At 40.6% G+C, this 101,503-nt stretch overlaps 1 protein-coding gene across 1 annotated transcript; it reads left to right on the forward strand.

The window, feature by feature from the left end:
• The first annotated feature begins 1,168 nt into the window (after nt 1-1,168).
• LOC149197300 (tubulin alpha-2 chain-like) lies at nt 1,169-84,555 on the forward strand. Its single transcript, XM_089405811.1, has 6 exons — nt 1,169-1,555; nt 80,805-80,999; nt 81,098-81,312; nt 82,179-82,378; nt 83,247-83,755; nt 83,905-84,555. Exons 2-6 carry the CDS (start codon nt 80,887-80,889, stop codon nt 84,221-84,223), a joined length of 1,356 nt encoding a protein of 451 aa, XP_089261937.1. The 5' UTR covers nt 1,169-1,555; nt 80,805-80,886; the 3' UTR covers nt 84,224-84,555.
• Nucleotides 84,556-101,503: the final 16,948 nt, after the last annotated feature.

The raw sequence follows: 101,503 nt of genomic DNA on the forward strand, positions 1-101,503 counted from the left end.
TTGACCCCGATATCGCTTCTAAAACTTTCAGAAGTGCCTACTGAAGTTCTAATTCTGAATTTCACCTCTTCATACAACCTATGCACAACTGTTGTCAAATGTTTAGGAACCCCAAGTTCCTCCATTTTGTGCCAAAGCTTATCCTTAGGAACCGAGTCAAACGCTTTTCTGAAATCAACAAAGTGACAAAAGACTTCTTCCTTTTTCTCCCGAACTTTTTCAATGAGGTGCCTTAAAGTTATACAATGATCAACTGTGGAATGTTTAGGTCTAAAACCTGCTTGCCCTCTAGCACACTTATCTCTTTCTTCTGCTTACTTGCTAATTTTGTTTTCTAGCATGCTTCCAAATAGCTTTGCAAACAAAGGGTTTATCATGATGGTCCTATAATTGGAGGGATTATTGACGTCACCACTCTTGAAAAGAGATATTGCCAAACTAGTTGTCCACTCTGTGGGGAGCTCCTGTTGTATGATGTTGTTGAAAATTTTTGTAATGTGAGGTGAAAGAATCTGAGCCCCACTTTAGATATTCTGCTTGGAGTTCAGCTAAGTCTTTTACTTTTCCAACACCCAACTTCTTGATACCCATCTCTACCTCTTGCACTTCACTTCTTTTGACGAATATCCATAATAAATCTGTTCTTAGGTTTGATTATATTATGTGATTAATTGAGGGCATCGAGAAAAACTGTGGCCAACAAGGCTTTATGTAAAGGCTCCAAAACATCACTAACCTAAGAAAAAAAGATAAGCTAGATAAACAATGTGGATTCCATCTACACATTTAATAGTAAGTTTTGTTGGTTAAAACGGGAAAAAATAAGAATGTGCTTATTAGATATATGACTGGTTATAATCTCGGCTTAATGAGTAGACTCTAATAATTTAAATTCTTACTAAATTATAAAATTTGACTTGTAAATTGCTAAATATACTTTTGGTGTTATAAACTAGTTAACCATTAAAATTGATGCTGGACCTCCTAAATTGATTAATCCATATACTCTTCACGTTATAAAATAACCACTAAAATTAATTATAGCGACATCCTCTAAATTATTCCAAAAAAAATGACCAATTCACAATGTTTAAAAAACACAATATAAATTGGAAAACCTAAGGATATGCACCGCGCAACAATGCTCATCACGACCGAGGCACATCTAGAAGGGAATTCGCTTTCATTGGAATCGCACTCTTATAGCAGCCGCCGACCTTCCGCCATGCGAGTGATTGTTGCCGTCATTTTGACCCCTAGTTTTTTCAAACAAAAACTTTGACCCCAGTTACTTGTCTTTGTACCACTTTTATTTGACCTGCAGTTGTGGCTCTGCACGCATCGAGATGCTTACGATGTCCACAGCGAAGCTTTTGCACATGGTTATGGCAGTGATTCTCGTGGTTTCCTATTGAATCCTGGATTCCATTAGAGGAATTTTTTTCCCAGAAATATTCCATCACAGTTGTCTGCGTACATAAGGCGCCTTCACTACTATCCTGTGCTTCCTTGTCTTGGCGCTCAACCGATCTCGATTGCTCTAACGACAGTCCCGGTAAGTTGGAACGTTCGGTTTTGCGACATTCGCTAGTTTCTCTACTTGCTTTCATCTATTCTGTGCGTTAGGTTGCGTTTTGAATGTTTTTGCTTCGATCTTTGAGCTTAAATTCTGTTTCTTCCGAGCAAATTTAGGCATCTCCCGTACATGTGAGTTATAAGAAGATTGAAAGCTGTGTATGCAATATTTGAGTAAAGCTACGAGTTAAAAGTACAGAGTATGCGTAGCCACTATGCTTATTTGGGTGGTCTCTGTGCAATTTGAACCTTAGTTGTTTTACTCTAAAATTAATGTATAGAACTCGTTGCTAATTCGTTTTTTCCTCGGGAACTTTGCCGAGTGATTTAAATTTAGAAGTTTTTTCCTAGGTTGAATATAGTGTTTCAGAGCTTCATCTGCATGTTTTTGTAGTGACTTGGAGACTTTTTTTGAGAGTCTATAACCTGTGAAGTATCGTAGTTGCTAAATGCTATGTTTATTCGATTATTCTGCTTCAAATAGTTTACTACAAATTTTATGCTTTCTTAGTGATCTTAGTGATTGTTATGATTTATATTGTAATGTTCCACCCACCAATCTGTACGCTAAGTTTTTCCATATGTACTCATGCTTCGTGAGCCTTGAGGATTTTGATCCAGAGAGATTAATTCAGTGGTTTGAGAGCATACCATTTGTTTTGTGATTTTTAATGCTCGTTTAGGTTATATAATCCGGCATTTCAAACCCTTCTTGTACATTAGATTTTGAGATTATTTTAAATCGCCAAGCTGCATTGATCATGGGATAAACTCGAGAATTTTGCTATATTGCCATGAATTCGGCCGATACATATCCTATATTTTTGCATATGTACTTATGCCTTGTGCTTTTTTAATGCTCGCATTAGGCTATAATTGAGCATTTCGAACTGTTCTTGGACATTAGGTTTTGAAATTATTTTAAATCAGTTGAACTGCTGAGCTGTACTGATTGTGGGATAAACTCAAGGATATGGTATGGATTTGGCCAATAAATAACCACAAAGACATTCGAATTCCCAAATAATATGTAAAACAGAGAAAAAGTGTCCTCTGGTACAAAAACTGGCCTTTATTAAAATTGTTGCAGGGACTTTTGGTTCACAATTTCAGTCCTTTTGCTTCTTGTTCCAGTACCAAATCCTCAGCAGCTTCAACTTAATTTTGTTACCTTGTGTGCACTAGCACTCAAATTGTGTACTTGAACCCATGCTTTGCCAATGTTATTTACATTTACCTTTGGTTGATTTTTCTGCCACTCATTGCGGTCATACTTAGTAATGTGCTTGAGGCTGAGATAAACTTATCATGTCGTTATAGTAGCTTTAGAGCCCAGTGTCCAAAATTTAGTTTTGATGTTAAGAAGTCTTCCTAGTGTCTTTTAGCTGATGAGATGAAAGATTAGGGCCGCTTTGTTGGAAGAATACCAATGGCGTTCAACATTTTTAAATAAACATATGTCAACTGTGGAATTATTGAAGTAGATCATCGATTAAGCTCTTCAGTTACTTCAACTAATTAAGTTAAAAGGCACAAACATCTATCAAACTCAGCTTGGTTCTTCTATACAGAATTGGTCGACTGAATTTGTCTTAAAAGAATATTGTACAAAACAACTATTATCTTAAATAAAGTTTGCTTTTGAGCAGTGGTAAGTGACCCTTAAGCAAATACTCTATTACATGAATGGACTCACTGCTAGAAATAGTCTTATGAAATTAGATAACATTAAGTATAACCGCCGCACAGACAAACGAATCAACACAATAACAACAATCCGACTACCACTGCCTTCTGGGGTCAAATTCAAAGATTCTGCTGAAATTCTTCCTACAACACCAAGGTTGGGGGAAGAGGAAGACATTTCCTCTTGCCTAGGATGGCCAATTGCTGTATGTAAGAGATCCCCCAAGAAGAAGAGGGTGAAGTATTTGGTGTTGTCCATCTGCAATGCAACATAGAAGGCTGATATAATCCCCAAGTGCTTATTTCAAATCACCTGCAAATGTTTAACAATTCACTCACAATGGAAACCATTTTGTACACTGCGCAACACATTTTCTAGCAAAGAAGTTCAAAGATTTGAGAATTTTTTCTTAACGAGAATATCTACAGTATAAGTTATAAGTGTTGTTTTTCCATGATACTGGTGTCTAGGATAGAATCTTAAATCACTGACGCTACCAAACCAAGTGTTGTCGCACAGAATGTATAGGCACTGCGACAACGCTCAAATCGGGGGCTGTCACCTTGATCTCCAATCTCTCCGTTTAAGCTGTCTCCCTACAGCAGGCTAAGGGGGGTAGACCCTATGGAAAAGTGGAATGAAGAAGAACTAGTTGGGAACCAGCCAGTTCAGGAGACACAGTGAAGAAATCAAGTACTTGATTAAGATTTAGCAAGACTTATAGGATTTGATTAGATTTTAAATGATTGATACCAGTGCCTTATGGAGTCAACGATCTTGCTAGGGAAATTAAGACCAAGTAATCGATTAGCAACTGCTGCTTAGATGAATGATTATTTTATATGAAATGCAGATCCTAAAACTAATGTGAGATGCAAGAATCTTGGTTAATTTTAGTTAAATGCCTATTTAAATGTGAACCCTTCAATCCTTTCTGTGTTGAGCCTGATTTCGTAGTAATTGGCAGAGAGAAGATAAGGAGAAGCACACTAAGGTGTGATTAACGATACCTCTCCTGAAATTCTAACATACCCGGTGCCTCCGGCACTGCAGAGAGTTGTGGCTCTGACAACTGCAAGGTCACCGTTTTAAGTACTATTAAAACAGGCTTCTCAAGCAAAGATTGATGGATACCTATCTCTCTATCGACCAAGCTTATGCTTGGAAGTAAATTTTATTTATGCAAAACTAACTTATATGCAAATGCACCAGATGATGAGAAGATGAGATGAAGTTAGATTCAAGGATGAAAAGATGCTTATGTTGCAGAAACTTCCAATACCCAAATGAAATGTTCGCTTTATTAAAAGAAGACTCAAAATTATACCCTTGAAGATATTACAATTAGAACACAAGCTTATTTCAAATCTTTCTGACACAGTTATAGCTCAAAGAGAAAAAAAACTTCTTTGCAATTAATACCAACAGATGCTAAAAAAATACTCAGTTTTATGAAACAAAGGATATGCATTTTATCACAATTCCATGACAGAGTACTTAATTTTCAGAAATTAATTTTTAGGACAGCAGTAAGAAAAACTTTATGACAACAACAATATGACAATGAAAACAGTAAGCTATCAATGATATCTTTATGCCAAAAATTTACCGAAATTTTTCCAAACTTGTCCACATGAATTATAAAAAATTTTCAGCTTGTTGTGATGTGATTTTCGGAATTATATCATATCTGATATACTTATTACAGCCAGCAATTAAAACATGAAATAAGCCTAATGATGAATGCCCAACTCAAGAAATTAATTCCTTAATGTATTAGACAACTTAGGAACTGATTTTAGGTTAACCCACATGAAATTTTTCCACTGTTATATTTCAGACTTCATAAACATAATTATCAGAGATAACAATGACAAAAAAATGTAGATCTAGGCCAAATTCTTGATACATATCAAACATAAATGACTTATTAATGTATTTAGCAATTTTTTAGTTAATTTCAAACCACTTAGATGTGTTTTTCACCACTATTAGAAAGGTATGTGACTGCTGTAGCAAACAGTGAGGAAAAATATGGTTTAGAGATCAAACCCTTAGGCCCTAGGCCTTGAAGATCACTTGCCAAAGTTGCCAAAAAAATTTCAATATCTGAAACACAAATTTTTACCAAATTTTCCGCAAAAACCACCAATGATTAGCTTCAGAAAATCAAAAATTCAAATCAGAAATGGAGCAAGGGAATCTAGGGCCAATGAGAGCTAACACTAGGCCCAATAGAACTAGCGTTGGGCTAGGAGAAGGCAGATCTGGGCTTAGGAGCCCCAAAACTTGAAACCCTTGTTTTGAAAAAATTATTTTGCTTCAAATCTTCAGATTTATTGCAAAATCTTTAATGGCTGGCTTTGTAAAAAGATTTGGGATAAGATATTGCCCTCCGGGGCTTAGATCTGTTTCAGAACCCCTAGATCTGCTTGAAAAAATCTCAGATTTGAAGATTTACTTCGCTGATTTCTCAGATCTATTCCTGCAAACAATCTTTGAGCCCAGATCTTGCCCTCCAGGGTCTAGATCTAGCTCAGATCTGAAGATTTATTTCTGCACAAGTGAAAAGAGAAAAACCCAATACCCAATATGTACAGAAATAGAGAAAATCCCAAAAAACCCAAGTGTCAAAATTCAAAATTATGTTACAAAATTTCAGATCTACACAAATAAATTACAGATCTATACAAATAATTTACAGATCTATCAGATCCGAGGAGTATGAGTCCAACTCTGCTCCCAGATCTGACAATCTAAGGCTCTTAATAGCCAGATCTATCAAAATTTCTACAAAATATTTAAAAGATTTTGAAATTTTAGAGAGGTACTAGCCCAAAAACATCCTGTAGAAAAAAGATTATCGTTAGATAAATCTTGAGGCTTATATGAAGTAGGCTTTTCAAAAAATATGTGTTGAGAGTTGGCTGATCCAACCGAGAACTATCCCCAAACGCTCAATGAGAACCTGAGAATCTTCTGCAAACACTAGATCAACCATCAAATCAAGTAGAGAAATAGAACAACAGTAAAATTCTGAAGAAATAGAGATACCTGCTACTTCAATCAAAATAAAAAATGTTACCCTAGATTCAACAAATTGAATAAGATACCTGTATTCAAATTATTCTAAGAGAGCTATTGATTGATAGTTTTCACATAATATTAAGCAGAAATTAAAACAATTTTACCATAAATTCATGAAGAGGAACACTACAACACGTTGAAACCCTAAAGACTTTTGCATTAATTCAAAAAAGTATACAAGAGAGCTTGAGAACTTAGTACACGATCCAGAGATCGGATGCTCTCAACTAACAAATGACCTCCTATTTAAAGATAAATCTTCCAACGGCTAGTTCGAGTGATCCTTGTCAAAGTGATCTCGACCGTTGATGAGGATCAAAATTTCTATAATCTCATTTGTCGAAATTCTAAATATTGAGAAAATTTCAAATTTTTCAATTAAATGCATTTTAATAAATTCAAAAATTAAAATTTTGCATTAATTTCCTCAAAATTTTGAATTTGACTTAACCCCAGGGACCCAAGGCATAAAATTTAGCAAAAATAATCAATTAACCTTAGTCCCTGGACCTGTTAAGATTTAATTTTTTAAAGGATCCACGAATTTTGCCTTTGGAAAATTTAAATTTACCTAAGACCTAGGATCTATGAGGGGATAAATTATTTTTCTAACCCTCAAGACACTTTACATCATGATTTTTTACATTTTTTACATCTTAAGGGGGGAAACCCATTTGAAAAAGACTCTCACAGACTACCCATTTCTGCGACACAAATATAATCCAGCAGACTAAGCAACTTGTAATAAAATAACCTAGCCAAATAGTTAGGATTATTCCCAAAGCACTTTTACACATACTCGATCTATAACAGGAGGACTCGCCTAAGAACCTAGTGACAAAATCCATTTCGGCTTTGGGGTAAGGCTGAAGGAAAACTCTGCCGACCATCCGAGAATGGATCGGTGAGACAAAAACCCTCCCGGAATGTAGATCGTTACCAGAAAAATAACCTAGGCAATTACATACATGACACAGATCTGCTGAGATTATTTACATCACATATATGCAGAATGGGTTTACATTATAACATGATAATCAGGCTGATGATGATAGCTGGATGACACGGACACATTGATCAGGCGCTATCCTTTTTGCGAAAAAGGGTTGTACTGCTATGGGTCGTTGACACGTAGTGGTCAACATCTGGCTCTACTTGGGGACACGTTGCTGCACTGGAGGAATGTGAGAATCCAGAATCTGCATCCATGCAACGCACAACAAAACATAAGTAGCGTCCATCCAAAAATCATCATATAACATTAAGCACAGAAAAGATATAAGCTCTTCATGAAAAACGCAAATCTAACTACAAAATGAAACACTGAAATAAAAGGGCATAAGGTTAGAAATACAATACAAAGATGCCCCATGGCATCAGATGTGTTCAATATATGTGAGCATTTGCCTGCTTTCAGGCAAATCTGTTGGCTGTTTCTCGGATATGCCATGTCCAATCCTGCATATGGTAGGACTTTTTCCTATCCGAAAATCAAGCTGCTCGCGGCCATCTGATGCATCAAATCGCTTTCTCATTCTCTTTCTCTTGCGTTTTTTCTTTGTGGCAGGTTGTATCATTGACGATTCTGTTTCAAAACTCTCAGATGAAGTATGTAAGATATGCATGACATGTCTCTCTTCATTCTACATCTGCTCTGTCAAGAATGATGGATCAGTCTCACAGGGGTCATGAGTTATAACTCGATCTTCTATGACTGCTGGATTAACCGTGTGAGCATCAACCTGATTATTAATTTCCATTTTATCCAGGTCACCTTCAATTAGCCACTTTTCAATGGAACAAAGGACCTCATAATAAGATGGAGCTTGCTGCAGCAGATAGGGAGGCTTATGATCTATTAACGTTTCCTTGTTTCTTTCATCCTTTGACTGATGCTGAAGTTTCTGTACCTGTATTGTTATGGCATCCATCTGGTTAGAGTGTTCAAGCTTCATAGCACTGACTTCCTTGGCATGGTCTTCCTCCATGCTCAATAACTTATTCTGAAGACATATCTGACTAGCTTCCATATCTTTTATTACTTTGTCATTCTTTGCTTTCATGCCCATGAAACAATTTTGCATATAGTTTATCTCTTTCTTATGATTTGCTTGCATGGTAGCCAACTGATTATTATAATCGAATGTCATGATGGTCATTTCTTCATCCATAGTTAATAACTTGTTTTGCATAGAATTAATTTCCTTGTCATGATTAGCTTTCATGGTTTCCATCTCCTTATCTCTCTTTTCCAGGTGGGTGTATAAAGTTCTCATATCCTTGACGTAATCAACTACAAATTTTTGTTGATTAATCTCCATATTTTTTACCAGCCGCATTAGTTCTTCTATATTTTGCTTCTCATTTTCCCTTTCATGGTCAACACTGATTTGATAACTTGTTCCTGCTTTTCCACTCTCATGGATTTGATTTGCAACTGTACAAGTGGATGGGAGAATTGTCTTGAAATCTTTCATCGACGACTCGATCCTTCACAAAATCACTTTCATTCTGTTGCATAATTTTAGGGGCACAAGGCAAGCTACCTTGATAACAATATCTATCTTTAAAAGCATTGACGATATCTTGTAAAGAAGCGAAAGAATCTTCAGGACAATTATTAAACCAATTCAAAGCATCACCCTCTAAAGAAAGGGCAAATAGATGCATTTTGACATATTCATGATCACACTGGGGAGCAATGTTGCACTAATCGTTATCGGGATAATATCGGCGCGAGGAAAAAATCGTAATAATCGGGAAAAAATTGTTTGGTACAAAAATATTCATTTTTTTTTCAATTTTTTTAATATCTAAACCATCTACAACATAAAATAAGTATTTGACACATAAATATGATAAAAGAAGTAATATATAAGATGTTTAATATCATTTATAGTGCTAAAATCACACATAACAGTGAATCATGTCCTGAATAGTAAGTCCTGACTCCTGAGTCCCAACTCAACCTCAAAATATCAACAAAAAATATAATAATGTATCTCATATCATGAGTCATAATGTCATATACAATGAAATGAACCAAATAACTAAAGTCTAATACTACTGATTTCCTTTGCCCCTCTAGATGTAGATGTCGGTGGAGTTGGCAGGCCGCAGTAGACTATGGAGTTTGCTGTGCTCTAGAAGCTGAAGAACTAGGAGCTACATGAGGTAGACCACGTCCTCTACTTGTGACAGGGGTAGCTTGGGTCACTTCCTCCTCCTCAAAAAAAAAATTATTTTTATTTTTATTTTATTATTTTATTATTTTTTTTTCTTCTCCCACGATTTTTTCCCACGCGATTTTTTCGAAAAAATCGGGCATTTTTTTTTTTATTATCCGAGTACTAAGCACGATTTTATCTTTTTGTTGAAAATATCGCGATTATACGATAATATCGCGATTTTAACAACACTGCTGGGGAGAACTACAATATATGAGCATTATATGAGTAAACCTGCATAAATGCTTTCTAATAGCGTTTGAATCACCACCCGAGAACAAAGACAATTTATGAATGGCCACTTCCGGAATATCATGGAGAACATCAGTAAAATGACACGGGGTAAATGAATAATCCATGATGAATAATGAAGGACCAAATGGATGATAGAGAGAGACCTCTGCTCAAGAAAATCAAGAGATCCACAAGAAGGGAGCTTCTAATAGAAGTTCTTGTAGAAATGAAAGAAATGAAGTCGCCACTTGAACATGAATCTAACTCTAGGATCCAAAAGGCAACAAACAACCGGATATAAGGGAGGGCTTCTTGTCTGAGAAATAATAAATGGAAGAAGTGGAGTCGCCACCCAAACAAGAAACGAACCGAAATGTCCAGGTGCTAAAGGTGCAGATGAAACAATTAACAAGATGACGAAAGATAGGGCGATGAAAAGATCAAATGACGCCAGGAAATGCTGTGCTGTTTGACAGGCTAATGAATGGCGGAAAAGATGAGATGTGCCAAGGAGTGTTGACTTTTCCAGCTAGAATGAATGATAGAAAGATGAAAGATGAATGTTGTGAGGACCAAGGACAAAAAAACTCTTTTCCCGGCAACGACGCCAAAAAATGTTGGCGTTGCCAGTAAAAATGATAAAGATGATATGAGGAGAATGAAGATAAAATGTCGTTGAAGCGCCGAGAATAGAATATCCTCGGCAACAGTGCCAAAAAATGTTGTTGCACAGAGTGTCCAGGCACCGCAACAACGCTCAGAGTAAGGGCTGTCACTCTTAATCCTTACTCACTCCGTTTAGACTCTCTCCTAGGCAAGTCAAGGGGGGTAGTCCCTAAGGTAAATGGATGAGGATAGCCTGTGAAACATAGGCTCTAGGAGATTTTAATGATGGACAACTTGACGAAAGTAAACGAATCTCGATTAATTCAAATGAATAGATTAAACGTTAATGTAACCAAGACACGACCATAAGATGGAAACAATTATAGACCAGTGCCTTCTGTTCGATTAACCGTAGATTAAGTAAAACAAGTTATCCAGAACAACTTTCCAATATGTGACGAATAATAACAATCATGAATAATCACTATAAGCGCCCAAAATTGTAACATGCAAGAAATTCTAGATTTAAAATGATTTTCGCTAACTGCCCAAATCTAGAATTAATTAATTTTCTCTTATCGCCAATATAACTTAAAACATTCATCGTACTAGACTATAGAAGAATCATGAGAATTTAAGATTTAGCATTTAACATCAGAAACACTAAGGAATTTAAAACTAGCATTTGAATTATTCATTGAAGAACGCTTCAATGTGAAAGATGAAAAATAAATCAAAGGGTTAATGAATCAAATTTTTAATGGGCCATAGGTCACATTAAAAATTCTAAAGTTTAAGCGAAAAAACCCCTTAATTTTGTTTATTTTCAGTCACAAAATCTTTTTAGAAATTTTTAATGTTTAAATTTTTTTAAATGTTTTTGGATTTTTTAAACTTTTTTAATGTTTTTTAGAACTTTTATAATTTTTCAAAAAAAAAATGAAATCAAAAGAAAACAAAATCGATTTTTTTATTTTTATTTTAATGAATCTAAAAAAAAACTTGTTTAAATGAAATCAAAAATAAAAAATAAGAAAAGCTAAACCTAAACCCCAATGAAATATAGCAAATAAAAATAAAAGAAAAAAAACAAACCTAGATCTAACACTATGCATATATACACATAATAAATACAAAAGGAAGGTCGAATGTTTATATTATTTGTTGTTTGTAGGTGAGACGGAAGGAGAAGAAGGCGTACATAGCAGGAGAGCAATGAATGCTGCGGACAGGCAACACGCAGGTGGGCAGGGACGCGTGGAGGAGATGGCTGCGTGGAGGATGGGAGCTCAACGAGGACAGAGTGAGAGGCTGCGTGAAGCGGATGAGGGAGCCGCAGGTGATCCAAGGTAGCACGCAGGTATAGCAGAGAGGCAGTAAGAGGATGTGGGTTTGGTAAGCTGGGCAGCGATAGGGGAGAAGACTGCGTGGAGAGGGTGCGGAATGGCCAGCGTGGGCAGAAATAGAAGTTGACGTGCAATGTTGAATGTTGCGTGAGAGAAGGAATGGACAGCGGAATGGAGGGAGAAGGGACTGCGATGAAGGCAACAATACGTAGAAGGGTTTGGCAGCCAAATGATAAACAAAAATGCGGATTTGATGGGCAACGAAGAAAGGGATTTGAGGAGGTTTTCTGTTCTCCTTTTGCAGGTTTGGAATGGCGGTCAGCAACGCGGATTCGAAGAGAAAGCAAGTAGCAGGGCTGGGGCCTTAAATTTTTTTCGAAATGCACAGTGAAACCCAAAAACCAGGCAACAAATCCCAGAAACCAATCAACAAACTGGTGGCCGAAAAACCCCTTAAAATTTACCAGAAATCCTTTAAGAATTTTTCAGAAATCTTGATTTAAAATTTTGAATCAGCTTGCTTTAGATTTGATCCTGAAACCCTCACGAAATTTCCAGATCTGATTTTAAATTTAAATCTTTGGACTTCAAAATCTGGACATAATCCCTGCCAAAATGATGCTGATGAAATCCAGAAAACCAGATCTTACCCTCCAGGGCCTAGATCTGGACTCTGCATAGCTTTCAGCTTCAGATCTGCAACTGCAGGACAACAATAAACACCCAAACGATATATACAATGACAAAAAAAAAGTAAAACCCAGAAAACCCAAGTCAGAAAACTGAAGATAATTACAGATCTATGTACATAAGTGATAGATCTATCAGATCTAAGGAGTGTGAGTCTTGACTCCTCTCCCAGATTTGATGATCTGAGGCTCTCAACAGCCAAATCTAATGATTTAGCACAAAAATTAATTTTTTTTGAATTTTAGAGGAGGTACTAAGCTCAAAACCCTTCATGCATCACCCATAAAAATATTTTATGATAAACCCGAGCTCAAATTCAAACTGGGCTCTTTAGAAAACACGGATCGGGAGTTGGCTGGTTCAGCCGAGAACTTCCCCGAACACCCGATGATCTAATAATCAAGGATTTTCCTGCAAAACTCAATTCAGTCGTCAACATAGAGCGAGAGAACAATAATAAAATTCAGATCTAATAGAGATACCTGCTATTATATTCAAAACTTAAATTATCATTCAAACCCCAGCGACTGAGCAAGATACCTGTACTTAAATCGCTCTTCACAAGCCATTATTAATGGCAAAAAAGAAATTATGCACGAAAATAATACATCTTACAACATTTTCATGAAGAGTAACACCAACAGAAATTTAACCCCAAAGTCTTTTTTTATTGCTCATAAAGAGATTACAAGAGAGAGCTTTTCGCTTAGTACACGATGAAAAGATCGGATGCTTTCAACTGACAATGACTTCCTATTTAAAGATAAATCTTCCAACGGCTAGTTCGAGTGATCCTTGTCAAAGTGATCTCGACTGTTGATGAGGATCAAAATTTCTTTTAATCTCATCTATCGAAATTTTAAATTGCAGGAATAGATCTGAGAAATCAACCAAGTAAATATTTAGATTTGAGATTTTTTCAAGCAGATCTGGGGGTTTTGAGACAGATCTAAGCCCTGGAGGGCAATATCTTATCCCAATCTTTTTACAAGGCCAGCCATTAAAGATTTTGCAATTGAAGATCTGAAGCAAAATAATTTTTTCAGAACAAGGGTTTCAAGTTTTGGGGCTCCTAAGCCCAGAGCTGCCTTCTCCTAGCCCAACGCTAGTTCTATTGGGCTTAGTGCTAGCTTTCATTGGCCCTAGATTCCCTTGCTCCATTTTTGATTTTAATATTTGATTTTCTGAAGCTAATCATTGGTGGTTTTTGCAGAAAATTTGGTAAAAATTTGTGTTTCAGATATTGAATTTTTTTTGGCAACTTGGGCAAGTGATCTTCAAGGCCTAGGGCCTAAGGGTTTGATCTTTAAACCATCTTTTTCCTCACTGTTTGCTACAACAGTCACATACCTTTCTAATAGTGGTGAAAAACACATCTAAGCGGTTTGAAATTAACTAAAAAATTGCGAAATACATTAATAAGTTATTTATGTTTGATATGCATAAAAAATTTGGCCTAGATCTACATTTTTGAGTCACTGTTATCTCTGAATAATTTTTTTTTTGAAGTCTGAAATATAACAATGGAAAAATTTTATGTGGGTTAGTCAAAAATCAGTTCCTAAGTTGTCAAAAAAATTTCAATATCTGAAACACAAATTTTTACCAAATTTTCTGCAAAAACCACCAATGATTAGCTTCAGAAAATCAAATATTCAAATAAAAAATGGAGCAAGGGAATCTAGGGCCAATGAGAGCTAGCACTAGGCCCAATAGAACTAGCGTTGGGCTAGGAGAAGACAGATCTGGGCTTAGGAGCCCCAAAACTTGAAACCCTTGTTCTGAAAAAATTATTTTGCTTCAAATCTTCAGATTTATTGCAAAATCTTTAATGGCCGGCCTTGTAAAAAGATTTGGGATAAGATATTGCCCTACAGGGCTTAGATATATAAACCCTTAGATTTGCTTGAAAAAGTCTCAGATCTGAAGATTTACTTCGCTGATTTCTCAGATCTATTCCTGCAAACAATCTTTGAGCCTAGATCTTGCCCTCCAGGGTCTAGATCTAGCTCAGATCTGAAGATTTATTCCTGCACAAGTGAAAAGAGAAAAACCCGATACCCAATATGTACAAAAATAGAGAAAATACCAAAAAACCCAAGTGTCAAAATTCAAAATTATGTTATAGAATTTCAGATCTACACAAATAAATTACAGATCTATACAAATAATTTACAGATCTATCAGATCCGAGGAGTATGAGTCCAACTTCGCTCCCAGATCTGACAATCTATGGCTCTTAATAGCCAGATCTATCAAAATTTCCACAAAATATTTAAAAGATTTTGAAATTTTAGAGAGGTACTAGCCCAAAAACACCCTGCAGAAAAAAGATTATCGTTAGATAAATCCTGAGTCTCATATGAAGTAGGCTCTTCAAAAAATATGTGTTGAGAGTTGGCTGGTTCAACTGAAAACTATCCCCAAACGCTCAATGAGAACCTGAGAGATCTTCTGCAAACACTAGATCAACCATCAAATCAAGTAGAGAAATAGAACAACAATAAAATTCTGAAGAAATAGAGATACTTGCTACTTCAATCAAAATTAAAAATGTTACCCTGATTCAACAAACTGAATAAGATACCTGTATTCAGATTATTCTAAGAGAGCTATTGATTGATAGTTTTCACATAATATTAAGCAGAAATTAAAACAATGTTACCATAAATTCATAAAGAGGAACACTACAACACGTTGAAACCCCAAAGACTTTTGCATTAATTCAAAAAAGTATACAAGAGAGCTTGAGAGCTTAGTACATGATTCAGAGATCGGATGCTCTCAACTGACAAATGACCTCCTATTTAAAGATAAATCTTCCAACGGCTAGTTTGAGTGATCCTTGTCAAAGTGATCTCGACTGTTGATGAGGATCAAAATTTCTATAATCTCATCCGTAGAAATTTTAAATATCGAGGAAATTTCGAATTTTTCAATTAAATGCATTTTAATAAATTCAAAAATTAAAATTTTGTATTAATTTCCTCAAAATTTTGACTTTGACTTAACCCCAGGGACCCAAGGCATAAAATTTAGCAAAATAATCAATTAACCTTAGTCCCTGGACCTGTTAAGATTTAATTTTTTAAAGGATCCATGAATTTTGCTTTTGGAAAATTTAAATTTACCTAGGACCTAGGACCTAGGACCTATGAGGGGATAAATTATTTTTCTAACCCTCAAGACACTTTACATCATGATTTTTTACATTTTTTACATCTCAAGGGGGAAAACCCATTTGAAAAAGACCCTCACAGACTACCCATTTCTGCAACACAAATATAATCCAGCAGACTAAGCAACTTGTAATAAAATAACCTAACCAAATAGTTAGGATTATTCCCAAATCACTTTTACACAGACTCGATCTATAACATTAGGACTTGCCTAAGATCCTGGTGACAAAATTCATTCCAGCTTTGGGGTAAGGCTGAAGGAAAACTCTGCCGACCATTCGAGAATGGATCGGTGAGACAAAAAACCTCCCGGAATGTAGATTGTTACCAGAAAAATAGGTTTACCTAGGCAATTACATACATGACACAAATCTGCTGAGATTATTTACATCACATATATGCAGAATGGGTTTACATTATAACATGATAATCAGGCTGATGATGATAGCTGGACGACACAGACACATCGATCAGGCGTTATCCCTTTTGCGAAAAAGGGGGTGTACTGCTATGGGTCGTTGACACGTAGTGGTCAACACCAAGTATCACAACAAGTCTACTTTGCACAGCGGAATATAGACAACAATAAATCTACTAGTGTACAAAATATACACAACTTTTTACACAAATTATGTATAATAACCCAACTTCGTTATATTAATCCATCTAATAATACAAAAGTCTAGGGTTCTTGTACCAGGGATAATGGCCCTCATACATCCACTGATACAAGAATACAACAACTAGGGCTTGGTGTTTGTGATGATGACCATCAATCTACCCAATACAAGATACTCTCACCGTCTAGCTGATGTAGAGCTCCTCACAGCTGCCTTGGCCGTACCTTGTACACATTTGCTCGGTCCTTCGACTCCCAATCTGCAGCACTTGCCTTTATCAATGCACCAAGTCCTTCTAGCCAGTGAATCTCGACTCCAATCTGCTCTCTCGCTGACCGTTAGTCCTTTAATACATCAACACATTGAGACTCTTGTCGAGTTGTTCACAACTCCGTTTGTGAACAACTCTCAACTGTCCACTACTGCTCCTTAGCTCTTGGGACTTCAACCCACTATATCCTGTTGGAATCACAATTGCCATTACACCAAAACCTGCAGGTATTAGTAAACGGGCGCATTTCCAGAGTTAACGGATTCACGAGAGGCGGTGAAGCCATGTCGCGAAACACACAGGGAGCGCTGGATTATCCAATGCCCAACAATCTCCCCCCAGCGCGAGCCGGGTGTGATTCGAACTCGAGACCTTTGGCTCTAATACCACTTGTTGGAATCACCATTGCCATTACACCAAAGCCGGCAGGTATTAGTAAACGGACGCATCGCCAGAGTTAATGGATCCATGATAGGCGGTTAAGCCATGTCGCAAAACAAATGGGGAGTGTTGGATTATCCAATGCCCAACAATGGTTTCAGAGACATCACAAAAACAAAAGTGTGATGTCACACCCCTATCCTGGTGGTAGCTTCCAAGCACACATAGGCGGGTGCGACACCACCGTATTTTTTCTTTTCACCAATACTAGAGTACACGATCTACGCCTTCTTCAACACTTAGTCAATTTTCCAAACGAGTGTTCACAATAATGCAACAGAGTAACTTGTTATGATGCTTGCTTTTAATGTACTTCCTCCCCTAAGCCTTTGCATGCCTTCATGGAAATACGATCATGATAAGATGAGTAATTCCATTAAAGAAGATCATGATATTGTGTCTTCACTACACATCCATTGTTGAAGATGTCTTCCACTTGATCACAAGGCAACAATCTTTCTTGTCTAAAGCAAAAAGAAGAGCTAGAGGAGCTTATGCAGGTAGGGGGAGTTGGTTGATCATCTACCTCATCCATTTCCATGAAGGCATGTAGAGGCTTAGGGGGAGCAAGTACATTAAAAACAAGCACCGTGACAGGGGGAGCAACATATCTATCATGGAGAACTATCATTGATGAAGGAAATACGATGGAGCAACATATCAAGAAGTAGCTTGATAGGGGGAGTACTTGGACACCCCATTTGCCATTGATGTCAAAGGGGGAGAAATTGTTGAAAGGGCAAGAATATTGCCATCAATGACAAAGGGGGAGACTATTGATCAAAGTTGTCATTGATGTCAATATCCTCACCCTTTCAACAATTTCTCCCCCTTTGACATCAATGGCAAATGGGGTGTCCAAGTACTCCCCCTATCAAGCTGCTTCTTGATATGTTGCTCCATTGTATTTCCTTCATCAATGATAGTTCTCCATGATAGATATGTTGCTCCCCCTGTCATGGTGCTGGTTTTTAATGTACTTTCTCCCCTAAGCCTATGCATGCCTAGGACAATTGTTGATCAAAGTTGTCATTGATGTCAATATGGCACTATCGGAGATGGCAAATATTCTTGTGATCAATGTTGCACGAAGCGGAAGCGTTTTTTGGAAGCGGGGACGCCGAAGTGTCATTTTCCAAAAATCTAGGAAGCGAAGCGTCCGCGGAAGCGTCTGCTATATATATATATTTTTATATTTTTTTGCATTTATACTCAAAACAAACATCCCAAATACCAAATTAATTGTAGAAGACATGAAAACATGCATATTTTTGCATAAATCAAGATAGATATAACATCCATTGTACATTAATGATCTAGAATCTAGATTCTTCTCCTCTTGTCTAGCCTTTGCCTCTACCTCGATTGTCTAGGGATATTAGTCAACATTGCCAAATTTTGATCAAACTACCTAATTCAAGACTTAAAATATGGTAGAAAAAGCTTAACATGTTTGATCGATGATTTTGACTTGATTGAAAGGTAATTTTTTGCTAAGGGCGTGCCGCGTGACAAAGGAGTTCAACAATTAACACCACCAACACTAGGGTACATATAGGGCTTGGTGCTCTTGATTAAATGCTAATTGCATACCTTCATACTTGATATAATCTAATGAAATGCCACAATCCCATTGATCCTGAATTCTTGAAAACTGTTAAGTTTACTGAATTTTGAATAGGATATGAAATTCTATTTTCTCCATATGAAGTTCAATGAGGCTGGAACCACTCTCAAACATCCTGAGTCATTTCATGGTAATGTTAAAAATTTAAGTAAAAGGATGAAAATGAAAAATAAAGGAGAATGTCACTTTTACTTTAAGAATTTAACATTAGCATGAGGGAGCATCTGCTATATTTATATTTTTTTTTTGCCTTCATTCGTCACCCTAACCCAAGGTGGACCCACCCCCAACAAGCAAACTCACCTAAAATTAAAAAAAAGATTGAAAAAAAAAAGATTTTCTATACGCTTTTCAGGAAGCTTTTCTGGAAGCGTACGCTTCCTCCTCCGAAGCGCCATGCTTCCGACGCCCGAAGCGCCGTACGAAGCGCGCTTCGGCGCTTCCGTACAACGCTTCCAAATTTCCAGGAAGCGGCTAAAAAAGCCGAAGCGCCGCTTCCGGCCAAGCTTCCTAGGCGCTTCCGTACGGGACGCGCTTCGGGGCTTGGAACCGTGGGGGGGGGGGGGGGGGGGGGCGCTTCGTGCAACACTGCTTGTGATACATGAATAACCTCATGCAAACCCTAAGGTGTGAAACCCTAATCCTATGCGCATACCCTAGATGCCTCATGTATATCATGAATCCTTAACTCTATATAATGTTGGCCTGTTGGCTTGAATGATTGTTGAAGGTCACACTTGGGGCCCTAAAAGAAGAAGCCCTTACCATGAAACCCTCCTAGGCTCATGTAATGACAAACTCTTTTTCCCTAGCATGATTTAATGCAATAAATGCATAAATTCATGAAGCCCTAAATGCCCTGCTAAAAATGCCCTAATCCTATTGAGGTTGAAGGCCTAAGTCTATAAAGAAGGAGCCCTAAACATTGTCCAAAACATAATCCTAAAGACTGCCATGGATAAAATAATGATGACAATTTCGCAAATATAATTTTCTTGATGGTAAAATGACCCTAATTGAAGGTGAAACTGACATTGGCTTGTAGAGGACATTTTACTCTTTCCAACGAGCTATTACTCACCATCTAACTCCTCTTAGATTGAGAGAAATTGAATTTATAAGATAGATTTTTTTTTTTGTTTGAGTAAGCCGACTTGTGTAGGCTGACATGTCTCACCAAGTGACGTGTCTATTCGTTAAAGGACAAAATGTGTATAAATAAACAGTTAGACACCTCATTTCTCATCATTGGCTCGGTGAAAGATTTCAGAGAGAAGGCATATATAAAAACATAGGCAGAAAGGAGGTCGAGGTTCATTGTGTGGGCATATTTTGTTTTGTGTTGGGTTAAAAACCTCGAAACAACCACCTGAAGTAGCGCACCTCAAAACTATGAACAATCAAACTTGGATTGCTGAACTCAGAATCATTCGAATAAGGATTGGAGACCTGCTTGTCTAGCACGGACAATTCTGTTGGAGGGTTCAAAGCTACAGGAGCTTGAAACTGCAATTATACCTGTGGTGGCTCGGACAACTGTCTAGCCTACAATAGCTCGAATTGCAGAGATTACACTTCGGATTTGTGTTTGTATCACACTATAACACTTCAGATCTGTGTTTAAGAAGCTCGATCATCATTGCTAGGGTTACTTCTGCTGTGGAAGCCAAAGTTGTAAGGACTGCTTTATGTGTGTTTGTGGCATCATATGACAGCCACATCCAAGCTGTCACCTCACTGAAATAAGGAGACAACAACAGTAAGGGCAGAGGTCCTGGAGCATTGTTGAGAACTTTGAAGTTAACTCAAGGACAATCATCTTGGAAAAAAGGTTCAAACTTGTTGCTTTGAAGAAGCTCAGATTACAGTAGTAGCATCACACTCTTTGGACTTGTTTTGGGCATCATATTTAGAGCATACATCCTTGCCCTTGGAGCTGACTTAGAAGGTTTCTTTGGAACATCCATTGGAGACTTTTTTGAAGCTGCCTTGGGAATATGTTTGAGGACTTGAAGCAAACTCTTGGAATGAATTTTTGAGGCATATCTAAAGCAATCTTGAAGCAGATCTGGAGAAGCCTCATTGAAGAATTTTTGTGTTGATTTGAAGACTATGTTGGAGCAGATTTGTTGAAAACTTATTGAGTTGATATAGAGCAGGCATCCTTGTCTACATTTGGAACACTATTGGAGACATGTTAATTTTAGGTATGTTCTATGCTAAGAGCAATTTATTTCAATTTTCATAGTTAGCTCAATATCTTTTCCAGATTAGCAATCACATCAGCATTAAAGTAAATTGCAGATAGAACATAAACATAGATTGCAGAAGACAAGCCAAGACAAGAGGACACAAGATGTGGCGCTAGCCAGGGACAAACCCCAATGTGGGGAAACCCTTGATCAATTCTTCTTATATGTTCTTCAATAGTTCAGTAGAGAGAGAGAGAGAGATAGTACATATACAACAGAAGTCAACACTTTGACTTATCTAAATAAGAGCATAGATCATCTCTAAGAAGATGATACATGAGGTAGCTGAACTCAGTTGAAGACATGCTGCTTCAACTGATTCTCCAAGGTGACTCCATTGCCTTGTTGCACCCATCATTGTGCTGCTCCTCATCATCATGTTGCACCTCACTGTGTTGCACCATGCTGCACCCATCATCACTATGCTGCATCTCATCATGCTTCACCAATCATGACTGTACCCATCACTATACTGCATCATGCACCATTGCTGCACCATGTTCCATATTGCTGTCCCATGTGGTAGCTGCACCATGCTTGTCACCATGTGCTTGCTGCACCTTGCTTATCATGTTGCTCCATTGTGTTTGCAACACCGTGCTTGCTGCTGTCCCATTGTAGCATTGCTGTACCATGTCATAGCTTGTTGTCCCAAGTACCATGCCCCAACAAGCACCATGTCCTTGCTGTCCCATCTACCATGCTCCACCATGATTGCATTTGTGGCACCTTACTGTTGCTGCTGTCCCATTGTGCCATCATGTGCTTGTTGCAACATTGCTGCTATCCCATTATAACCTACAACAATCCAACAAGCATCATAGCCTTGCTGTCCCATTTACCATGTTGTCATACTACTAGCACTGCTGTCCCACTGTTAGTGACATTGCTATTCCATGTTTGCCATACTGCTGTCATACTATTCCATGTATTCTGGGCAACCTTTATCATCAACAATCTTCACACTTTGGCATGTTGCTCCAACCCTGTTTGTTAGTGCACATTGCTGCTGACCCATCATGCTGCTATCCCATTGTTGTTGTTGTCCCATTGTTGTTGCTGTGACTGCACCCAACACACGGCAAGACTAGCCCTCTAGTGGCCAGCCTTGAAGAGGCTCCTCCCATGCCACGTTATCCTTTCAACGCAGCCATGGAATAACTCCAACAACGTGCTGTGGCTTGCGGCCTAGCTTGCTGTAGCTTTCAACCTCATCAACGTGCCCAAACAACCACTCAAATTCCACCGTTTAGCTTCCCTCTACTCAGCCTAGTAGCCTGCCCTCTTGGCCCTAGATCCTTGGCCCTCCATCCATCAATTCGATCACTTGAAGTGGCCTGTGGCTAGGGCATCATGGACCTGCGGTTAGGGCATCATAGTAACCCTCCTTGACTGTGGCTAGGGCATCATGGACCTGTGGTTAGGGAATCATAGTAACCCTCCTTGACTGTGACTAGGGCCTGTAGAGATCAGCGTATAGGGCAGCGTGTAGGCTTCCTTCTTGACTACGTCTAGGGCTTGTAGAGGCCAGCGTAACAAGCAGCGTGCAGGCTTCCTTCTTGACTGCATCTTAGGTCTCATACTAGGGCTCCTTACTTTCTGCGTGATCTGAAAATGGGGCTCTTAGGCTTCTTGTCTAACTTACAAGAACCGCTCCATTTCCAAAGCTTTAAATTTTCCCAGGTCTATTTGATTAACAATGCGGAAATAAGAAATGCTTGAAAATATGGGTGTATGCTTGTATTTGTTTTCAGCTGATTATTTGCTTTATAATCTGTTGTTTGTGCTGATATGGGAAGGTACTTAAACTGATATATAAATGCATATAACAGTGGTTAAAGCAACAGTAAGAACAAACACATAAGACAACAAGATAATATTGAGTTCACCCTGATATCTTGGGCTACGTCTCCTTGAGCTCTAATCAACTCGATTAGGCTCTCTGGGATTATGGCAATAGTTCTTTTACAAGTTCCACACTCAACTCCAATGTTTTACACAAGAACATTGGGCTCAGAACACCATCTTATCCCTTGGCTCTTGGAGCTCTTCGGCTTTCTAGCTCTGGCTCTTGGCTCTGGCTCTGGCTCTTGGCTCTGACTCTGGCTCTGGCTCTTTGGCTCGGGCTCTGGTTCTGGCTCTCAGCTCTCGCTTCTGGCACTCGCTCTGGCTCTTGGCTCTGGCTGTGGCTCGCGGCTCTCTGCTCTAGCTTCTCTAAGCTCTTTCTCCAAGCCTTTTACATGCCTCTGTGAGTCGCTCGACTCCCAAGCAACTCCAACAACAATATGTTGCTGTCAATTGAGCTCTCTGGCTTTTCCACTCGACCTCCGAGTGACTCCCTAGACTCTCTGCGCATTCTGCGTCTTCTTGCTGTACGCTTTTTTTTTCTCCTCCTCTACTCTTTGTCTGTTCGTGGCTCTTAGAACCATTCCGTTCCCCGACTGTTCGTTTCCTCTCCCGGCTCTTCGGATCGCCTGCCTCTGTGCTGGAATTCCCTGCTCTGCGTCATCATCACTGTAACGCTTCACAGAGAGGTGGCCACTTGTCTCCTCACGAGCTGAGCCAGCTCTTCCTCAAACAGTTTGTTACTTCGGTTACTCTGTGAAATGATTCATTCGCCAACTCAGCGGTCCAATCGGACTTCAACCTTTATGTGCTGAAGCTTATTTTCTCTGTCGAATCGGTTTCCCATCGGGCGCAATCTCCGCCGTTAGATCTGGGGCCTCCAGATCCTACAGTTATCGCTCTTATCGCGCGGTTGACTTGCTCGGACGTTAGCCCGCAATGAGAGCAGTTTTCTCTCTCATCCGCCGGACATGTGTCAATCACTGTATGGCATCGCTGGGTCCTCTGACAATTCCGCTTACTGCCCAAAACGCTTTTGATATTCCGCTGGTTTTGGAGCGCGAGACCCGCCTGTCGCTTTAGCGCTTTCCCCACGGTTTCTTAGCTTCCCTTGTGACCGAGCGCTCAAGGCTTTTCCATTTCGAGGGGTTTTGCCCAACGATGCGCGATTTGCGCTAATCGCGCATTAGAAACAGCCTCTGTTTTCTGGTCTGAGCCTCCTAACTGCCATTTTTGCGCCATGCACAGTCCCCATGGGCCACCGGTCAATGTGCTTTGACCGAAGGTCCTCGTTGCTCTGTGCTGGCTGCAAATTGTCATTGTTCAGAGGTTATTTCTGATAGGCTTCGACATCCATAAGACTTTAAACTTTGGTATGAGCTTTTACAGAGTTCGGGTAGCTTTAAGAGAGTTTAAGGATCCAATTTCGGATCACGCCTTCCCACTAAAAGAACTTTTGGTCCACCAAAAGACTGATATACTGATCTGAGCAGTAAATGAGAGTAACAACACCCTCTTCTTTCAGCCTCCCTACACTTGCCTTTGCATAGTGCCTCTGAGCCAAAATCTCTAACCACTTCCCTTCTTGGATGGGTTGGTCGTCTCGGGAAGAACGGTTTTCCTCCTTGACTTCATGCAGAACTTCTGCTGTGAAGTTTACAGAAGGTAGTTTGAGCTTCTTTGCCTTGATCCTTGATCCAAGGTGGCTCAAACAAATGTGAAGTACATCTGCTCCACAAAACTTTCATTTGTACCTGTTTGAAAAGCTGCCAACAACAATTGTTAACAATAGCAGGCATACAGACAACAACTGCATGGGCTAACTCCTGCTTCAACAAAGAAACATATTTCACATCTTGTGAACCCTTCCATGTCTTACATCTGCATACAAATGACAAGCCAATAAAACATGCCTTTACAACAAACGACCCTTCAAGTCGAGCATGTAGGAAAAAGACCTTTAGGACTCTTTTCCAAAAGATGAAACACTTCATCCTTATCTCCATTTTAGGAACCAAGTTAACTTCTCCCAAGCCAGCATCACATGCATCTCATGCTCAGGCATGCATTCCATCTTTCAACTTTCGCTTAAGTACACTGTACTTTCGAAGTTGAAATGAACATACTGTTGCAACAATAAAGTGAGTTTCCTACTCAACTTCTTTCTATTTACCATTTTGGTAAGATCCTGCAACTTGCATTTATTCCACAAAGAAATGCAAACAGATGCATCACTAGACATGCAACCTTAATTGGATAAGAATTCTAACCATTTCTTACCAATCCATTTCAAAGGTCCCTCCTTTGTTTGCACATCAGCATCAATATGTGAATCATCCTGAACCACATCAATCATGGAATCTTTATTTCCATCCCTGCCATTTTCTTTTTCCACCTTCTCCTTCAGCTTTGGTGGAAGCAGTGCTGGATTCAAAGTCCAACACCTTTCAGCAAGATGCCCTTGCTTATGGCAGTAAGTGCAACACATGTGCATCCTTTTGACAGCATGATTTGCCTTGTCCTGTGGACCTTTGGCTGCTTGCTTCTTTTCCTTCAAAAGTTTCCTGTATGTGGCCATCCTCTTCCAACATCTAGAAACATAATGGTTATCCAAACCACAAAAGGAACATGCAATTCTTTTTCCATGCTTTACAAAATCAAAAGGAATGTGTTTAGAACCAGATTTATACTTGCCTCTTTCACCTTTATTGCCTTCATGAGGAGGTGAGACAAATGAAGAAGTAGCTCCCTTTGGAACACTATCACTTTCTTCAAGGCTGTCAGAGTTTCCACAACCCTCTGGTTCAAGTATGTGCTTCTTAACATCTGCATCATGCGAATGATGTTTCGAGCTATTGCATTCCTCCTGAACACAATCCTCACACTTCTGAGGTAGAGGACTTGCAATGAAACTCCTTTTGGAACTGTTTAAATGGCCTTCATGGCAGCTTTGGAACTCTTTCCATAAGACTGTCCATAGCCAAGACCCAAATACTTAGGCCTTTCCTCAACCATTATTGGCTCAACAATACTTTGTGCATGTTTGCCCAATCCTTTTCCTTCATAGCCCATCTTGGACATTAGCTTGGAACCTATGCCTCTAGTATGTTTTTCAAAAGAACTAATATGAGCATTCTTAGAAGAATTTGAAGACAAACAGGAATGGTTTACCTCTTCTTCAAGCTGATACTTGGCCAAGGCTTCTTTGGCAACAAAGAGTTGTGACTCCAACTCATGCATCCTTTTCAGGTTCATATTTGCAATATGAAGTTGCCTCTCCATTTCTTGCAATTTGCCAGAAAGCATCTGCATCTCTTCCTCCACGGAATTCAACTGCTTTCTAAGTATGCTGCTCTTCCTTCCATCGTCATACATTTTTCTCACCATATCCATCATGGTGGACAATTCTTGCTTCATATCTTCATCAAAGGAACTTGTGAAGAAAGAAGAATTTGAGAATTCACTTGTAGAAGTTGTCATTTTCAAAATGCACAAAAGAAATTCAAACAAGATTATTAAAGAGCTTATCCAGCAACCTTTTGCAACAAACCTCTTGTGCTTCAAGGATTGCCTTGAGGTCCTTTGGGGATAAGAAGAATGCCTTCAGCCCTTCTTCCTTCTTGTCCTTCCTGGACTAAGCTATCAATAGCTTTCCCTTCACCTCTACAAACTCAAACAATAGTCAGTCTGCAACAAGCATACAATCAATGAGGCAATCAATCCTCGACTCTCCAAACACCTTTCCAACAAGCAATCTTTGCCTTGTCAATCAAGCATTCTGATACAACCTTCTTTGAAGGTGGGGTTAATCAATCTTAAGCTCTGATACCACCTAATTTGAAAATGGGGCTCTTAGGTTTCTTGTCTAACTTACAAGAACCTCTCCATTTCCAAAGCTTTAAATTTTCCCAAGTCTATTTGATTAACAATGCGGAAATAAGAAATGCTTGAAAAGATGGGTGTATGCTTGTATTTGTTTTCAGCTGATTATTTGCTTTAAAATCTGTTGTTTGTGCTGATATGGTAAGGTACTTAAACTAATATATAAATGCATATAACAGTAGTTAAAGCAACAGTAAGAACAAACACATAAGACAACAAGATAATATGGAGTTCACTTTGATATCTTGGGCTACGTCTCCTTGAGCTCTAATCAACTCGATTAGGCTCTCTGGGATTATGGAAATAGTTCTTTTACAAGCTCCACACTCAACTCCAATGTTTTACACAGGAACATTGGGCTTAGAACACCATCTTATCCCTTGGCTCTTGGAGCTCTTCGGCTTTCTAGCTCTGGCTCTTGGCTCTGGCTCTGGCTCTGGCTCTTTGACTCGGGCTTTGGTTCTGGCTCTCAGCTCTCGGTTCTAGCGCTTGCTCTAGCTCTCGGTTCTAGCGCTCGCTCTAGCTCTTGGCTCTGGCTGTGGCTCGTGGCTCTCTGCTCTAGCTTCTCTAAGCTCTTTCTCCCGGCCTTTTACATGCCTCTGTGAGTCACTCGACTTCCAAGCAACTCCAACAGCAATATGCTGCTGTCAATTGAGCTCTCTGGCTTTTCCACTCGACCTCCGAGTGACTCCCCAGACTCTCTGCACATTCAGTGTCTTCTCGCTGTACGCTTTTTTTTCTCCTCCTCTACTCTCTGTCTGTTCATGGCTCTTAGAACCATTCCGTTCCCCGACTGTTCGTTTCCTCTCCCGACTCTTCGGATCGCCTGCCTCTGTGCTGGAATTCCCTACTCTGCGTCATCATCACTGTAACGCTTCACAGAGAGGTGGCCACTTGTCTCCTCACGAGTTGAGCCAGCTCTTCCTCAAACGGTTCGTTACTTCGGTTACTCTGTGAAATGATTCATCCGCCAACTCAGCGGTCCAATCGGACTTCAACCTTTATGTGCTGAAGCTTATTTTCTCCGTCGAATCCGGTTTCCCATCAGGCGCAATCTCCGTCGTTAGATCTGGGGCCTCCAGATCCTACGGTTATCGCTCTTATCGCGTGGTTGACTTGCTCGGACGTTAGCCCGCGATGAGAGCGGTTTTCTCTCTCATCCGCCGAACACGCGTCAATCACTGTATGGCATCGCTGGGTCCTCTAACAATTCCGCTTACCGCCCAAAACGCTTCCGATATTCCACCGGTTTTGGAGCGCTGGACTCGTCTGTCGCTTTAGCGTTTTCCCCACGGTTTCTTGGCTTCCCTTGTGATTGAGCGCTTGGGGCTTTTCCATTTCAAGGGGTTTTGCTCAGCGATGCGCGATTTGCGCTAATTGCGCATCAGAAACAACCTCCGTTTTCTGGTCTGAGCCTCCTAACTGCCATTTTTGCGCCATGCACAGTCCCCATGGGCCACCAGTCAATGCGCTTTGACCGAAGGTCCTCGTTGCTCTGTGCTGGCTGCAAATTGTCGTTGTTCAGAGGTTATTTCTAATAGGCTTTGACATCCATAAGAATTTAAACTTCGGTATGAGCTTTTACAGAGTTCAGGTAGCTTTAAGAGAGTTTAAGGATCCAATTTCTGATCACTGCGTTTAGGGCTTCCTCTCTTAGATTTCTCTTCCATTAAAACCCAGAACAAGTGGAGAGAAATCAAGAGTGAAGTGTGTGTAGAAATGACTATCAAGTCACCTCCTTTTATACTAAAACGTTGAGCACATGTGGGGGTTATTTGGTTGCTGGTCGACCTTGACGAATTGTCTTATAACACAAATACATTCATAACTCCATGAATACTTATTGGAATTGGATAATCTTTAGATCAATCCTACTTCTCTCAATGAGAGGGATCCAAGAAAAATATCAGCTGCCATAAATAAGATGACCTACATGGAGTTTGGCCCTAGTTGCCAATTTTAACACTCCCTCTCAACTAGGGAGAACTTCATCTGCTGATCCATCTGCCAGACTGTACTATCTTTGCCATCAGTCCCATATGAAGAGAGTGTGTCATGCCACTCTTACTGATCCCAGATCAGTTCCAAAAGAGAGTGAGTTATGTCACTCTTACTGACCCGAAGTCAGTTTCATTGATCCCAGATCAATATCAAAAGAGAGTGTCTCAAACCACTCATATTGATCCCAGATCAATGGAGGTCATCCTAGCATAGGGAGTACGGTAGATACAACGATGCGTCCATCGATAGTACTACTATGGTCCCTAACCCCATTTCCCTACTCATTGGCCAGATGAGAGGTACTTCCCATGAGTCCTAGACTGCATGGGTAGGATGCCTCGACAGGAGAACCACTCATCTTGTCCATAAGTCACCACGAGGTATCACAGGGGAAGGCTGAACCATTCACCCTGTACACAACGCACCATTAGGGGAGGGTGAGTCGCCCTATGGTCGCTTGTTGCTCCAAGAAGTACCCCAAGCCCCCCGGAGCTCCCAGAGCTCAATGCATGCATCATGCAGGACCCTCATAAGAGGGTCTCTCAACGACTCCAAGTCGTTCGGGAAAGTCACAAATTTGACCTTTCCCCAGGGCTTCGACAGAATGTCTGCGACCTATACATCAGTCTCAATGCGATGGAGCCTTCTCGCTCATCGATGTACCATATCCTAGATAAGGTAGTATCTGATGTCTATATGCTGGAGCAATCATAGAATACGAGATTCCTCAACAATTGAATCCCCCCTAGTTGACACAGAAGATCATGGTGGTATCCATCATGTGTACAAACAACTCACTGAAGAGCTTCCACAACCAAGCATCTTCACACGAGATCATACTCGTAGCTATGTATTCGGTCTCAGTGGTGCTCAAAGCAACCGTCTTCTGCTTCCTGCTCATCCAGGATATCGAGCAGAACCCAAAGAGAGTCAGCACTCAAAAGTGCTCTTGCGATCCTCCACACTGCTTGCCTAATCATCATCAGAATAATCATGCAGCTTCACATTTCCGGCAGTGTATCTCAATTCATGAGAGATTGTGCCCTGAAGATATCTCAAGTGATTCTTGGCATCAATCCAGTGAGGCTCAACCAAATATGAGCCCAACATGCTAACTGCAAAACATATATCCGGACGAGAGTTCACCAAGAACATCAATGCTAGTATGAGTTTGTGAAACTCAGAGGCATTTCCCAAAACAGGTCTAGCATCCCTACCACATAACTTTTGAAAGTTAAGATCCATCGAGGTAGTCACGAACTTGTAGTTCATCATTCTAAATCCGAAATCCAACTCCCTCTTACTTTGGTAACTGAGAGGGTTTGCACTTGTCAGAAAGAGGTCGTCCTCAGAAGGTGCCGGTATGAGAGGTCTATCATCCACAACCTTCAAGCAATGGTTTGGATCGGCTTCACTCCTAGTGAATCTTAGCTTCATCAGACAACTATCAATCCTCTCATATTAAGCCAGTGAGTTTTGCTTCAAGCCATAGAGGGCTTTCTCCCACCTGTATACATGAGATTCCCGATCATGAATTTCAAACCCCTCGGGTTGTTCCAAACCCGTGGACCTACTACATGAGGGGAATGGTACACTTGCAAGATTTTCCTTTGGTACATCTTAGACATGTACCTTCATGCTCTTCTTGAAATCAGGCATCCCTGTCACCATCTGGCTCACATCGGGTAGGGCCCCATAATAAGTAGACCTCCGGTGCTATAGATGAGATGTGTCAACTGACATGGTCCCCAATGGACCATCCTGCAATTTGATACAAATTGCCAACCTTGAACCCATGAGTAAAAGCATCTTTGAAAATTTCATTTTCAAACACGTACCTTTCCATCGATGAATGCCACCATGAAACCTTTGACTTCCATTGCCGAAATGGACACCTGGTTCTTCTTGCAATCAGGTACATAAAGAGATTCTTGTAAATGAATCGAGTTACCCTTATTCAATTGAGGGGTAACATTCCCTACACCCTTTCCGGGATAGGTGGTATTGACTCCAAGTATAATCCCACGATTGTTTCCATCTCTACCAGATTAGAGAGAGCACCCTTCTATCCGATGAAGTGCCTTGAAGCACTACAATCAATAAGCCAGATTCCCAAAGAGTCTGAAGGAGAGGGCCAATATAAGATAACGCTTCTTTATCTCATTAGAAACAACATTTGATTCTTTATACCTGGGATTCCTTGCTTTCTTTGAAGAGTCGGCTATTTCCTTGATGACCTGCATTACCTGTCATTCCTCCGATCATTGAAGATGTCCCTGGAATGATTGTTATCATCATCAAGTGATGTGTCCCTGCATAATGGCCGAACTTATTACAACCAAGGCATCTGCCTTTCCTTCTACCCTTAGATCCAAACTTCCCATTGAAGTGATCTTTAGGTAGGCCATTAGAAGCTTTCGCTGTGCCACTCTGATAATATTCTCTGCTTCGACTTCACCCTTGGTGAATTTGAAGAGGGATTTGGAATCCACTGATCCTGTTGTCCTTTCCCAACTGTCTTTGGTGATTGCTCTTTCACTCTTGCTTGGGCTTTGTCTTCACCTCAACTCTGATACCATGTTAATTTTAGGTATGTTCTATGCTAAGAGCAATTTATTTCAATTTTCATAGTTAGCTCAATATCTTTTCCAGATTAGCAATCACATTAGCATTAAAGTAAATTGCAGATAGAACATAAACATAGATCGCAGAAGACAAGCCAAGACAAGAGGACACAAGATGTGGCGTTAGCCAGGGACAAACCCCAATGTGGGGAAACCCTTGATCAATTCTTCTTATATGTTCTTCAATAGTTCAATAGAGAGAGAGAGAGATAGTACATATACAACAGAAGTCAACACTTTGACTTATCTAAATAGGAGCATAGATCATCTCTAAGAAGATGATACATGAGATAGCTGAACTCAGTTGAAGACATGCTGCTTCAATTGATTCTCGAAGGTGACTCCATCGCCTTCCTGCACCCATCATTGTGCTGCTCATCATCATGCTCCACCTCACTATGTTGCACCATGCTGCACCCATCATCACTATGCTGCATCTCATCATGCTTCACCAATCATGATTGTACCCATCACTGTACTACATCATGTGCCATTGCTGCACTATGTTGCCATACTGTTGTCCCATGTGGTAGCTGCACCATGCTTGTCACCATGTGCTTGCTGCACCTTGCTTATCATGCTACTCCATTGTGTTTGCAGCAATGTGCTTACTGCTGTCCCATTGTAGCATTGCTGTACCATGTCATAGCTTGCTGTCCCAAGGACCATACCCCAACAAGCACCATGTCCTTGTTGTCTCATTGTAACCTACAACAATCCAACAAGCATCATAGCCTTGCTGTCCCATTTACCATGCTGTCATACTACTAGCACTGCTGTCCCACTGTTAGTGACATTGCTATTCCATGTTTGCCATACTGCTGTCATACTATTCCATGTATTTTGGGTAGCCTTTATCATCAACAATCTTCACACTTTGGCATGCTGCTCCAACCCTGTTTGTTAGTGCACATTGCTGCTGTCCCATTGTTGCTGTTGTGACTGCACCCAACACACAACAAGACTAGCCCTCTAGCGGCCAACCTTGAAGAGGCTCCTCCCATGCCACGTTATCCTTTCAACGCAGCCATGGAATAACTCCAACAGCTTGCTATGGCCTGCGGCCTAGCTTGCTGTAGCTTTCAGCCTCCTCAACGTGCCCAAACAACCACTCAAATTCCAGCGTTTAGCTTCCCTCTACTCGGCCTAGTAGCCTGCCCTCTCGGCCCTAGATCCTTGGCCCTCCATCCATCAATTCGGTCACTTGAAGTGGCCTGCGGCTAGGGCATCATGGACCTGCGGTTAGGGCATCATAGTAACCCTCCTTGATTGTGGCTAGGGCATCATGGACTTGCAGTTAGGGCATCATAGTAACCCTCCTTGACTGCAGCTAGGGCTTGTAGAGACCAGTGTGTAGGCTTCCTTCTTGACTGCGTCTAGGGCTTGTAGAGACCAGCGTATAGGGCAGCGTGTAGGCTTCCTTCTTGACTGCGTCTTAGGTCTCATACTAGGGCTCCTTACTTTCTGTGTTTAGGGCTTCGTCTCTTATATTTCTCTTCCACCAAAACCCAGAACAAGTGGAGAGAAATCAAGAGTGAAGTGTGTGTAGAAATGACTATCAAGTCACCTCCTTTTATACTAAAACGTTGAGCACATGTGGGGGTTATTTGGTTGCTGGCCAACCTTGACGAATTGTCTTATAACACAAATAAATTCATAACTCCATGAATACTTATCGAAATTGGATGATCTTTAGATCAATCCCACACCTCTCAATGAGAGGGATCTAAGAAAAATATCAGCTGCCATAAATAAGATGACCCACATGGAGTTTGGCCCTAGTTGCCAATTTTAACAAGACAGTCTTGAAAGCATTATTGGAGCTAATTTGGAAGCAACTTGGAGCACTAGTAAAGGGTGTTTTGGAAGAACTATCGAAGATATCCTTGGAGTCTATCTCTAGGACTTTTGAGCATTCTTAAATATTTGGAGCACACCTTGGAAAAACCTTCATTTCTTGGGACAACTAATTGAACACACCTTGAGGCATCACCAAGCATTGTTGAAGATCCCTTGAAATCTTGGAGACACCCTTGGAGACCATGATGCATTGAAGCCATCATGAGGTGACCTTGGAGAATTTGTTTGGGTGAAATGAAGAGTTGTGGTGACAGCTTCTGAGAAGACAAAGTTGTCATTGATGAGCTAAGTGCCTTGGAGATCGTTTGAGGGCAGTGTTGAAGGTGAAGATATTGTCAGGGCTCGTTGCAGAAGATATTGGGAGCCGTGAAGAATCATTGAATCCATATTGAAGAATTGAAGCTGTGGGTTGGAGCCCTAGAGGATAAGAGTCCTCAAGAAGATCAAGTTGGAGCCTATACTAGAGATAGGGTTGGAGCCCTAGAGGTTGGTGCCTCAAAGTGACAAGGTTGGAGCCTTGGGTAGATAGGGTTGGAGCCCTAGAGGTTGGAGCCTCGTGAAGTCCAAGTCGGTGCTTGGAAAAGTACAGGTTGGAACCTGGGTGATTGGAGATTGGTGTCTTCATCTAGGGTTGGAGCCCTACACTATATTGTACTTGATTTATTAAAAAGAAGAGGATTGAAGTCCTCATTATTCCTTATTAATAAAAGCATTTATTCTTATTGTTGATTTTGTTTTCTAATTATAAGTGATATAACTGGTAAAAATAACAATTGAAAAGAAATACCAATTCACCCCCCCGTCTCAGTATTTCCAACATAACCTTCCTGCACTACTCCAATGAAGACTAACATAGGGCACGAAGGGATGCCACCTATCACCATCAGATTTCGCTTCTCCAATGATGAACACAGGCTGCAACAAACTGCTCCTCTGGCTGATCAAGCCTATGAGCTCTGTTGTCGCGCGAATTGACACGACAACGCTCAGACCGGGGGCTGTCACTCTGATCCCCGATCCCTCCGTTTAAGCCTGTCTCCCGCGGCTAAGGGGGGTAGTACCATGAGATGATGAGACCAACTGTCGACCAGTTGGTTGGGAGACACGAGATACGATAAAAAAGCACTCGATGGACTTGATTAATTTAGCAGACCAGTGCCTTAAGAGATTGTTGTAAAAACGATTACTTGTTAAATGATATAGAAACATGAACTGTGAACAACAATCATTTGTCATCAGCTAAATCACAATGCTCTTAAAATGACCAAAACGATATCCAGCAACAGGAAATTTTGAAAAGATGAAAGCCTTAAACCACCACGAGAATCATGAATTATTAACCAGATATCATATTCGCATCTCGACTTGAAAATTTAGATCTCAGTCATGAAAGATGTGACAATTCCCGAAAATAACTGGATCTAAAAATTTCCACAATATTTTTATATTTTTTCGATTTTTTTTTTTTTTAAATGAAAACAAGAAATTTAAAACTAAATCTAAACTCTCTTTTTTATTTTTTTTATATGATAAAAATCTAAAAAAGGGGGAGAAAATCTAAAAAAAAAAAACTAACTAAAATTAAATAAATCTTTTTTTTTTTAATTTTTTTTTATATTTTCACAATACCAAAAATGAAAAATAAAAATCTAAAAATTTAAATTTAAAATCTATTTTAAAACTAAATTATATTAAAACTAAAACTAAGCCTAAACTTAAAACGTAAACATTTTTTTTATATTTTTCATATATAAAAAAAACAAAATTTAAAACTACATTAAAAACCAAATAAAATAAACCCTAAACTAAATTAAAGGAAATGAATTAAAATCTAATATAAACAAAACCATACCAAAACATCTAAACCTATCGAGACCTGAACTACGCTAAACCTACGCTGTTAATACATAAAACCCCAAAACGATTTATATAACGACAAAAAAAATCTCAATTTACCTGTAGACCCAAATTCGGTTACCTGTTCTGCGTTAAAATGAAGATCCCCGCTCAAACGAAAAGAATATTGACGCTTGCAAGGAAAATCACAGTCGACGGCAAGGAAATTTCGAGGGGTTTTCGATGGCGAGATAGCAGGTTGACTTACCAGATTGTTTCGACCACAGAGATACTCGTTTTTCAGTGGAAATCGAAAGTGCTGAAGTGGGAATGCATGTACACTGGCAGCGGCAACAGCGTGAACGAAACATAAAACCCAATGCTATGCATCGAATAACCAAAACGAAGGCAAAAATACGCATATCAAAAGAAACACAAATCAACCATGCGTATTTTCGAATGAATGCACAGCATCGAAAAATCCAAAACGAAAATCGATTATCACTTTCTGTCTGCGTGAAAATGGAGATTCGACCCCGCAATTGAAACGCAAATGGTAATTATGGTAGCATCGTTTTATGGCGGCAGAAACAAAAAGAAAACGGATTTGACGTATACACCGGACAGACAGAAGTTACCCTGATACTGAACGTAGGTGATTGAAGAGTATCTGGACAGTTGATAGCAGATGGTGGTGGCGTTAAATCGATTTGGCTGATATGATGAAACTGACCAGCGTAACCCCTGAAACCATGACTCCTCCGCATGAATGAGAGCCTGTTATCGCTTCAACATTTTACGTCTCTTACTGTGCATGCAGATCCGTGGGATTTAAATGGAGAAAAACGAGTGTGAGGGCAGCAACAGGAGGAGACAACGCGTGATTCGAAAACCCAGATTACACAGGCAGGATCCTTTGAAATGTATGGTGCTACACCCCAGACTGCAATTTAAAAGAAACGAAACCTTATACCTGCAATGGACAAAATCACCCAAAAAATGATATAAGCCTCAAACCAAAACTGAAAACCCTAATGAAAACTGCATAAAGCAAAAATATGAAGCCCTAGATCAGCTAATTTAATGTACAGATTTGGCCCCTTAACAGCCAGATTCAGCAGTAAGCACAGAAAATATCTTAAGGAAATAAAGATTCTCAGATTTTCACTGTGAAGAACTTCAGAAAATCTCTCATGCAAATTTAAAAAAAAATAAACCGAATGATAGACCCAGGATCAAATCCAACTGGGCTCAACACAAAATGCTTGCGGGAGTTGGCTGGTTCAGCCGAGAACTTCCCCGAACGCCCACAAAATTTCCTTCAATGATGTTTTCTGCACAGCTCAAAACAACTGTTAATAAAGAGGGCAAAATGTTGCTAGATCTCAGGAAGTAATGGAGATACCTGCCATTACTTTAAAAACCCTAACAGCACCCAAACCCCAGCAAGTGAACAAGATACCTGTGCTCACAATACTCTACAAAAAGCTATTATTAACGGCTGAAAATAACATATGCAGAAAATGAAACAATCTCACAGCATTTTAAGAGAGTAACACCAGCAAGATATGGACCCCAAAGTCTTCTTTTATTAACTAGAAACAGATTTACAAGAGAGCTTCTTCAGTACAAAACTCACAGATCCAATGATCTGAAATGACCACCTAAGACCCTATATAAAGGAAATGATCCCAAAGGCTAGTTCGAATGATCTATGTAGAAATGATCTCGACCGTTGATGAGGATCAAGACATCTCTTGATCTCATCCGTCGATTTATTCACTTAAAATATTATTATTTTATTAGTTAGGGTTTTTGCTTTATTTTTTTTTTAATTTTTTTTTAATTTTTTATTATTTTTACTTATTTCATTTTTTAAATTTTTTATTATTTATTATTTTATTTCATTTTTAAAATTTTTAAATTTCTTAATTTTTATTTATTTTATTATTTTATTTCATTTTTTAAATTTCTTAATTTTTATTTATTTTATTTCATTTTTTAAATGGATCATCGAACTAAGCCTTCGGAAACATCACGTAGGACCTAGGACTTAGGACTCACGAGGGGATTTAAAACATTTTCAACCCTCAAGACACATTTCATGATGACTTTTTACAATTTACATCTCAAGGGGACAAACCCACTTAATACAGACCGTCACAAAACACCCAGTTCTGCGACACAACTATAATCTAGCAGATCAACACACTAGGATTCTCCTAAAGTTCTAATGACAAACTCCATCCCGGCTTTGGGGTCAGGTTTGAAGGAAAACTCTGTCGATCCATGGATCGGTGAGACGAAAAACCTTCCGGGACGTAGATTACCACTAGAAAGTTAGGTCCACCTAGGCAATACACATACACGACTCATGTCTGCTAAGATTATTTACAATTCATACATGCAGACTGGGTTTACAATCAAAATGATCAAGCTGCTGATGACCGCAGGATGGCACGGAAACGCTGATCAGGTGCTGCCCCTTTTTGCAAAGAAAAGGGGGGTGTACTGCATGGGTAGTTGACTAGTAGTGGTCAACAAGCTCCAACAAACCTCAAATGCCCAATACAACACCAATTATCATGTCCTTAAGATCTGCTCAATCATCATCAAACTAGAGCTCTGAAGATATGCCCTTTGTTCTACAATAGAGGAGCTATTGCACAAATCTAGGCTGCAATACACTGCTGTAGCATCTGCCCACTGGTTAAGGCATCCATCCACCTAGGAAACCCTTCCTCCTAGCTGCCAACAAACTTCACAAACAACCCATCCAATCAGGTCGAAAACTAGACCCAATACCTAGCCATAATTCAACCATACAACCTCATGAACATACCTTCATGCTTCATGTTTGGGGCTCTTCCTACTGCTGTAGATTTCAACTGGTTAGGGCATGTTACAATCAACTAACAACCCTTAACCTTTGCCCAAAAATGCTCCTAACAACAACGACCCTCCTTGTTTAGTGTCCTCCTCTAATGGTGATGTTGACCTGTTATGTAAGAAATTAACAAGTTTGTAATTATAGGTTATTTAGGCAAAAGGGCACAATCAAAAGATCATGCCCTTTCACCAAGAGGCACTCGAGGTGATATATGAGCCAAGGGCCCTTCTATGTAATATCATCATTTATTCATTAATAAAAATATATGTATTTTTGTCTATTTTTGAGCAATTTCGCTCCATCTGGTATCATAGCAAGTCGATTCTTTGCCTGCAAAAGCAAAAACCTATGTGTTCCATTTGTGTTCTTGCCATCCACTTCTGCGACACTGCCAGTCACCAACCATGCCATCGTCCAGGTCCAGTCTGCAATCCATCCCCATTCTCCTGTGTTCCATCGGTCGTTCCATTCGTTCAACCACGTCCTCATTCTCCCTGTTCTCCACACAACTGCAACCGCATTCTGTTTGAAACCCGTCCCTTGTTGAAATTTGGTACCAGAGGACAGGTGGTTCCCTAAGGCTTTGATCTTTGGCCTAGGGAAAAGTGTCCAAAAGAATTTAATTTTTCTCCTAAAGTTTAAAAGTGACTTTAAGTGATAAAGTTACTAAAGTCTAATTTTAAAGTGACTTTAATAAAGTCAATGTAAAATTAGAAAGGAAAAGTGACTTTGGAAATAAATGACTAAGTGGGTCTTTATTAAAGCGGGGTGAATCTTTATTAAAGTGGGGTGAATTAAAAAATAGAAAGTGAGATTTAAATGAGCATTTAATCTCAGCCCTAGATCTCAATCTATTTCAGCCATTGGATTTAGGGATTACCCAAAAGTCACTTAGGGTTAGATTAAGGGAGGAAAAGGAGGAAAAGGTCATTCATTCTTTCATGAGCATTCAGAAATAAGAAGGAGCTTTCGAACTGGTTTTCCCCAAGAGTTGTAGGGGGTTTTTCCAAGGTCACCTTGACCAAAAATCACTGTGTTTAAATGTGTTGAATCGCTGTTTGTATGTGCTGATAGTTATTTCTGCATTTTCCAGCATTCTGTAATTTTTTTCAGAATTTGTGTTTTTAGCAAAATTTATTTTCCAGTTGTTGAATGTATGGATATGGGAAAGGGCATTTAACTATTTTGGAGAAATAAGGTGAAACTGAAAACCGGGGTGGGAAATGAAATTTTTTTACATCCTTGTCCAAAACCTGCAGCCCACAGTGCATTCTGTCTTATGCCCACGCCACCTGCCACATTGTTTTTACGTTTCCGCCGACCTCGTACATACTTTCCTTGTTGTTCGAATCCATGCCGCCATCCATCGACACACCATTTTTAGCATTGACCATCTGCCATTATCCCAACCGCCTCACCTTATCCTGACGTCTCTGCTAAATCTGCTGACCGTCGTTGTGTTCCTGACCGCGATATTCTTTCTATCGCTGTCATCAATCCTTTGCCATCTTGTTTCCTACCCGATATCCCTTTCCGACTATCTACCTTTTTGCTACTTTCACCGTTGACCTTCATTCCATTATTCCCTTTCGATTTGTATGTCCATTGAAGTCCTATTTTTAAGTTCAAGCTTTAATAGTTATATGCATAGTTATTTAATTAATTATATAAATAATTTAATTATATAGTTATATATAGTTAATTAAATCATCATATAAAAAAAATTATAATATTAAAAAAAATATTTAGTTAAAAAAAATTAGGTCAAGTTAAGAAAGTTAAGCTGGATAAATATACACCACCACATACTCGATCAATGTTTGCATCTATGACGATGGTTGATTTTAGTAAAAAATTGATAGATCTTGAGAATAAGGTTACCGGACATTCTAATGAAATCAAGGAGCTCCAGGACACAACGAAGAGAATAGAGAATCAGCTCGAGCAGAATCATAACGAATTTAAAAAGGATCATGCAATCCTTTCAAATAAGGTGGATTGAAATCATAATGCAACATCAATAGCTCATGATCAAGCAATGGTGATGTTGACCTGTATTTGTGACAAGTTGAAGATTACACCTGATCAAATACCCCAGAATAACGAAGCTACTCAACATCCAAATTCTTCGGATACATCAAACTCATTAGACTCACATCAAACCCCCGAGTCTCCAAAAGCATCTTCCATGCCCAATCAACAAAATAGTAACACAAATTTTCAAAATATGCAGCGCTGGAATCAATACACAAATATGCAGTTCTCGAATCAATACCGCGAATCAATACCCCTTCTTCACTCCACAAGTTGCTACATATGAACGAAGAGCAAAACTTGATCTCTCCAAATTTGACGGTAACAAGAAATGCAGTGTTGCACGGTTCAATAAAGTAGAAGAATACTTTGAGATTTACGGTATTGACAATGATGATGAAAAGATTAGGTATGCATCCAAGCAAATGCAAGGCAAAGCATATAATTGGTATATGTGGTGGAAGAAAACCACACATGCTATAAGTTGGAAGAAATTAAAAAATGCATTCTTTAAGAGGCTCCAAGGTGTCAAGGAAGAGTTTTTCGCAAAACTCACCAGACTACAACAAAAAGGAGATGTGGACGAATACACTAAAGAATGGGTAACTCTAGCTACATGAGTACCTGGATTGTCAGAGATTCGTCTTCTTTAATCATACATCAAGGGACTTAAACCACATCTCTAGGTTGAGCTTAAGCTTCATGACATCACTTCTATAAAAGAAGCAAGGCAGAAAGCAAAAGCTGAAAAAAAAAGCTTGAAGGGATGTAGTGGCCAAAAGTTGAAAGAGTATATTTGAGACAGAGATTTCCCCAAACTGCTAACGTAGATAATACAAAATATGTTCCACCACAACTATGTGAAAGAGGAAAAACTAATTTGGAAATGCAAAGAATGAAAGAAGGTAAGTGCAAATGTTGTGGTGAAAAATGGGATCCTAAACACAAATGTGCTAAGGGAAAAGAGACCAAGAACCTGTATACATGTGAAGCAACCAATGATTCAAATAGTGAAGAATCAGACGTAGAAGAAGTTGAAGATTCTCCACAATTTTCTCCAGAATCAAATAACGAGAATATTCCGCAAGTGTCATTATCAACGATGACATGTATATCTCAGCCCCAAATATTAAACTTAAAAGGAATATTAAAAAAAAAAACAATGTAATGGTTCTAATAGATACCGATAGCACCCACAACTTTTTGGACTCAAATATGGCGAAAAGGCTCAACATTTTCGCATATCCCATGCCCAACATGAAAGTGATGGTAGCTGACGGAAAGAAAATTGAAAAAGTAGGGAAATGCCATAAAGTCAAATTACAGATTCAGGACTACAATCTAGAATCGCTCCAACCCCCACATAATCAAATTGTATTGTCATACTGGATGATGAAGTTAATCCGAAAGGGAGCACCAACATATGTAGTGCAGTGTCATCAGATGGAGATGTTGGCTTCAAGATTGGTTAGTGAAGAAACACTATAAGTTCAAGAACTACCACCTGAAGTTCAAAAACTGATCCAAAAACACAAAAAGGTGTTCCAAGATCTTCCTATGAAGATGCCACCTGAAAGAGAAATCGAGCACATAATCAAAGTCAAATCAGGGTCAAACCTGGTCAACATCAAGTTGTATAGGTATCCACACCACCAAAAAACTGAAATTTAAAGATCAATCCAAGATCTTTTGAAGTGTGGAATCATCAAAAAAAGTAGAAGCCCATACATTGCTTAGTGGTTCTAGTCCGAAAGAAGAATGGATCCTTTAGATTGTGTGTAGATTATCGAGGACTGAACAAAGTAACGATTAAGAACAAGTTTATGATCCCCTTTATAGATGAAATGCTAGATGAACTTCATGGAGCCCAATACTTTTCAAAAGTGGACTTGAAATCGAGATACTACCAAATTAGCATAAGGCTATTGGACATAACAAAGACTACTTTTCGAACACATGAAGGTCATTATGAATTTAAGGTAATGCCATTCAGATTAACTAGCGCTCCAACAACCTTCCAAGGCACCATGAATGAGGTATTTCGTCTGTATCTAAGGAAGTTTGTGTTAGTGTTCTTTGACGATATTCTAATCTATAGTAAAACATGGAAAGAGCATCTACAACATCTGGAGCAAGTTCTCACTATATTAGAAGAACATCAGTTCTATGCAAAGATGTTTAAGTGCACCTTCGAAAAAGAAGAGCTAGAGTACCTCGGGCACATAATAAGATCAAGGCTATAAAAGAATGGCCCAAACCAATTAACATCTCCAAGTTAAGAGGATTCTTAGGGTTGACTGGGTACTATCGAAGGTTTATTAAAAATTATGCCCATGTAACCACACCCCTAATGAACCTTCTAAAGAAGAACTCATTTCGATGGGATGATGAAGCAGAAAAGTGTTTTGAAGACTTGAAGGAAATTATGTCTAATGCACTTGTATTGGCAACTCCAGACTTTTCAAAGCCATTTGTAATTGAATGTGACGCTTCAGGTTTTGGCATAGGAGCAATATTAATGCAGGATGGTCACCCAATCGCGTTTGAAAGCAGGAAGCTCAACAAGAAAGAATGTCTCAAGTCTACATATAACAAGGAAATGCTCGCCATTATGCACGCATTAGCCAAGTGGAGACAATATCTTTTGGGAAGTAAATTCTTAATATGAACAAACCATAATAGTCTTCAGCACCTCCTCTAGCAGAAAACACTCTCTATAGAACAACAAAAATGGATCGAAAAAATTGCTGCCTTTGACATGGATATATTACATAAGAAAGGGAAAGACAACGTAGTAGCAGATGCTCTGTCCAAGAAAGACGAAGAATCATCATTACTTGCAATTTCAGTTGCTATCCCAGAATGGCTTAATGAAATTCGAAGTGAGTATGCAAAAGATCCAGAAACAAGTGCTATAATCAATAACCCTCCTCATAATTCAAAATTTGAATGGAAAAACGATATTCTGTGGTACAAGGGAAGAATTTACCTAAGTCCAAATTCCAAATTTAAAGCCAAAGTTCTCAAAGAGTCCCATGATTCATTGTCAGTCGGGCATGTAGGTTTCTTTAAAACCTACTATAATGCACACCAATCATTTTTCTGGAAGGGAATGAATAATGATATTCAAAAATATGTTGCAGAATGTGATCAATGCCAGCGAAATAAAAGTGAAAACATTATGACCCCGGGTCTACTCCACCCCTTAAATATTCCAAACCAAAAGTGGGAAGAAATATCAATGGATTTTATTGAAGGATTACCCATGTTAGACGAAAAAAATAAAATTCTTGTAGTAGTAGACAAACTCACAAAGTATGCACACTTCATAAGAATGAAGAAATCAGATTCAACAAAAGAGATTGTTGAGATATTCTGCAAGAATGTCTACAAACTACATGGATTTCCCAAAGTCATTGTTAGTGATAGAGATGCCAAATTTAAAGGGAATTTCTGGAAAGAGCTCTTCAAACATTTTGGAACATACCTCAATATGAGTTCAGCATATCACCCTTAAACAGACGGTCAAACTGAATATGTCAATAAATGCTTATAAGCTTACCTTCGTTTTTATGTAGCAAACAAACAAAATAAGTGGGCTTAGTGGTTACACCTTGCTGAATGGTGGTATAATTCAACTTATCACACTTCTACAAAATGATCCCATTTCAAGCTCTGTACAGATATGAACCTCCTAAATGGAAGGACTTAGCCATCACCGAGACAAAAGTTCCAGCAATTAAGGATCAGTTAGAAGAAACCCAAAAAGTCTTTCAAGCGTTAAAAGAAAATCTAAGTATTGCAAGAAATCGCATGAAGCAACAAGTCGACCAACATATAACAGAGAGAGAACTTGAAGTTGGAGAATGGGTATTTGTTAAACTTCAGCCTTACAAGCAATTATCCCTAAAGTAGAAAGGAAAAAACAAATTGGCACCTGTTGTCGCACAAAGTGTCTAGGCACGGCGACAACGCTCAGAGTAGAGGCTGTCACTCTAATTCCTACTCACTCCGTTTAGACTCTCTCCTAGCTAAGTCAAGGGGGGTAGTCCCTGTAGGCGGATGGATGATGGGAGACTTGTGGAACCACAGGGCCTAGGAGATCTATGGCAAGGAAATTTGTTAATGATGTAACTTGGTTATTAATTAAGGCAAGTATCAACGATACCAGCAATGTTAAGATATATTAAATTAAACATCATTAGGCAAACCACAAGATAGAAATGGAAAAACATTGCCACTTAAGAGATTACAGTGATGATAAAGATAGAGCCTAGTGACCAGGACAAGCATAATATTTTTCAGATGCCAATGCTTCAAATGAGATGAGTAAGTGCTTCGAAAAATTTAATCAATAGCCGGATTAATGACAATAAGAGCTATGTTACTGGATCCGTCCGGCCCAGCGGCTGGATCTGTGGATCCCCGGGTCAGAGATGGATTCGGATCCGGATCCACGAAGATCCGCCCAACATTTGTCTGTGTGTAAAATGGTTTGACGTCAGCACATATTTCCAAATTAGATCTCAGCGCAGAATTCCAGAATGAAAATGTCAGCGGATGAATAATGCGATATTGGAAAAATCAGCCAAGCGAATAATTAACAAGGGAGTTCATTAATTTTTGCTTGGTTGACCATATTATAAACTTTAATTCAAGATTATAAGATGTGGACGTTTGGATATTCTAATTAAATTTTATGTTTATTTTAAACGTAAAAAGGTGAGTTTCATAAAGTAAGTTCTATAAAGTAAGTTCATTTAATTTAAATATAATAACTAGTAATTAATGTTTCAATATTATGATACATTAATTTTAATATTATTAAATTAATAATTATTTTTTTCACCTGAAATTAATAATTATTTTTAAAGTATTATATAGAAGTTTTATATTTAAAATTTTAAATAGAAGTTATAATTTTTTTTTATACAAATTTAATTAATATTTATAAATAATATATTAATTCTGATATTATTTATCTAATATATATTTTTATAGGTACTATATATAAAAACTATATATTTAAAAATTAATATATGTTTTTATTTTATTTTTGTATAAATTTAATTTTTAAAAATTATAAAATATTTTATGTTGTTTGTACTTGCCGTATCCAGATCCCGGCTTTTCAAAAAACTGGCGGATTCGTATCCGTATCCGAATCCTGGTAACTTAGAATAAGAGTGCAAGGATCAACTCTAAGCACAAAAAATATAACGATGAAGGAAGAACTTGAAACATTAGTTAACTCCACAATGATTATGCCTGCAAGATTTAGATGCTTTTAAGATGATGAGCCTATGACAATAAAGATAACAATATCAAATGTCTTAGTTATAATGCTTACTAGGAGTTCCTTATCAAATGTCTTAGTTATAATGCTTACTAGGAGTTATAAAGCAAACACAACGAGCTAAGGACATATGTGATAAAAGCAACAAGGAGTTAGCATCTAGATCATTAAATACTTCTACCATCAATCAACTTCCCAGGCTATCGGATGCCACAATGAACACACAAGCAAATGGACAGTATATTTCAGTCAGAATTCAAAAGATACCACTGTAAAAAAAATCAGACTTCTGCAAGAATGATATCAGTCTCTTAAATGATCAAATTACTCATTAAGAATTTCTTAAGCATAATTTAGAAATCAGATCTGATCTATACACATGCAATTCCTAACAAGAGAGTAGCAGAATGAAATGATTAGTGGCTAGGAGGAATGAGCATCCTCTCAATACTTAGATGAGATCAAAGAGGAAAATAATGCTGTCATCAATCCACTATCGTTCAAGCTGCAAAGAATGCACAAGTCAACCAATAATGAGCTTTAGAAACCAAAGGAAAGCATCATACCTGCTATCAGTCCATAAATAGCCCACGGTTAAGTAAGATCGATCACCCCAACACCTCACAGTTAAGCAAGAGTGAAGGCCAAAACAATTATTAAATTTCCTGAGTGTTAATATGATCAATTATGAATGTTTTAGGCCTTCTATTAGGTGTGCAATGTTTCAGATCTGATGTATATAAAGGTTGCAATAAGGTCACTGTTGAGGAGAATTTGAGGAGTTGGAAGCTTGCAGCCTTGCCCCAGAGGCTGATATACCAATGCAAATGATCAAAGGTCAATGTTTTGTCTTCAAACTAGTGACGGAAAATCCTCCAAGACAAATGGTGATACCCCTGCAATTTAAGATGTAATTTCCACAATTTAATATCAGAGTTTTGTAATGATACCACTGTTATGTTAAACCAACTGCTACAATGTTATGAATATAATTCTTAACAAGTAAATAAATAAAATAAATGTAAATGTTAAATAATCAAATATTGATTATGTTAAATAGTCATTAAGTTAAGTGAAAAGGCATGTCTAAAATACATGCCTAGTCACGAAAAGACACCTGCTTAGGTATATATATGCGGCAATGTGGAAAAAGTCAAAGTCGGGATTAATTCGGCAAGGGTCCAAAAGTTGAAAAACTCGTTAAAGTCGGGAGTTTTTTGAAAAAGTCGGCAAAATTAAAAAAACACAAAATTATTCATTTTAATTTTTTATTTTTTTTAACATCTAGAGTCGAAGTCATAGTTTAGAGGTGTTTTCAGTGTTTTACTACAATGTCATTCTTTACATGTGAATTCGATCACTAAAAGGATGTTACACTCTTGCAGTCTGCATTCTAAGTGCATTTTATCACCAATGTTTTTCAACATTATCCACAAAAAATATGATCATAACAGTGTTGATTCTTGGGAATGTTCATCAGCTATTTACACTTCCTTGCTTGCTAGTCTGGATACTCCTTGTCCTCTTTCTCTTATGTCTCACAATCATGCTCGTCGAGGTAGGTATGCACTTCTTTTTCATAGTCTTCTCAGTTTCTTATAGCAGCCTTCTGACAGCTTAGCCTTTGGCTAATGTCTCTTCTCTGTATTTTTTTGCACATCTCATATAGATCCCTATTGTTTTGCAGACATAACATCCAACAAGAGCAAACCAATAATAGCCGTATATGTTTCAACATTCAACAGAATATAGCAACCAAGCAATTAATTTTCTCAGTAACACCAACCAACTATAATGCTCGAAATTAAGATTCAACAACAAAACAAATTGCACAACACAACGTTATCACCAAATTTCTAGGGCTATGTTTGAAAGATTCCACTCTCTGCCTTAAGATTAAACAGGAGAAAATTATATCATTTTCGCCTTTGCGGCCTCTTTATCCGCGGCCTGGGAGGGAGGCAGACTTTTTGGGTCGACTCCCGATTCAATGATTAAATCGCGATTTTTTCCTTTCTGAAAAAGTCGCCAAAAAGTCGGGGGATTAAATCGTTTAGTTTAAAAAATCGCATTTTTAGGATTAAATCGGGATTTTTTGCAGACTTTTTCCACACTGATATGCGGGTCCTTATTGTAATATTCATCACTTATACATATTTATATATAATAAATTATTATTTACAAATACCTATGTGTATTTTCACATTCAAGCCTGCAAGCTGTCAATTTTTATGCTTCATACAAATTCAGATCTGAGATCTGTAGGTTGTATCAGTTTACCAAACTCTGCAAATCAGACCTTTACAATAGATGAATCAGTCTTCTAACAGCCAAACCAATTAACCAGGATAATGAATAATGAAGCCCAATATTTATGATTAGTTTAATGCCAGACACATGTCACAGGGTGCCACTGCAATGTATAACTTCAGGTATGAAATGATATGACAGTTTGGAAAAGACGGGCAGTAAGAGAAGAGGAGGCAGCGGATGAGAAGAAAGAAGCTGTTGCAGCAAAGGAAAAGGAAGATGGGAGCTGCGGCAGGCTAAACAGAGGCAATGACAGGCAGCGTGGAGCAGAGGAGAAGGAGCCGCGGCAGGGAAGAAAGGAGAAGGGAATGGAGGAATGGAGGAGGAATAAGGGGCTGCAGGCAGAGAAGGCAGTGGATGAGGGTTAGGACGCAGCTGCTGAAGAAGACTAGGGACTGTGTGGAGGAGGGAGACAACAGACCTGAAGAGTAGCAGTCGTGGCTTGGAGAAGGCTAAGAACTGAGCGAAGGCTGCCTTCAGGCCTCAAAAAATTAATTTTTCCCTTTTCTTTGAAAAATTTGATGAAGATCTTGAATTGAAGTTGAAACCCTCAAATGCGAATATTTTTCTGAATAATTTTCTTTGACAAATTTCGTTGAGGCTAGATCTTGCCTTCCAGGGTCTAGATCTGGCTTCAAATCAAATTCTTCTTTCAGATCTACACCTGCAAAACAAAAACAAAAAATACCCAGATCCCAAATATACAAAAATGAATAAAAACCCCAAAACCCAAATTAGAAAACTTCAGATCTATACAAAATATTTACAGATCTATGCACAAGAGTTGCAAATCTATAAGATCTGAGGAGTATGAGTCCAACTCCGCTCCTAGATCTTCAGATCTAAGGCTCTTACTAGCTAGATCTATCAAATTTTCCTCAAAATATTTAAAAGATTTTGGTTTTTTAGAGAGGTACTAGCGCAAAAACATCCTACAGAAAAAGATTGATCGTTAGATAAATCTTGAAGCTTATATGAGGTAGGATCTTCAAAAAATATGTGTTGAGAGTTGGCTGGTCCAACCGAGGACTATCCCCAAACGCTCAATGAAAACCTGAGAGATCTTCTGCAAACACTAGATCAACCATCAAACCAAGTAGAGAAATAGAATAACAATAAAATTATGAAGAAATACAGAAAAAATGTTGTCGCACAGAATGTCTAGGCATTGCGACAACGGCTAAGATCGAGGGTTGTCACCCTGATCCCCAATCTCTCCATTTAAGCTGTCTCCCAATAACAGGCTAAGAGCGATAGACCCTACGGAAAAGGAATGGAGGAGAACTAGTTGGGATCCAACCAGTTCGGGAGACACAATCAAGCGACCAAGTACTTGTTTTAGATTTAGCAAGACTTGTAGGATTCGATTTGATTTAGACGATTGATACTAGTACCTTATGGAGTCAAATATCTTGCTAGAAAATTTAGGACCAAGTAATTGATGAGTAACTGTTGCTTGGATGAATGACTATCTTATATGAAACGCAGATCCTAAAACTAATGTGAAATGCAGGAGTTTTGGTTAATTTTAGTTAAATTCCTATCTAAGTTTTAACCCTTTGATCCTTTCTATATTGAGTCTGATTCTGTAGTAAATGGCAGAGAGAAGATAAGATGAAACACACTAAGGTGTGATTAACGATATCTCTCCTGAAAATCTAACATACCCGGTGCCTCCGACACTGCAGAGCGCTGTGGCTCTGACGACTGCAAGGTCACTGTTTTAAGTACTATTAAAAGCAAGCTTCTCAAGCAAAGATGGATGGGTACCTATCTTTCTATCGACCAAGCTTATGCTTGGAAGTAAATTTTAATTATGCAAGGCTAACCTAATATGCAAATGCATGCGATGATTAGAAGATGGAGTGAGAATGAAGTTAGATTCAAGGATTGAAAGCGTTTATGCCACGATCTATTTCTGAGTTATAAGTCAAAGCCTTTAATCACCAAAATGAATGTTCACTTCACTAGATTGAAAGATAAACTTCTCAGCAATATGCTTAAAATATCACAATATAATGCCCAATTAAACCACAAGCTTATCACTTTAATTCATTTAAATTCTTTCCAATGCAATTATAGCTCAAAGAGAACAAAATTTTCTTCGTAAATCTTCAATATCACCTTTTCTTCGTAAATCTTCAATATCACCTTCAACATAAATGCCAATTATATAGATGCTCAACTACTCAATTTAGGAAACAAAGGATATGCAATTTATCACAATTCCATGAAAGAGTACTTAACAATTACTTGAAAAATTCTAAAAAACTTAATATGCAATAAATATCCGATAATTCAAATACTTAAACCACACTTAGAATTAATTAACGACGAACAATCTCAATAGATGTCAAGCATAAAAATGTTCAAAACCCTTAGCATGCAAAAGACTTGAGCAATTAAATTTCAAAAATTAATTACCATGAAGAACCATGAAATTCAAATGCTAAACACTTCAAACAATTCCAGAATTAAAATGATTTTTCTTAAGTGACCCCAATCCAGAAAAGTTTCTTATTTTCCTATAGTCAAACTTTAGAGATGATTTAAAAATATTTAAGTGTGTCTTGGCTATAATTTTGTTTTTTTAGCACCATTAAATTTTCCTTTAAAAATTTGAAGTCCCAAACTCTTAACACAAAAAACCCCAAGAAGGAATTTTAGATAAAAAAATTATATCATTCCTTCGGCTATTTTAATGTGATGAAGTTGAAGATAAATTTTAATGTGGTGAATGTCAAAAATCAAAAGGCTTGATTAAATTTTTAATGGGCCAAAGGCCACATAAAAATCGAAATTTTGAAACCTTAGAGTTTTATATTTTTTTTAACATTTTAAAGAATTTAAAGCCCAAAAAAAATAAAATCGAAATTCTAATTATTTTTTTGTTTTGTTTTAAAAAAAAATCTGAACAAAAAAATGAAAAGAAAATCAAAATAAAAAAAGAAAAGCATGCAAATTAAAAAGAAATTTCGATTTTCATTTGTTTTATAACCAAAACCTAATGAAAAATTTAAAAAACAAAGAATAAAATGAAAGAAGTGAAATCGTGAATTGTGAAGGAGGAGCTCAGGCAATTGACGAAGTAGGATGACAGGGAGATAACACGCAGAGGAAGGAGCGAGCTCGGGCAACGAAGGGAAATGAAGGAGACACAGAATAGGAAGAGCGAGTTTGCTTGCAGGTCGAGGTGCGTTCAGGCAGAGGAACGAGGATCGAGCTAGGGTATGCGTATGCAGTTCGAAAGAGGAAGAGACGCATAGGAAAAGAGGAACTCAACGTAGAGAAGGGCAACTCAGGCAAGATGCAACAGGAGAGGCAATTGCGCGTAAGGGAGAAATGGACGCCAGAAAGAAGGGAGGACACAGGTAGCAAGAGAAAGCCGGAGGGTTGAGCAGACAGCGAGAGTCGTGAGCTTGGGAGGAAGGATTTCGAAAAAAAAGATGAAGTGAGGAAATCAGACAGCAGATCGAAGGGAAGGAAGAGAAAAAACGTAGGGATGAAGGAGGGGAAACCCACAAGAAAGAAGGGAGAAATGATGAGCTAGGGCTGTGGATAAGGAAGGAAAAAACACAACAGAGAAAGAAAATAGGAAAACACAACAGGTAGTGAAGGTTAGCAGCAAAGAATGAAGCCCAAAAATTTATGAAAAAAAAAAAAAAATTTGCCCAGAAATTTATTTTAAAAAATCTCAGAATTTTTTTATGAACAAACCCATATCTAAATTTCTTTCTTGCACACAAAATATTTCTGAGACCGGATGTTGCCCTCCTGGGCCTATAGATCTGTCTCAGATCTTGAAAAATTTCCTTGAAAGAACCTTAGATCGGCCCAGATCTTGATATATAAAAAAAAACTAAATAAAACCCCAAAAATCCAAGTTAGAAAATTTTCAGATCCATACAAAATATTTATAGATCTATGCACAGGAGTTGCGGATCTATAAAATCTGAGGAGTATGAGTCTAACTCTGCTCCCAGAGCTTAAGATTTAAGGCTCTTACAAGCTAGATCTATCAAATTTTCCTCAAAATATTTAAAATATTTTGGTTTTTTAGAGAGGTACTAGCCCAAAAACACCCTGCAGAAAATATATTAATCGTTAGATAAATCCTGAAGCTTATATGAGGTAGGCTCTTCAAAAAATATGTGTTGAAAGTTGGTTGGTCCAATTGAGGACTACCCCCAAACGCTCAATGAAAACCTGAGAGATCTTCTGCAAACACTAGATCAACCATCAAACCAAGTAGAGAAATAGCATAACAATACAATTATGAAAAAATAGAGATACCTGCTAATTCAATCAAAATTAAAAATTATTAATTTAGATAACAATGGTATGTTCTATGCTTAAGAGCAATTTACTTAAATTTTCTTATTAGCCCAATATCAATTTCCAGATTACCAATCACATTTAACGTGACAGTAAATGCAGATAGAACATAAATAAAACAGTAGAAGACAAGCCAAGACAAGAGGACACAAGATATGGCGCCAGCCAGGGACAAACCCCAATGTGGGGAAACCCTTTGACCAATTCTTCTTATTATTCTTCAAAAGTTTAGCAGAGAGAAATAGTACAATATGTAATATTCACTTGCCCAATCAAAGTGTAATCTGTCTAGTGAAACAACAATGACAGAAAGCCCTAAACAAAAATTCAACGCTGGTCAACAGGGTAGAATTTGACCTCCAAAACAGCGTGGTCAAACCCAGTCAACTCGACCTCTAAAAGTCATCCGAATCAGCCCAAAATAGTTCCGAAAAACTCAGTCAAACTTGGTAAATGCAGGTCAACGCTGGTCAAACAGTATGGATTGCCTCGAATTCTGTGCCCAGAAATGTGGCCTGCCCAAACAAAATTTTCCCCAACAAAACGCAATCAAACAAGTCAACGCTGGTTGATCAACGTTGGACAAACCCTTCTTGAAATTCGGTCAACGCTGGTCAACGTCCAAAACAGAAAATTCCTGTCCTTTCCTTCGCACGTGTGGAGAGAGAAGTTGCCCAAAAATGTGTACCCATTCAGATGAGGAGAGAGAGATGTGTGAAGATGAGTGAGCAAATGAGGAAGAGGTGTTAAGTTATGGTATGTTCTATGCTTATAGTAGGTTTACTTATCTTTCTTATTATTATCCACAGATTAGCAATCACATGTACATAAAGTAAAGTGCAGATAGAACATTAAACGATTGACAGAAAACAAGCCAAGGCAAGAGACACAAGGTGTGGCGGCTAGCCAGGGACAAACCCCAATGTGGGGAAACCCTTTGATCAAATCTTCCTTTATCTTCAATAATTCAGCAGAGAGAAATAATACATAAATTTGATTTACATCAGCAGCAAAAAACCCTAGATCAGCCAAACTAGGGTAGTCAATATCTTGCAAACCGACCGTTGGATCAGCTTGATTCCACCACCAAAAAATGCGGCCTTCAGAGGAGATCTAGATGGACCTACAACGCAGTTCTGAGGAGGGAGTCTTCTGGTCAACGCTGGTCAAACTTTGGTTCTGCAGTTGCAGCCCTAAATTCTGCACCTTCCTTCCACACGTGTGAGAGAAGAGTCTCTTTCTGCGTAGTAGGAGAAGAGCCTCTTTTCTGCGCAGGAGAGAGAGAGAGATGTGATGAGATGAGTGAGTCCAAATGAGGAAAAGACCTGTATTTATACACAACTGTTGATGATTGAATAGATGCAACTGTTGGGCTTCTGAGCCTGCATGAGTTGTTGGTCGGCTTGATAATTATTCCATAATCAAAATAAATTCATATCTCCATAAATACTTATTGGAATCGGATGATCTTTAGATCAATCCTGCACCTCTCGACGATAGGAATCTAATAAAAATATTATCAGCCATGAATAAGATGACCCACATGGAGTTTGGCCCTCGTTTCCAATTTTAACACTCCCTCTCAACTAGGGAGAACTCCATTGACAATCTGTCTATTGGGTGCTACTATTCATCCATCAAATGCACTGTCCTGTACAACTTGACCCCTGCTCTGCTCTGCTCTGTTCAAATTATGAAGAGGAAGAAATGATCGAGGATGTATCATACTGACTCAAAGTCAACCTCAGAGTATGTACCACTGGTCCCAGATTAGTCTCAACCGACCCGAAGTCAGCGTCATAGTAGGTACAACTCCTACCATTGGTCCCAGACCAATATCATCCTCCACTGACTCAAAGTCAGTGTTAGAGTGCGTACCACTGGTCCCAGACCAGTCTCAACTGACTCGAAGTCAGCGTCATAGTATGTACCACTCATACCACTGGTCCCAGAGCAGTCCTTCATTGACCCGAAGTCAGTCTCAGAGTATGTACCACTGGTCCCAGACTAGTCTCAACAGACCCAAAGTCAGCGTCATAGTAGGTACAACTCCTATCACTGGTCCCAGACCAGTATCATTGATCTCAGATCAATGAAGTTCATCCTAGCATAGGGAGTACGGTAGATACAGCGATGCCGACATCGGTACAACTATGGTCCCTATCCTCATTTCCCTGCTCATTGATCAGATGAGAGGTACTTCCCATGAGTCCCAGACTGCATGGGTAGGATGCTTTGACAGGAGAACTAATCAATCTTGTCCTCACAGGAGAAATAATCATCCTGCTACACAATTGTCATGGAGAACACATCATCCAGACCTCACAGGAGAACTAATCATCCTGCTACATAGTCACCACGGGGTGTTACAGGGAAAGTTTTGATTCTTTTACCCTGTGGTCATATGTCGCTCCAAGAAGTACCCCGAACCCTCCCTCCCCACGGAGCTACAAGAGCTCCATACATCATACAGGACCCTCATCAGAGGGTTTTTGAACGACACCAAGTCGTTTTCGGAAAGTAAAAAATTTGACCTTTCGTAGGGGCTTTGTCGGAGTGTCGGCGACCTGTTCATCTGTACCGATATGTTGGAACCTTATTGCTCCTCGCTGCACCATATATCGAATATAGTGGTACCTGATATCGATATGCTTTGAGCGATCATGAAATACGGGATTCTCTAACAAACGAATCCCACTCTGGTTGTCACATAGGATCACGGTGGTATCCAATGTAAATCCAAACAGCTCACTGAAGAGCTTTCGCAACCAGATTGCCTCACAGGAGGCCATGCTAGCAGCAATATACTCTGCCTTGGCGGTGCTCAAAGCCACTGACTTCTGCTTCCTACTCATCCAGGATATCGAAGCAGATCCCAAGGAGAAACAACACCCAGAAGTGCTCTTACGATCCACCACACTGCCTGCCCAATCAGCATCTGTGTATCCAAGTAGTCTCACATCTCCGACAGTGTATCTTAGCCCATATGTAATTGTGCCACGAAGATATCTTAACAAATTCTTGGCACCAATCCAATGTATGTGATGAGGTTCAACCATATGTTGACTTAATGTGTTGACTGCAAAGCATATATCTGGACGGGAGTTCACTAAGAACATTAATGCTCTGACGAGTTGCCGATACTCAGTAGCATTTCGTAAAATAGGTCCAGCAGCACTACTGCTTAACTTTTTGAAGTCAAGCTCCATCGGGGTAGTTACAGTTTTGCAGTCCACCATACTGAATCTTTCCAGTATCTTCACCACATATTTTCCTTGAGATAGGAAAATTTCCCTTGGATTCTGCCAGACTTCAAGTCCTAGGAAATAGTGCATCAGTGCTAATGAGAATGAGAGGGTCTGCATTTGAGAATGAGTGGGTCTGCACCTGTTAGAAAGAGGTCATCCACATACAGCACCAGTATGAGAGGTTTGTCATCTTCAACCTTAAAGTAGAGGTTAGGGTCGGCTTCACTCCGAGTGAATCCCAGCTTCATCAAGCAGCTGTCGATCCTCTCATACCATGCTCAGGGTGCTTGCTTTAGCCCATAGAGAGCCTTCTTCAACCTGCATACATGAGATTTTTGATCATAAATCTCAAATCCTGCGGGTTGCCCCACGTAGACCTCTTCTTTGATCGAACCATGCAAGAACGCGGTCTTGACATCCATCTGATGTAGGTTCCATCCTTGTGAAGTTGCAAGGGCTATGATCGAGCGGATGGTGGTATATCTGGCAACAGGTGCAAATATCTCGTCATAGTCTATACCTTCCTTCTGGGAGAAGCCACGAGCCTTATATTTTTCTGTACTTCCATCTGCTGCATGCTTTATCTTGTAAAGCCATTTAGAAGTGACAACTGTCTTGTCCTGGGGTCTGGGAACTACTTCCTAGACATCATTCTTCATAATAGACTCATATTCTTCGGTCATAGCATCCTTCCATACTTGATGCTTGACGGCATCTGAGAATGATGAAGGCTCATTTTGTATGATCGTGCTCATGATGGTCAGGTATCCCTGATACCTGTTGGGTTTCTTACTTTCACGGAAGGTTCCTCGGGGTGCAGTGTGTCCTTCAGCATCATCGAGTAGCCCCCTAAGCCAAGAGGGCCTCTTCCTAGAAGAGGAAGGCTCAGGTGGATCAATAGGATCCATGGGTTCTTCCACATCAGGAATTGTTTCATCATCCTTTTCTTTCAATTCCCTGGTGTCGGCTTCTTGAGAGCTCTTCAAAGTCGGAAGATTGTCCACCTTGTTGAGGGCCATATCTTCGTCAAAGGTGATATCATGACTAATCACAACTTCCCTTTGACCGACTACATAGATTCTATAGCCCTTAGTATTTTCACCATAACCCACGAAGATTCCTTTCTTTCCAGATGCAATTTATTCCTTTTCTCTTTTGGCACATGAAAATATACAGGTCTTCCAAAAATTCTAAAATGAGATACGTCAGGTTTCTTACCGATGAACATTTCTTCAGGATTCTTGGAACCCAATGCTTGATGAGGGCATCGTTTTGTACATATACAACAGTGTTTGCAGCTTTGGCCCATAGAAACTTCGGAAGTCTTTGATCATGGAGCATGGCACGGACAACTTCCACAATCGTACGGTTCTTCCTTTCCGCCACACCATTATGTTCAGGAGTATATGGTGTAGTAGTCTCCCTCTTGATGCCAGCCTCTTTACAAAAGTCATGAAACTCGTTAGATTCATATTCAGTCCCATTATCAGTGCTTAAGATCTTGATTTTCTTTTCGGTTTGATTCTCGATCAAGGCTTTGAAGTGTCGAAACCAAGAGAACACTTCATCCTTCTTCTTCAAGAAGTATATCCAAGTATTTCGAGAATAGTCATCTGTAAAAGTAAGGTAATATAAATATCCTCCCAAGGAGTTCACAGGGATCATACCAGAGATGTCTAAGTGAACCAGTTGTAATATATCGGAGGTCTTGCTTTGGCTTGAGGGGAATGGTCCCCTTTTGAGCTTTCCTTCGGCACATCCCGGACATACACCTTCTTTCTCTACTCGGAATTCAGGCATCCCTGTTACCATTTGTCTTACATCGGGTAGAGCTTTATAATGAAGGTGGGCAAACCTCCGATGCCAAAGTTTGGACTGAAGAGATGTGTCACAAGACATGACACCTAGCGGACTTCCACCGACCTGATATAATGAATCAACTCGAAACCCAAGAGTGAAGGCATCTTTAACATTATTTTTCCATATGCGTACCTTGCCATCGCTGAAGGTCACCTTGTAGCCTTTGTCTTCCATTGTTGAGATGGACACCAGGTTCTTTTTGAGTTCAGGTACATATAATACATCCTGTAAGTGGATTGTATTACCTTGATTCAATTTAAGAGAGACATTGCCTACACCTTTCATGGGATATTTCATATTATCTCCAAGAACGATTTCCAGTTTAGTTTCTTTCTCTATTAGATTATGGAGAACTTCTTTCTAACGAGTGAAGTGCCTTAAGGCACCACTATCAATGAGCCAAATTCCCATTGAGTCCGAAGGAGCAGAGGTAGATAGAGCAACTGGTAGATAATATTCATCTTGCTTATTTCTAAGAAACAAGACTTGATTAGCATCATTAACTTTAAATAAACTCACCAATCTATCGTAGATTTCCTTGGAGGTGTTCAGGTCGGAGATGTAGGCCACCAAGCGCTTGTCGATAGAGTCCCGGATGATCTTCTTTCTTTTGACTTCACCGGTTTTCCATTTGTTCCTGGCAGCAGCGGTGCATTTGATGGAGGCTCAACAATATTGCCTCTCACATGGTTCACATGGTCCAACACTCCTTGATCTTCTAAGGTTAGATTGATAGACATCTTCCATTCGTGATAGTTAGCTTTCTCACGGAGCTTGTCTTCGGCAGGGAAGAGTGTTGAGGACCCCATAGTTCTTTTAGGATAGCCTTGCCAATCTTCTCTTCGGTGATTGCTCTTGCTCTTGCTCGGGCTTTGTCTTCACCTCAGCTCTGATTCCATGTTAAGTTATGGTATGTTCTATGCTTATAGCAGTTTACTTATCTTTCTTATTATTATCCACAGATTAACAATCACATGTACATAAAGTAAAGTGCAGATAGAACATTAAACAATTGACAAAAAACAAGCCAAGACAAGAGACACAAGATGTGGCAGCTAGCCAGGGACAAACCCCAATGTGGGGAAACCCTTTGATCAAATCTTCCTTTATCTTCAATAATTCAACAGAGAGAAATAGTACATAAATCTGATTTACATCAGCAGCAACAAACCCTAGATCAGCCAAACTAGGGCAGACAATATCTTGCAAACCGACCGTCGGATCAACTTGATTCCACCACCAAAAAATGCGGCCTTCAGAGGAGATCCAGATGGACCTACAGCGCAGTTCTGAGGAGGGAGTCTTCTGGTCAACGCTGGTCAAACTTTGGTTCTGCAGTTGCAGCCCTAAATTTTGCACCTTCCTTCCACACGTGTGAGAGAAGAGTCTCTTTTTGCGTAGTAGGAGAAGAGCCTCTTTTCTGCGCAGGAGAGAGAGAGAGAGATGTGATGAGATGAGTGAGTCCAAATGAGGAAAAGACCTCCTGTATTTATACACAACTGTTGATGATTGAATAGATGCGATTGTTGGGCTTCTGAGCCTACATGAGTTGTTGGTCGGCTTGATAATTATTCCATAATCAAAATAAATTCATATCTCCATAAATATTTATCGGAATCGCATGATCTTTAGATCAATCCTGCACCTCTCGACGAGAGGAATCTAATAAAAATATCATCAGCTATGAATAAGATGATCCACATGGAGTTTGGACCTAGTTTCCATTTTTAACAAGAGGCTCCTTCTATTTATATGCAATGTTGAGGATGAATAGATGTGACTGTTGGGCTTCTGAGCCTACATTAGTTTGCTAGCTGACCTTGACAATTTGTCCACAAAAAATTAAATTCATAATTCCATTTGTACATGTCAGAATGAGATGATTTTTATATTAATCCTACACCTCTCGGAGAGAGGAATCCAATAAAAATATCAGCTGTATCATATGAGCTGTCCAAGGTGGAGTTTGGCCCTAGTTGCTTAATTTAATACTCCCTCTCAATTAGGAAGAACTCTACCTGCCAAACCATCTGACAATCAATACCATCCCTGCTCGGCTCTGTTGAACCATGAAGAAATAATGAAGAAGAAATGATCGATAATGTGTCATACCATTCTCCACTGACACGAAGTCAGGCTCCAATTATCGAGAGTGTATCATACCACTCTCCACTGACCCGAAGTCAGTCTCCATTGATCCCAGATCAATATTAGACATCCTAGCATAGGGAGTACGGTAGTACACGATGCGTCCATCGGTAGTACTATGGTCCCTATCCTCATTTCCCTACTCATTGGCCAGATGAGAGGTACTTCCCATGAGTCCCAGACTTCATGGGTAGGATGTACCGACAAGAGAAGGTGAACCACTCATCCTGCTCATATGCCATAGGAGAAGGTGAACCTCTCATCCTATGCATATCTCAACATGGGGTATCACAGGGGAAGATGAACCACTCACTAGGGGAAGGTGAACCACTCACCCTATGGTCGCTTATCGCTCCAAGAAGTACCCCAAGCCCCGAAGCTCCCAGAGCTCAACATCCATCTCATACGGGACCCTCATAAGAGGGTCTCTCCACGACTCCAAGTTGTTCACGGAAGGTTAAGAATTTGACCTTCCCTAGGGGCTTCGTAAGAATATCTGCGACCTGATCATCAGTCCCAATATGACGGAGCCTTATTGCTCCCCGTTGTACCATATCCTGGATAAAGTGGTACCTGATATCAATATGCTTGGAGCGGTCATGAAACACGAGATTCTCAGAAAGACGAATCCCACTTTGGTTGTTGCAATAGATCACGGTGGTATCCAGCACATGTCCAAACAACTCACTAAAGAGCTTCCTCAACCAAACAGCTTCACAGGAGGCCATACTAGCAACAATATATTCAGCCTCAGCGGCGTTGAAAGCAACTGACTTCTGCTTCCTTCTCATCCAGGATATCGAAGCAGAACCTAGAGAGAAGCAACATCCAGATGTGCTTTTACGATCAACCACACTGCCAGCCCAGTCAGCATCAGAATAACCATGGAGCCTTACATTCTTGGTAGTGTATCTCAGTCCATAAGTGATTGTGCCCCGGAGATGTCTCAAGAGATTCTTGGCAGCAATCCAGTGTATGTGATGAGGCTCGACCATAAACTGACTCAATGTGTTCATTGCAAAACATATGTCTGGACGAGAGTTCACCAAGAACATCAAGGTCCCTACGAGTTGACGATACTCAGAAGGATTTCCCAAATCGGGCTCAACAACACTTTCACATAACTTCTTGAAGTTAAGTTCCATTAGAGTAGTCACGGACTTGCAGTCCACCATCCCAAATCTTCCAAGTAGCTTCACGATGTATTTTCCTTGAGAAAGGAAAATCTCACCTGGCTTTTTCCAAACCTCCAACCCTAGGAAGTAATGCATCAATCCTAGGTCCTTCACCTCGAATTCGGAAGCCAACTCCCTCTTACATTGATGAATAAGACGGTCTGCACCAGTTAGAAAGAGATTGTCCACATAAAGTACCAAGATGAGAGGTCTATCATTCTCAACCTTAAAATAAAGGTTCAGATCAACTTCACTTCTCATAATTCCCAACTTCATCAGATCGCTGTCGATCCTCTCATACCAAGCTCGGGGAGCTTGCTTCAACCCATAGAGGGTTTTCTTCAACTTGCATACATGTGTCTGACGATCTTGAACTTCAAACCCCTCGGGTTGTTCTACATAGACTTCCTCCTTAATTGAACCATGTAAGAAGGCGATCTTGACATCCATCTGATGTAGATTCCATCGTTGCGAGGCAACAAGGGCTATAATCAAATGGATGGTGGTATATCGAGCAACAGGTGAAAATATCTCATTGTAGTCCACACCTTCCTTTTGAGAGAAGCCTCAAGCAACAAATCTAGCCTTGAACTTTTCAGCACTTCCATCAACTCCATGCTTGATCTTGTAGAGCCATTTCGAGGTGACAACAGATTTGTCCTTGGGTCTAGGGACCACATCCCAGACATCATTCTTCATAATCGACTCATACTCTTCGTTCATAGCATCCTTCCAAACTTGGTGCTTCACAGCTTCTTCGAATGTGAAAGGCTCAAATTGAACAATGGTGCTCATGGCAATTAAGTACCCTTGGTACCTATTCGGCTTCTTACTTTCACGAAATGTCCCCTTTGGTGCAACATGTCTCTCAGCATCTTCGAGAGTTTCCCTAAGCCATGAGGGTCTCCTTTTTGAGGAGGGCTCATGAGGGGGTGGATCAATGGGATCCATTGGTCCTTAAACATTGGGCATCGACTCGTCCTGCGGTTCTCCCTGCTTTCTTGAATCTGCTTCTTTGTCTTTCATTGGAATAGGAAGGTTACTAATATTTCCAAGGGCAACACCTTCATCGAAGGTGACATCATGACTTATCTCCACTTCTCTTTGACCAGCCACATAGATTCTATATGCCTTAGAAGTTTCATTGTAGCCCACAAATGTTCCTTTCTTCCCAAAAGCATCCAATTTGCTTCTTTTTTCTTTCGGCACATGAAAATATACGGGGCTACCAAAAATTTTGAAGTGAGAAACATTAGGTTTCTTACCGGTGAAAGCTTTTTCGGGAGTTTTGGAGTCCAACGCTTGATGAGGGCATCTATTTTGAACATACACTGCAGTGTTTGCAGCTTCGGCCCATAAGAACTTAGGAAGGCGTTGATCATGAAGCATGGCACGAGTCTCTTCTATAATAGAGCGGTTCTTCCTTTTAGCAACACCATTTTTCTCGGGAGTATATGCGGTAGTAGTCTCCCTCTTAATGCCAACTTCTCTACAATAGTTATTGAACTTATTTGATTCATATTCGGTTCCATTATCGGTCCTCAATAATTTGATCTTCTTCCCGATTTGATTTTCGACCAAAGCTTTGAAAGAACGGAACCATGAGAATTCTTCGTCCTTCAAGAAATAAATCCAAGTCTTGCGAGAGAAATCATCCACAAAGATAGCATAATATAAATATCCTCCCAAAGAGTTCACAGGCATCATACCAGATAGATCAGAATGAACCAATTGCAATATGTCGGTAGTCTTGCTATCACTGGAGGGGAATGGTCCCCTTGTATGCTTTCCTTCGACACACCCCTGACAAACACCTTCATGTTCTACTTTAAATTTGGGTATACCTGTCACCATTTTCCTCACATTGGGTAGAGCCTTATAATGTAGATGGGCAAACCTCCAGTGCCATAATTCGGATTGAAGAGATGTGTCGCAAGACATAGCTCCCAATGGACTTCCTCCAACTTGATATAGGCTATCAACCCTGAATCCAAGTGTAAATGCATCTTCGAAATTTTTGTTCCACACACGTACCTTTCCATCGATGAATGCCGTCTTGAATCCTTTGTCCTCCATTGCCGAGATAGATATCAGGTTCTTCTTTAGATCGGGTACATATAATACTTCTTGTAGATGAATGGTGTTACCTTGATTCAATTGAAGAGTAACATTCCCAACTCCCCCCACGGGATAGGTGGCATTGTCTTCAAGGATAATTTCCAAATTTGTATCCTTTTCAATCAGATTTGAAAGAGCTTCCTTATATGCAGTGAAGTGCCTTGAGGCACCACTATCAATCAACCAATTTCCCAAGATTTCCGGAGGAGATGCAGTAGAGAGGGCAAATATAAGATCAAATTCTTTTTGCTTGTTATCAACAACATTAGATTCATCATACCTGGAGTTTGTTGATCTCTTGGGAGGGTGACCATTTCCATGTTGAGTAGCAGGAGCATCCTTTTTCCTTTGTTGTTGAATTTGCCATTCCTTTGATTGTTGTTGCCCTTGAAATTGTTGTTGTTGTGGTTGTCATCATCATGAGGTGTATCCCTTCTATTAGGACACTCCCTAGCATAGTGGCCAAACTTGTTGCAAATGAAGCATCTTCCCTTCCTTCCATTCTTGAAACCCGGTCTTCCTTGACATGGCTTCTTTGAACCCGCAGTGTTCTTCTTTTTAGCATGAGTGGAGAATGCAGTTGGATCATTCCTATTTGAAGGCATATCTAGTTCCATCATCCTTGTTTCTTCTTGAGAACATCTGGTGAGCAATTCTTCAAAACCTGGAATTCTGTCGTTGTCAAGAATAGTAGTGTTGAACACGTGCCATTCACGAGGAGTCCTTCAAGGGCAATGAGAGTAAGCTCCCTATCAACAATAACTTCTCCAATCGAAAGAAGATCATTTTTGATCTCAGTAATCCTCATGAAGTAGGATTGAATGTCTTCACCTCTTCCCTTCTTTGTATCCTTCAACTTGTTTTTGAGAAAGAGAACTTGGTTTGCATTGCTAGCTTTGAACATGCCAACCAACCTGTCATATATCTCCTTTGATGTGTTCAAATCGGAGACGTAAACAACTAAATGCTTATGAATAGAATCCCTGATGATCTTTTTTTCTTTGACTTCACCCTTCTTGTACTTTGTCTTAGCAGCAGCCAGTGCATTAGAAGGAAGTTCATAAATCTTTCCCTACACATAGTCCATAACACATTGCTCTTCTAAAGTCAAATCAAGAGACATTTTTAATGCATGATAATCAGACTTATCATGAAACTTGTCATCAGATTTGAAGTAGGATGTGGAGGCCATCGACTCTTGTCCTTGTCCAACAAATCTCAGTGATTGCTCTTCTCACTTTTGCTTGGGCTTTATCTTCACCTTAGCTCTGATACCATGTTAATTTTAGAAACAATAGTATGTTCTATGCTTAAGAGCAATTTACTTCAATTTTCTTATTAGCCCAATATCAATTTCTAGATTACCAATCACATTTAACATGACAATAAATGCAGATAGAACATAAATAAAACAGTGGAAGATAGGCCAAGACAAGAGGACACAAGATATGGCGCCAACGAGGGACAAACCCCAATGTGGGGAAACCCTTTGATCAATTCTTCTTATTATTCTTCAAAAGTTCAACAGAGAGAAAGAGTACAATATGTAATATTCACTTGCCCAATCAAAGTGAAATTTGTCTAGTCAAACAGCAGCCACAAAAAGCCCTAACCAAAAAGTCAACGTTGGTCAATAGGGCAGAATTTTACCTCCAAAATAGCTCGGTCACACCCAGTCAACTCGGCATCCAACAGTCATCCGAATCAGCCCAAAACAGTTCTGAAAAGCTCATTCAAACTTGGTCAACGAAGGTTAACGATGCAGTCAAATCCTTCTGCAGTCAATGTTGGTCAAACAATACGAATTTCCTCGATTTCTATGCTCAGAAATGCAGCCTGCCCAAACAAACTTTTCCCAACAAAAATGTAGTCAAACAAGTCAATGCTCGCTGGTCAACGCTGGTCAAACCCTTCCTGAAATTCGGTCAATGTCCAAAACATAAAATTGTTGTCCTTTCCTTTGCACGTGTGGAGAGGGAAGCTGCCCAGAAATGCGTACCCAATCATATGAGAGAGAGATGTGTGAAGATGAGTGAGCAAATGAGGAATAGGCTCCTTCTATTTATATTCAACGTTGAGGATGAATAGACGTGATGACTCTTGGGCTTCTGAGCCTACATTAGTTTTCTGGTCGACCTTGACAATTTGTCCATAAACAAAATAAATTCATAATTCCATCTGTACATGTCAAAATGAGATGATCTTTAGATCAATCCTACACCTCTTGGAGAGAGGAATCCAATAAAAATATCAGCGGCATCATATGAGCTGTACCAGTGTTGCGAAAATCGCGATAACATCAAAAAATCACGATTATTTTCGTTTTCCCGATAATATCGCGCAATTAATTCAGTGATTTTTTCATTTTGAAAAATTGTGATTTTTTGGGAAAAAATCTTGAAATTATTATTATTATTAGTATTATTTTTTTTTGTTAATTTTGCCAATTTTTTCCCGATTTTTTCCCCTCGCCGATTTACTCCCGATAACGATTTTCGCAACACTGAGCTGTACAAGGTGGAGTTTGGCCCTAGTTGCCAAATTTAACAAAAATGTTACCCTAGATCCAACAAACTGAATAAGATACTTGTATTCAGATTATTCTAAGAGAGCTATTGATTGATAGTTTTCACATAATATTAAGCAGAAATTAAAACAATGTTACCATAGATTCATGAAGAGGAACACCACCGCAAATTGAAACCCCAAAGACTTTTGCATTTATTCCAGAAAATATACAAGAGAGCTTGAGAGCTTAGTACATGATTCAAAGATCGGATGAAAAATAAATTGACACCGACCTCTAATTTATAGATAAATTCTCCAACAGCTAGTTCGCTTGATCCCCGTCAAAGTAATCTCGACCGTTGAAAAATATTTGATTATCTTTTAATCTCGTTCGTCGAAATTATTTATTTTTTGAGGAATTTCGAATTTTTCATTTAATTCCTTTTTAATTAACTCAAAAATAATAATTTTGAGTTAATTACCTCAAAAAATTGACTTTGACTTAACTACCAAGGTCCAAGGGTCCAAGATTTCTTAAAATTTTCAATATTCCCTTGGCCCGAGACCTTTAATTTTTTTTTTTTTAAGACCCACAATGTTTGCCTTTGGAAAATTTAAATTTACCTAAGACATAAAATTAATTAAATTTATGGCATAAGATTTTAAATTTAATTTGGCCAGAGAATTTAATTAATTGACTTATGAGGGTATTAATTATTTTTCCAACCCTCTAATACTTAACCACAGTCTCTAATTATGAGGGACCATGCACTAAATAATTATTTTACATCAAGATTTTACATTTTAATTGTTAAAATTGGCAACTAGGACCAAACTCCATGTGGGGCATCTTATTTATGGCATCTGATATTTTTCCTTGATTCCTCTCGTTGAGAGGTCTAGGATTGATCTAACGATCATCCGATTCCGACAAGTATTTATGGAGATACGAATTTATTTGTATTTACTTTACAAATTGTCAAGGTTGGCCAACAACGAAATGTGTTGCACACATGCCCAACATATCATATAAATACAAGTGAGGTTGAGTCATTATTCACTCATCTCATCTCTCACACATTCTTCTCTCCTTAGCTAGTTGGGTTTACACACAAGGAAGAGAAGCTCACACGTGGGAAGGAGGAGGATGTAGAAGGGCAAGGAAGGAGGACGCAGAAGTTGCAACAAGACGTTTTGGACAATGTTGACCAAGCGTTGACTTTTCAGGAGTGCGGTTTTGGTGTGGCAGCCTCTCCTAGGCAGGCCGCAATTTTTGGCACGCAAATCGAGGCAATCTGACCTCTGGTTTGACCAATGTTGACTGCCCTAGTTTGGGGTAGCAGGTTGACTTTAGTTGATTGTAGTTTGATTGTGTTTTTGGGGCTGTTTATGGGCTGCTTCTTCTTGCTGTTGGAGGACTAGATGACCGGGAAATTGACCAAGCATATTGAAGGTCAATTTCATCTTGTTTAACCAAATTTGACTTCGCTGGGTAGGGTTTGTTGCTGCTGTCATAAAATTACAGATTTATGTATTTGTACTATTTCTCTCTGCTGAATTATTGAAGACTAAAGAAGAATTGATCAAAGGGTTTCCCCACATTGGGGTTTGTCCTTGGCTAGCCGCCACATCTGGTGTCTCTTGTCTTGGCTTATTTTTTGTCGATCTATTAATGTTCTATCAACATTTTACTTTATGATTATGTGATTGCTAAATAGTGGATAATAAGAAGAAATCGAAGTAAATTGCACTAAGCATAGAACATACCATAAATTAATATGGTATTGGAGTTGAGGTGAAGACAAAGCCCAAGCAAGAGCAAGAATAAGAGCAATCACCGAAGGCTGTTGAAGCAATCGTAAAAGCTTCATGGGGTCCTCATCACACTTTCCCACTGAAGACAAGCTTCGTGAGAAGTCAGACTATCACGGATGGAAGATGTCTCTCGATTTAATATTGGAAGAGCAGGAAGTGTTGGACCATGTGAGAGGCAGAATCGTTGAGGCTCCATCAAATGCATCCGTTGCTGCTAGGAACAAGTGGACCAGGGGAGAAGTCAAAGCAAAGAAGATCATCCGGGACTCTATCAACAAGCACCTGGTGGCCTACATTTCTGAACTGACCACCTCCAAGGAAATCTACAATAGACTGGTAAGCCTATTTAAAGTTAGTGATGCAAATCAAGTTTTGTTCCTTAGAAATAAGCTGAAGGAAATTAAAAAGGGCAAAGATGAGAGTATGCAAGCCTACTTCTTAAGGATCACTGAAATCAAGAATGATCTCCTATCGATTGGGGAAGTCGTTCCTAACAGGGAATTGACCATCACAACTCTCAGAGGGCTCTCATATGAATGGTATATATTCAAAACCACTCTTCTCAACAATAATGTAATCCCAGGATTTGAGGAACTGATGGCGAGATGCATTCAAGAAGAAACAAGGATGGAAGAGCAGGAAATGCCTGCACTTAGAGGCAATCTCGCTGCATTCTCCTCTCATGCTAAAAGGAGAAATAATTTCGGGGCAAAATCTAAGGGAAAGGCCGAACCGAAAGGTGGAAGGAAAGGTAGATGTTACATTTGCAACAAAATTGGCCACTATGCGAGGGAGTGCCCTGATAGAAAGGACACATCTCATGATGATGATCAAAATCACTCCCGAGGCAATTCCAACAACAATCAAAGGAAGGGTAGGTTCAATGGCAAAGGAAAGAGGAATGACGAAAATCAAGGAAATGGTCAACCCTCCAAGAAGGCAAGAAACTCCAGGTATGAATCTAACGTTGTTAACAATAAGCAAGATGAATATTATCTACCAGCGGCCCTCTCTACTACTGCTCCCCCAGACTCGCTGGGAAATTGGCTTATTGATAGTGGTGCCTCAAGGCACTTCACTAGTTACAAAGAAGCTCTCTCTAATCTGATAGAGAAGGAGACCAACCTGGAAATTGTTCTTGGGGACAACTCCAAATATCCCGTGAAAGGCGTAGGGAATGTCTCTCTACAATTGAATCAGGGTAATACAATTCATTTGCAAGAAGTCCTATATGTACCTGATCTCAAAAAGAACCTGGTGTCCCTTTCGGCAATGGAAGACAAAGGCTACAAGGTGGCCTTCATCGATGGCAAGGTACGTGTATGGAAAAAGAATTTCAAAGATGCTTTCACTCTTGGGTTTAGGGTTGACTCTTTATATCATGTCGGAGGAAGTCCGTTGGGTGTCATGACTTGTGACACATCTCTTCAGTTCGAACTATGGCACCAGAGGTTTGCCCACCTTCATTATAAAGCTCTACCCGATGTGAGACAAATGGTGACTAGGATGCCCAAGTTCAAATTAGAGCAAGAAGGTGTATGTCCTGGATGTGCCGAAGGAAAGCTCAAAAGGGGACCATTCCCCTCAAGCCATAGCAAGACCTCCGATATATTGCAGTTGGTTCACTCCAACATATCTGGTATGATGCCTGTGAATTCCTTGGGAGGATATTTATATTACCTCACTTTTATTCTCGCAAGTCTTGGATATACTTCTTGAAAAAGAAGGATGAAGTGTTCTCCTGGTTTCATCACTTCAAAGCCTTGATCGAGAATCAAACAGAAAAGAAGATCAAGATCTTAAGGACTGATAATGGGATTGAGTATGAATCCAATGAGTTCCGTGACTTTTGCAAAGAAGCTGGCATTAAGAGGGAGACTACAACACCATATACTCCTGAGCAAAATGGTGTGGCGGAAAGGAAGAATCGTACGATTGTGGAAGCTGTCTGTGCTATGCTCCATGATCAAAGGCTTCCGAAGTTTCTATGGGCCGAAGCTGCGAATACCGTCGTATATGTGCAAAATCGATGCCCTCATCAAGCATTGGGTTCCAAGACTCCCGAAGAAATGTTCATTGGTAAGAAACCTGACATATCTCATTTTAGAATTTTTGGAAGTCCTGTATATTTTCATGTGCCAAAAGAGAAAAGGAATAAATTGGGTGCATCTGGAAAGAAATGAATCTTCGTGGGCTATAGCGAAAATACTAAGGGCTATAGAATCTATGTGGCTGGTCAAAGGGATGTCGAGATTAGCCATGATGTCACCTTTGACGAAGATATGGCTCTTAGCAAAGTTAACAATCTTCCTATACTAAGGAAATCTGGAGAAGCTGACACTAGGAAACTAGAGGAAAAGGAAGATGAGACGATGCCCGATGTAGAAGAACCTATGGATCTTATTGATCCCCCTCTGCAAGAACCTTCCTCTTCTAGGAAGAGGCCTTCATGGCTCAGGGGGACACTTGATGATGTGGAAGGAGACATTGCACCCAGAGGGACTTTTCATGAAAGTAAGAAGTCGACCAGGGATCAAGGATACTTGGCCATCATGAGCACTATTATTCAAAATGAGCCTTCATCGTTCGCAAAAGCTGTCAAGCATCAAGTATGGAAGGATGCTATGATTGAGGAATATGAGACCATCATGAAGAACGATGTCTGGGATGTGGTCCCCAGACCCTAGGACAAAACAATTGTCACTTCGAAATGGCTTTACAAGATAAAGCATGGAGATGATGGAAGTGCTGAAAAGTATAAGGCTCGTTTTGTCGCTCGTCTCCTCTCAGAAGGAAGGTATAGAATATGACGAGATATTTGCACCTGTTGCCCGATATACCACCATCCGCTCGATCATAGCCCTTGCTGCTTCGCAAGGATGGAATCTACATCAGATGGATGTCAAGACCGCGTTCTTGCATGGTTCGATCAAAGAGGAAGACTATGTGGAACAACTCGAAGGATTTGAGATTCATGATCGAGAATCCCACGTATGCAGGTTGAAGAAAGCCCTCTATGGGCTGAAGCAAGCACCCCGAGCTTGGTATGAGAAAATCGATAGCTACTTGATGAAGTTGGGATTCTTTAGGAGTGAAGTCGACCCTAACCTTTACTTTAAGGTTGAAGATGATAAACCTCTCATATTGGTGTTGTACGTTGACGACCTCTTTCTGACAGGTGCAGACCCTCTCATTCACAAATGTAAAAGGGAGTTGGCTTCTAAGTTTGAGATGAAGGATCTGGGACTGATGCACTATTTCCTAGGACTAGAAGTCTGGCAGAAGCCATGGGAGATTTTCCTATCTCAAGGAAAATATGTGGTGAAGATATTGGAGAGATTTGGTATGGTGGACTGCAAGCCCGTGACTATCTCGATGGAGCTTGACTTCAAGAAGTTAAGTAGTAGTGCTGCCGAACTTGTTTTACGAAATGCTACCGAGTATCGTCAACTCATCGAAGCATTGATGTTCTTGGTGAACTCCCGTCCGGATATATGTTTTGTAGTCAACACGTTGAGTCAACATATGGTTGAGCCTCACCACACACACTGGATTGGTGCCAAGAATCTGTTGAGATACCTTCGTGGCATAATCACTTATGGGTTGAGATACACTGCTGGAGATGTAAGACTACATGGATATACCGATGTTGATTGGGCACGCAATGTGGTGGACCGAAAGAGCACTTCCGGGTGTAGAAATTTCTCATTTCCCACCCTGGTTTTCAATTTCACCTTATTTCTCCAAAATAGTTAAATGCCCTTTCCCATATCCATACATTCAACAATTGGAAAATAAATTTTGCTGAAAACACAAATTCTAGAAATATTACAGAATGCTGAAAATGCAGAAATAAATATTAGCACATACAAAGAGCCATTCAACACATTTAAACATAGTGATTTTTGGTCAAGGTGACCCTGGAAAAACCCCCCTACAATTCTTGGGGAAAACCAGTTTGAAAGCTCCTTATTTATGGAAAATGCTTTTTACAGTGAGAGAAATATTCAACAAAAAATCAGCAAGCAAACTTTTACAACTTATCTCGTTTTCCGTGCCTCATAGCCAACTGGAAAAACTTGCAAACAGCAAAACAGAACAACAATAAATGCTGTACAACCTCGATTTTTGTGCCCAAATTTCAGCCTTAAATGCTGTTGTACGGACTGCCTAGAAAAGTGTGCAAGCTGCCATAAATGCTGTTGTACGGTTTTCCTCGATTTCTGTGCAGAAAAACAGCAGTACAATTGTACAGATTTTTGCCTAGAAAAGCGTGCCAAGGTACAACCACTTGTTGTACGACCTCCCTTGAAAAATGTGCCAGCAAACTTCAGATTTTCTGCTCCTCGATTTCTGTGCTAACTTGCTGTACGACCTCCTTGGAATCTGAACCAAAACTGCTGTACGACCTTTCTAGAAAATCGTGCCCAAAATCTGCCTTTCACTGTGTGCTAACTCAGCTGTACGGACTTGTTAAAACGCTGCCTTGGAATGTGTGCCAAGCTACTGCCTCCTCCTCACTGTCCAGAAATATCCCTTGCTCTCTTGCTCTCCTTCTCTCAATCTGCTCATGAAAGAATTAATGACATTTTCCTCCTTTCCCTCCTCTAATCTAACCCTAAGTGACTTTGGGGAATCCCTAAATCCAATGGTTGAAATAGATTGAGATCTAGCGCTGAGATTAAATGCTCATTTAAATCTCACTGTCTATTTTTTTTAATTCACCCCACTTTAATAAAGACCCACTTAGTCATTTATGTCCAAAGTCACTTTCCTTTCTAATTTTACATTGACTTTATTAAAGTCACTTTAAAATTAGACTTTAGTAACTTTATCACTTAAAGTCACTTTTAAATTAGATTTGACTTTATAAAAATTATAAAGTCACTTTAGGAGAAAAATTAAATTCTTTTGGACACTTTTCCCTAGGCCAAAGATCAAAGCCTTAGGGAACCACCTGTCCTCCGGTACCAAATTTCAACACTCCCTCTTACCGAGGAAGGTGTTCCTCACCACACCCATCTTGTCTCTGAAGTAGACATGCTTGCCCCGTGGTAAGGCTTTGGTAAGAATATCTGCAACCTGCTCATCAGTGGGAATATACTCAAGCTTCACAGCTCCCTTCTGAACATAGTCTCTGATGAAATGATATTTGATCCTGATATGCTTTGACCTGTCATGAAATACTGGATTCTCCGTGAGTTTAATGCAACTCTGATTATCACAGTAAATCACTGAAGGTCTCAACGGCTGACCAAATAAGCCAAACAACATCTTGCGAAGCCAGATGGCCTCACAACTAGCTAGACTGGCTGCCATATACTCTGCTTCCGCTGAACTCAATGCTACTGACTGCTGCTTCCGGCTGAACCATGACACTACTGCCGAACCCAACCCAAAACAGCACCCTGAAGTGCTCTTCCTATCAGAAGCACAACCTACCCAATCAGAATCAATATAACCTGCCAATCTCACTCCATCCCCTTGACTGTAGTCCAGACCATAATCCACTGTCCCCTGCAAGTACCGCAAAATGTGTTTTGTAGCCACCCAGTGAACCTTCCTAGGCTCACACATAAACTGACTCATCGTGTTGACTGCAAAACAAATATCTGGTCTAATGTTGACCAAATACATCAAGGAACCAATCAGCTGCCTGTACAATGTGGGATCTACCAACTCGGAATCCGAAGCATGAAGCTTCTTCCAGTTGGTGATCATCTGTGTCGACATGAGTTTACTATCCTCCATGTGAAATCTGCCAAGGATGTTCACAATATACTTCCCCTGCCCCAGGAAGAAATGCCCCTCCTCTTGCCACACCTCCAAACCCAAAAAGTAATGCATCAAGCCGATGTCCTTCATCTCAAACTCCGCCGCAAGATCTCTCTTGCAGTGCTCTATGAGTCTCTCTGCACCTGTAATGACCAAGTCATCCACATACAGCACCAGAATGAGAGGCTCCTCACCTATCACAATATAGTAAAGGTTCGGATTTGCCTCACTCTTTGTGAAACCCATCCCCTGCAAGTATGTATCTATCCTGGAGTACCAAGCTCTGGGAGCTTGCTTCAGGCCATAAAGGGCCTTCTTTAGTCTGCACACATGGGACTCCTTCCCATGCACCTCAAAGCCCTGTGGCTGCTCAATGTACACCTCCTCCTGTATGAATCCATTGAGAAATGCAGTCTTCACATCCATCTGGCGGATCTTCCAACCCATCTCTGCTGCTATCAATATAATGGAGTAGATCGAAGTATATCGAGCCACGGGAGCGAAAGTCTCCTCATAATCAACTCCCTCTAACTTGGAGAACCCTCTAGCCACAAACCTCGCTTTGAATTTTTCAATGCTACCATCTGCAGCATGCTTTACCTTGTAAAGCCATCTGGAAGTAACCATGGATTTGCCCTCAGGCCTCGGCACCACCTCCCAAACATCATTCTTCATGATAGAAGAATGCTCCTCCTGCATGGCCTCTCTCCAGACCTGCTGGCTAGCTGCCTCCTCATAGCTAGAAGGCTCAGAGTCAAGGATGCTGGTAGCGATTGCCATATAGCTACAAAACCTCTCAGGTGGTCTACTCTCTCTGACCGGCCTCTTAGGCTCAGCAACAGTGTGGCATCTCTTAAGGTGTCCTGAAGCCACTTGGGCTTCCTCTTCCCTGCGCATACTTCTCCCATTGGAGAATGAAACTCCTCCTCCTCATCATCATCAGGAGCCTGAATTCCTGACTGTCTGTCTGCTGTCCTCCTGCCTGCACCTGAACCTGTAGAAGTTGAGGTACCGTGTGAACTGTCCATCAGTGGACTCCCTAGTGAACTGCTCTATGGACTGCTCTGCATGCTGCCCGGAGCACCACCCCTTTGGCTCGACGAGCCACTACTCACTGACGGACCTGACATCGTCATAGATGTACCTCCGGATCCTCCTGATCCCTGCCCACTGGATCCCTGCGACTGACTCAACTGCTGCTGAGGGTCTGGCTGATCCAGATACTCTAACTCCCGTGACCTCCTAAAGGCCCTGTCCTCCTCGAACTTCACATCCCGCCTGATAATAACTTTCCTTTGTGCAAGAATGTAAATCCGAAAGGCCTTTGAGGTCTCACTGTAGCCCACAAAGATACCCTTCTCTGCGGTGGGCTCTAGTTTGGTCCTCTTCTCCTTGGGTATGTAGGAGTATGTAATGCACCCAAAGATACGAAGATGACCAATATAAGGCTTCTTCCCAGAAAAAGCCTCCTTCGGAGTCATGTGCCCCAAGGCACGATGCAGACTCCTGTTCTGCAAATAAACAGTTGTGTTGCAGGTCTCTGCCCATAAGAACAATGGCAACCCCTGATCATGTAACATGGCTTTGGTAGCCCCTCCGATGGATCTGTTCTTCCTCTCCGCAACCCCGTTTTGCTGGGGGTTGTAAGGAACAGTGAACTCCCTCCTAATGCCTGCCTCCGCACAATAGTCAACAAACTCTCCAAGGGTGTACTCTCCCCCATTGTCCGACCTCAGGGACTTGATCTTCCGACCTGTCTGTGTCTCCACAAGAGCTCTAAACTCTTGAAACCGCTTGAAGACCTCACTCTTGGTCTTCAAGAAATAAATCCACGTCCTCCTGGAGTGATCATCAATGAATAAAACATAGTACTCATATCCACTCAAGGAAACATGAGACATCCGACCGCTCACATCGGAATGAATCAAATCAAGTATCCCAGTTGCTCTGCTGTCATTGCTGGGAAAAGGGGGTTTGGCAAACTTTCCCATCACACATCCTCTGCAAGTATCAAAGTGATCAGTACTGAAATCTGGCACACCTGTAGTGATCTCCCGCAAGGTCCTCAAGGCTCCATGATACATATGCCCCATCCTGCGGTGCCAAATGTCACACAGCTTAGAACTGCTAGCTCTGCTGTCGGTACTACTGCTCAATGCCAAAAGGGGCTGGAATGCAAACTTGTACACCTTTGCATGGCGTACACCTATCACTCTAGCTGAATCAGCTGGAGTGCCCCTGGGATACATCAACACCTGTCCTCCCCTGAACAGTACCTCATATCCTCTATCCTCCAAAGCTGAGACGGATATGAGGTTCTTCCTCATCCCTGGCACATAAAGAACATCTGTCACCTTCAAGGGAGGTTTGGACTCCCTCTGAAATGTCAGTATCCCCACATCGACTGCTCTAACAACTCTGTCATCACCGAGTACTACCTCTATATCAGTGCCACTCTCTGAAAGCTCTGAGAAGTACTCACGGACTCCTGCCATGTGACGTGAAGCTCCACTGTCCACATACCAGATACCCGAAGATGCTACGCTAATAGAGGGAAAAGCATGCTCCCTCTGAACTTGTGTGGCAGGTGATCCTGCACTAGAGGACTCACACGCAGTGAACCCAAACTCCCGGTCAAAACGATCTGCAAAGTCCTCAACCTCTGCTGACGCTGCCAAGCTCTGGTTCTTCCCCTTCTTCTTCTTCTTCTCCTTCTTCTCCGGACACACAACTGCATAGTGTCCCATCTTTTGACAATTCCAACACTTCACCTTGTAATAGTCCTTCTGTGTGTTACCCTGTTTATCTTTACCTTTGCCTTTGCCCCGACCATTGCTTGTGGAAGCCTGCTTCTTCCCTTTGCCTTTCTTGCCTCCTGCCAATAGTGCTACTTCCTCATCCTGTTCAACTGGCTTGGCTGCCCCAAGCTGACCTTTCCTGATCTCTGTCTGAATGCAATCATCCCAAAACCTCTCCCATGTGGGAAGGGTCTCACGTGCACAAACCCCATCAGCAAAGTTCATCCATGAACGGGGGAGGCCATTCACTGCAATCCGCACCAACTCAATGGGTGGAATGACCTCTCCAACTGCTGCCAACTCATCTCTCACATTAGTAATCTTTGTGAGATATCCAGCTGAACTATCATTACCCATTTTAATGGTCTTCAGCTTCTCCTTCAGGACCATTTTCCGGTTCTCATTGGTACTCTAGTAGAGATTGGACAATGCTGTCCACATCTCATGGGCATTTCTCTTTCCTCTCACATGAGGAATGCAATGGTCTTTGACTCCGTCTAGAATCAGTCTCTTACCCTTGTTGTTCTTTTTATTATAAGCAACCAATTGAGTAGCATCAGTGAGCACAACAACAAGGTTCTGTGTGGTATGCACCATAATGTCCCAGACTTCTGCCTCCTCAAAGATACTCTGCATTTTCTCCTTCCAAACGCTGTAATTGGTATGCCCATCCAACCTATCCTCCACTCTCAATCCCAATGACATCCTGATGTCTTAAAACTGAAAAATAGCACTGCTGTAGTAAAGATAAAACTGCTGTTTGTGAAAAATCAGCTTGCTGGAATTTTCTGAGTGAAAAATCAGCAGGCTGTAATTTTCCTCCTTGCTGTCCCAAACTGCACTTCAGCACTCAAGCTCTGATACCATGTAGAAATTTCTCATTTCCCACCCCGGTTTTCAGTTTCACCTTATTTCTCCAAAATAGTTAAATGCCCTTTCCCATATCCATACATTCAACAACTGGAAAATAAATTTTGCTGAAAACACAAATTCTAGAAATATTACAGAATGCTGAAAATGCAGAAATAAATATCAGCACATACAAACAGCCATTCAACACATTTAAACACAGTGATTTTTGGTCAAGGTGACCCTGGAAAAACCCCCTACAACTCTTGGGGAAAACCAGTTCGAAAGCTCCTTCTTATTTCTGGAAAATGCTTTTTACAGTGAGAGAAATATTCAGCAAAAAATCAACAAGCAAACTTTTACAACTTATCTCGTTTTCCGTGCCTCACAGCCAACTGGAAAAAACTTTGCTGTATGACCTCCTCGATTTTTGTGCCCAAATTTCAGCCTTAAATGCTGCTATACGGACTGCCTAGAAAAGCATGCAAGCTACCATAAATGTTGCTGTATGGTTTTCCTCGATTTCTGTGCAAAAAAACAGCAGTACAACTGTACGGATTTCTGCCTAGAAAAGTGTGCCAAGGTACAGCCACTTGCTGTACGGCCTCCCTTGAAAAACGTGCCAGCAAACTTCAGATTTTCTGCTCCTCGATTTCTGTGCTAACTTGTTGTACGGCCTCCTTGGAATCTGAACCAAAACTGTTGTACGGCCTTTCTAGAAAATCGTGCCCAAAATCTGCCTTTCACTGTGTGCTAACTCAGCTGTACGGACTTGCTGAAACGTTGCCTTGGAATGTGTGCCAAGCTGCTGCCTCCTTCTCCTCACTGTCCAGAAATCTCCCTTGCTCTCTTGCTCTCCTTCTCTCAATCTGCTCATGAAAGAATTAATGACCTTTTCCTCCTTTCCCTCCTTTAATCTAACCCTAAGTGACTTTTGGGGAATCCCTAAATCCGATGGCTGAAATAGATTGAGATCTAGGGCTGAGATTAAATGCTTATTTAAATCTCACTTTTTATTTTTTTTAATTCACCCCACTTTAATAAAGACCCACTTAGTCATTTATGTCCAAAGTCACTTTTCCTTTCTAATTTTACATTGACTTTATTAAAGTCACTTTAAAATTAGACTTTAGTAACTTTATCACTTAAAGTCACTTTTAAATTAGATTTGACTTTATAAAAATTATAAAGTCACTTTAGGAGAAAAATTAAATTCTTTTGGACACTTTTCCCTTGGCCAAAGATCAAAGCCTTAGGGAACCACCTATCCTTCGGTACCAAATTTCAACACCGGGTGCTGTTTCTCTTTGGGATCTGCCTCGATATCCTGGATGAGCAGGAAGTAGAAGTCGGTGGCTTTGAGCACTGCTAAGGCAGAGTACATTGCTGCGAGTATGGCCTCTTGTGAGGCAATCTATTTGCGGAAGCTCTTCAGTGAACTGTTTAGATTTACATTGGATACTACCATGATCCTGTGTGACAACCAGAGTGGGATTCGTTTATTAGAGAATCCTGTATTTCATGATCGCTCCAAGCATATCGATATCAGGTACCACTATATCCGGGATATGGTGCAACGGGGAGCAATAAGGCTCCAACATATCGGTACAGATGAGCAGGCCGACATTTTGACGAAGCCCCTGGGAAAGGTCAAATTCTTGACTTTCCGAGAACGACTTGGTGTCGTTGAGAGACCCTCTTATGAGGGTCATGTATGATGCATACATTGAGCTCTGGGAGCTCCAGGGGGCTTGGGGTACTTCTTGGAGCGACATGCGACCACAGGGCGACTCACCCTCCCCTAGTGGTGTGCTATGTATAGGGTGAAAGGTTCAACCTGTGATACCCTGTGGCGACTTAGGGATAAGATGATTAGTTCTCCTGTCGAGGCATCCTACCCATGCAGTCTGGGACTCATGGGAAGTACCTCTCATCTGATCAATGAGCAGGGAAATGGGGTTAGGGACCATAGTAGTACTATCGATGGACGCATCGTTGTATCTACTGTACTCCCTATGCTAGGATGACCTCCATTGATCTGGGATCAGTGAGAGTGGTATGACACACTCTTTGGGACTAACTTCGGGTCAGTGGAGGATGGTATGATACATCCTCGATCATTTCTTCTTCTTCATAGTTCAGCAGAGCCGAGCAATGCAGGGCAGTGCATTTGATGGCAGAGATAGTACCGACGGTCAGACGAATTAGTAGATGGAGTTCTCCCTAGTTGAGAGGGAGTGTTAAAATTGGCAACTAGGGCCAAACTCCATGTGGGTCATCTTATTTATGGCAGCTGATATTTTTCCTTGATTCCTCTCGTCGAGAGGTGTAGGATTGATCTAACGATCATCCGATTCTGACAAGTATTTATGGAGATATGAATTTATTTGTATTTACTTGACAAATTGTCAAGGTCGGCCAATAGCTAAATGTGTGGCACACATGCCCAGCATATCATATAAATACAAGTGAGGTTGAGTCATTATTCACTCATCTCATCTCTCACACATTTTTCTCTCCTTAGCTGATTGGGTTTACACACAAGGAAGAGAAGCTCACATGTGGGAAGGAGGAGGACGCAGAAGGGCAAGGAAGGAGGACACAGAAGCTGCAGCAAGACGTTTTGGACAACGTTGACTTTTCAGGAGTGCGGTTTTGGTGTGGCAGCCTCTCCTAGGCAGGCCGCAATTTTTGGCATGCAAACTGAGGCAATCTGACCTCTAGTTTGACCAACGTTGACTGCCCTAGTTTGGGGCAACAAGTTGACTTCAGTTGACTGCAGTTTGACTGTGTTTTTGGGGCTGTTTATGGGTTGCTTCTTCTTGTTGTTGGAGGACTAGATGACCGGGAAATTGACCAAGCATATTGAAGGTCAATTTCATCTTGTTTGACCATATTTGACTTTGCTGGTTAGGGTTTGCTGCTGCTGTCATAAAATTACAGATTTATGTATTTGTACTATTTCTCTCTGCTGAACTATTGAAGACTAAAGAAGAATTGATCAAAGGGTTCCCCACATTGGGGTTTGTCCCTAGCTAGCCACCACATCTGGTGTCTCCTGTCTTGGCTTGTAATCTGTCGATCTATTAATGTTCTATCAACATTTTACTTTATGTTTATGTGATTGCTAAACAGTGGCTAATAAGAAGAAATAGAAGTAAACTGCACTAAGCATAGAACATACCATAAATTAACATTAATGCATGAAGGGGGAAACCCGTCGTTATAGACCCTCAAAAAATACCCATTTCTGCGACACAAAATATGATCTAGTGGACCAAGTGACTTGTAATAAAATAATCTAGCCAATTAGCTAGGATTATTCCCAAATCACTTTTACATAGATTCGATCTAAAACACTAGGACTCGCCTAATATCTTAGCGACAAAATCCACTCTAGTTTTGGGGTAAGAGTGGAGGGAAAAACTCTACTGATCATTCATGTCTAGAGACACAGATGAATCAGTGAGACAAAAAACTTCCTAGAATGGAGATTGTCACCAAAACCATAGGTTTACCTACACTGTTACATACAGACGCGGTCATACTGAAATTATTTACATTTTACATATGCAGAGTGGGCTGACATATTCATAAAATTGTCGGCTGATGATGAAGTCTAAATGGCACAGACACTTGAACATGATGGATCCCTTTTGCGAAAAAAAGGGTGTACTGCTATGGGGTCGTTGACACAGAGTGGTCAACAGCGCCAAAGTTCTATGGATCGTACTAGATTAACAGAAAGATCAACCAAGTAGCATACAACTTAAGCCTTCCGGATAATGGTAGAGTTCACAATGTTTTCCATATATCTTGTCTTAAAAGGGCATTGGAAAAACACCAATCAACACAGACAACGCTTCTGATATTATATGATGAAGGCAAGGTCGTTTTAGAACCAAAAGGAATTGTTACCACCAGGGAAAGGAAATTATGATCTTGAGTAATTAAAGAGTACCTTATCAAGTGGAAGAACCTACCAGAAGAAGAAGCCTCTTGGGAGACAAAAACGTTTCGTCAACAACACTTGTCGTTTTGTATGCTTTGAGGACAAAGCATCTTTTCGAAAGGAAGGCAATGTTATGTAAAAAAATAATAATTTTGCAATTATAGGTTAATTAGGCAAAAGGGCATGATCAGAAGATCATGCCCTTTCACCAAGAGGCACTCGAGGCGATATATAAGTCAGGGGCCCTTCTATGTAACAATCATCATTCATTCATTAATAAACCTGAATCTGCGCAGCGATTTGACTGTTAAAGTCTATGTAGGTGTACATGCTCTACCCCTCTGGATTTTTGAGCCTGTGACCTCTTATAAGGAACCACATACTCTTAAACCATTAGGCCCACTCAAGCTGTTCTATAACACTGTAAGTATCTAGAACCTCACGGGAAGCTGCTGTGAAGTAAAATGGTACACAATACATGAATTATTATTTAGAAAATACTTTGTAATTAGATCGACCAATGGTTCTTCTACTCCTTTACAAGAGATTGCTTTTGATGTATTTAAAACTCATCAAATCAACTTCTTCCTTGTCAAATTCATTTTAATCCAATGCTTCCTTTCTTAGATCTGTGCTAAAGTCATCATAAGCTGCATGTTGTGACTTCTTTTGTTGTGTGTTTTAGTATTTGAGCTAAAATATAAGAGACGTATGGCATGGTATTTCATGGATTTTCTAATGCAATTTATTTCTTCTCCATATTATGCTGATACATTATTGATTATGCTATTTATTGTTTGCAGATTTCTAAATTGTATCTTTGGCTTTCTCACTCATTATTGAGTGACTAAAGGCTGTCAAGGAGACAAGGAGTAAACAAAGGAGATGAGGGAGATTATAAATATTCACGTAGGGCAGGCTGGAATACAAGTGGGAAATACATGTTGGGAATTATTTTGTTTAGAGCATGGAATTCAACCAGATGGTTATCCCTCTAGGTAAACCCTCTTACTAACCATAGGAACCATGGAGCAGAGTTTGAAATTATCGTATGGCAAGGTAAATAATTTTCCCTGAAACTATTTTATATGTGCAGTGATGGAATAATAAATGGAGGAACCTACGCACACAGTGCCTTCTTCAGTGAAACCAGAGCTGGGAAGCATGTTCCCAGAGCTCTGTTTATTGATCTTGAACCAACAGTTATTGATGAGGTTAGGACAGGTCCATACAGGCAGCTTTTTCACCCTGAACAACTTATTTCTGGCAAGGAAGATGCAGCTAACAACTTTGCTCGAGGCCATTATACTGGTTAGATTCCTGCTCCTTTTCTTTTATATATTGATTTCAAACATTTGCAAAGAGCATAGAATTTTTTTGAACCCTTGGGGTGAGCTCATTGGGTTGATTCGTTTCTTAGCAGTGATTAACATGAGGCCTGGTTTGAGTTTTCAAGTACCTTAAAGATTAATGCGGACTTGTTTTGGTTCTTTTTTTGTTTTCCTCTTTAATTGTTATTTTTTATGAGTATCCATATCGAAGTAGTGCATCTTTGTGAAAATATCTGCCCTTTCCATCCAAACTTCATTTAAATGTGATTTGTTTGCTTTGTCAAGCTCATTAGTTCAGAGTTACATCATGCATGTAGTTAATGCATAACCCTTTCATCCATCTTTCCTTTTATTTTTCTCGTTTTGCAGATGTACAGTGTATCTCTGGGTGTAAATTATTAATGACCATCGACCTATATGCTAAAGAAAGCTGGCAGGAAAACGAAATACAATCAACCTTAGCGTATTAAAATTAGTCATTACATGCCTAATGAAAAAGTTTGTGGAGATCAGGGTAAGACTCCAGAATTATATGAAAACCCAAAAGAAAAGGATGCGTTCTTTGATCTATTGTTTAGATGAATTTGAGATTGTCATTTCTTTTTTTTAATTGTGCAACCTCTCATGGAAAATCTAGATGCATTCATTTTTAAAACAACTTCAAACAACTTGGTGGCATTGCGTGGCACAGCCCAAATGGACCTCATTAATAATCCCCCATCAAGCTTATGGACATAACAATAAAAAAAAGGTTTTATCGCAGTACTGAATACAAAGTCAAATTCTTAGATGACTTCTGCTTTATTCTTTAAGCTGACAGAGAATTTTTGTCTCCCCATTTGTCAGTGGGCAAAGATGTATTGGAGAATTGTCTAGACAGAATAAGGAAGCTCTGTGATAATTGCACCAGTTTGCAAGGATTTTTAGTTTTTAATGCAGTTGGAGGAGGTACTGGATCTGGTTTGGGATCCTTACTCTTGGAACGCCTTTCTGTTGAATATGGAAGAAAACCGAAGCTGGGATTTAATATATATCCCTCTCCCCAGGTATTGTTCCTTCCAGCACATTCACATTTCGTAGTTAAACATACTATATTTCTATGTTAATTGAACATCAAAATTTACCCGTACAAGCCATATCGGATTGTTCCTAATGAATTTCTTGCCTACCTTCTATTTTCATGTTCTTTTCTTTTTGGTCAAACAGAAGCATTTTCCCCTTCCTCTCAGACAATTGGTACTCTGTTTATGGTGTTTAAATAGTATCTCTTTTTACGGAGCGAACTTAAATACATTCTATAGCCCAGGTGGCTGGAGTTTTATGTAGAGGTGTAACCTAGATCCCAGATGGGGGTGGAGGTGTGTAGAGATGCATTTTATAGCCCAGTTGGTGAACTTGTGGAGGTGTGTGCAAGAGTGCATTGGATATGAATGACAGCAATGAGCACCCATTTTGTGTTGGGTTGTAGTATGTACACTATTGGAATTAAAGCTATTTTTATTCAACAATGTAAACCCAACATATTGAGCACCGTAGCTTGGTGCTTATTGATTACCAGATATGAATAGCCATTTAATCCCTGGTCTAATATGCACTTTTAGGTGGCCAAGCTTTTCCAAGTTGGCATATCTCTAGTTCCACCTTGAGTTTGTGATCTTGAGGTATGCATACTCATCTTGCAACCTCAAGGTCCATGTCAAACCTGGGTTTAGATGTGTATGTGACAGTTTTAAGAAGCATTTTGGGTGTTTTCTTCTTTGATCTCTATTTTACCTCTCTAATTTGTGGCATCTCTGGGTCGGGTCTCCTTATTGTATTCACTTAATCAATTTACACAGACACACTTCACAAGTTTTTATTGCATCAAGACTGCCACCGTTTCCTTAAATATTGTACCTTTCCTTTGATTTACAGGTTTCCACTGCAGTTGTAGAACCATATAACAGTGTATTGTCAACTCATTCTCTCTTGGAGCACACAGATGTGTCAGTTGTTCTGGACAACGAAGCTATTTATGACATATGTAAGCGATGTCTAGACATCGAAAGACCTACATACAAAAACTTGAACAGACTGATCTCGCAAGTTATATCGTCATTAACAAGTTCTCTTCGATTTCAAGGAGCCATAAATGTAGACATAAATGAGTTTCAAACGAACCTTGTTCCCTTTCCTAGAATTCATTTCATGCTTTCATCTTATGCACCAGTAGTGGCTAAAGAGAAAGCCTATCATGAAGCATTGTCAGTGAAAGAAATAACAAATTCTGTGTTTGAGGCCAGTAACATGATGACTAAATGTGATCCCAGACACGGAAAATACATGGCCTGCTGTCTAATGTATAGAGGAGACGTGGTGCCCAAAGATGTGAATGCAGCAGTTTCAATGATCAAAACAAAACGAGCTGTACAATTCGTAGACTGGTAAGATTATTGGCTACCTACCTGACTACACTCTTTATAATTTTGTAATGCCTGTTTAAATTAATGCATATTAAAGTCTACAAAATATGAAATAGTTTATTCTGTCACTGTTGTCAGGTTTACTAATTGATATAACGTGGTTTTAACAGGTGTCCGACAGGTTTCAAATGTGGAATAAACTATCAACCTCCCACAGTTGTGCCCGGAGGAGACTTATCTAAAGTCCCAAGAGCAGTGTGCATGATCAGCAACAACACAGCAGTTGCAGAAGTATTCTCCCGTCTTGACCACAAATTCGATCTAATGTTTGCAAAACGTGCATTTGTACACTGGTATGTTGGTGAAGGTATGGAAGAAGGTGAATTCTCTGAGGCCCGGGAAGACTTGGCTGCTCTTGAAAAGGACTACAAAGAAGTGGCTGCAGAAGATCTAGAAGATGAAGAGGTGGATGAAGATGAAGTTTATTGAAGACCTTTCCAATCTCCCGTTCTTTTTTTCCTCCAATTTTATTTCTATACATTTTTATTATGTTTGTTTTGCATTCCTTATTAGATTCATTCCCTTCTCACTTATTTCCAATTTTCAGTTCTCTGCACTTGAGAAGAGTTCGCAAGTTTATAAAATTGTCTAGATTTGTTATATCTGTAACATCAGGGATCATCTTATGTATCTAGTTAATTTTAGGGGAAATTTTGTTTTATAAGCAATACCAAGTAAAGAGGATCATATGTTAGATCTTTGTTTTACAACAGTGTCAGCGAGTGTACTTTCTCCCAATTTATTTGAAATTTTAGTATTAATCTGCATCTTCTGATTGAGCAATTCTGTGAGTTGGATTGTAAGATCCCAAAGAGCTAAATAATTAATAGATCTGGAACATTTCAGTGTTCTAATTGAAAAGCTAAGAAGCGAAACACAGAACACACGGGATCTTAAAAGAAAGGTGCAACCCTTATTTATATTATTATCTGAAAGTAATACATGCCAGAATGATCAATCATGAAATCCCCTTGCCAGATGGCATGCACGGCTGCTCAACAAGACTAAACTAAACACTGAAGCACAATCGTGGACCCTGAATGGATCCACCAGACAATTACACCCATGGGGTTTTCGTCCCTGGGATCAAACTAGAACTGGCCTCGCCAAGTTCTCAATAAAACACAAATGGATAGATGGACTCTCTAGAAATATTATTTTATTATTTTCCCTCAAAAAACGAAGGCAAATACTATGGGCAGATCCCATGGGCAAATACCATGGGTAGATTCCGTCCATTTTGACCACATCAAGAAAAGGGAATATTACAAATCCTCTGGCCCAAAGATTGATTTCCCTCAAGCAATCCAATTCTATCCACAATAGCATCATTTGTACATTGATACCAGGATCCCATACAAACGAGTATGCTATCTCATGCCTCCATGCTAAATGATCCTGAATGGATCCTCCGATCCCTGGATCCCAAACAATCCTCCGGCCAATCCTGCTCTCAATAGATTCACCTGGATCCCAATGCCACCTAAGTCCTGGGACTTGTGGGTTATGATACCATCTCAGCCCCCTCCATCACTGCCCGTGCCTAAGGGCCCAAGCTGCAATATGCCCTTGGCTATGGGTATCCTCCTAGGAATCAACCCATCAATAGAGTTCCAACTCATCACCTCTCACCAATCCATCCCGTGGGAAGGATCTAATGCATGATTTCCTGCACATGGGATAATTCTATTATGTTGATGTTGCCTGTTGCTCATCTCATGCTGCTCCACTTGGTCACCCAACATGATCCATTTGGAGAACTCTGCCCTGCTCTCCCCATTGTATAAAGGCAGGTTGGTAGTGCTGCAAGCTTTATCTATGTACTCCTGTAGAGGGTTGCTCTGGAACTCCCAACTGTATTCCTCTTGCTACCTTGTGAGGGACTTGAGATGTTCCTCTACACTAGACAACTTGGCCGCTGACTCGACACATACCCCTATGAGCTCCTCAATTTTTCTGTTCTCCTGTAAGATGGTGTCTCGAGCTGTCCAAACTCTCTGCTTCAACATCATAAGATGTGTCTTGAAATATGTGATCTTTCCCTGAAAGTTCTCTACTGGTGATTCTGGTGCCCTGCTGAATGTCTTTGTATTTGTCTGCACCAGATGCTCAACTATCATAGCTCCAACTTGAACCTTTGACTGACTCTCCAGAAATGGCTCATCCTGCATACTATATTTGTCATGTTGCCCCACATGATCATGCTCATCATGCTGGTTTATTACTACTGGCTCCTCACTTGATTCTCCTGAATGTCTTCTCCCTGGGCTTTTCCACAAGTGGGGACAATCTGTTGTCCACCCTCTCTGGTTGTCAAACATGGATGTACTGGTGGACTGTTATCTACACCTGATTGCCCATACTCTTTATGGAAGTTGATCTGATTTGGATCATTATATTGTTTGTCATCCATATCGATGTATTTGGAGTGGAAAAAGTGGAGGAATCAACTCACGGGACCTTTTTTATCGTCATGACCCAGTGTGGCGAAACGAGGTCTGAAACCTTCCGAGAGCATTTTGAGGCATCAAATGGCGTTTTTTGGGGGTAAAATTTTGTTGTTTTAATGCACACCTTTTCATGCTATTCTACACACAAAGACCTTTCTAATGACGCAAGAAGTGTGTCAATCGGAGTTTGTATGCAAAAGTTATGCCACTCGAAAGTTGACCTTCCTGTTTTCACACCTATAGTTCAGGAGGATGCCGCGTCATTCCCCATTATTTATGGAAAAGGGGCTAGCCACGTGTTTGTGATGTAAAAGACTCTAGAAGAGTTTATATTGTAACTCTAGTTAAGAGTTGATGTAGTTAAACTTAACCACTAGTAGGCTATTGCGTTGTGTTATAACTGGGCCACTAAGCGTTTTGTTCCATAGCTGAGCAAAGATAACTAGGAGAGATAGGAGGTAGAGCACACAGAGAGGATCTGTGTGTTTGGGTCTAGGTTAGAGTCTTAAGATCACTGGCGCTACCAAACCAAGAATCTCAACCATAAACTACTTTTCACAGTGGAAATATAAAGCAACAAATCACACATGCACAGAACATAGACAACTTTTTAATTTTTCAACCAAACTTTGTTATATTAACAACATATAATACAACAGTCTAGGGCTCTCCTACCAGGGATAATGGTCCTTGGTACAAGATACAAAACTGGGGCTCACTGTTAGTCCATCGACAACCAATCTGCCTCAACAAGATACTCTGACCGTCTAGCTGATGTAGTGCTCCTCACTGCTGCCTTGGTCGTACCCTATACCTGCTCGGTCTTGCGGCTCCCGATCTGCAACTCTTGCCTCTATCAATGCTCCAAGTGCATTTTGTCACTAAATCTTGGCCAAATTCCATGTGGTTCTTCTTATTTATGGCAGTTGATATTTTTCTTGGATTCCTCTTGTCGAGAGGTGTAGGATTGATCTAAAGATCATCTGATTCCGACATGTATTCATGGAGATATGAATTTATTAGCAACCAGTTTACCCCATCTTATCCTCAACGTTACATTATAAATAGAGGTGGCTTGCAAGTCATTTTAGACACCTCTCTTGTGATTTCTTCCTCTCCACTTGTTTGGGTTTTTGGTGGAAGGAGAAGTCTCTAAGAGAATACATTGTCCTAAGGAGAGATCTAATCCTAGCCGCAAATCCATCGACAACCAATCTGCCTCAACAAGATACTCTGACCGTTTCACTGATGTAGAGCTCCTCACAGCTGCCTTGGTCGTACCCTATACCTGCCCGGTCCTGCTGCTCCCGATCTGCAACTCTTGCCTCTATCAATGCTCCAAGTCCATTTTGTCACTAAATCTTGGCCAAACTCCATGTGTGTCTTCTTATTTATGGCAGTGGATATTTTTCTTGGATTCCTCTTGTCGAGAGGTGTAGGATTGATCTAAAGATCATCCGATTCCGACATGTATTCATGGAGATATGAATTTATTAGCAACCAATTTACCCCATCTTATCCTCAACGTTACACTATAAATAGAGGTGGCTTGCAAGTCATTTTAGACACATCTCTTGTGATCTCTTCCTCTCCACTTGTTTGGGTTTTGGTGGAAGGAGAAGTCTCTAAGAGAATACGCTGTCCTAAGAAGAGATCTAATCCTAGCCACAAATCTAAAAGGAGGAAGCCCTAGCAGCAGTCTGGCTGCAGTCAAGGGAGGAACATCAAGACAGTCAAAGGGGATCTGCCATTCTAGGATGTAGTTAAAGGAGGATTTACATGCTGCCCTAAACACTGTCATAAGGAAGCCCTACTTACAGTTTAGAAGAAGTCTAAACGCAGTCCTAAAGGGAGATGCCCTAACTATTGCTCTAATCAAGATCAAGGCACAATCATAAGCCCTAAACGCAGTCAATGAAAGAGGCTCATATCCATAGTTCTACAAGAGACCTTATGCCGTTGTTCTAGAGTGCCCTAGATGCAGTCATGGGAGAATCTTATACGCTGCCCTAAAGGGATAAAATCACAGTCATACACTGTCCTAAATGAGGCTATTCTTCGCAGCAAGGAGAGGCTTCAATACGCTGCCTTAGGAAGCCTCTATACGCTGTCTAATGAAGCTCTAAAAGAGCCCTAGTCGCAGTCAAGAGGAAGAGATAAACTCACAGCTAGTCGCAGTCCTAATGGGATGATTCTAGCCCTACCCTAGCCGTTGGTGATGGAGAGATCTGGCCACATTCAAAGGAGGCCTATATCAGTAGCCAAAAGAACCTAAGCCGCAGCAAGTAGAAGTCTGATCAGCGTGGACATTTAAGGGCTGCTTCAGGGGTCCAATTAGAGGGCATAACTGTTAGTTGGTAGGCTGAGGCTAGGAGGTTTGATTGAGCATTTGCTGGAGGGTTAATAGTCACTCTAATAGACTATCATAAGCTTGTTCTAAGGGCTGCTGTATGCCACCTGGATGCCACTGTAATAAGAAGAAGGCATAGCCATTGTTCAGTCACTGTTAAGGACTTGAAGGCTATTCTGAATAGTAAAGGGGACAACCTTTCCTTGGAGATCAATTGCAAGACTAATCTGGGTAGATTTTGGGACTGTTAGGAGACAATACTTTGGACCTTATTCAGGCTCGGTCTTGCTAAGCTAGGCGCAGGCCATAGCCAGCAACATGAGGATATTAGAAGGACTGCTTGAGGTTGATTTGACCAGCTAGGAGCAGCATGGTGGTGTAAGGGTCTCGCCTTTGAGAACCTTATTCTAGAAGCTTGACATGTTGCAAATCAGTTGAAGATTGAGGGCTGCTCTATTAGCATTTCGAGCTGCAGTCCTTGGTGCTAGGAGTATAACTCCATTGTGTCATCTTCATGGTGAAGATCTTTTATTTGAGCAAGTCAAAGTGTTGACTTCAAATGTATTTGTACTCTCTCTCTGCTGAACTATTGAAGAATATAAGAAGAATTGATCAAGGGTTTCCCCACATTGGGGTTTGTCCCTGGTTGGTGCCACATCTTGTGTCCTCTTGTGTTGGCTTGTCTTCTGATGTTTATGTTTATGTTCTATCTGCACTTTACTATCATGCTGATGTGATTGCTAATCTGAATATTGTCATTGGGCTAATATGAAAAATTGAAGTAAATTGCGCTAAGCATAGAACATACCTAAATTTAACAATGTAGAGCTCCTCATAGCTACCTTGGTCGTACCCTATACATGCCCAGTCTTGCGGCTCCCAATCTGCAACTCCTGCCTCTATCAATGCTCCAAGTCCATCTGGTCACTGAATCTCGACTATCCAATTTGCTCCCTAGTTGTGCCTTCATCCATCAAGGCCACAACACATCAAGATTCCTATCGAGTTGTTCACAGCTCCACTTGTGAACAACTCTCAATCTGCCCACTGCTGCTCCTCAACTACTTATGGACTTCAGCCCACTATGGTCTTCCTGCACTACTCCGATGAAGACCAACATAAGGCACGGAGGGTTGCCACCTATCACTGCAAGATGTCCATCTCCCACAATGAACACGGGCTAGAAGGACTGCCCATCATCTGCTGTAGAAGTCCTTCTCCACACACAAGTCTCGAGCTCCACAACTGCTCCTCTGGTTCGTCAACCCTTGAGCTCAACAACTGCCTCTCTCGTCGGGGTCCAACTTGGACACTATCACGCTGTCCTCCAGCAGTCCATAAGTGCCCATTCTCGTCCACACTTGGTCTTCTCTCACGCTGCCCTCAAATAGTCAACGCGAGACCAAGTCCACGCTATAGCATCTACACCTAGTTAGGGCATCCGCATACTTGGGAGACCCTTACACATCGCTGCCCATAGGCTTCTCCAATCCGCCCTTTGCTTTTGCAATAGAGGAGCTATTGCACAAATCTGGGCACATCAATGTGTCCTTGCCTAGGACACCATCAATCCATCATACACAGGTCCATCTGCAACACACCTTGTTGTTGTCCTCTTGCCTTCCGATCTGATGTGCCTGCTGTCACCTTGGCTACTTGGTAGGCTTCCCAACAGTCCACGTGGGCACCTCCAAACAACTCCTAAGGTTTCTTCACGTTGCCCATCATCTGATCCAACCAATGATCCAACACATGGATTGCCAAGTGTGCCCACCTTCTGTTGTACAAGGTCCTTTATGACAACATGTCTAGGGCACCTTGTCACCTTAACAACTCACAAAGATGACAAGCACATCTGTCCAACCTAGGACTGATCCTCTAGCATCAAATTCAACACTATCTCATCAACATACCTCTGATTGTGTGTGCTGTTGTAGTTCCTCACTGGTTAGGGCACCCACAAAATTTTGTCACAACCCTAAAACACTCCAACAGGCACCTAGAAGACTGCGGCTTCCTCTCCACAAGATCCTCCTCCCTTCATTGCTATAGATGGCACATTGTTTCAGCTTGTTAAGGACAAAAATCCTCACAAAACTCTTCTATAGGACTGTGGTCAAATAAGCAAACACAGAATAGGACTGCGACATCATACCATAGGGAAGACAATCCTCAAAAAACCCACGCACAGGTATCAGATTCTCCTCAAGATATGCAGCCTCCCTTCTAGCTCAACTTGGACCCAAAACAGAGATAAACAACACCACAAATCATGCCCGAAATTGCCTCTAGGCCTGCGGCCTACTTCCTGTAGCTTCTTGGCCTCATCACAGGTGTATGTATGCCCAAAAACCAGACTTTTATCTCACCTTCATCCTCCTCCTTGAGCTCGGCCTATTTTAGAGAGAATTCTATGAAATGATGCACTCTTGGATGCCTTAAATGAATCCAATTCACCCTCTATTTATAGCAAACAAGAGGGCTCGACGAATTGATGAAGAGACCCTTCTATTGGATTATGTTTACACCAAGCCTACATGACTTGATAACCAATAATTACTTAGTCAACTTCAAATATTCATTTCTCTCTAACGACAAATCGGATTCTGATGATTCTCGATGCGTTGGAATCGTATCGCCGAGTACTATCATCCTCATCCATCACATGTCGTACCTCCATCATGGTTTTGGTTCAAATCACAATGGGTGCAAAACCCCCAAGTTTGGACCTGAAGCCCACAAGCCCATTTGTGGCGCTTTGATCTCCAACCCTTGAATACCAGGGCTTGGAGTACCTCCCAAGCTACACAAATCAACACTGTGCACTGTAGCAGTCCACGAGCCACAAGCATTATTTCTTTGTACCTGCAGCCATATTTCCAGACAAAGAAAGAAAGCGAAGTGACCTCACCTTCCAGTTGGGTTTTCTCTTGAAATGGTTTCCCAGAGAGCATATCTTGTGTCTTGTGTGTGTGCTTATTTTGTTGTTCTCTACTTTTCTGCATAATTTATATTCGCATGCATGCACTAATTACAGTAAAAGCTACAAATCTTAAAGTTTAATAAAACTGTATTAGTGTAAAATCTCAGATTTTAATATAATATTATCAGATCTGTTGTGACGAATTGTCCAATGGAATATCCACCACAACAGTTTACAGATCATTTGGTATCAAACATCTTTCTTTCGGTATTTATGGATATTTGTAGGAGATCTAGGTCAATGGGGTCGAAAATCGTAAAACCCTAATTATGGTCGACGAATATGTAAATGAACCTCGTGATCATGCAGAGGTGAGGTTTTCGCGGCTCGAACAACAAGTTGCGGATATAAACTGTAATGTAAACCTCCTCATGGCGGCCCGAAGCAATAAGCTGGGGATACTTGGAGAAGATGGGGGTTCAAATGTAGAGGACAAATCAAAAGGGGGATCGGGGGATTGGGAAGACACAAAGAACTAGCCGAAGAAATAACTCGAAAAAGATCAACGCAATTCGAGTGCCATGAATCAATCCCTGTTCAAAATGGAAGCAAAAGCCGATATCAAGTCGTACCTCAACGAGATAGACGCTTTGAAGCTGAACCACTAGTTCTAGCAACTAGAAGTTTATTCCAATGTCCATAAGATCCAAGAAGGGCAAAAGATCTCATTTGCGCGGCTGAAATTAGAGGGCCATGCACTGACTCAGTGGGAGAGCCACATAGAAACCCTAAGGTTGGAGGGAGAACCTCCAGTAACTAAGTGGGTGGATTTCAAAACCCTCATTAAGTCACAGTTTTATCACATTGGGTAAGTGAAGGACTAGTGGATCCGGTGGCATTACTTTAGGCAAAAGCCGGGCAAAGCGTGTAGGAGTACACCACAAAATTCATAAAGATGGCTATAATGCTGGGTATCTCTCCAAAGAACCCAGATGTACTTCTCAAGTATTTGGGGGGTCTGCATCGCCTTCTGCTTGAGCAAGTGATGTTGTTCAAGCCCAAATCGGTGGATGAGGCTTGTGTACAGACACAATACCTGCAGAACATAGGCCTGAAAAGAGCGTAATCAAGTGGATCGAAGCAGAAAGAGAAACAAGAAGCTTCTAAGGAGGGGAAGAAGAAGCAAAAAGGGGGAAAAGATAAAAAGACGATCGCCACAGCACACCAGTGCAAAGATCCTAGCAACCACTGCAACATTGATGCCATACAGAGAAGTGTTGGAAGTTGCAACCAGAGCTAAACCCGAAGAACAAGAAGAAAGATAATAATAAGAAGAATCTCATGGCCACTAATTTGAGAAACCAAGTTGAAAGCAACTCGGACGTGGATGAGAAGATCGTCTATACATCAGTGCAAAAAGAGGTGAATCTAAGTAGCCTTCAGCAACATGAAGAGAAAGAAATGACCAAACTCTTCCATATAAAGATATAGGTCAAGAAGACAAAGATTGATGCTCTGTTTGACTCAGGATCGCAGGCGAATCTCATTGCAGTAGAGCTGGTCAAGAAGTTGGGGCTGGAAGTTCGTGATCATCCAAACCCATATCCACTGGGATGGGTAAATAAGGATGCAAAGCTGAAGGTAACAAAATAATGCAAAATTAGATTTGCTATCAGTGCTGATTTTATTGATGAAGTAGATCTGGATGTGGTTCCCCTTGATGTATGTGGAGTCGTGTTTGGGAGTCCATACATGTACATGCGTGACACCTTGATGCAATATTCATGAGGAGAGCTAACTAGTACCAGTTCATCAAGGATGGAAAATCGTTCATCATCAACGTGCACAAAGGCAAGTAAAAAATTTCACTCGTAAGTGCCAACCAAGCCAAGAAATTGTTTAGTTCCAGCAAGAGGTATGTTTTATTGTTTTTAAGAGAAAGTTAGTCTGAAGAGGAGTCAATAAGAGGCAAGGCATCCCTAGAGGGGTGTACTAAGAAACATAAACAACAATTGGAGGAGTTGTTACAGACATACAATGATGTGTTCCGAGAGCCTAAAGGGCTACCACCTAAGAGAGACGTGGAGCACGAGATCCAATTATTGCCAGAGTCCCCATTGCCAAATATTGGGATGTATTGGCAATCTGTTATAGAAGCAAGTGAGGTGAAGAAATAGTTGCAGCAACTACTGGAATAGGGTGTCATTTGACCGAATACATCACCATGTGGGTCACCCATCATCATTGTGCTAAAGAAGGATGAGACTTGGCAGATGTGTATAGATTACAGGGCGTTGAATAAATTCATGCTCAAGAATAGATACCACCTGCCTAGGATAGGCGATCTGCTAGATCAGTTGCAGCAAGCAAAGTATTTCACCAAGCTAGACTTGAAGTCTGGATATCACCAGGTTCGAGTCAAAGAAGAAGATACATGGAAGACCGCCTTCAAAACCAGGCAAGGTTTGTATGAGTGGTTAGTTATGTCATTTGGCCTATGTAATGCACCAACTACGTTTATGAGATTAATGAATGATATATTGCACCCTTTTATAGATTCATTTGTTATTGTCTATCTGGATGATATACTAGTATATAGTGCTACCTGGGAGGAGCATATGTCACATTTGACGCAGGTGCTGGAAACATTGAAGAAGCACCAGCTGCTAGCAAATCTCAAGAAGTGCGAGTTTGCGCAGTAGTCTTTGGTGTATCTGGGGTATGTGATCAGTGGAGGAGAACTGAAGATAGATCCTTCCAAGATGGAGGCCATCATGAAATGGTTGGTGCCTACTAATGTTTCTGAGGTCAGGAGTTTCATTGGGGAAACACAGTACTTGAGGAAGTTCATAGCCTCATTTTCAGCGGTAGCAACACCACTCCATGCCATAACAAGTGGCAAGAGTTTCCAGTGGGGAAAAGGTCAGCAAAAGGCTTTCGAGGAGCTAAAGAAGAAGATCATCCAAGCACCAGTTCTGGCATTACCAAACTTGCAGTGACCCTTTGAAGTGGAGACAAATGCGAGTGGGTATGCTATGGGATTTGTCTTGATGCAAGGACGAAGGTCCATTTGCTACCATTATGAAGTATTTCATGGGGTAGTTCTTAACTACCCTACTTACGATTGTTGATTTGGGGTAGCATCGGATGTGCTCTAGCCACGAAATTTGGTGGAGAGGTTAGGCCACATGAGATCTCCAATACCCAAAAAGGGTTTGGGTAGATTCTAAACAGTTTGAGAGATATGAAAATAATTAATATTTTTAATGGAGTCCCTAAGTCTAAATTTAGGGAAATTAAAATATTGATGTGCATTAATATAAAACTGTGTTAGAATGTCCCAAAAGACATGGATCAAGCCAGATCTATTCTTAGCTGTCAATTAGAGACTTAATCTTGACCGTTGATATGTCAACGAGAAAAGTATAAGAGGAGGCTTGAGGGTCATTTGGAGAACACACCAGAGTGATCATTCATTCTATTCTCTAGAGCGGGGTTTGCTAAGAGAGATAGAATCGGTGATCAGTTGCAGCGAGGGGCAGTGAGTACGAGGCAGAGAGGTAGAGACAGTGCCGAGAGACCAGTGCAAAAGCAGAGAGAGGCAGACGCAAAGCCAAAGGGAGCCACGTAGAGGCTGCAGAGACTGCGCGGAGCCAGAAGGGGCCTGCGTCATCCACACAGACGCTGCAAGAGTGACGCAGAGAGCCAGAGAGGCTACGCAGAGCCTCAGTAGGCTGATGCAGAGCGTCAGTAGGCTGACACAGAGGCCAGTAGGGCTGACGCTGAGCTTCAGATTGTGCTACAGAGGGATTTCGTGGAGCAGGCTTTCCGAATACCTGTTTCCGAAGAGAGGTATTGTTGCCAGAATTTTTTATCTCTGTCGGGTTAGCTAGTTTGGTACCCAGTGTACACAGAAAAGAGCTACTTAATAATAAAACCCTTAGATAGCTGCACCGGTTTTCCTACATTGGGTTTTTTTCGGGGACATTAGTCCAAAAATAACGGTGTCATTTGTGTGCTTGTTTCTGTTTCCTTCAGTGGATGATCTGTAATGTGTTGAGCATGCAGTTGTATTTATTTTCAATATTTACATGGTAAATAACTTGTTAATTAACAGAACAAGTAGGTAGGAATAAATTAGTAAAGTGCATGGAGGGTTTCTAACGTGTCAGACTTAGAAATTCCAACATGGTATCAGAGTGTGGTTGCAGATCATAGGAGAACTAAGGACATCAGCAGAGCAGAGCAGCAACAACAGAAAACAGTTGTCCCGAGTGACAAAAGTTGTTCCTAGCAGCAAAGCAGCAAGGAAGGGGTGATGCAGTGCCTGCGTCATCAAGTTTGAGCCAAGAAGAGGTTGCACAGAGGCTGAAGGAGGCAAGGACAGGCTCACGCAGAGCCACACAGAGGCCAGGAGGGCTGACGCAGTTGGTTGAGAGAGCTAGTTTGCTGGTGCCGGGACTGCGCAGAGCCTAGGAGCTCTCACCTTCAGGTTGTTGGGGTTTAGGAGGTTGTGGGTAAGTTGCAGAGTGGAGCTGGTGGGGTACTGTAGTCAGAACAGTACCTAACAGGGCAAGGCCAAGGAGGAGGGAGTTGCTACCGAGGGTTTCTAGCCGAGAAATCCGGATCAGTGGTGCAGTTGCACAGACGATCAGAGTAGGGGGCATCTCGACATCGGCAGAAGGGTTTCCAGGAGGGAAATCAAGGCTCAGAGGGAGTCACATCGAGAACTTCTAAGAGGGAAGTAGAAGAGAAACATGGCACTACATGGAGTAAGAGACCAGGACAGACTGGACGGAGCCTCAAACTTCGCAGTTTGGAAGGCCAAAATCTTATCCGTACTTGACAGAAATTGTGTCAAGCACTTCGCCTTGAGGACGATAGCAATCCCAGTTGACCCAGCTGATAATGACAAGTACGAGGAGGCAATGGCGAGGGCCAAGAGCATCATCCTTGACGGGGTCAAGGACCATGTAGTACCACACATTGCCGAGAAGGAAACGACAAATGAGATGTGGGAGGCCCTAAAGAAATTGTACCAACATACTTTTGTGCAAAGAAGGATGTTACTAGAAAATCAGTTGCGGTCATACCAGATGAAGAAGGGAGAACCGATGGACACCTTCCTTGGTCGACTGAATGAGATACGGGATCAACTGACTTCCATAGGGGCCACGCTGGATCAGGAATTGATGGTGAGAACAACCCTGAACACAGTCTCAAAAGACTGGGAGGTATTTGTCCAGAGTATACTGGGCAGAGCGACCCTTCCACATTGGGAGGAAATGTGGGCGGCTCTTCGCCAAGAAGAGATCAGAAGGCTAAGCAAGACGGAAAGCAGCGACAAGGCGATCGGAGTCAAGCAGGAGGAGGAGGATGTTGCCCTAGCATCTGAGGGAAAGCAAGAGAAACGGAAGAAGGACCTCTCCAAGATCAAATGCTTCCACTGTGGGGGGCTGGGTCATTCTGCGACCCAGTGTCCAAGGAAGAAGAATAAGGGAGAGGCCTCCAAGACCAAGGCAGCGCCAGCAAGGGTAGAGAAGGAAGTGGAGACAAACGATGATTGTGCCGTGAGTACACACACGCCACTTGAGCGGAAGTGGGGAGACATCAAGCTGTAGTCAGACAGACTACAGGCGATGAGGGGCAGGATCCTTGAGGTACCCAACCTCTTGGATTATACCTTGCTACAGGCGCCCCGAAGAGGAGTAGCAGGACTGGCAGATGTGGGTAGAGACGGATGCGGATGAAGCGACAGAGAGAGCTACAGTGCAGAATTCCCAGGACAACGTGAGGCTAGCAAGCTACAACAATGCGAGAGGCACGAGAGTGTTGCACCAGTGCAGGATGGCACAGAGAGGTGTGCAACGGTGCGAGATGTAGGGAGTTGTTGCAGCAGCGTAGAGTTCAGAGAGGGAGCACTTGTTAGCGGTAGAGGGAGCTTCAACATCAAGAGTACTCTAGCCTGACAAAGAGGTCAGAGTTGGGAGATCAGTTACTTACTTCTCAGTAACTAAGTTGTAGTGCAGCAGTTAGCAGTGGTAGTGCTATGGGCAACACGATGCAGCATGATGAGAGGAGATGCAGTGCAGACGCAGCAGTGGCAGTGGCAGGGCCATGGGCAGCAACACGGATGCAGAAGGAGTTGTCGTACATATGCAACAATGGTAGTGACAGAGCTATGGGCAACAATGCAGGATGCAACAGTGCAGAGGATGTTGGGAAATAGGCCTAGCATCAACATAGGGATCGATGCCGGATGATTAAGGTAATACTCAGTGAGGAGTATTGCTAGAACACAGTCCTCGCTAAGAGGGAGTGTTGATTTGGGGTAGCATCGAATGTGCTCTGAGGTTAGGGCACATGAGATCTCCAATACCCAGAAAGGGTTTGCACAGATTCTAAACAGTTTGGGAGATATTAAAATAATTAATATTTTTTATGGAGTCCCTAAGTCTAAACTTAGGGAAATTAAAATATTAATGTGAATTAATATAAAACTGTGTTAGAATGGTCCAAAAAACATGGATCAAGCCAGATCTAATCTTAGCCGTCGATTAGGGACTTAATCTCGGTCGTTGATATGTCAATGAGAAAAGTATAAGAGGAGGCTTGAGGGTCACTTGGAGAACACACCAGAGTGATCAATCATTCTATTCTATAGAGTGGGGTTTGCTAAGAGAGATAGAATCAGTGATCAGTTGTAGCGAGGGGCAGTGAGTACAAGGCAGAAAGGCACAGACAGTGCCGAGAGACCAGCGCAAAAGTAGAGAGAGGCAGACGCAGAGCCAGATGGAGCCACGTAGAGGCTGCAGAGACTGCGCGGAGCCAGAAGGGGCCTGCGTCATCCATGCAGAGGCTGCAGAGACTGCGCGGAGCTAGAAGGGGCCTACGTCATCCACGCAGAGGCTGTAGGAGTGACGCAGAGAGCCGGAGAGGTTGCGCAAAGCCTCAGTAGGCTGACACAGAGGCTTTCACGCTAACGCAGAGGCCAGTAGGGCTGATGCTAAGCTTCATATTGTGCTGGAGAGGGATTTTGTGGAGCAGGCTTTTCGAATACCTGTTTCCGAAGAGAGGTATTGTTGCTAGATTTTTTTATCTCTGTCAGGTTAGCTAGTTTGGCACCCAGTGTTCTCAGAAAAGAGCTGCTTAATAATAAAATCCGCAGATAGTTGCACCGGTTTTCCCGCATTGGGTTTTTCCGGGGACATTAGTCCAAAAATAACGGTGTCATTTGTGTGCTTGTTTCTGTTTCCTTCAATTGATGATCTGTAATGTGTTGAGCATGCACTTGTATTTATTTCAGTGTTTACATGGTAAATAACTTGTTAATTAACATAACAAGTAGGTAGGAATAAATCAGTAAAGTGCATGGAGGGTTTCTAACGTGTCAAACATAGAAATTCCAACAACGATAAGGAGCTCCATGCCATGGTGCAATTTGTGAAGAAGTGGAAGCACTGTATGATGGGAAATGAGACAGTTATCCACACAGATCACCAGCCTTACAATACTTGCAGGCCTAGAGTAAGCTACAACAAACCAGGCATTACAAGTGGATGGGGTTTTTACAGTAGTTTCATTTGGTGATCAAGTATAAGAAGGGCAACACAAACAAGTTGGCCGATATGCTTTCAAGGCCACCTACATAAAAAATTACAGCTTTGGGGACTCTTATGCACATGGAGCCATTCACCCATGATGCATATAGAGAGGCATATTCAGAAGATGAGGACTTCGAGGAGGTGTATCAGCAGTTGCAGAGTCAGTCATGTGCACAATGGCGACAACACCGTTGACTAACATTTCCAGGATGGGTTACTCTACAGGCTGGATAAGCTATGTGTTCCTAAAGGTGAACGTTTGCAGCTGATTAGAGAGGACCACACCTCCAAGGTTGCAGGGCACTTTGGTGTAGGGAAGACCGTGGCTAACTTGCAAAAGTATGTGTATTGGCCCAAGATGCAAGAGCAAGTAGCTAGTTTCAAAAGAGGATGCATGCTTTGTTGTACCAACAAGCCTAATAACGGGAAACTTCGAAGGCATATAGAATCTATGTGCTTGGTCAAAGGGAAGTGGAATTAAGTCATGATGTCACTTTCGATGAAGATTTTTCTCTTAGAAAGATTCGAGATCTTCCTATCCCTACGAAGGACAATGATGATGCTGATGCAGAAAAACATGATGAACCTCAGTCTGATGAACCAATGCCCGATGGATCCCATTGATCCACCTCCTAGTGAGCCCTCTACTTCAAGGGAAAGGTCTTTGTGGATCAAAGATACTCTTGAAGATGCTAAGAAACATATTGCATCGAGGGGGACATTTCGTGAAAGCAAGAAGCCGAATAGGTACCAAGGGTACTTAGCTGCCATGAGTACCATTGTACAATCTGAGCCTTGTACATTCGAATATGCCGTGAAACAACAAGTTTGGAAGGATGTGATGAACGAGGAGTATGAGTTGATCATGAAGAATGATGTCTGGGATGTGGTTCCTAGACCCAAGGACAAGTCAGTGGTCACTTAATGGCTCTACAAGATCAAACATGGCGCTGATGGGAGTGCTGAAAAATTCAAGGCCAGATTTGTAGCTCGAGGCTTCTCTCAAAAGGAAGGAGTAGACTATGATGATATATTTGCACCGATTGCCCAATATACCACCATCCATTCGATCATAGCCCTTGCTGCCTCGCAAGGATGGAGCCTACACCAGATGGATGCCAAAACTTCCTTCTTGCATGGTTCGCTTAAAGAGGAAGTCTATGTGGAACAACTCGAGGGGTTTGAGATTCAAGATCATAAGACACATGTATGCAGGTTGAAGAAAGCCCTCTATGGGTTGAAGCAAGCCCCCACGACTTGGTATGAGAGGATCGATAACTACCTTATGAAGCTGGGATTTACAAGGAGTGATGCTGACCCAAACTTATATTTCAAGGTTGAAAAGGACAAACCTCTCATTCTGGTCCTTTATGTGGATGATCTCTTTCAGACGGGTGATGACCCTCTCATTCATTATTGCAAGAAGGAGTTGGCTTCCTAGTTCGAGTTCGAGACCTTTGGCAAAAGCTAGGTGAGATTTTCCTTTCTCAAGGAAAATACATTGTGAAGCTACTTGAGAGATGTGGGATGGTGCACTGCAAGTCCATGACTACTCTGAATTAACTCAACTTTAAGAAGCTATGTGGAATTGTTGCTGGGCCCAGATTGGCGAACCCTTCGGAGTATTGCCAACATGTAGGAGCCCTGATGTTTTTGGTCAACTCCCATCCTGACATATGCTTCGCTGTGAACACGTTGAGTCAGTTTATGGTAGAGTCTCATCGCATTCATTGGATTGCTGCTACGAATCTCATGAGATATCTCCGGGGCACAATCCACTATGGACTGAGATACACTGTCGGGAATTTGAGGCTACATGGATATTCAGATGTTGATTGGGCTAGCAGTGTGGTGGATGTAAGAGCACATTTGGACGATGCTTCTCTTTGGGGTCTGCTTCTATATCTTGGATGAGTAGGAAGCAGAAATCGGTTGCACTAAGCACCGCCGAGGCTGAATACATCACTGCAAGTATGGCTTGTTGTGAAGCAATTTGGTTGAGGAAGCTCTTCAGTGAGTTATTTGAGCACGCTCTGGATACCACCGTCATCTTCTGCGACAACCAGAGTGGGATTCACCTATCAGAGAATCCTGTGTTCCATGACCGCTCCAAGCACATTGATATCAGGTACCACTTAATCTGGGATATGGTACAACGGGGAGTAATAAGGCTCCAACACATCAGGACGGATGAGTAGGTCACAGACATTCTCACGAAGCCTTTGGGGAAGGTCAAATTTTTGACCTTCTAAAAGAGACTTAGAGTTGTGGAACGACCCTCCTATGAGGTCTCGTATGAGTTGGACACTGAGCTCTAGGGGCTTGGGGTACTTCTTGGAGCTATGAGCGACCATAGGGTGAGTGGTTCACCTTCCCCTAGTG

Source organism: Pinus tabuliformis, chromosome 2_2, assembly GCF_031772625.1.
Source record: "Pinus tabuliformis cultivar Carrire ecotype Pingquan chromosome 2_2, CPIR1, whole genome shotgun sequence".
In the NCBI taxonomy this organism is placed as follows: Eukaryota; Viridiplantae; Streptophyta; class Pinopsida; order Pinales; family Pinaceae; genus Pinus; species Pinus tabuliformis.

Excerpts from the sequence above, each read along its gene's own strand:
- LOC149197300 (XM_089405811.1), top strand. The coding sequence starts at position 80,887 with ATGAGGGAGATTATAAATATTCACGTAGGGCAGGCTGGAATACAAGTG. Across the intron at positions 81,000-81,097 it reads CCAGATGGTTATCCCTCTAG|TGATGGAATAATAAATGGAG; the intron begins GTAAACCCTCTT and ends TTATATGTGCAG. Across the intron at positions 81,313-82,178 it reads TGCTCGAGGCCATTATACTG|TGGGCAAAGATGTATTGGAG; the intron begins GTTAGATTCCTG and ends CCCATTTGTCAG.